Source organism: Neomonachus schauinslandi, chromosome 7 (genome assembly GCF_002201575.2).
Source record: "Neomonachus schauinslandi chromosome 7, ASM220157v2, whole genome shotgun sequence".
Taxonomy (NCBI): domain Eukaryota; kingdom Metazoa; phylum Chordata; class Mammalia; order Carnivora; family Phocidae; genus Neomonachus; species Neomonachus schauinslandi.
The window spans coordinates 112,643,507-112,787,685 of NC_058409.1; the positions used below are offsets into that span (position 1 = coordinate 112,643,507).

The 144,179-nt window shown below is 39.4% G+C and overlaps 2 protein-coding genes and 1 pseudogene across 3 annotated transcripts; 1 reads left to right on the forward strand and 2 right to left on the reverse strand.

Annotated features, from left to right (window-relative positions):
• Window positions 1-9,412: 9,412 nt before the first annotated feature.
• On the forward strand, window positions 9,413-27,077 carry MOCS2 (molybdenum cofactor synthesis 2). 2 transcript variants are annotated; one of them, XR_002480919.2, is made up of 8 exons: window positions 9,413-9,499; window positions 11,287-11,431; window positions 14,033-14,160; window positions 15,019-15,169; window positions 16,054-16,177; window positions 19,648-19,753; window positions 21,630-21,855; window positions 26,976-27,077. XR_002480919.2 is itself a non-coding variant. In XM_021700645.2 (6 exons), the coding sequence occupies exons 2-6, from the start codon at window positions 11,334-11,336 to the stop codon at window positions 19,714-19,716; spliced, it is 570 nt and encodes a 189-aa protein (XP_021556320.1). In that variant the 5' UTR covers window positions 9,413-9,499; window positions 11,287-11,333; the 3' UTR covers window positions 19,717-19,816. The 2 variants fall into 2 exon arrangements, 1 of the variants encoding a protein (XP_021556320.1); XM_021700645.2 differs by lacking the exons at window positions 21,630-21,855; window positions 26,976-27,077 and having other exon boundaries at window positions 19,648-19,816.
• Window positions 24,797-103,779, reverse strand: ITGA2 (integrin subunit alpha 2). The gene is made up of 30 exons (XM_021700661.2): window positions 103,719-103,779; window positions 99,378-99,498; window positions 84,160-84,269; window positions 83,113-83,204; window positions 79,998-80,112; window positions 79,698-79,825; window positions 76,730-76,878; window positions 71,949-72,099; window positions 71,501-71,666; window positions 69,235-69,311; window positions 67,180-67,318; window positions 65,401-65,546; window positions 63,489-63,632; window positions 53,071-53,274; window positions 52,021-52,157; window positions 49,358-49,497; window positions 46,197-46,348; window positions 44,115-44,225; window positions 43,458-43,540; window positions 42,886-43,027; window positions 41,653-41,745; window positions 40,978-41,054; window positions 40,807-40,890; window positions 37,275-37,377; window positions 35,478-35,588; window positions 34,418-34,522; window positions 32,252-32,365; window positions 29,177-29,266; window positions 26,617-26,733; window positions 24,797-26,080 (listed from the first exon to the last, which is right to left on the reverse strand). The coding sequence occupies exons 1-30, from the start codon at window positions 103,777-103,779 to the stop codon at window positions 26,000-26,002; spliced, it is 3,543 nt and encodes a 1,180-aa protein (XP_021556336.2). The 3' UTR covers window positions 24,797-25,999.
• A 25,050-nt stretch (window positions 103,780-128,829) lies between these two features.
• LOC110585223 overlaps window positions 128,830-144,179 on the reverse strand; it is a 24,246-nt pseudogene continuing 8,896 nt past the window's right edge.

Consider the following 144,179-nt stretch of genomic DNA (forward strand, 5'->3'; position numbering starts at 1 on the left):
CTGTCAAATAAATAAATAAAATCTTAAAAAAAATAAAATAAGATAATGTATTTCAAATACTATACAAAATGAAACTTTATTATTGTTTTTTATTTGGATGACTTTAAATACACACAATTCAAATGTGCACAAATGGTAAAAGCCTTTTAATTTAATTTCTGTGATCTGAACCTAATGTACACAACAAATTATAAATTTGAATCCTGAAGCTAAGTGAAGCATGAAGTCTGGACTTGAATAATGTTAAATAAATATTTGATTGCTTTGCTTTGCTTAAAATTCCACTAGTTTGATTGATTCCCTTACCAAAAATAAATATATAGAGTACTAAGAGAATTGACCAGCATTAAAAATATAAAGACCAGGTTTTGTGGTCAGTATGGCAGGCTGACTGCATAAAATTGATGAAATTTCAACAGGATATATCCTCAATGAGAAAGAGAGACAGAGACAGAGAGAGAGAATGAATGAGGCATCAGTGAATACCTGGAAGAAAAAGTGCAGTTGGAGGACTTGTAACTAATGAGAATAGAGGGAGCTGTAACATAGTTTAGAATGTCTAAGGAGAAGGATACAACTGAGAAAGTTTAGATTAGGCTTCAGAAACCTGGAACTGGAGAAAAAGCCCAATGGTGTGTGGAAATGAGAACACACAGCAAAAACAAGATTTTTAAATTAAAATCTATATTTAGAAAAGGTGACCCCTAAATTCTCAGTCACCACCCTCTCCGTATGCACAGAACTCCAGGCAGTCAGACGCTTACACCCCCAGAAACAAATTGGAATATATCTTTCTGGCTTCTATTCCAAAATGCTATGGAAAAAGCCTCTTCTTTACGATGAGTAATATGGAAAATATTTACCCATCCAATTGAAACAGCTAAAAAATGGACAAAATATATTAAACAAATAGGATATTGAGAAAACTTTAAAAAAACGACGGGGGGTGGGGTGGGGCGGAAACCACAGTAGAAACAAAGGTAAGGTAACAGAAGAGAAAATAAAAACTAGAATGCCATGGAGAAACAGTTTCAAAGTACCAAAAGAAAAACAACTCAACCTAGAATTATGCAGTTGTTGGACATAGTGTTCTTTATGTCAATGAAATCAAATTGATTAATTGTTGTATCCAAATATTCTCTATTCCTACTGCTGTCTGCTTGTTTGTCTATCAGTTGATAGACATGTATTGATAGACATGTGTTAAAATCCCCAACTGTGATTGTGGATTTATCTACCTTTGCCTTTAGTTCTGTCAATTAGCTTTATGTATTTTAAAGCGATATTATACGGTGTATACTAATTTAGGAATGTTATACCTTCCTCTTGAATTGACCTTGTTTTTGGGGGGGGGGAGAGGGAGAGGGAGAGAGAGAATCTTAAGCAGACTCCTTGCCCAGAGTGGACCCTAAATCGGGGCTTAATCTCACGACCCTGAGATCATGACCTGAGCTGAAATCAAGAGTCAGACATTTAACCAACTGAGCCACCCAGGTGCCCCTTGAATTGACCTTTTAATTATGATGTGATATCCTTCTTTATCTCTTACACTTCTTACTTTAAAATCTATTTTGTTCTTTGTGAGTATAGTCACACCAGCTTTCTTTTGGTTAGTGTTTGCACAGTATATCTTGTCTTCATTCTTTTCTTTCCGATCTGCCTTCTCTCTTCTTGGTGACTATTTCCCTGTGCCAAGGTTTGGAAAATACCATTAAGGAGAAAGCTGGAATTGAGGTGAGGCTTACCACATGTGCTTTCCTTCCTTCAGTGACCTTAGCTCTTGCAATCCAGTGTGTGCAGACAGTTGTTTAATATATCTTTCCAGATTTTAATTTTTTGTGAGAAGGTAAGCCTCAATCCGGCTACTCAATCATGACCAGAACTGGAAATGTCCCATCTACTATCTAGCTTCCAACACTTTTCTTTTGTTGTCTTTCCTATTCTCCTCATCCTTGTGGGTTTATGCCTTTTTTTTCCTCTCCTTTTACCATACTTTTTCAGAGGGAGAAGAGGTAAATATACATGTTCAAACTGCCAGGTTTAATAAGACACTCTCATCTCTGTTATGCTGAAGTTTTGCCTGAAATTGGTTCTTTCACACTTGCTTGCTTGCTTCCCCATCCTTATTTTCCCCCACTTCCTAACCAACAGTTTTCTAGGATCATTTCCTAGGATCATTTCCTCAATAAATGTGTATTTAAATCCTCATTTCAGCTTGTGCTTCTGGGGAACCAGGCCTAAGGTATTTTATTATAGGGTAGTATTTACCTCTTAAAATGTATTTATATTTTCTGACCATAGTTTCCATGATTATTCAAGTTTGGTTAAATAGTTACATGGGTTTAAAGTTTGCCAGCAATCTTTTTTCACAATGGCTTTCATTTTATTTCTTCTTTGTCAGATTTTGAGGAAGATTTTATAATACGGTACAATGTGTAATATATTTCTCAAATTCTTTCATTTTTACCTGTTGTCTTTGTGGTTGAATGACAGTATGTCTGAATGTGAAACATTTTAGGCTTGGTTTCTTTGCTTCAGCAGTGGTTCATGTCTTCTGACGCTAAATGTTATTGTGAAGAAATCAAAAGGTAGCTCAATTTTCTTCCACTTCTAAGTAACTTAAAAAAAATTCCTCTTGAATACCTGAAGAAATTTTATTCTGAAAATTCAGTAAAGACCAGGAAATATCTTATTGTCCGTTGTGATGTTTCAGAATTTTATTAAAATACACTGTGCCCTTTGAATCTGTGGCATAAATTCCTCCTGCATTTGGGAAAATTATATTCTATTATGATTTAAAATTCATGTCATATTCCATTTGTTTAGACTTCTCATTCATTGACACAGCTTGTCTTTATGTTCTGTGGTCTCTATACCTATTTTATATTTATTATGTTCGCTGTAATTGTTTAACCTCTTTTTTTCTCTGTGTTCGTTGTAATATTCTCCAGAGTTTCCTCTAGACCTATACGTCCATAAATAGTTACTGGCCATATGTGGCTATTTAAATCTAAATTAATTAAAAACTTTTTATTGTAAAATTTAGTTCCTTGAGTGCACTAACTACATTTCAAGTGTTCAGTAGTCACTGTGGCTACTCTTGGTTAGCACAGTTATAGATCATTCCAATCACTGCAGGAAATTCTACTGGACAATGCTACTCTAAACTAATAATTGAGTCTCTGCTGCTGTTGTATTTATCTTCTTATATATTTATTCTTTGTTCTGTACTGGTCATATGTTAGTTCATAGTTATATTTCCATATAAGCTTTATTTTTTATTTTGTATTTTTAACTTACCTTGAAGTCTTATACAAATTTGTGTCCTTATAAATTCTCTTATAAAGCACTCTGGGGGAAGGTACAAGGGGTTTGCTTTCTACTATAAGATATTTTTTCATCTGCCATTTGCATACTACATTTTTTCCCTATTAGTTTTAATCATTTTTTGCTGACGTATATTTTCCCTTGTTTTTTATACTTTTTTTTCCTGTTTCTTAATTTACTGATACTTAACATGTAAAGATTTGTCTAAACGTATTTATGCGATTACAATGTAGCTAAATTCCCCTTTCCTCCACCTCCATCCTTTCCCCTCATTTTATGAGTGACACTGCAAAGGTCAGCAAATATGGCATGTACTACAAATTGGCCCATCTCCTATTTTTGTAAATAATTTTATTGAAACCAAGCCACATTTCTTCATTACGTAGTGTCAGTGGCTGCTTTCCTGGTGCAATAGCAGAGCTGGATAGCTGTGACAGAGATCACATGGCTTGGGATGTCTAAATATTTACTAACTGGTGCTTTATAGAAAAGGTTTGCTGACCCCTGAGGCACAGAGGAGGAAGCATCTATAGCCTGAGGGCATGGGGTGGGCTGAGTAAAGGATTGGAAGAAATTTTTCTCAGCTAGGCCTTTGTGCAGCCTCTATTGGCCAAACTAGGCTCTGTTCTCTCTTGCACTTTTATTAAAAGTCTTCATCTAGGTTAACTTCATCGGGGTTAACTATTAAAGGTCTTCATCTGGGTTAACTTCATAATGTCTGGGATATCCCTTTACATACAGGGATAAACTTGGGCTTCAGATTCCTCCTCAATTTCTACTTGGATTTGGGCATCTGGAACTTTTGCCACTTCTAAGGAGAGGCAGTAATACAAGAGGTCTTACCTTGTGTTCAGGCATCAGTTGTTTCTACTTTAAAATTGCTGACAGGTATGTGATAGGTGGGGTTGACTCACTTCTTGAGCACCTTTAAGACAAGGAGGACTTTTCCTAGGCTGTCCCTAAGGATTCTGGGCTCAGCCTCTCCCTGCTCCTGCAACTGCCTCAAATCATTTTTTTATGTCTGAAGGGATGGGCTTCCTATTTTTATAAAGATTTCTGTGTCACCAACTCTCCTTTGGTAAGATTTTTCATGTTTTTGTTTTCCTCAGTTCTCCCTCTTAAAGAGTATTAAGAAAGTCAGTAGTAGGAGCTTTCTAGAGCCCACACCATGCTCCTTAAAAGAGCCTTTGTATTTTTCATTAGCTAACAACCACTGTGTGGTGTATTTTTCTGTTTTTTTTTCTTTAACCTATTTGTTGTGCATATCTTAGATTATGCAGAAATGAAATTTTGAGATCTGGTTTTCCTCTGCCATCTAAAACTGGAAGATTGTATATTGGCTTTAGAATGCTGTCAGTGAAAAGCTGACCATTTGCAAAAAGCTCTTTTGTATTTACTTTCCACTTAGAAGGTGAAGGGTTTGCAAGTGGGAATAGGTAACCACAAGGGGGCATGTTTCTTTTGACTTTATTTCTCTGAATAAACTAACGTATATAGTGTATACTTGTTTTTATGTTTTCATTGAAAACGACCCATGAATAAAATTATACAAGAAGAATGTGTTATTTTGTAAATAATTTCATTCAGTTGCAAAACTGCATCAACAATATTTTGTATACCTACAAGGTACAAGGCACTCTGGTAGGCTGTTCATTAGCTGGGTAACCTGTTAAAACAAGTAATTCTGGATGAGTTTATGTTGAACTAGTCTTTTAAAAAATAACTAATGCATCATACACTTTTTTAATGAGGAGTTCAAATACCACCAAAAATATATTAAAGATATTAGTCAAGTGTCTACAGATATCACACCACACAGTTGAAATTTCTTCTTCCTCAGAGATATTTTCACTTTTCACAAGTCCAGCTACACTTAATAATAAGGGCCTGCATATGGACTGAGACTTGAAAATCTATTTTTCTATTTTTTTTAAAACCATTCAGAATCATAGCATTTTATTTTATTTTAAAGATTTCACCCATTTGAGAGAGAGTGAGAGAGAACATGAGCAGGGGGAGGGGCAGAGGGAGAAGCAGACTCCCCGCTGAGCAGGGAGCTCCATACAGGGCTCAATCCCAGGACCCCGAGATCAGGACCAAACCTGAAGGCAGACGCTCAACCCACTGAACCACCCAGAGACCCCTATTCCTTCCATTTTTTTAACACAGTATATGAGTATAGTCTTCAACTTGCCTAAAGTCACTGAAGTAAGTAGCATTTCATGAAGAGTTCCTGATAATGGGGTAAAATACATGACCAGATACCTACTATTTAATAGCTGAAAATTATGGCAGAAAATATTTAGGAAAAATAAGGAACTTATTATCTCACATTATTAAAAAATTCATGGATAAGTCTTCATTGGCCTTCTTTTTAGACTTATTTGTGCTCAGGCTCCTCAAAATGGCTCAGAGCAGATGCAGAATCATATCTTTAAGTGTGTGTGTGTGTGTGTGTGTGTGTGTGTGTGTGTGTGTCTTTGTATGTGGCTTTCCACTGAAAGTAAAAAGCAACACTGGCTTTCAGGACCTCCCAGAATCTCTATGTCCAGGTTTCCTTTATTCTCTTCAAAATCATCTCACCAGCCTTGCTCGTTTGCTCGTTTTTTTTTTTTTTTTTTTAAACATTTCAGCCACACTGGCCTCTCTTTTATCCTTCAAACATGCAGAGTCTTTCCTACCCAAAGCCAGGTTGCCTCTTCCCCCAGCACTGCACAAGGCTGGCTCCTCTCATCCTTCAGATGTCATCTCACGTCCAGCGATGTTCATCACCCCCGCCACCATCCTAACAAACCTGCACCCTGCTCCTTCCCTACTCATTTCCTTCTAAGCATTCATCACAAACTGTCCTTATTTTTTTATTTGTTTATTTTTTTTTTACATATAGTGTCTTCCTAATTAGAATGTAAGCTCTATGAGGCAAGGACCTTACTTTTATAGTTCACAGATGTGTCCCTGGTACTTAAATAACAATGAGCACTCAATATTTATAGAATAAACAAATTACTTCTAAAATCAAGCAACACAGAAACTTTCAAAGAAGAAAGCAAAAGTATTTTTTAAATCATCCATAATTCCACTACCCAGATACCGTAATTATTATCATTTGGTGAATGTTATTCCTTCCCTTTTCTCCGGGCATTAAAGTTACATAGATATAATTTTTAAATGCAATTATACTTTGTGCTATTTTTCTTTTTTAGATTTTTCTTTTTACTTGAATTTAACAACAAAGTAGGGAATTAAAAATCATCAGATTATTATTTATTCACAAGACATAGCTGCCCCTAAAGGATCCTTCTAAAATTAAGAAACAAGATTATGAAAAATATTAAGAGGCTTGAATTGTATTTTGTAATGACATGTTCCAATTTGGGGTAGTTTCTATAACTTTTTTTTATTATTTCAATGTTACTTACATTTTATTCCATAACCCTAATCCCACAATTGATGTCTTTGTTTTTTTTTTTTTTTAAGATTTTATTTATTTATTTGAGAGAGAGTGAGAGCACGAGTGCAGAGGAGAGAGAGAGGCAGACTCCCTACCGAGCAGGGAGCCTAACGCAGGACTCAATCCCAGGACCCTGGGATCTTGACCTGAGTCAGAGGCAGAGGCTTAACTAACTGAGCCACCCAGGCGTCCTGATGTCTTTGTTTTATAAAAATTTAAATGGATTAAAATCTCATCTTTAGTTGCTTTGTTTTTACCATTAACTTCTTTATTACCAAGTTTTTAGTTCGATTACTCTCTTGATTGACTGGATTTTTGCCTGAGGAGATTTTATAAGAAGGACTCTTGGATATTTTATTTTTTGAGGTTTTGCAGATTTAGGAGTATTAGGCTATGGCCTTTTACAACACCCATTTGGCTGTACGTAACATTTTGGGTCATGCTTTTGTTCTTAGCCTCTTTTAGATGTTGCACCATCTTCTGGCATTAGGACTTATGGAGAAGTCTAAGGCTGTTGTCATCATTCCCGTTTTCCTATGTTTGTGAATATAATTCTTTATCCTTGATGTTTAGCAATTTTATAGGAATATATGTTGGTGTTAGTCAGTTCTTGTCAATTTTTCCTCCCACGGGCTACAACTACCTGGTATCTAGCCTCATTTCCAGTACTTCTTGCAGGGGGCATGTCCACCTTGCCAACTATTTGCCCTTCTGTGACCTCATAATGCTGCTTTATACCCCTCTGGCTTGGCACACCTTAATGAAATTCCCTCATCCCTACCCTCACTCTGACATTGCTGCTACTCATTCTAGCAGATTTAGCTCAGGCATGCCTCTGTGAAGACTTCCTAGACTATACTCCTCAGGTGACCAGGCACTCTCCCCATACTGCCCCCATGAAATGTAACATGTACCTCTAATATTGCCTTTGGTACACTGACTACCATTAATGGTTTATGACTGTCTCACATCCAGCACTGTGAATTCCAAGGGGAGGGGCGCCTAGCGTTATCCACAAAACTATGTAAGCAATCTAAAACAGAGTTCTTGCTGATAAAAAGTTGGAAATGTTGGATGGATAGATAGCAATTGGACAAATTACTGAGCAGCTAGTAAACCGGGAAAGTGTAAATCTGACACAGTTCGAATACTCTGATAAATTGAATGCTTTGCCTTTAAGGGACATTAATCATATACCGGATGTCGGGGTGGATAAGAAATGTCAAAGACAAGCCTACAGGTGAACGAGCGGGAAAGCCGAACTTCCATGACGCAGGTGACAAGTGTCCAGTAGAGACCGGTGTCTGCTCTCCCGCACCTCGGCCTCTCATCTAAGAAGACGGGCATGAACGGCCAGCCCATCCCGCATTTCGTGATACCTACAGCTGAAGCTCGCCACCGCTACCCACCAGCAAGTGGAAATTGAGCTTTTTGCGGAGCCGTCTGCAGCTGGGACCGTGCTGGGAGAGCAGCGGGGCGGAGCTAGTTTTGCGCAGGCTCTGTGTGGGCGGAAAGGGCCGTCAGATTGCGCCTGCGCTCTCGTCAACCTTGTTCCGTTTCCGCGGTCGGAATACCAGACTGGGGATCCGGGCGGGATGGTGTTGCGATGTCAGGTAAGGGTGGGGCGCCCTCACAGGTGCATCTGCCCCCTTTCCTTCCTCCCTCCACAGACCCGGCCCTGCTCAGCCGGATCCTCATCGAAGCCACCTTAGTCGAGTCTTTCGTCCGGTGCCGCGCCCACTACCACCAGTGTTGCCCTTCCGGGCTGCGGAGGCTTTACTTCGGCTGCCTGAAAGAAGGTCAAGTTCTCTCCGCGAACTCTTGGTCTCCGAGGTGACGGCGTCACAGGTTTCTAAAGGCACCCTCGACTTCGCCCCCATGCTTCTATAATTATACGTTTTGGCAAAGACAGTTTTCAAGTTCATGCATTTAACTAAGAGTTCTTGTGGAAAAAGGTGCTTCATATATGCATTTGCAAACCCTTGATTATTTCCAAACCTCTAATTTGCACACTGGGACAGGTGGGTTATTTAATTGGTTGGATTTCTTAGATACCAGGCTGACGGCATAGGTTTGTCCTAGGAAATACCAGTTTAACCTGTATATCAAACCCACCTGCCTTTACAAAGTCAGGGTTTGTATGTTGCATAACTTAATCCTTGGCAGCTGGGTTCGATGTAATGTGGACTAAAATCAAGGGTCATATGACAAGCGTGAAAGACGTGTCTCTTTTTTTTGGTTATATGTAATTTATCTCTTGACTCAGACATCAGTTCACTGCTTAAGTGTTTATAAAAGATGCTATAATTTTAATGTCAAATAAAGGACAACTTAATGGTTTTTAAGAAGATACCGTTAGGGTTTTGTTGTGGCAGGCTTACATTCATAAAACCGAAAAGCATTTGGAAATTAATCTGAATTGTGCTTAAAACAGAGTTTTCAAAATTTGAACTTGTAATTATACTAACATTTTTTGGGTGATTTAATTATTTCTAATTTATAAAATTTGTCTTTGATTAAAGTAATTGGAAAGAAAAGCTCACCGAGACAGAAAAGGTCTATTACTGTTACTGTTAAAGGCATTTCCTCTCCTTTTCAGGTTGAAGTGTTGTATTTTGCAAAAAGTGCTGAGATAGCAGGAATTCGCTCGGAGACCATTTCTGTGCCACAGGAAATAAAAGCGTTGCAGCTGTGGAATGAGATAGAAGCACGACATCCTGGGTAGTTAAAAATTTGTAGAATGCATATGATTAGCACTTTTTAACATTGAAAAATGTGTAAATGATTAGAGAAAAAAAGCTAATTTTTATTTCCATGCTTAATGTCAAAAAGGGTCAGTAGACGTGTTTTTCTGGAACTACTAATAAATTCTGGTATCTAAAAACACAATTTCTTAAAGAAAGCTAAAGATATTTTACTAATAATAACCACAGAGAGCTGGAATACTGCCAAAGGGACATGAATATATTTGCTTTTATAATTTATAAAATACTGAAAATGTGGGTTCTGCATTTTTATAACATTACATGGGATTGTTACAAATTAGGTTGAAAACTTATGCTTTAGTTTTATGTCCTGCCCCTTCTTTAGAGAATTCAAAATAGAAATTTCTAAGATTAAAAGAAAAGTGAAAGCTCACAAACTGTAGCTACTGCTGAATCGAGTTTTCATAGTATTTGATTTTTTTCTGGTTCTTAAAAATCTGTAATTTACTGCTTTTGTTCCTACCTCAGGTCCTTTTTTGCAATGAAGTATAATTATGGCTTATTTGAAGGAGTTCCAGGAATTTTAATTGTGTCACTTAAGTCTGTATAGATTTTTTTTTTTAAAGATTTTATTTATTTGAGAGAGAGACAGAGATAGCGAGAGAGAGAGCACAGGTGGGGAGGAGGGGGAGAAGCAGGCTCCCCACTGAGCGGGGAGCCTGACATGGGGCTCAGTCCCAGGACCCCAGGATCATGACCTGAGCCGAAGGCAGACGCTTAACTGACTGAGCCACCCAGGCGCCCCTGTATAGATTTTTAAACTGGGAAGTCCTAGTGCATTGTAAAAGATATTCCACAATGTAGGTTTAATGGGAAAACTGTTTCTGGATTTCATCTTTTAAGTTGCTTTTTTTCTTTTCTTTTTTTTTTTCCCCAAGAACATGGGGAAGGGGCAGAGGGGGAGGGAAAGAGAATCTTAGGCAGGCTCTGCACCCAACGTGGAGCCCAACTCGAAGCTCGATTTCACGACCCCGAGATCATGACTTGAGTGGAAATCAAGAGTTGGGCGCTTAACTGACTGAGCCACCCAGGTGCCCCTTTGAGTTGCTCTTAAAGTGCCCTGATAATCGATGAAATGGGATGGGGCCTTGGTCCTGCTTTATCTTTAACCTTTTACCTGTTGGGAGACACTGGTTTTGTGGGAAAATTCTGAGATACACTTAGTATACTTGTGTACTGAGATCTCCTGGGGAGGGCATGTACTGATTAGGAAATCTCTTTTTTTTTTTTCTTGACCTGGTCTGAATGTTGTGTGATCTAGTCTTTTTTTTTTTTGCTGGGGTTCGGTGGTTGTTTAAATCCCTGAGACACAACACTCATTAAAGAGTTGTTAGCAGTTTACTGTGTTCTTTGTGGTGAATAAGTATGTTCTTCAGGGGATATGTACTTTCTCTGCAGAATATGAATTGGTTTAATTAGTAACTGCAGGTGGTGCTTCATGAAGTAATATTTAATGTGATATTTTTAGTTGCAGCTGAAGAGATTTGAGGTCTAACACAACATTGATACTTCTTTTTTTTTTTTTAAAGATTTTATTTATTTGAGAGCGAGAGAATGAGAGAGAGCACATGAGAGGGGGGAGGGTCAGAGGGAGAAGCAGACTCCCTGCCGAGCAGGGAGCCCGATGCGGGACTCGATCCAGGGACTCCAGGATCATGACCTGAGCCTAAGGCAGTCGCTTAACCAACTGAGCCACCCAGGTGCCCAACATTGATACTTCTAATTATACTTTTTTCCCTTCAGATTGGCTGATGTCAGAAATCAGGTGATATTTGCTGTCCGTCAAGAATATGTCGAGCTTGGAGATCAAGTCCTCCAGCTTCGGTCGGGAGACGAAATTGCCATTATCCCCCCCATTAGTGGAGGGTAATGCTCATGAGCCACTTGGGTGTGTGAGATATGTTTTTTTTAACCAATTTTGTGGAAAAGGATCACATAGATGATAACTTGTATATGATTTGCTTTAAGTATATACTTTTCGTAAGTCTGTCTGTGCCAGTAAAGAGTTGCTGCTATAATAGTTGATAGACTTATACATATATAAGTAGACAGACTTATACATATCTGTGTATCATCTCAACGTCTGTTCTCTTGTAAGCAGTTTAATTTTATGTCAGTTTGACATGTTCATTCTCTCCACTTGAAATGGTTTATTGAAATTATGTGTCAGGTACAGTGTTGGATGCTGGAGTATTAATATTCCTATTTTGCGGGAAGGAAAACTGAAATTCAGAGAAGTTAAAAGACTTGTCTATGATCACATAGCTAATAAATGGCAGAGCCAACATTTGAATTCAGATTATTGGATTCTCTGTACTTTTTCACAAATACGTTTATTAATACAGGATAATAGCTCTCCTGGGTACAGAGAAATGTAGAAAGATTGCATAGTCAGGAAGTAAAAAGATCGCTGTGCCTAACAAGAAAGCTTACCATTTTCCAGGTGTAAAGAAACAGCTTTATTATTATAGCTGTGTTGCAGGTAGCTCTAGGACCCAATGCATCTTCCCAAACAGCATAGTCTTTATCTAAGTAGGATGATGCATAAGAATATCTCTTAGTGTAGTCTGGAGAGACAGAATGAGGCTTAATTTATTGACAGTTGAAGAGCAAATAATGTAGAAATTAATGATTATCCCTAATTAAAAGTTTTTGGTAAGTTAGGAATGAAAAAAAACCCCTTAATGTGATAGGGTTTTTCTCCAAAATCAAGAGTAAATACCATACTCAATGGCAAAACCTTGGTTTCAGTAAAGAAAGGAACATACCAAGGATGCCAGTTTATTTTTTTCACCTATTTTTTTCCTCCACTCTGCTGGAGGGCAGTGCCCCCAAAAGTGAAGAATATATATTGCAAAGCAAGTTACCCATCATACTGGTAAAGACTGGATCTTTCTTAGTCCCACTATTTGGAAATAATAGAATTTCTTGTCATATTTTTCTCACTTTTACTGGGAAACTGGTAACCATATCACCACCATGATTTTAGAAAAATGCCATTTTCTTGAGTTTGGAATTTATTCAGAAAATAGTATGCTGCCATTAAAGGGGTGTGTGTTTGTGTGTGTGTGTGAGAGAGAGAGAGAGAGAGAGAGAGAGAGATTAAAGGTGTTCTTTGGAAAGCTTAGGAAGATTACTCAAACAGCATTATGTATTGTTTGAGGTGTTTGACAGGATTTGTATCATGGGGTTTTTAGAATCCATGTCCCTATAGAATCAAGTTGTAGGAATTTGGTATGGTTCCAAGTTCATAGAGCATAGACCATGTTTGGGTTACCTATAAGTTCTTGTAAGAAGCTCAGGTGGCATATACAGAAGGTTGAAACATCTTAGAATCCAGTGGAATGTGAATGTTTGTGCTTTTCTTTTCAGTAGCTGGAAGTATAGGGAAAAGAACATTGGATTTAGTGAGAGTCCCTGACTGGAATCACCTTGAATGAGTCCTCAACTCCTCTGAGCCTTCTTTCTCAATGTGAATAAAATCCCTCAGGATTTATGATTATATCCAGACTCCCGACCTGCGTGCCCATTCTCAGCCCATCTGTTCCCTCCTTTGAACCCTGGGTTCCAGCGTCCCCTTAGATTCTGGAGCACACCTTGGTCTTTCTTGTCCTAGAGGCTTTGCATTTGCCATTCTGTCTGTCTCTGCCTGGGGGCATTTTCCCCTGTTTCTTTACAGGACTGCTTGCTTATCTTTCAGGTCTCACTTCTAAATACTATCTCTTGAGAAAGGCTTTCCCTGATGCTCTTACACAGCCCTTCTTCCCCAGCACCCATGCTCTGTCTCAGAACCCTGTTTATGTTACCCCTGTATATAATTTTTCTCTCTTGCTTTGTTTCTCCATTCCTGTGTAGGTGCCCTGAGGGCAGGAGCCAGGTTGGTTGTTCCCTGGTCCTTGTCTAGTGCATGGGGTTGGTCTCTTAGTGAGTATGTAATAGATGCTTGATGAATGAAATGAGAAATGCATGGCAAAGGGCTTTGTACGACATCTGGTAATAGGCACGCAGTTCATTTCCTTATTTCTTCAGTTACTTAACTGGATTATGTCCGGTTATAAAATGAGTCCAGTTCCTGTGGAGTCAGCATTGCTTTTGTTCTCCTTGTCTTCTTTTTGGATAAAGAAAAAGGCAGTTTGGGTGTGGTGCATGGAAATAGAGTGGTTAGAGGTGACATGCGTGTGGATGGAGTGTCGATGTCTGACCCACCCCATGATGGGAGAGAAGAGCCGCAATTCCAGAATTTGGAATAAAGTGGCACATGAGATGGATTACATTTTAAGTTGATCCTGTTAATGGTAAATTCCTTTTTATATTGTCCTTGATTCATTAGGAATATTTATAAACATGCTGGATTTTGCTAAAATTTTACACCTGCTTACTTTTATCATTCTATCACATCTAATGTACAAAAAATATAAATTGAAAAATAGTCTGTAAGTTGGGTGTTTTGCCTCTAGTACCAATGTTAAGGTTTATTAATATCTTCTAGGGAAGAGCTGAAGGAAGTTGAAGAGTCAGCTAAAGAGATAATAAAATTCACCACTGAGAAGCTGTCCATAGATGAAGCCTCACAGTTGGTGATTTCTCCACTCTGTGGTGCAGTATCCCTGTTTGTAGGTGAGTTGTCATGTTCACAGCGTCTGTTGACTGCATAAGACAAGAGAAATTAGCAAGTGTTTCCCACGCTCAGTGTTAATAGAGGATTTTAAGATACTGAGAACGGTAAGCCAAGATTACCCATGGTGGTGGGTAGAAATTTTTTTGGTTCTTATTTTGTTTTAGTAATCTTCAGATTAACCTATATTAAAGACATTAAAAGAGTAGGATAAAAGTCATTATGAGCAGGGAGAATTCTGTATTTTCCACATATTGAGGGGGAAAAATGATAGTGATACTAACTTAATGATAATCCTGGGAGCATAATGTTTCCCATATTGGTTTGTCCTATGAGTATTTTTGGTATGCTTGCCTAATCAGTGTCATTTTATTTTTATATCTTTGTGATAATTATTTTTTCTTTTTTTTTAAAGATTTTATTTATTAGAGAGAGAGAGCACAAGCAGGGGGAGCGGCAGGCAGAGGTGGGGGGAGAAGCAGGCTCCCCAGCTGAGCAGAGAGCCCCGTGTGGGGCTCGATCCCAGGACCCTGGGATCATGATTGAGCCGAAGGCAGACGCTTCACTGACTCCGCTACCCAGGCGCCCCTATTTTTAATTTTCCTAACCGACCTGCGTGCCCATTCTCAGCCCATCTGAGAATCCATTCCTGTGTAGGTGCCCTGAGGGCAGGAGCCAGGTTGGTTGTTCCCTGGCCTTCAGTTTTTGTTTTTAGAAAATTTGAAAGCATTTTTTAGACAAATCGGTATGCTGCTTGTCTTTTAAAAAATAATCCTCTTTTCTATTAATGTGTTGTTTCTATTGTAAGGAAAAACCTTGTTTTAATATTTTTCTTTTTCTTTCTTTCTTTTTTTTTTTAGGGACTACAAGAAATAACTTTGAAGGGAAAAAAGTCATTAGCTTAGAATATGAAGCATATCTCCCAATGGCAGAAACTGAAATCAGAAAGATCTGTAGTGACATTCGGCAGAAATGGCCAGTCAAACACATAGCAGTGTTTCATAGACTTGGGTATGATTTCCTTTAGCAATTTAAACGTTAATTGCAGTTGTTTTCCATCTTTGTACTGATTCTGATTCTGGAATCTTCCATAGGAATCCTGTATTACCATGAGAGGAAGGTTTGTGAGTGATTCTGGCAGACAGAGTGGAGACACTCTGGGTGTTACATTGTAACATTTGGAGAGTGGCTGATGCTGTAACAAAGTCCAAATGTGCCAAAACTCCAAGGCCCCCCCCTGCACAGATGGCCTGTGCTAATGTGTGCTAAAGTCCTTAAGGCCTTTTAAAGAATTGTTTCATAGTCTGGACTCAGTTTGTATGACAAGTCTGTTAATAGATTTTTTTTTTTATGTAAATGCCTTTGAAGGTCATTAAATTAATTTGTCTTTTCGTACCACTAAGAAGAGTGGAGTTCCACGCTTTAAAAAGAACCCAGGAATAGAGACTCCATTCTGTTATTTTCCATTAGTTGCTATTTTATTATTAATAATTTTAATTTTATTAATTTTACCAATTCCATGATTATTTATTTCTGTTTAATATTTTAAATTCTACATTGTACTCACCATGCAGTAAGTTTGTGTCTCTAGGCATTATCTGGCACTGTGCCTTGTTTGAATCAGATAGAATCACTGAAAGGCCTTTTTCTCAGTGCCCATCAGACAGGTTTAATGGATCGATGCTAACAAATTAGCCACCACCTCAGCATCCCCTCTGCTGAATGCAATTTGGATCAATTACTGTTTTTTAACTAACCTGGAAGTTTATGTAAAACAGAACTGGATGTTTAGTTGTAAGAATGTTTTACTGGAATTTTTTTTTTTTATCTGTTTAGTAGATTGTTTAACTAGATTCAGAAGAAATGGCATTATTTTTTCTTCATTTTTGTTAAAGCTTAGTTCCAGTGTCAGAAGCAAGCATTATCATCGCTGTGTCCTCAGCCCATAGGGCCGCATCCCTCCAAGCTGTGAGCTATGCCATTGATACTTTAAAAGCCAAGGTGCCCATATGGAAAAAGGTAAGGAAATGTCTATTTTTGCCATTTGGACATGATTTTTCTCACAAATTTTTATTTTTAAGTTTATTTTTTAATTTTATTTCATTATGTTAGTACCATACATTACATCATTAGTTTTTGATGTAGTCTTCCACGATTCATTGTTTGCATATAACACCCAGTGCTCCATGCAGAACGTGCCCTCTTTAATACCCATCACCAGGCTAACCCATCCTCCCACCCCCCCTCCCCTCTAGAACCCTCAGTTTGTTTTTCAGAGTCCATCGTCTCTCATGGTTCGTCTCCCCCTCCGATTTCCCCCCCTTCATTTTTCCCTTCCTACTATCTTCTTCTTTTTTTTTTTTAAGGTTTAAGTGATCTTTATTTTTTCTTTTCTTTTTTTTATTCTTATGTTAATCCCCATACATTACATCGTTAGTTTTAGATGAAGTGTTCCATGATTCATTGTTTGTGCATAACACCCAGTGCTCCATGCAGAATGTGCCCTCTTCAGTACCCATCACCAGGCTAACCCATTCTTCCACTCCCCTCCCCTCTAGAACCCTCAGTTTGTTTTTCAGAGTCCATCGTCTCTCATGGTTCGTCTACCGCTCCGATTTCCCCCGCTTCATTCTTCCCCTCCCGCTACCTTCTTCTTCTTCTTCTTTTTTTTTTTTCTTAACATATATTGCATTATTTGTTTCAGAGGTACAGGTCTGTGATTCATCAGTCTTACACAATTCACAGCACTCACCATAGCACATACCCTCCCCAATGTCCATCACCCAGCCACCCCATCTCTCCCACCCCCCACCACTCCAGCAACCCTCAGTTTGTTTCCTGAGATTAAGAATTCCTCATATCAGTGAGGTCATATGATACATGTCTTTCTCTGATTGACTTATTTCGCTTAGCATAATACCCTCTAGTTCCATCCATGTCATTGCAAATGGCAAGATTATAGTTTTTGTTTTTTGTGGGTTTTTTTTTGATGGCTGCATAATATTCCATTATATATATACACATACCACATCTTCTTTATCCATTCCTCTGTTGATGGACATCTTGGCTCTTTCCATAGTTTGGCTATTGTAGACATTGCTGCTATAAACATTAGGGTGCACGTACCCCTTTGGATCACTACATTTGTATCTTTGGGGTAAATACCCAGTAGTGCAATTGCTGGGTCATAGGGTGTCTCTATTTTCAACTTTTTGAGGAACCTCCATACTGTTTTTTAGAGTGGCTGCACCAGCTGGCATTCCCACCAACAGTGTAGGAAGAAGGTTCCCCTTTCTCTGCATCCTCACCAACATCTGTCGTTTCCTGACTTGTTAATTTTAGCCATTCTGAGTGGCATAAGGTGGTATCTCTTTGAGGTTTTGATTTGGATTTCTCTGATGCCATTTCTCACAAATTTTTAAAAGACAAGGAATAAGATTACATACAGATCTTGTATTCATGGGTCTTCCCTAACTCTATAGAATCATGTTTATTTGTGGAATAGGGTGTTTATGTAATGTTGCCTTTCCAGGGTTTGTTAAACATGAAAAGTACATGCCCCAAAGAATGCATGGCACAGATTAGGTCTCAATAGATAGTAACAACTAGAATTCCTAGTCGGGACTGGTCCCATTGGTTCATATATGAATTCATTTTCTTTGGATTAGAATTCCCTTGAATTTCTTTTGGAGAGTGGGAATAATTCATGGCTATTTAGGCAATAGCTAAAACAGAGATTTCTGGGGGCGCCTGGGTGGCTCAGTTGGTTAAGCGACTGCCTTCAGCTCAGGTCATGATCCTGGAGTCCCTGGATCGAGTCCCGCATCGGGCTCCTGCTTGGCGGGAAGTCTGCTTCTCCCTCTCCCGCTCCCCCCTCTTTGCTCTCTCTCTCTCTCACTCTCTCTCTCAAATAAATAAATCAAATCTTTAAAAAAAACAGATTTCTGAAGGCAAAAGAGCAAAGAACTTTTTAGGAAAAGAAAAGGGTGGGGTATTGCCTCTGGAGAAATTGCATAGTGAGTGGATTTTTAAAATGTAAATAGGAAATTCTAGCTCATTTTCTGTCAACACATCAAACCAATCAAGAAGAGCAAATCTCTGGTTAAAGAGGACATTCTGAAGGGATGAAAAGACCCAACTCCCTAATTTCTTCCCTGGTGTAGTAACAACAGTGGGATTATTCTGAATTCTCAAACTTCTGATTGCACTTAAGAGCGTAGAATTGCCCACAACATTTTGGCTGGTGGCAAAGCTGAGGAATGAATTAGCCGCTCAGATCAGAAGGCCAGAGCAGAGGACCAGAGGGTGAGTCTTTCCTAGGAGGCTACCATCTCAGTCAGTGGTGGAGACGAGCAAATGTGGGACTCTGACGCAGGGCCTGTGAAATTCAGTGACCCTATTTCCTGAATAAAAACTGAAACCCATTCTTATAAGGGGATACTTTGGGATTTGAAGATAGGATATGTGAGAGAAAACTATCCTGGTGCTCAGTGAAGCTCAGATAGATGGTGGCTTTGCTATGAACAAAGCTGCCACAATTTTGATGGACTACATGAGGCCGTTTCCTGAATAGAGTGCAGTAGGAAGAGCATTGTACATTGAGTTGTGAGCTCGGGTGGCAGAGGTAGTTTTCTCTACCAGGGAGGAAGAAGGGACAGCCAGCTGACAGAAAGTAGATGAGAGGGTAGACCTCCAGAATAAGAAAGTGGGCAGGAGTTAGGGCATCATCTCATTTTTATACTTGGAGGACTAGCTGAGCTTTCTATTTACTTTTCTGTGTGTGGAGGGTGAGAAGGGTATACAGGTGTTCAGAGGAAAGTCGAATTTGGATTTCTGTCCCTTAGGAATAGATCTGACAGGAGAGTGAGAAGAAAAAGTGATACATTCTTGTTCCCCTCCCTTCCAAGAAGTATCTAAATTCTCGTGGGGTTCTAGTCCCACCTGTGCTTTGAGATCATTAATGATCTAGGCAAGGTGTAGGCGGATAGGTGGGGCACACACTCACAGTTGTTGGTAGGGTGCAGCCCAAACCTACTTAGGACCTTCTGTGGGTGGTCACTTAATTTCACACCTAGTGGAAATACCCCTTCTGCCTACGGAAAAACATATTTAGAAATATTGAAGTAGTAGATGTGTTTGGAAAGAAAAAAAATGTTTACAACTAATGATCTTCCATTTTCCCGGCATGACCTTGCTCAGGCTGTCTCCCAACATGGTCCCGAATGGAATTGTTTATTCCATTCTGTGGTTGTACCTTGTATTGTTAGATCTTCTTGTCTATTGTTTCTCCCACTGGATTGGGAGTCCTTAAGTGTAGGCAACATGTTTATTCATTTTTCTACTCTTAGTGCCTCATACAAATGTTTGTTGGATTGTTAGAAGAGTAGCAGATTTAAACAGATGTGATATTCATTTGCCTGAATTATTCAGAGGTAGTTGAATTTTTAAGCCACTCTGTTTTGAATACCTGTTATGGTTCTGTTTTTCAGGAAAAGTATGAAGAATCGTCATCATCTTGGAAAAGAAACAAAGAATGCTTTTGGACAACCAGTGATTAAGTCACACATTTTTTAAAGAATACTAAAATTAAATTTGGTAAACCTCTGTCTTTAACCATATTTTGATTTTTCTTTCCCAGAAGTTAGGATGGTTTAATGAAGTACAGTCTCTTATGTTACACCAGTACAATGTGACAAAAGGGAGACAAAAAGCAAGTGGGTGGGGCGCCTGGGTGGCTCAGTCGTTAAGCGTCTGCCTTCGGCTCAGGTCATGATCCCAGGGTCCTGGGATCGAGTCCCACATCGGGCTCCCTGCTCAGCGGGAAGCCTGCTTCTCCCTCTCCCACTCTCCCTGCTTGTGTTCCTGCTCTCGCTGTCTCTCTCTCTGTCAGATAAATAAATAAAAAAATCTTTAAAAAAAAAAACAAAACAAGTGGGTGTTCAGGATGAGGGCTTATGCAGGAACCGGAGATAGAGGAGAGGCTTTAGGGAAAAAGCAGGAGAGTAATTGAAATGTGAGGGAAGATGTCGGTGGTAGACATACTCTTCCATTAAGTAGGAATTTCAGATTACATAATGTTTTAAGTGTTTTTCAATGAGAAGCAAAATGAAAAGGATTTTATTTTCTTTGAAGGTAATAGTAGATGGTCAATGAATGAAGTACTTTATGATTTTATGGATGGTTTTGTCCTTTGAATATGATATTAGAGTCACAATATATTTCAGTTTGTTGTGAGAAATAGTGGTCAAGAAGCCAGTACTTTGAGTCTTGATCTCCAATCCCTGAGCGAACCTATTGGAGAATTTGCAAACGGATTCCTGGATGTCTTTCCATTTTCCACTGCCACATCTCTCATCCAAGCCAGCACTCCATGTCTCTTGGACTGCTGCTGTGGCCTGCTGACAGTCCCCTGCTGCTGTTCTGCCTCCCGCTGAGTCACTGCATCCTCCTCGGAACCTTCTGAGAGCCAGTCCCATCCTAGAACCCCCACCGTCCTCTCCGTGGCCCACAGTCTGTGATTGGGCTCCCGCCTGCTCCCCTGCTTTGCTGTGGCTGGTCTGCAACAAGCTTAGTTTGTCGTAGGGCCCTTACTTGTTCCTTTATCTAGAATGCTCTTCCTCCAGGTATTCCCACAGTCTGCTTCTTCACTTTATTTCAATCCCCGGTTACATGTTATCTCCTCAGAGAGCCTTCTCTGGCTATCCTATTTCAAATTGGAGTCCTGGTCCCTTACTCTGCTTTCTATCTTGTTGTGGCCCTTAATGCTACCTGATGGACTGTATCTGTTAGTTTTCTCCATCACTGGACTCTAGACTTCCTGAGGTCAGGGGATCTCTGTCAAATGTCCCCACCACTACCATGGACTGGAAAATGCTGTTGGTGTTAAGTATTGTGCCCCAGATTAAACACACCTGGCACATGTGTAGCTGTTGTGTGAAGGTATCTGGCTGAATGCATGAGTGGGTGGGTTTCCGCTCGGCTCCTCGTCTGCTCCCGTACTCTGCCGTCTGCAGAGCGCGGAGGTTGTGAGAGGTCTCTTGAGGCGGGAGTGATCTGTGATGTAGTTAGTAGCTGACCCGGCAGAGGGCAGCAGAGCCAGGGCTACAGTAAGAGCAGCTTGAGTCAGCTGTTTAGTCTGTTCCTTTTCTTTTGCATAGAACCAAACTTTCAGTTTAGTTAGCCTTTTTCTTTAAGTTAGGGTTGGAGTGGTTCTTAGATGAACAGTAGTGTCTGGCTTTGAGGAAGATTATTTCCAGGGCCTAATTGGTACCTGAATTTAAAATATTGAGGGGTTATGATAGGATGAGGATGGAATTTTTAAAAATGCTGTTTATAGTTTTTAAAAAGTGATGTAGAATAAGTAGGAATTTTAAAAAATGAGTAAATATAAAATTTTCCAATTTGGGACAAAGTGGTAGCCTTAAAATATAGATCTGTTCTGTGACAAACCTCATGTTCTTTTTCTTCATAGTTGTATTTTAGTGTACGATGCATACCAGACACACTCACTGGTGGTAGTCCCATGGTAAGCCGCCCTGACAGCTTGGTTCACCAGAACTGAGATGGGCAAGGTTGAGGAAAGCGTTTGAGAGGTCACCTGATCTGGGAATGGGACACGTTTGTGCATCGATGTAGATGGAAGCATGTGCCACCCAACCTTTGCATTAATGTGCCGTCTCTACAGTGAGGGCCAGTCGGTAAGCTTGCTCTGTATCTTTCCTAACACATAATAACTTCAGCATATTTAATCCTTAAAATGTTTAAACCCTCCTGCTTACTACTAAAACTTAAAAAAAAAAAAAACAACCAAACAAACAACTTCAGATGACTGCTTAGGCAAGTTGCAACAGTTGGCCAACGTTTTTTCCTCTCTCTTCCAAGCACACATTTTATTTCACGTGAGAAGTTGTGCTTTAGAGCAGTGCTTCTCAGACTTTACTATGTAATGTAATATGAGTCATCTGGGGATCTTGCTAAACTTCCCACTGGCGTTCAGTAGTTCTGGATGGCACCTGAGATACGCATTTTGTAATAGGCTCCAGGTGATGCAATGCTGCCCTATCTGTGGACACACATTTCGAGGCAAGGTTTTACACCTAGTCCTTAAACCATGAAGGTAGTTTAAGGTTCTTACAGAACATCCTGTGGTCACTGCTAGTAATTTAAGAGATTAGATACATCCTTCCAATTCTTACTTTGCTTCAGAACACGTTCAAGACTCCATCGGAGTGTGTAAGATAAATACAGTGAAATAAATAAAAGTCCAAAGTAATATAACTTTATTTTCAAAGCTATTTTAATTATAATAATGTGGTATAAAGAGTGTTTACAGTTAACACTTTTGCTTGATTCTCATAGTTGAGTTTTTCTCATATGAATGTTGATTACTTTTCCAATTCGATTTGTTTCTCAGAAATGAATTGTACAATTAGATGAACATGCATACATTTTTATATTTGTGGAGAGAAAAAAGGCAAAAACCAGTTAATTACATCTTAAAGATTTATACTTTACATGAAGGAAAATATCCAAGACAGTTTCTCTTTAAAAAATATACAATTCTAACATAGTTGTGCAATATATACATTTTTGACTTTGCCAAAATCCAGTACAGATGAAACCATCTTTTTGTATTTACATATGGCTACATTTTCATTAAGGTTCAAAGACGTAGTTAACATTTTTATTTCAAATTTTACCCTCATGTTTATCTTTTACCTTTAGATGTTTAGCCTTTCAAATTGTTTATAATGGGTATGCTTAATGTACATGAGGGGCATAATCCCGAAAAGTCATGGGTACAGGTATTTTCTGTGTGCAAACTGAAATACCAAAGATGGGCCAGGGTGCTCAGTTTGAGGGATCCTGCTTCTGTTTAATGTCTTGAGATTTTTAATATATTAACTTATAGCTGCATATCAGAATAGATAAATACATTATAAAATTATACCTTTACAATAGCTTTTAGTATAATCACTTGTGTGATTATGATAAATTGGTTTTAGTTTTCATTTCACAGTTAATAGATAACTTCTATTTTATAAAAAGAACACTGCCAGCTAGAAAAAATTTCTTTCTAGTTGGGGAGTTCTTTTGCTGCTAAAATGAATGATGCACCATTTCAAGTCTTAAGGCAGCTTCCTCACAAACTATTTTACTATTTTCTAAATGGCTTATGTGGCAGCCATGCACAAAGCAACTGTTTTTAATCACATTCTACAGATCTTGTCTATATACCATTTACGAAATGGAAACTTTAAGATGGTATCTTTTAAGCCCCATATTATACTTACTTTTAAAACAAAAGTATGGCTGAATAGGAATACATAACTGTTTATTTCAAGCAGTGGGTTTTTTAATTTCTTGGATAAATCCTCGCCTTTGCTTAAAAGTGCTTGAGAAATACTAGAGCCCTGCCTCAAATTTTGATCTGATGATGGAAGTTGTGTATTTATATTAGGCCACTTGCTCTTAGTGTATTGGGGTTCTCAATTGGGGTGATTTTGCCTCCCAGGAGGCGTGATACAATGTCTGGAGATATTTTTTGATTGTCACATCTTGGGGCAGAGGATGCTCCATGCCAGGGATGCTAAACATCCTATAAGGCACAGGACAGTCCCCTGCAAGAATGCATTACCTGGCCCCTCACGTCAGTAGTGCCCAGGCTGAGAAACCCTGCCCTAGGGTAATAAATGGTACAGAGACAAGTGGCTAAGTTTTTAGTTTGTAGTAACCCAGCTACTTCATGGAGACAGTGCTGCCAAGGTAGATTACCTAAGCCACGGCTTGGCCAAGGCTCCCAAACTCACCGTGGGTTTTAGTGCTTCTGTAAGAAAGGAATGACCTGCTAGAATTCCTTGTGTAGCACCCTGAAGAACTAGTATGTATATGTGTACAGTAGTTAGATGGTTTATTAAATACTCTATCAACTTAGTGATGTTTTTCCTCTACTCTCAAAGAAGTTTTGGACTCAGAGTCCACACCGCTGTACTAAGAATTGGGCTCTAGCACATCTAGAGAATACCATGGTTTTGCTATAAACCCCTGACATTTTATGGCTAATCCCCCCCCCCCCCCAGTTTTGCTTTGTCAAATACAAAATAAATCACTAAACAGTGTAGATAGCTTGAGATAGCTCACAGGAGTTGGGCCAGGAGGGCAGTCGGGACCAGATGCACACGGGCATATGCACGTGTTAGGTTTTTGGAGGATTGTAATTACAAGAAATCCAGATCATAGCCTTTTAAAGCTGAAAGCATTGCTGCTGAACTCCAACCCAGTCTTCCCATTTTCTAATGCAGACACTGCAGTGTATAGTCCCTTTGCCTTTCTCCCAGTCCCTCCTGGAGAATGTGTGGGCTCAGAAACAAAGTGCAGAAGGAGAAATGGGTGGTGTATCGCCAAGACAGTTCATTTACATCAGTGACTGGGATGCTCGTTAGAAAACAGACTAATGGGTTTCATCCCTGTCTGACCAAATAAATGTCTCAGGAATTGGGACCAACAGGCTACCTAGGGATCAAACTTGCCCAGGTGGGAGTCATTCGTCTGGAAGCTTAAGTCCTCCAGCAACACACAAACCCAGAGGGTATAACTGCTAATTTGGTGGTTTCCAATATCTCCTTGTAGTTTCTTGCAAATTCCCGTGGTTTTTTTTTTTTTTTTTTTAACTGCCTGAAATTCCAACAATTAGAGATTCACTCTGGCTTATTTTTCTTACTTGTTTACCAATAAATGAAAATAGCTCCCTGGAGTTAAGGAGATTATTCACATAAGTATATGAGATGCTTTTTCGTCCTCATACCTGGAGGTATGAGGGGAGCAGCTGCCCCCAAGGAATGGGAGACTGGGCCAAGGGCCAAGGGAAGGTGGTTAACTCTGGATGACTGGATAGGAAGGCGTGCCTCAGGGAGCTTCTAGAAGATGGGGGCACCAGGAGGTGGGAGAGTGGCTTGGTCCGGAAGGAGGAAGGATGCCAAAGAAATTACTCATCTTCTGAAAATTCAAACTAGGTCCCTGCCAGCCAGTCAAGTTAGCAAGTTGGGCATCCTGAAGGAGAAAGGCAACTTCCTACTTCCTGTAGCATAGGCTGGGCCTCTAGCAGATAGGATTTTACCATAAACGTTGTGATATTACGGATTTTAAACAAAGTTTTGTGCTTTGGCCTCTAAACTACTACCCCCTCTCCACCCTTAAATGGAAGTTTTTTCTCCAGAAAGCATACTCTGGGCTCCTACCAGGTATCCAGGCGTGTTTTAATAAGTACATCCTAGCAAACAAGGGACTGAGAAGGCAGCTGCAGGCTGACAACAGCAAATTTTACCCTACTTTATTAAGAAAATTATCACTTTAACTTATGTGGCAGCTTTGGATGAGCAGCATAAGTTGAAAACCTGTGTTGTTTTCTCCCCATCAACATCAATAGCCAAGCTAATTCTGTATCTATGTGAAGTCCTTCCACTTTTGTTGTTACTGCTTAAAAACAATCATTTTCAATGATTGGGGTTCCCCCTCCAATCTGAGAAAGGTTGTATTTTTCTTTAAGACTTCTCATGTTTGTAAGCATTTCATTTTTCTGACACAACGCACATTATAATGTAAACTCTGGACCAGCCAATGGAAAGATACCACTTTTCCTCCCATATAAAATAAGTCTTTTACCCTTTATACTCCTAGCCACCCCCCCGCACCAATTTCTTCTTTCCAAACTGACCTGCAGTTTTTGTAAAATATCAGGCTAGTTTATCTATTACGCATAAAACACAGATTTTAAAAAAAAAAATCCATTCATGCAAATTGCAAACCCAGGCTGCATGCTGCCAGGAGACTGGGGGGGGGGGCTCAGCTGCTGAGTTCCGTGGTCTCGTCAATCTCATCTGCATTTTTGGACATTTTTTCATATTTTCTTTTGAAGAAGCCGAGCTGTAAGATGCGGGTGTAAACAGTTGACCACCCATGGGCTATTTTGTCATGGCGTCTTTGCCCCCGCCCTGGCCGCCCACTAGAGCACCTCTGGGACTCTCGGGGCTCTGGAGGGGGTGGCGTGCACACTGTGACCTGGTGTCAGCTTTTCAGTGAGGAAATAGTACCCAGGGAGTTGAACTCAATTCTCAATTGCATCAAGTTAAATTTAAATTTTCCATGGTCTGCTTATTTGCAGCTGAACAAAACATTCAGGGGTCTGGATGGAAGGCAGGCTGAAAAAAAAAATATAGGGGCCAAGACCAAGGATCTAAAATCCTTACTGATTGTTTTCAAGGACATAAGTGAGAATTTGCAAATAAATTTGCATTTCCTTTTCTCTTACGATGGAGGAGGTACTATATAAAACTTAAGGCTACTGTTTGATAAGGAAATTCAAGACAGATGTCTTTAGGAGCCCCATGTTTTTAACCATCTGAGCCACCCAGGCGCCCCTTTAGGAGCCCCATGTTTTTAAATATGAAAAATTTTCTTACCTTCCATAAAACTGCAACCAGAGCTAATAGCAAAAGGATTCCAGCAATTACACTTCCTACTATAACTCCAGTTGGAACTTCAGCTTTCTCATGGGGTTTCATTATCGTGATGGGAATCTGTAAATGTACATATGCAACAATTGAGTTAATTGTAGCACCCAGAGAAAGTGAGATGGTCTCGTCAAATTCTCTAATTTTATAAATGGTGGTCCAGAAAGGTGACGTGACTCACTCATGATCTCATTCCTCAGCTAAATGTTGTGCAGTATAATTTCTAAAGAAAATGCTCCTGCAAAGTACAGGCAAGGAATACAAGTTTTCTAGTTTCCTCTGTTCTTAATTGTGTCTGTATTTAGTAGATACGTCACCTCGGACAACCTCAGATGCTTTATTTATGAAATAGGAACTTCGGTTTCTGGCACAGTTCCATCGTCAAGTGACAGCATTTGGAGTCCAGACTTGGAGAGGGGAGTCGAAAACCAAACAAATTAACAACCCCAGATCCCTTGTGATTAAGTAACAGCAGCTTTGTACTAGGATCCTAGGTAATTGCTTTCACTTAACTCACTCAAGTTATTTGATGTGGATTGTTAAAAAGTGGAAGTAACGGCTCAGGTTGACCTTTTCCGTGATAAACTGTCCTTGAGGCTATTTGTGATTCTTTATGTCTACTTCCTGGGAATCTTTGTGACTTTGTAATAGAATGGTTGCCCTAAGAGTTGTAATGATAAAACAGTATCATACATACATATATGTGTGTATATATATTTTTTATGTATATTTTTTTAATTGCAGAAAGAATCACTGCCATTTCCTCCACAAAGTGTATTAAGAATATTAAGAGCTGCATTTTGGGGAAAACAAGTCGACAAAACCCAATTTATTGATTGATTTAACACTACATTACAGTGGCAGATGAGCCGTCACAGAATTTATGAGTTGGGCTGAACTTTGTCTTGCCTTTTGGTAATTATATTTCTTTTCATTTATATTTTCAAGAGCTAAAATAAGGTTTTACAATTTAGGAATAAAGTAACTGACTTAATGGCAGTCAAATCTTTACTCTCCATTCCAGAATTTCCCAGTCTGGGGTCCATGGATCCAAAGGGATCCATGAGTATAAAAATTTTTGTATCAGATTTTTAAATGGACTGGGATTCAAATAAATTTAAGAATCGCTCATCTACCTAAAGGGATATGCCAGTTTATTATCTGGATTCCAAATATTATTCAAAAAATTATCCAGATTATTTGGATTAAAAATGTATTTTCATGGACAAGGAATAGTTGGCCTTTGTTATTTATCCATATTGACAAGAGAAAATCAAGAAAAAATCTAAAGCATTCATTAAAATTGTTAGATAAATGTACTGACAATTGAAATATTGCTTTCTGAAAAAAAGACCTCGGCAGATGTTCAGAGAGTCTGAACACTACATTTTTTAAAAATGAACTTCTAAAATACCTATAGTACTGCTAAGTTCGTAATACTTTGAATTTGAAGTCCACATTTCCTTTGGCTCCATTTCTGATTTTCCACATCCCAGCCTCTGAAGAGAGGGTGTGGGCCTTTGCTGAGGGTCGTAAGCCCAGGGCCGAACAGCATCCTTTCTTGGAATCCTTTCTCCTGGGACCAGAGTGGGCCACCAGTGCTGTGAGCCCTACTCTCAAGGATTGACAGAGGTCCAGAGTTCACAGGGCCATTGGCTTTTTAATGGCTACAGCAGTGGACTGAGGCCAGCTGCCAGGCTGGTCTTGGGACAGAGTCTTAAACTGGGGCTTCCAATTGTTAACAAAAGCATTGGGAGGAAAATGCTCAGCCAGCAGATTAGCTGAGCTTGGAAGTCCCGCTATATCTAAATATGGCCTATTCGAACCAGAGGTTCACTGCAAAGGAAAGTTGTCCTGTGCCAGCCCTTGGAACAGTGAGCCTTTGTTTTCTCTGAAAGTACATTTCTTTGCAAGAGTTTTTTTTTTTTTTCCAAATCAAGGGGAACATTCATAGTTTTCTAGAGTATAAGAACTAATGAATGGACACTTCACACAGTGCCGGTATCTAGCTATAAGGAATACTAAAAAAAAAAACAACAACCCAAAACCCTCTAATAAATGCCTTAAGCCTACTTAAGCACTTCTCTTTAAACAATAAAATAAAATATATGATTCAAATAAGCCTGACTTGAATGTCATAGCCTGAGATGTAGACTGTGCTGTGAAAGCAAGGAAAAAGGAAGAGCTGCTTGAGGCCTGGATTAGGGAGCCACAGACAGCAGGAGCCCCTTTTGTTGTGCCTCGAAGTGGACTGTCCCTTCTGATCCAGCTTCGCCAACATGGGTTGGGGGCCGTGGGGGAGTGTGGAGGGCAGGTATACCACTGAACTTTTTAGAGTAAAGTAGCAAACAACTTTGCCAATAAGCCTAACGTAATAAACCTCAGGTTTTTAGAGTTTCACTAAGAAACTTGTACAGATGTGTAGGTGAGAAGAACCACTATTCTTAAGTTTTCAGAAAGGAAGGCCTATCAGAGACTAGCGCCCGCTGGGGTGACAGGATGTGCTCACCGTGACTGTGTTTTCTTCGATCACATATATCTGAGGGTTATAGGTGTTGATTTCTGCAGATGCGGTCAGCTGTACGGTCTGGAAAGTTGACTGGAACATAAGAATAAATAGGTTTTATCCTAGCAGAAGTTCACACACACAACTTTGGCATGTTTATTATTTGTTTCCTTGTGGAAAATGACAAGAGCAAAGGGCTCCTATGAAGCCCCAAGAATCTTTGTGTTCCTAAATCGGTGATACATGTAGGACTGCACATGGGAAGCAGCTGGGGAACTGAAAATGTGTGGATACCTGGGCCATAATAGCAAATTAAACCAAATCTTGGGAGTGGAGGCGAAGTTCAGGCATCAGCAGTTTTTAATTGGGAAGGATCATGGTTCAGATTTTTAAAAACTTTATGTAAAGTTTTCATCATGAGGGAAAATTGCAAGCTTGAGGTTTCATATATTTACCTGAGTAAGTCAAATAATGGAATGGAAAATCGAATAAAAACAGTAAAAGTACACTTAAACTTGACCATGCATGTCAGCAGCAGACACCCTGAACCTTTTGTCGAGCTACATAATGAGTAATAATTTCAGGTTTCTAATTTCTAAGTATTTATATAAAATACTGGATTTGGGGCAGGCATATAGGAAGGACACATTTTATGCTGTTACTAGTAACCATGTAATATGAAATAACTTTACACGTGTTCCTGGACCTACTTAGAGAAAAATGATTTTTCAGTGGATACATTATTGATGTGTATTTTGTTTTTTCTGTAACGCAAATGTTGGGACTAATGCTTACTTTGAAATAGCATACAGTGCCCAGATTTAGAACTGCCTTCCTATGCTCAGGAAGCTAGGATTCAGTTTTTCTGGTTACCAAGGCACATGTTTCAACATACATCATGAGGTGATTTGCTAAATTATATCTGGGAGCCAGAAAAAGAATGCATATCCAAAAAGTGAGCAATTTATTTCCTTTCCCCCGGCTCAGTCTGATTAGTTTTAATTTTCTCAAGATGGAAGATTGCATCAGAAGTTAAGCCTGATCCCTCATGTCTTAAGCACACATTATTGGGGAAACATTCACAGTATTGATAATGGTCTCTTTTAAAAAGAAAAATAGCAATTAAATGATGCTGGTTTCATAGTCCCTGTAGACTAAAAAAAATTTCTTCACAACACTGATCTATCTGCCTTCCCAAGCCTGCCCCTTGGCACAGCCGTGCACACGACATCCTGTTAACCGGGGTCGTTACACCACGCGTACCTGGGAGAGTGAATAACACACCTGCTAGCACTCACAAGGCTCTGCCTTCCAAACCACAGCCGACCATGCCACTGATGCAGAGGCCTGAGCAGTCACTTTGTGACGAAATTAGGGAAATGTTTACTTGCAGTGCATCAGGAAAAGGGTGAAAGGCACTATGCTAATGGACTCTAGTACAGGAAATGAGATTTGTATTTCAGACTGGATCTCCTAGGTGGCCCGAGAACATCCATTTGACTGTTGAAATAGCTGAAAACAAGGTGGGAATAAACATTTGACCTTTTCAATGGAGGAGGAAGATGTGTGGGACTCGACAGACACTAACTCTCATAGGGGTTTTTCAGCTCATCCATAACCACTGAAAAAGCATAAATATACTTCAGAAATTTGCTCCCAGAAATGAGACTGCTGCTCCTGACAACGTTTGGGAAGGTACTTTTAAAAGTCTTACAGTTAAAATAATGTAGTTTTAAAGAAACTCAAGAAAACCCAAATGGCTTTTTACAGAGCCAGCATGATTGCATTTTGATTTGCAACAGTTTTCCTTCCCAGTTGGCAAAGGTTGCTAAGGAAAACATTTGTTCCTCAAATCCAAGGAGACAACCAATTGGTGAAATCTGGCACCAAACTGCATCAGCTGGGACGGTGGTCTAACTCACCGCATGCTTCCCATCTTCTAGGATTTAGAGGGGTCTGAAAGGCTTGAAAGCAAATGTAACCAACAACAAAATAAAAGCAAGCAAGAGGAAAACCCAGTTCCTCACTCCTACACTCTCCCACTTCTCTGTTCCCCTCCCTCTCACTGTTCCTCTATTATGTCTCTATCCAAGAATATTGCTCATATTTTGGTTCCAGGGACAAGTTCGGAGGGAACTTAGTCCTCTAATCTTAAAACTCCATAGCAGGGAAAACGGGGTTGTTGGAGAGATCATGAAATGGTTAGAAAATAGGGAATGGAGTGTGGTTGGTAAGCACCCATTATTCGTTTAAAAAAAAAACAACAACAACAACACAAGAGCCACAAGGACCCCTGGAGGTTTCAGACTAATTTTTATTTTGCTGCCTCAATCAGAGCCAGTGTCGATAAAATGAATAGCTAGCTACTTACGTAGTCAGCTTTAAGGAGCCCTGTCTATCCTATTTTTCATGCCAGACTGAGATTCTGGCTACCGAAATCTCAGCTAAAAGCAGATATGACTACGGCAGAGTCACACCTGCCAAATGGAAAAATCACTGACACTGTTTTGACATATTCTCCAAACTTTTCATGAGCTGGGAAGGACTTTAAAAAAAAAATGGTGTATGTATACTGGGCTTTCACCAGAGAAAGGGTAAAACGAGAGCAGCGTGGCTCCATGGCAGGATTCATCTACATGGTGGGCTGAGATCAGTCAATTAGCTGGGAGCTCAAGGAAGGAGACAGAGACGTGCACTTTGATTTGGGCATGTTAAAGTGACTAGGAAGGCAGAAAAATCAAGGGCACCAGGACGAAGACAAACCAGGTGGCTCATTGTTCCCAGGACAGCACAGAGGATCTTGACATCCCAGAGAGTTCTGATGTAGTAGGGTGGCATGGAATCTATGAAGCTGATGATTTACAAGCACCCCAGGTGATTCTGAGGCATAACCAGGTTGGGCAAACTTTGGAAAGGGATCAGAAGCCAATTGCCTTCCAGGGTAAAATTGCTGAGAGTCATCTGGGCATTGCTGATATTAGTCAGAATGCTACTTTTGTTGAAGGGTATGAATTTATTGACAATGAAACCTATGCATCCTTGCTATTGATAAGCCCAACAAATAAAGCTTATACTTACGGCTGCAAAAGTCCCGTTCCAAATTCTGGTTGATACATTAAGGAAGTACTCTCCTTTGACCTGAAGGTCTTTCATCCAGCAGGTAACGTTACCACATGAAGCAGCTCTGCAGTTCTTTCAGGTTGGAGTCAATGGTGAAAGGAAAGAGCATGGGCTTAAAAAAGTAAATGCTAAAATTTTACAAAGATAGATAAAACCCAGTGCTGGGAAGTATCTAGGAAAACAGGCAGTCTCCTGAACCTTCTAACCCTTCTTTCAGGAGGTTGTGGCACTAGGCTCGAAAGGTAGAAAATGCATGCCCTTTGGCCCAGCCATTTCCCATCTGTATGGATGATAATCAGAAATGTGGTGCGGAGAAGTGTACGTCAAACCTGTTTGTTGCATTACTATTTCTGAGACTAAAAACCACCACCAAACGAAATAATTTGTGTTTATCCATAATGTACTAGTTAGGTAGATGATTGGACATACATGCACAAAATGCAGTGCAGTTTAGTCATTAAACATAATTGATAAAGATGCATTCCTTAGATGAAAAAAAAAGTTGACAGTAAAAGAATTATGGTTGCCAAGGGTTAGGGAGGAGAGAAGGATGAACAGAGGAGTTTTAAGGCAGTGGAATGATTCTGTATGATACTCTAATTGTGGATATAGGTCATAACACATTTGTGAAAATCCATAGAATGTCCGACATTAAGAGTGAATGCTAATGTAAACTATGGACTTGGGGTGATTATGATGTGTCAGTGTAGGTTCATCAGCTGTACCAGTCTGATGTGGAAGGGGATTTTGGGAGTGGGGGGAGGCTGTCCACATGTGGGGGCGCAAAAGGCAGTTGGGAAATTTCTGTACCTTCCACTCAGTTTTGCTGTGAACCTAAAACTGCTCTAAAAAATGAAGTCTATTAAAAAAAAGTCAATGATATATTAACCTATTAAAAGAAAGGTATAAAAAAAAGATAGCAGGAGGGGAAGAATGAAGGGGGGGAAATCGGAGGGGGAGACGAACCATGAGAGACGATGGACTCTGAGAAACAAACTGAGGGTTCTAGAGGGGAGGGGGGTGGGAGGATGGGTTAGCCGGTGATGGGTATTAAAGAGGGCACGTTCTGCATGGAGCACTGGGTGTTATATGCAAACAATGAATCATGGAACACTACATCAAAAACTAATGATGTAATGGTGATTAACATAATAAAAAATTAAAAAAATAAAGGTAGCATGGTCCATTTATGTAACAGGATACATTTATCTAGATGTGGATTAATACTTAAAGGTATAGAGATGGATGTTCATTAAATACTGAGTGGCAATTTGACTTCTAGAGGACTTTAGTTTCTTGTTTGTGTTTTATGTTGTTCATAGTGAGCAGTTGCCATTTTTACAAAATCAAAATTTTCACAAAAATAAGGACAATGCTCAGAGGTATATTTTGGCATACCCTGAGTTTCTCCTGGGCATTTTTACATACTACTGTTTAGATTTAAGCCATACTTACACTGTAATTACACTATAAAAAAGAAACTATTTCATTCTATTTTCCTGTACCCCCACCCTTACCCATCACAAAATAAAACAATTTCAATAAATGAAAACCAGAATTTCAGTGTTGTTCTTAGAGGAGAACTACGGTCTGTTTAGGGTTACTGTTTGCTAAATGTTTACTATTTGAGTTCTTAATATGTGCCAAGCACCATACCAGATGCTAGACTAGCCTCTTTCTCAAGGAAAGGCTCATCACTCTGGAGCAGGAGATAATAAAATATTGGAAAACCGAGAAGGGTGGCCAGAGAGGCATTTTAGCAGCTAAATAAGACCTCAGTGATGTGGAAGGGGGATGTAAGGAGCTTCACCTTCAAAGCGCATGCGCAGATCTCACAAATCATTGCAATGCTTACAAAGTGCCTGATACAAAGCAGTAGTTTCACATGGAATCCTTTTGATTTCGTGAAATCTGATACATGGATTTTATATTACCGGTATAAGTAATAATCCCACTAACCTAGATTTGAGAGTGTATTTTCTAAATCTTGATTCATACGGGCCATCAAAGCCAAAATGAGAAAATTCTGTAACATGAGGTGATAGAAAAGAAGTGCTTTGATTTCCAGGTAAAACAAACAGTGAATCACCCAAAAAAATAGTCACCCCATTAACCTGTCCTCACCAATTCTTTTATGTGCCGGAAATTTTCATTCTTGAAAGACACAGAAGGAGACATGTGTCCTATTTTCAGTGGATTTATTTCGGCATTACAGCTGATGTCACCAGCCTGTAAGGAAGGACATCCAATCAGTCTCAGGAAGCAAAATTATTTCTGATGTTCCTTTTAACATGTTAGGAAGTCCTGAGGTCACATGTCGGGGCAGGGGAGGGATTTTAGGCTTCTTTCACCTCCCCGACCCTGCCACCCCTCCTGTAGCCATTCACGTAAACCTGGAAGTATTCAGATCCTCCTGATGCGACTGGGGGGGGGGGGGGGGGGGTGCTGTGGGTGGCACTGGTTCTTACAGCCTGATACGTAACAAGACCATTTGCAATAATAGACTATAACTGACGGAATTCAGGGCTCTCTGTGGACCATTTTAAGACTTTGATTTCCTGACGTCACCTGTGCACACCACAAGAGTAACTACCGGAGAGCCAGCTCTACGTGCCAGACAAAGGCTGAGCCCATGTCAAGGGGTTTGGCTCGACAGTGCTTCTCCACCTGGGCTGCACGTTAGAACTACCTGGGGGTGGGGGCTCCTAAGGAATCTTTGGTGCTAGAGCCATCGCCCTGAAGATTCTGATTTAATTGACTGGGGGTGGGCCTGAGCCTGGGCAGGAAACCCAGCTGATAAAAACGAGGAGCCAGGGTTGGTCACTACCAGGTCAAAGTCCAGGCGGGCATCTTAAAGACCAGCTACTAATTGCAGCTCTGTAGACCAATTAGTCTCCCACAGTGGCAGTCAGCTAACATCTCCATGAACAGGACGCTGACAAAAGATCTTCACCTGGCCAAAGCCAAGCTTTAGCAATAATTTCTGCCATCTGTAACTGTTTCCATATAACAATAACCTGCTTCTAATATGAAACTGACTGCTAGTTAATTGGCACTTAGGATGCATAGCATTTATCTTCTCAGATTTCCATCTGTACGATATCAAGACATGATCACCCTAACCTCATGGGGCTATTTCCATAATGAACGTGCACACTTTTATAGGCAATTCAGTTGCCCTTACCTGATCTGTGTGCACCTCAGTCAGGTACATCAGTGGGTTCTTTTCTTTGGTGTACTGAGGGATGTGGATGATTACAGATGCCATGCTTACTGGAACACTCCCTGTTGTTACCTGCATGATATGGAAGAAAACATTCTGGTTATTGCTACATCATGCACATGTTGCAAAGAAAATGATCAATAACCTCTGTGTTGATGGAGGGCAACTATTAAGTGGTAAGATTGAGTCCATTTGAAAGTAAGTCTTGTTACTTTAGAGTCAAACTCAGGTGGGTCTCTGTGTCTCACCTGTTCGTGGAGAATCTCAGCATCTATAATGTGAACTGGTAAGTAATTAGTGACTTAGAAGTTGGTTAAAAACACTTACTGCTGAGTTGGGCTACCAGGGCTGAAGTCCCACTTTGCCCCTGACAAGCAGTGTGGCTTGGGCAAGATACTTGACCTCTGTATGCTTGTTTTCCTCATTTGTAAAATAAAAATAGCAACTTAGGGGGTATGTGCAGGTACAGCATTTGTTCTCATTGGTGGGGAATCTGTTCTAATAGGCCAGTGCTCATGTCCTACTGGTTGTTAAATAGTTTTTTAAAGATTTATTTGTCATATAGAGAGAGAGAGAGCGCATGCGCGCGCAATCGCAAGCATGAGCAAGGGGAGCGGCAGGCAGAGGGAGAAGTAGGCTCTCCGATGAGCAAGGAGCCAGATGCAGGACTCAATCCCAGGACCCTGGGATCATGATCTGAGCCAAAGGCAGACACTTAACAACGAGCCACCCAGGCATCCCTATTAAACATTTTAAATAACAACCATGGGGCGCACCTGGCTGGCTCAGTCATTATAGCATACAACTCCGGATCTTGGGGTTGTGAGTTTGAGTCCCACATTGGGTATAGAAACTACTCAAAAATAAAATCTTAAAAAGAAAATAACAATAGGAATAATAATCCTACCAATCTTATAACTAACCTGGGAATTAAATTCTTTTTACTTTTCAAATTTTCTATGATTTATTATAAAATAGCAATTTTTCACAAATTTCTCTTATAATTGATAAAATCTTTAGATTATAATTGCTTATGAATGCTAATGTAAACTGACTGAAGGTATTTGTGTATAAATGGTTAGCTTCTCAAGAAGTGGTCTCCAAGGATAAACTGGCATTTTAATTATATTCCAGAGACTTTTGCCCACAGTAATACCATTATATTAACACTTCGTTGATTAAACATTTGCCTTCAAAATACATCAATTTTTTACCCAGAATACATAGCTATGCACAAAGCTCAGCTGTTTACTTTTTGGAAGTCCTAGGGGTTCTCAAAGTATAGCACCGGGACCAGCAGCATCAGCAACACCTGGAAACTTGTTAGAAATGCACATTTTAATTTTTTTTATTTTTTAAAGATTTTATTTATTTGACAGAGACAGCGAGAGAGGGAACACAAGCAGGGGGGAGTGGGAGAGGGAGAAGCATGCCTCCTATTGAGCAGGGAGCCCGGTGTGGGGCTCGATCCCAGGACCCTGGGATCATGACCTGAGCTGAAGGCAGACGCTCAACGACTGAGCCACCCAGGCGCCCCAGAAATGCACAGTTTTAGGCTCACCATAGATTACTGAATCAGAAACTCAGAGGATGGAGCCCAGGACATGTGTCTTAACGTTCCCTCCAGGGGATTCTATTGCATGCTCAAGTTTGAGAACCACTGGTATATTTCAACATTTTACTTCTTCTCTTCCTGGTCTCATTTTTTCCCCCCTCCCCCTCCTCCTGATTTAGTATTCTTATGACAGGCTTACCAACCTTAATGGAGAAGATGAATTTTGGACCAATATCTTCAAAACTGTGCATGACAGAAGGAACATTCCCATCTGAGGAGACTTCATAAAAATTTATGTTGGTGGATCTGTTGGATGATGTTTGTAAAGCCAAATATTTTAGTTTTGCTGTTGTTCTCGAAGCTTAATACTTCCTTTATTTAAATATCTTCTAGCTTATATTACAAGTAAACGTTTATATTTAGGTCTAAAAACCTAATGAAAACAAAAGCTACTTACAGGCTAATGTTTCCAAGACTAAAACAAATTCCTTTAAAAATATATCCCTTCATGATCTTTACGTAAGATTCTTTGTGTTCTATGTTTACCAGTTGTAAGGTTTCTAAAATAAGTACAAGTGTGTTACTTTAGAACTAGTAGAACTCAAGATTGCTATTACACTGACTGGTGTGCTAATGCAGTGCACACTTAGTCCTTGTTGATCGGATGAATGGATTGATAAGCCAGAGGATTTTCCACTTGGGTGGCTGAAATGCAATGATAGGGTATGGAGTTTTAGCTCCTGCAGTATTTTGTACTGGATGCCTGTAAAATAGGGCATACATTTTCCTTGTTATTCCTTCTCCCTATCCTTCTCTAGTTCCAAACCAACTCTAATACTTTTGGTCTGAATTGAGGTTGGTCAGTCTGTTTCCATGACTAGTGTAGAGACCGCGTTTATGAAGGCTGACCTAGAGGTTTCATTAGACTAAACTTAGAGGTATCAGATGATTTGATCTCTTTGCTTGGGGTTGCCAACTAAGGTTTGCAAGTGAAGGGAGGACCAGGTCAGAGGAACCTCTGACCGGTTCCTGACGGGACCGCTCAGACTGGAACATAACTGGATACCCTTCCCACTCCTCTTCACTCATTTCCGGGGCTAAGGCTGGATTTCAACCAAGCTAACCTCATTGGGACTATGGGGGCTTCGGTAGCAGGCATAGGGGTCCAAAAAGCAGTATTTCTTTCCCCTGGGCAGTGTATCATAATTCTAGGATGATGATTCTATTTCAAAAAGAAATTTGAACTGGACATTTTCTGAGATAGTTTTTGGGCTTCTTTATGGAACTCCTGTCTTTTTTTTTAATGCCTAAAACTTTTCCAAATTCTCTAAAGGAAAATATGTCCAAGGAGACTCAAATAGATGTGGCATTTGTCAAGGTTATGTAGATGAGAGGAAACAATGATTTGTCAGCCTTACATGGAAAATGGGAATACTTACTAGACTTTGAAACAGAAAGCCTGGCTGTATTTGCATGAATTATTCCCTTTACCTTCCAGAAGACCTTTGTTTGAGCCCCTAAGAAGAGTTGCTAAGTTAGTATATTCTGCTTTTGCATTTTAAAGTGATCTGACATTTTTCCATTTGTTACTTAAGTTTTCCTGAAGTTACGTAAGTGTGGATGATCAATGTATTTATAAGCAGTTAGCTATGCTCAGGGGGCTCCTGTTTTTAAAATAATTCTATCATGATTTCCACCCATAATATTTGCACAGTATAATTGCAGATTTATCAAAGTAGTTGCTACACTGCTTAATGACTGGGTAGGAATTTTTCAAAAAGTTTAAAAAAAATTTTTTTACAGTACTTGTGATGGTTAAACAAAATAAATCTGCAAAACAAATCTTATTAATTGTGAACTGGTTACATAAATTATGATCCAGCCAGGAATAGGATAAGTTAGATCTGTATGTCCTGATATAAAAACTTCTCTAAGATTACATAAAAAGCAAGGTTAGAGAAGGATTTTATCATTCCATTCGGGTGTGTGTGTGTGCACATGACATGTGTATATCCCGGTAGACAGACAAATCTTGCATCTGGAAGGTATTCTGAAAAATAGCTGAGTCATCTATGGAATTTCCAGAGGAGGTAGGAGGGATGACTTCACTTTTCATTGTCTTTCTGTAGTGTTTGGATTTTTGGTTTCTTTAAAAAAACATGAAGAGGAATTATTTGGGTGGTGGGATTAGGAGCCATTTTAATGTTTACATATCATAATTCTCCATATTAATTTGTAAAAAAACTTTTTGGTATATTTTAAAGAACATCAGATGGTCTTAAAATCCAGTTTACCATCACAAAAATACAGAGCTAAGATGTTACTGAAAGTGAAGTCCCACTTCAATCTTATATTTATTTCATGTTAAACTATCTGGAAAAACTGGCTGTGGTGTGAGACTAGAATCCTATAAAGGCTGTGTTAAGAAAAAGCATTTAGGGTAAGAATCAATGTAGGTAGGAAGAAAAAAAAAATCAGGTACTGTGGTAATAACAATCTCTCTGGATGCATTGGTCTTCAGTTCTTTGAGCACTGCGGGTCCTTTTGGAATCTGCAGTTACTGATTAATTTTTCAGGGATGGATGACTTGGGCTGTATTTTATTCTGCTTTTGCTGTTTGCAGAAGCATTCTTTAATCTTTGCTCATGTGTCTCATGCTCTCGACATAATGACACATTTTCCTTTTTGTTTTTGCTCAGTGACCTACTGCATGATCTGTGTTCCATGCTTTTAAGGGGTGCGGCGATGTGGCAAGTTGGAGAAATCCGCTGTCCCTAAACACTGTTTGAGGCCTGGCTTCTTGGCAATACACTGCAGCGCATTTTCCAGGCATGACCGATGTGTGCTAGGAAGCTGCCTCCATGCCTCACCAGGTGGAGAACTCTGGTTCCCAGGCTGGGAGGGGGGGCATCACCTTCAGCCTGCGTACCTGCATAGCTGTGCTCATATGTCTGCGCCCATGAACCTGCTTCCCTTCTTAGGGGGAGTTAAGGTGATGCATCACCCTATTCGTGCCTATGGTGTTCCACGTGTTAGCCACTTCTCAGGACACCTGCCCCTCTGAACAATTCAAGATAGCTGCTACCAACCAGGATCATTTTGCCACTGCTTTCAGCTACGCTTGCTCTGGTCAGGCAAGAAAAGGGAATAAATACAGTATCTCTTCGTAGATGACTTCCTTTGGGAAATGCCTCGTTTCCTCTCGGTTGGAAGAAACCCCTAATCAGTTATGTCAGGAATTTCCCACCCAGAAGCTGATTTTCTGTGATGAGATTTTCTATTTGTGGTGGACCTGCTATGTGCAAAGCATTGTGCTTGGGGCTTCAGTGTTTAGGGATGGGGCATTGCCTGCGAGCTCATGGGGATGGCAGGAAGCAGGCGTGGAGAAGGAAGTGGTGGCAACTCCTCAGGGCCCAAAGCGTTCTGCTGTGGCCCTTAGGGAAAGCGGGCACCTCATCTGAAGGCCCGCAGAGGTCTTTCCCTGCAGCATGTGGCAGAGGGGCTGCTCCTCTGGCTCTTCTGGTGTTGCTCTCAGTCCATAAACGACATAGTCACTCAAGGTTCTCCTAAGGACGCACTTGTCCCTGGACTTCTCTTTTAGTTGGCAAGGGGGAAATATTTAATTCAAATTTTCCAGTTAAGAATGAACATATAGAGGACTTCTTTAGTCACGAACCAAACGTGTTACAAACCGAGTGATATCAGTGGCCAGAGGCTACTCAGTGTTTCACCTACCTCGTTATGTGAATATCGGCATCATACCGCAGAGGAATTTTGAAGTTGACCAAATTATCTGCCTTGTTTTCTTCATGGCTTTCACTATTGAAACAGACATTAGGAAACTACTTAGAGAGAAATATTATTAAAGCCCATCTATTATCAATTCATGGCTTCATTATGTTTTACCTTAAGGCTTGGAAATGGACAGATGCCTGATTCTGAAGGTTTTGAAGATTGAAGTCAAAGTTAATAGTGAAAGTCACCTATACACAAAATTAAAGTTCATTAATCTGGGATGGTTCATACACAGGGACCAATTAAAGAAAAAGTTCCCCAGAAAAGCAAACTCACCCCAATTTGATTCTGAATTGTATATGCCTTAAGCTTTCGAACTTGTAGAATATCTGTTCATCCACCTTGCTGTACTTAGCACGCCTCACCTTTAGAATTAGAGGGCCTACACCTTTCAAGTCGCGTGTACAGATCTTCACATCACAGGCATGGCTACTTGTCAGAATGTGAGAGTTCTGTGCCGAAGGGAAATTTGCTTACCAGGGGTTAACATAGGATAGCCGTGACTGTACAGCACTCGGACCAGTGTTGGTCAATATATTCAGTAAAAAAGAAAAAAAAAAAAAGAACTCTCCCTCTTGTATGTGCTTTTGAAATGAATTGCATGGGGGAAAATCCCACTTTTATTAATAACTTAAACCACTCAGATATTTTAAAAACTTCCTGTAAATATGCAGTTTGTGACACCTGTCAAATGATGTTACCTAACAATGAAGATGGGATGGTGGCGAATGAACACTAGTACCGAGAGGGGCTAGTGTGGATTTGAAGGTGAAATGCAAGTTGTACCTGTTGCTCCCTCTTCAAAGCAGGGTAGCCAACATCACAGGTAACAGTCTTCTGAGATGAAGCGATCTGGCATGTTACTTCTGTCCCATCAACCTGAAAGAGACCAAGGAAACAATGATCAATATGTAGAGTGCATGTGTGTGTGCACACGTGTGTGGGCATGCATGCGTGTGCACATACATGCTGAAGGATGTATAAACCACATGGGCATTTTAGCAGTAAAGCTGGTTCACAATGAATTTATTGTCCCCCAAGACTCAAAAAGCTTATATTGTCCGGGTAGCTATTATTCTATTTTTATTGCTAAGCAGGACACCCAATAAGCCAAAAGTGAGGTCAAATACTGGAATTTTCCCCCAGAACTATAAATCATAGTTCTTATATTTCAAAAGCACAAAATAACTTTAATCCAATATTTAGAAATGATGTCTTTAATACATACCTTTCTCTCAATATATTTGAAATTTGTACTTTTAAGAGAAGAAAGCAAATCATATGTTGGTGTTTGTATTTTAAATAATTTAAAGAATCTTTTTTAGTTCTCTTTGTTTTTTTGTTTTTCCTCTTTAAAATAAGAAGTTCCCATTTGGCATAGGAAATTGAACACCGAAGTCAGAATAGATTTGGAACACGAAATCTGTTAAGTTCGACTTTAACTTGGATGAAGCCATTTTTAATCCTTTTATCAAGTAGTGAATTTGGGAAATCTCAACTTTTCTCTCCTCTCCCTTTCATTGCTTGGTGGCTGCGGAGGGGCCAGAGGGGCATTCATGGCCAAGTGTGTTCCTGGTATAGTGATCAAGTCGACATGATTAACTGACCTCGCTGGAATGCAGCATCCTGGCAGTAGCAAGACTTGTGGTTACAGAGCTTGGCCCGGGCGCTAGGGGACTCTAACTTCTCGGAGCAGGTGCAGCTCGGAGCCTCTGTGCAGCACCATGGCAGCCTCATCCCACAGATGGCTTAAGAAGAGTTATGGTTGTGTCTGGCCAAGTCTCAGGGCAGAGGAAAAACTGACCAAGCTGTGAAGCAGAATTGGTCTAGATACAGAGCCAGGCTACGCTCTCATGTGGTTTAACTAGTTGGGAGCCCCAAAGTTAGGATTGGTCGCACTTAGGTGTAAGGTGCTTCTTCAGATAGCATACAGGACCTGGGGGTGTGGGTGTGAGCAAGGTGGTCACTAATGTCAGGCAGGAAACACAAGAGCGGTGAGCCTGGAGTGTCGTCACCTACCGGCATGGACCAGGAAGCAAAAAACAAGTTTTCTGAAAAATCAACAACAATTCTAGTGTTGTATGCACTTTCTCCTTTGTTTTTCAGTGTTATTGAAAATGTTAACCTTCTGTTTTGGTTGCTGACAATAAAGAGTTGATCTCTGTTAAAAGGAAAAAGGTAAAAAAGAGAAAAAAAATTAAGGTTAAAAAGGCCGGTGTTCAAATACTTCACTCATTTTAAAAATAAGAAGCTAAAACTCTTTAGATTTGGAGGACTGAGAAAGTTGTTTAATAAACCATCTTCATAGTAAAATGATGCAGACAACAAATAAGTCAATGCTATTAGATCTTCTTCTTCATTGATTTTAACTACATTGCAGGGAGAGGAACCAGCCCAAATACAAATGGTTTGAGATTTCTTACTGTTTTACTCCTTTATGGATGGTAGAAACTGAAATTCAGATTTTAAGGGTCTTTATTAGTTATGGATGTTTCTTTTGTAGAAAAAAATCTCCATAAACATTCACGTGAATAAAGTGATCTAACGTGTCTTATTTCTACATTTTACACTGAGCTCAAGAGCAGACTTACTGAGTGGCTGACAGTTGTTGGACATCTAGAACTAGATCCGAGATACAAACTCCATCATCCCCACAGTCCTTGTAGAAAGGGATCTACAAAAAAGGAAAAACAATCCCACACATTTGCTCTTGAGTTAAAAACCAGACTGTGGAAGAATACATGTAGAATTATTCCATTTATATAAAGCTCAAAACCATGCAAAGCTAAACAACATTTTAGGAATACATACATGGTTAGCAACATAGGAAGAAAGGCATCAATAAAGGCAAAATGCAAGGTGATGATTTGCCTGGGGGAGCAAGATGAACGTGGATGCAATGGGGGTAGGGAGGGATGCAGAGAACATAGGTTTTGGTAACATTTTTTAAGTGGGTGGTGAGCACAAGGTGTTTGACTTTATGGTTATTTATTTCTTCAAAAAATATTTATTGAACACCTATGGTGGGCCAGGCACTGCTCAGGGGGCTGGGAATAGAGCAGTGAAGAAGATAAAAATCCCTGTCCTTCATGGAACTTGCACACTGGTGAATTTTGCACATACAGGTATTTTCACGTAGAAGATGAACAGTTGAAAAGTTATGTCCTAGGTAGCTTTCAAACACGACCGCAGCAACTATGAAGCTTTCTTAGCCAGTCTGAATTCCAGGAAGGGCAAACTGCACTCACACTGAAGACCTTGGCCTTCTCAGAGTAGACTTCAAGGGCGGGGCTGGTGCCAGGGTTTTCCAGACTGATGTTCACACACAGATCCAAAGAGTTGACAACATCAGAGGGCTTCTAAACACACACAGACAGAGCGAGGCAGTTTACTAGGGCATGGCAGCTTCAAAACAAGAAAATGACCACCACTGTGTTCATAATTAAGAACACAGTCCCCTCTCCATTATGGAGAATATCCTTGTTTTGAATTTTCCAGACTCTTGCTTCTTTTCTGTCTTAATTCTGCCCTTAGCCTCTCCACTACCAAGAAACTTAGAGACTTGGGTTCAAGTAAAAATCTGAAGCAGCAATTCTTAGTTAAGCTCACCAGTAATCTTGTTATTCATACACAATTTATAAATATTTAGAGGATATGCCCAGTTTTATTTATTTATTTTTTTATTTTTAAAGATTTTATTTATTTATTTGAGACAGAGAGAATGAGAGACAGAGAGCATGAGAGGGAGGAGGGTCAGAGGGAGAAGCAGACTCCCCACCAAGCAGGGAGCCCGATGTGGGACTCGATCCCGGGACTCCAGGATCATGACCTGAGCCGAAGGCAGTCGCTTAACCAACTGAGCCACCCAGGCACCCGATATGCCCAGTTTTAATACTTAAAAGTCCTATCAGTACACGGCTCTCAGGTTGTTGGCTACAGTCTTCCCAGTTCCTACGGCCAAGACTTAGGAGTCCTTAGGTATCCTGACCAAATCTCCGGGAGGGCCTATTATGACCTAGATGGGAAGGTGCTCAGGGCTGGATATCAGGAAATGACAAGAGAACTCCCTTCCTTAGTCAAGAGCCTAACTCTGCTCTATAGAACCAGGTAAAGGGGGGTTCCTCAACTGGCTGCAAGGCTGGCACACAGGATGGGCTTGGGATTGATACCCAATACGGTGTGTTAACTGAAACAAGATCTCTTCTCTGACCCAAATCACACACATTTTCTTAAAAACTTCACAAGTACACATCAGCATGAACAGGATATATATGCGAACAACAGCTTGGCTGACTTCATTCCCCCCCAGGTTTCATTTGATCTATGACTTAGCACAAAAATAGCAGACAATGAGAGCTGGCTTTTAGCCCTTTAAAGGATGTGTATAATTAGCATCTTCACAACAAAAAAGGTCCAGGCCTTCCTAAACAAGACTCCTTTAACATGAGCAAGAAATTAAACAATGCAATTGATTTTAATTCTTCTATTAACTCTGTTTTTCCAACTACATATTTAGTAGTTTTTGATATGTGATCTCTGTATCATTCATCTATATCAAAAATATCTGGGAGTACTCCTTAAATCTGCTTATACCTTGGGCCTTTAAACCCAAATTTCTGGTGGTGGGAACCCAGAATATGCATTTTATAAAAGTTCTCTTGGCAATTCTTATGCATCTTGAACTCTGAGAACCATGTTCTAGGAAAGTTCTTAAGCAGCTCTTTTAAAAATGGTTTCCTAAGGAAATCACACTTTCAAACACCATTACATGGTTCTGGGGGGAAATAGTCATATAATTTATAAAATCAATTTTCTGTTGGAAATTTTCCCCTGAGAAGCATTTTTCTTACTTGCAAGATTTTCAAAATTCATGTCAACTATAGTAACTATGGCATAAGACCGGAGCAAATAATTTTTACCTCATCCTTCACCTATATTAATTTAAATCCAATAGCGGAAATCACAAATGGAATTGTCCTTTTCAGCAGCTTAAAAATTTTCCCTGATAGGAAAATGCTAGAATAAAACTTACTGTCTACTAAAAGCTTTTCCTGTTAAATGTTTAAGAAAGCACTGTGTTTGATTTCTTTAAGAATCCTATTTTTAGCCTTTCAGTTGTAAGCCCAAATAAAATTTCATGCTAGTAACATATTAATAGAAGGCGACCATACGCTAGTATAAAGAATATAGGATTTCCTACTTATAAAATTAGACAAGAAAAGCATTAATTAAAAGGGCAAGCATTTTCTAACTCCCAAGCTTCCTTTTTAGACTTTGACCATTCATGAGTCATTCAGAGGAAAAGATGAAAGAGAGAACTGAGGCCTCACCTGTATGTGGATGGTGTGTTCAGCGCAACTCTGTGTTTGGCTTATGAGCATATTCTTCTGCAGGCACCTTTCATTATTTTCTTTAAATAAACCCCTGGAGGTTACTCTGGATGAATACAGGTCTGCATCAATTGTGATGTTGTAGATAATGGCTATGATAAAAATCACAAAGAAATTTTATTGCAAATAAACATTTATAGAAAAACCATCCCTGCCTTATTGTGTCTTACTGGGTGAAGTCAAGGACTTCAAGAAAATATAAAAACAGTCTTTCCATGAATGGATTGTGAGCAGTGGATGGCCACGGCATTTGTAATTCAGACTCTGGTACGATATAGGGGACTGTGGTTACAGAGAGAGGGGATTCAAAGAAGCATGGCTTGAAGAATGGGGAACAAAGTGGACTTGCCACCAGGAAATCTACAGAGGGAATTTGGTCAAATTATTCACTTCCTCAAGCATCGGTTTTATCACCCCTAACATGGTGATATGATAAAGGAGGAGTTACTGAGTGCCTACAATTGAACACATTCTCAGATGTTCCCTTATACAAGTTTTACTATCAACCTGGAAAGTGGATATGATCTCATATTTCAGATACTAAACAGAATAAAAGAGGTAAAATAAACCAGCTCCATTCACACAGCTAGGTCACTGTCAGAAATAAAGCTAGGGTAATTTTGAAATCAGGGCTCATGTTCTTTCGGCTTCCATGCAGTTGTGAGGATTAACTGTTATTTGAGATCAACTCTGAGGGAACACCCTAGATGCTTTATTTGGGGCGGGGGGAAGGCATGCAACTCCACAGTAATAAGTTTGGAGTCAGACAGACTTGGTTTGAATTCTAATCCACGATTTATGAGCTCTATGACTTTAGGCCATTTGTGTAACCTCTTTGAACCTCCATTTCCTCATCTATAAAACAGAGAATACTACCAACCCAGGGAAATGAAAATGAAAAAAAAAATGCAATAAAAACTGATGTTAGTAGCCAATATACAAAGTATCAGAGCCTTCAACTAGAGTCTGCTGTCCAAAACTGAGAAGACCTGATGATATTCAAAGCATCAGCTGCCTTATCTGGGGTTACTCCAACTTATTTTACTATTTTCAATATTTTAAAGGTTGAGTGGACTTCCAACATACCTTAATTCTACAGGTTACCTTTAAAATATCTATTAGAGATGTTGGATAATTTTTCTTGCTCCAATGACTTAATGAAGTTAACAAAGATAGATAAAATATAAGTGAATCAAATGAACTAAAAAGTGGTGAAAATGATATAAAGGAAAAATGCCAGGGAGGCGAACATAGCCAGGATAGAGTTACTACACATGATAATACTAGATCATTTTTCTCAAGTAGCCTGGTGAAAAGGATAGCCTCATAGGCAATATATCAATTTTTTACGTTATTAACTTTAAACTGGAGCGAGTACCTGATACAATAAATAATAAAGACCATATGCTTTGGAAATTTACTTCTCAAAGTTGTGAAGATGGGATTCTGGTCTCACATACTATTATTGCCAGACAATTAAGTGACAAATGATCATGACTGGCTTGTCTGTGTGGACCTGGAGACATCAAGGAAAAGGTCCCCAGTGGGAAGAAAGCCCAAGTAAGGACCTTCTCTGAAGGCGGAAAGCTGCTTTCCAGTTACAGCAACAAAGCCCCCTCAAAAAGAGGAAGATTTAGGAGACAAATCCATGCTTTCAGGCCAGGAGAGTGAACCAGCCAGTCATTTCTGCCAACTAATATATTTCCCGAATTAATGTTTTAGGCAGACTAGCCACTTAATGTCCCCCCCCACCCCAAGCTTTGTTGAGATGTGATGGAGATATAATATTGTATTAATTTCAGCTATACAGTGTAGTTATCTTATATATGTAAATATTGGGAAATGATTACAATAAGGTTAACAGATCATCACCTCACACAGTTGCAATTCTGTGTGTGTGTGTGTGTGTGTGTGTGTGGTGAGAACTTTGAAAATCTCTCTTAGCAACCTTCAGATAGACAACCCAGTGTTGTTAGCTACAGTCACCATGCTGTACCTTGCATCTAGCCACTTAGTGTTTATACAGGAATGGTTTTTGACTCAACTCTCCTGGCTACTCAAACGGACCTGGTACAAGGCAGATCTGTGAGATGTGCTACTCAGAGTTGGGTCAGCATTTGAACGCCTGAGTGGAAAAATGCCAGAGAGCTATAAGAAGTAGGAAAATATGGAAAGCGTGCAAAAATGCGAATCTAACTTCTGCTTTATGTTTTTAACCTATGTATTTCTTGGTATGAATCATGACAAAGACTGAAAATAGAGAGGCAGGTTAAGTTGGTTTGTTAACCACTTAATGAAACACTTGTAGCAACTGCAGGTGTCTGAAGGTTAGAGCCCAAATCTGATGGAAGGGGGATGAGAACCCATGAAAAAGCAGCGAGAGAAAGAAGGCAGTGTTTAATCAAGTGCTAAGTCCATTGCCATGCTCTGCGGGTGCTGGAGCAGGAGAGATGAGAGTGAGGGGCAGTGGTGTGGAAGGACTCGGTCACACCCTGAAAGAGGGCTCGCTGGTCCAAGAGAGAGATGACAATTCCTGGTGACATTTGTCCAATTTTCCTCACTCTTTCTTGCTGGCAGGACACATTTCAGATTTTTACCCACTTCTCCAGATTATTTAGAACATTTAAAACACTGGGCACAAACTGCATATTGTTTATATTTTCTCTTATTATCTCATGCCTATTAATTCCTCAAGAATAGGAATATTTGGTACTTGTGCTATACACACTGTATCTAGATCATGTCATAGCGGACATATGGCATAAAATATGGGTGTAACATCAGTGTCATCTGTGCGTGCCCAAGGTTTGAGATAAGGAACCCATGGGTAAAAGACACTTAGAGTTGGGAGAGCCTGGGACTAGGTCCAGAGATGGTAACATTCTGCTGCAGAAATTTACTTTCTAGAAAAAATAGAGGAAGATCTAACCACATCTTCCATACCTAATTAACCATTCTCAGGCACCTCAAATGTGTGGCAACTTAAATACCTGCAAGACCCTTATTCCTTCTGGTCTATAAGCCCAAAGTATAGGTTATATTCAGGACTAAAACTCCACAAGCAAACCTATCTCCACACAGATTATTTCAGGTCAACCCACCCACTCGATCGTTTTGCTTAGTAGGTCTAAACTTGGCACTGAAACAGAGTTGGAGTTTTATGTCAGCATTCTTGTTGAACAAAGTAATTTTTTCTGGTGTGAACAAGGCTTCCACAGATACATCAGCAATACTCTGTGACCTGAAAGACATAAATGGAAACAGATAGGTTACTGCACATGTTATAACCTTTACCTAGAGGACCCAGGGCCAGCATTATCAAATTATTCTCTGCATGATCTAAGCACTTGGGCAGTATTTCATACTTGAAAGCTCTAAAATGGCAGGTAGGAATAAGGTCTTCTGTGGTTGTGACTGCACTGCCAGCCCAATCCACATTTAATATTTTTTGTTTGTTTGTTTGATGCATGCATAAGTGCAGGATGTGAGTCTGCAACCTCTTTGCAAATAAAGTCAAAGTCACGGTCCCTTGTTGCCTATTGCCAACCACAAACAGTGATGTTTGCTCTTCCACAAAGGAAGGGAAGAGAGCAGGTGGCAAGGTGGGAGTGGCGTGGCTGATGACCGAGGAGCGAGCGTGGCCGTGGCCGAGGAGCGTGGCCATGGCCGAGGAGCATGGCCGTGGCCGAGGAGCATGGCCGTGGCCGAGGAGCATGGCCGTGGCCATCTCCCTGTTGCCTCCCTTAATGGCTGGCAGCAATTCTTTGATGTGTGGCATAGGACCATGGTATCAGAACTAGCCTGATATCAGAAAATGGCTGGGGAGTCTCTCAGGCAGGGCGCTAAAGACTTCAGACTCTGGCACAGCCCTTGAGATATCTAAAAATCTCTCACATACACATGGCCTCATTTGCCCCTATAACACTCCTGTGAAATAGAATATTGTCTCCCTTTTATTAATGAAAAAGTCTGAAACAAACAAAAAACATTTAGTAACATCAATTTACTGAGTAATAGCTAGCATGTGAGGAGTTAGAGCTCATGATCTCCTAGTTCCTCTACCTAGTTCCTAGTTCCTTTTGTACTTCAGCATAATGACCCTGTGTGCACACGCTCCGTTATTTACAGAGCAGCCAGTAGTAGTAATTAGTAATTTCACTGTTCTGAGAAGTACCGCAAGAAGATGCAGAAGACATTTTCTCTTTCATCTCAGGTACCATCTGAAGGACTTGAGTCAACTGAAAAATTGTTTCATCAGTTAATCATGTACCTATAAAGTCCCCTAATAAGCAGCCATAAAACACCTAACAACCAAGTACACCACGTCCTCAAACCTACAAGATCTAAAATGTCTAAGTGAATGTTTTCTGTAAGTCAATCTCTTTAAGAGAATCTTTTATCCCAGTGGAGATGGTGGCATTGATTGAAATGATTTTGTAAACTTGTCTTTTTTTTTTTTTTTTATTCTCAGGAAGTTACCCAGAAAATCTAGTCTCAGCACCTTATAGGAATGGGACCACAAAATGGCCAGAATCTAGCTTGACTGATCACCTCAATAAATTGACCTGACTCCATGTGTCTTGACTTTTTGAAGAATCAAATCCACCTTTAAATAAAAAAGTTTGGCCATCACTGGCAACATTAACAGGGAGTATCGGAGCGCCTGGCTGGCTCAGTCAGTGGAGCATGTGACTCTTGACCTTGGGGTTGTGGGTTCGAAACCCTTGATGGGTATAGAAATTACTTAAAATCTTTTTTAAAAAAGGAAGTGTCATAGTATAATAATTACATAGGCTATGAAGGATGAAGCCTACCAAGATGGCTGGAGGGTGATGTTCCCTGGAAGGTAGTTTTTAAAAAATTTATAAGAAATTATAAGTCCTGTGACTATGTTATCACACCTTGTATTTTTCTAATGGCATGTTACTCTTAACTGACTTTATTCAGTAAATATATTTTTTTAATGTGTCAGTCTTAAGTATGATCTGTGCATTGTTTTCCTCCCAGGTTAAGTTTTCATTAAAATGATGCACTCAAAACAATGCACTTCATTTTTTAAAAGCACATGTGAAATATTGTAGTTTATGTAATGTTCGGTTCTTGAAGTATTTGGACATTTAAAACACAGTTTTCAACAGAGACAAATGAAATATATTTGGGGGGGACTCTTGATCGAATGCTCAATTTCTTTCTGATTCCAATCCCTGGCCAACCCAATATATTTATATTTGTCCTTGAATCACACAGCTCTTGAATCCCTTATTGCTCCTCCCTGCTCTTCAACTCCTACTGAGGTCAGTGAGAGGTCAGCTAAACCTAAATAATGGCTTCTTGTTTATGACTAATAATTTCAAAAGTTACTTCATAACCACATGAGAAGTTATACTTCACTTGTGTGGTCTGAGTGTTCAGTATTTTTAGAGCATTCTCATGAGGCTTCCTTTCTGTGAGATGAGGTAAGGTTATTTGAAGATAATATTCAGAAATATCTTGGATACCATTTCAAAGCCTCTGTCTTTTCTATGTCCTTTATCTGCTCACCATATAGAGAAGAGGAACTTGACAGCAATGTTAAATAAATATTTTTCTTCTCCCACAAGGAAAAACACATTTCTTCCTTTGACACATAAACTATGACACATAATTGTCCTGGAGTCTTCTAGAATGCATGTGGCATTTCCACAATTTCAGCACAGCTATCTGCTCTACTTAACAGGTCATTTTTTTAGTTAGCTAGTTTGTGTCTGGCTCTCAGCTGACTCACCAGAGCTGAACGACTTGCCCAAAGGCACCAACAGACACATCGGTGATAGAATCCCCATTTAAGTCACCATAACCATCCAAAGATCTCCCAAAGTACTGGAGCTGGCTCCTAAAGGCTCCATCGGATCCCAAGATTTTCTGAAAGAGCAAGTTTGACATGAAAGTATAATGTGTAACAACTGAAATGGGGGGGGGGGGGAAGGAGCTTCTATACTGCACTGTTAGATTTTCTATATAGCCACTTCAAGTTGTTTTATTCTCCACAAAATCCCACTGATTTTTCAATCACAGCTTTTCTCATCTGTTTATCATGCTTGCAGCCACATTAAAGAAACAGCATGAATCTTTAAACATAAAATCACAAAGCAGCAGATCACTGGGCTGAGCAGGATTTGAAGCGAGCTCAGGTATGATTGCTCTCCTAGACCACATCTTTTAGGACTTCCCTGGAAAGTTGCCTGATCAATGAGTTCCCCTTGGTCACCCTTTAAACTACCTAATAACTCCCATCCCTTAACATTTAAAAATTTTTTTAAATGCCTTATCATTTATTATGATCTGGAACACTTTATCTCACTTACCTTATTTTCCCCTCTGTCTCCTCCACAAAAAATGTAAGATCCACAAAGAGCAGAATTTTATCTGTCCTGTTCTTTTAAGATTTTATTTATTTATTTGACAAAGATCGAGAGAGAACACAAGTAGGCAGAGAGGCAGGCAGAGGGAGAGAGAGAGGGAGAAGCAGGCTCCCTGCTGAGGAAGGAGCCTGACGCAGGGCTCGATCCCAGAACCCTGGGATTATGACCTGAGCCGAAGGCAGCCGCTTAACCGCTGTCACCCACCCAGGCACCCCACCTGTCCTATTCTTTACAGTATCTCCAGACCCAGGACAGTGCTTGACACAGAGTAGGAGGCTCACTAAATGTTTGCTTAATGAACAAATACAGTTCTAAAATAAGTGGGATGGATCAGATTGTCTGCATGGTACTCTGTCACTCTAACATGATGATATTCACAAGTGAATGCATCACTATGGAACTCCACGGATTACCTGAGAATATCTAATGCGAATGGTGCTCTCATGACCGTTGTAGATATACACAGCTCCAGAGTTCTGATTTTCCAAAGGTGAACCAACTATTACATCGTTAAAGCCATCCATGTTGATATCTGAAAGAGCTGCAATCGCTGAACCAAACCGAGCATTTTCAACACCCTCAGGGCCTTCAAGAAATTGGTGCCAATTCAAAACGCCCTTGCAAAGGGGAAGAGAGGGATGATTAAAGCAAACCTTCCAACTTTTACCATTAAAATTCACAGCAAATGATGCCCAAACCAATTTGTAAACTTTTAAAAGCAGACAGGATTTCAAACCTAGATTTCAAAATTCTCTATGATGAGAATTATAAATGAGAATTCTAGCAAGTAAGCTCATAGGATGTGTGCTCATAAACCAAAGTGAAAGGAGCAAATTCCCTACTGCGGCTGCACAACCTACATAACACTGCCCATATCTTTGCCTCTTTTCCCCCCTTAATATTAGAATCTTTACCTGTTTCCGAAACTTCTAAAATTTGCTGATGAAAATCTAGTATCTTGCATAAAATTAAGATGGAGACACAACAAAAAACACAGTATCTATTTTAGACCTTTTCTTAAAAATTACTGAACAGTGGCATAATTATAATGGGACAGGAAGTAGAAAATGAGACCATTAGGTTCCAGTTCAAGATGGTAACCCTGAACTCACCCCCCTTCCCTGGAACCCATCAAATTACACCTATTAATAGAACAATTCCTCCTGAAAAACAAAACAAAACAAAAAGACAAAAAACAACCGAGGGCTGACTGATCAGCTACTGAACAACCAAAGATAGAGAAAATGGCAAAAGAACACAAAGAGAGGCAGAGACACAGTAACAAAGGAAAACTGATGCTGTGGGGCTGCAGCGTATGGTGAGGGCAGGCACAAATTCCTCTGTCCTTGGGCACAGAAAATAAGCCATAGTTTAAAAGAGCAATTAGCATCTGAAAGAGACAGCACTAGAACTCTGCCACATTGTGGAGGAGCTGCAGGCTAAGCTCTCCAAGTCAGAGGGACTGGAAAATGATGGTTTACATTATTACCATTCCACCTTAAAACTTCGGTCAGAACAGGGTCTGATCAGCAGATGAGCAGGTCTGGTTGTCTCTGTGAGCTCTCAACCTCACTGACCTCAACAAGCCCACGGTCCTCAAGCCCACACCAGTCTCAATGGTGTGGTGCTGGGACACAGAAAAAAAGCCACAGTTTAAAAGGGCCAACGAGCAGTGGGAACACTCTCTCCCCCTCCACCTTTAAGGCCCAGACTGGAGCAAGGGTCCAAACACAATCACCAGTGGATTTAGATGCCATAACATACAGGTTCCAACCCTATAAATGGTAGGGTTCAGTCATCAGAGGGGGCTTGCAACATCAGCAAGCCCAGGGTCCATAAGCCCATACCAGCCTCTGTGGTGCCAGGGCACAGAAAATAAGCTGTGGAATTTTAGTTCTTTTTGTTTTTTTTGTTTGTTTGTTTTAATTTTTTAATTAAAACAAGTTTTTATTTTTAAATTAAAAACTTTTATTTCCTCCTTTTCTTTTTCTTTCAAATTTTATCATTTTCTTTTTTCTGCAAAAAGCCACAGTTTAAATAACTAGCATATACAGCCACAGCTCCAGCCACCAGAAAAGTCACCAAGCACACACAGTCTGCAAAGGGACACCAACCTTCAAGTTTAGGAGCAGTAGCTGTTCTGCCTAATCCACAGAAACAAACACAGAAAGTCAAGCAAAATGTGGAGACAGAGGAATTTGCTCCAAAAGAAAGGGGGAAAAAAAAAACCCTCAGAAAAACAACTAAATGAAACAGAGATAAGCAACATGCCTGATAAAGAATTTAATAATTGTGAAGATAACAGGGCTGGAGAAAAAAAGTGGAAGATCTTAGTGAGACTTTCAATAAAGATATAGAAAATATTAAAAAGAACCAATCAGAGTTGAAGAATACAATAACTGAAATAACAGGGAATTAACAGTAGATTAGAGGATGCAGAAGAACATACCAGCAACCTGGATGACAGGGTAATGGAGAACAACACAAGCTGAACAGCAAAAAGAGAAAAGAATTAAAAAAAAAAAAAAAAAAAAAGATAGATTAAGAGATCTCATGGATGACAAAATGAACAAACATTTGCATTCTAGAGGTCCCAGAAAAAGAGAGGAAGGTGTGGAAAACTTATTTGAAGAAATAATTGAAAACTTCCCTAATCTAGGGAAGGAAATAGACATCCAAGTCCAATAAGCAGAGAGTTCCAAACAAGATGAACCCAAGGAGGTCCACACAATGGCACATAATTAAAATGTCAAAGGTTAAAGATAAAGAGAGAATCTTAAAAGCAGCAAGAAAGGAACAAAAAGTTACTTAGAAAGGAAAATCTATAAGGCAATCAGCTGATTTTTCTGCAGAAACTTTGAGTATATCCTGCCACTTTCTTCTGGCTTGCAAAGTGCTGAAAGGAAAACAAAACAAAACAAAACATACAGCCAAGAATACTCTACCAGACAAGATTATCATCCAGATTTGAAGGAGAGATGAAGAGTTTCCTGGACAAATGAAAGATAAAGGAGTTCATCACCACTAAAGCAGCCTTACAAGAAAAAATAAAGGGACTTCTTTAAGTGGAAAAGAAATGGCCATAATTAGAGATAAGAAAATTATGAATAAAAAATGTAAAATATGACAACATACACATAAAATGTAGAGAAGGGAGTAAAAAGGGAAGAAAAGGGGAAAAAGAAAAAGCCCCCCCCCCCACCTTTGGAATGCCTTTGAACTTAAATGACCATCAAATTAATATAGACTGCTCTTTACTTGGAATGTTCTATGTGAACTTCATGGTAACCACAAGCACAAAACCTATGATAGACACACAAAAAAGAAAGAGAAAGAAAGCTAAATATAACACTATAGAAACTCACCAGTCACAAAGAAGAAGAAAAAGGAATAAAACAACCAGAAAACAAATTTTTAAAATGGCAAAAAGTATCAATAATCACTTTACATGTAAATGGCCTAAATGCTCCAACCAAAAGACATAGGGTGACAGTAGATAAAAAAAACAAGACCCATCTATATGCTGCCTACAAGAAACTCACACCTCAGACCTAAAGACATATACAGACTGAAAGTGAAGGGATGGAGAAAGATTCACCAAACAAATGGAAGTGAAAAAAAGCTGGGGTAGCAATACTTACATCAGACAAAATAGACTTTAAAACAAAGACTGTAACAACAATTATTACATAATGACAAAAGGATCAATCCAACAAGAGGATATAACCATTATAAATATCTATACACTCAACACTGGAGCACCGAAATACATAAAGCAAACATAAATGGACATAAAGAGAGAAATTCATGGTTAGTAGGGGACTTTAACACCCCACTCTTGTCTGGACCATCCAGACAGAAAAATCAATAAGGAAACAATGTCTTTGACCATCTTTGGACCAGATGGACATAACAGATATATATGGAACATTCTATCCCAAAACAGAGTACTCACTCTTTTCAAGCACACATGGAACATTCTCCAGAATAGATCACATACCAGGCCATAAAACAAGCCTCAATAAATTTAAGAAGATTGAAATCATACCATGCATCTTTTCTGATCACAACAGTATGAAACTAAAAATAAGTCACAAGAAAAAAGGAAAAAACACAAATATATAGAGACTACACACCATGATACAGAACAACCAATAGGTTAATGAAGCAATCAAAGAAGAAATAAAATACATGAAGATGAATGAAAATGAAAACACAATGGTCCAAAATCTTTGGGATGCAGCAAAAGTGGTTCTAAGAGAGAAGTATACAGTATACAGTGATACAGGCCTACCTCAAGAAATAAGAAAAAGCTCAAACAATCAAAACTTACACCTAAAGGAACTAGAGAAAGAAGAACAAACAAAACCAAAGGAAACACTAAAGATCAGAGCAGAAATAAAAGACCTAGAAACAACAACAACAAAAAAAAAGAAAAAAAAAATCAGTGAAACGGAGTTGGTTCTTTGAAAAGGTAAACAAAATTGACAAACCCTTAGCCGCATTCATCAAGGAAAAAAAATGACCCAAATTATAAAAAAAAAATCAGAAATGAGAAGAGCTGATACCACAGAAATACAAAGGATTGTAAGTGAATACTATAAAAAATTATATACCAACAAATGGGACAACTTAGATGAAATGGTTAAATTCCTAGAAATAGTCTTCCAAAACTGAACCAGGGAGAAATAGAACATCTGAATAGACCAATTACAAGTGACAAAATTGAATGGCAATCAAAAAAATATCCAAAAAAAGAAAAGAAAAGAAAAGAAAAAGTCCAGGACCAGATGGATTCACAGGGGAATTCTACCAGACACTTAAAGAGTAATACCTATTCTCCTCAAACTATTTCAAACAACAGAAAAGAAAGGGAAGCTTCCAAATACATTCTATGAGGCCAGTATTACCCTGATACCAAAAGCAGGCAAAGACACCACAAAAATAAAACTATAGGCCCCGGGGAGGCGGAGCAAGATGGCAGAGGAGTAGGAGACCTGGATTTCGTCTGGTCCCAGGAATTCAGCTGGATAGGGATCAAACCATTCTGAATACCTATGAACTCAACAGGAGATCGAAGAAAAGAAGAGCAACAACTCTCTGAACAGAAAAGCGACCACTTTCTGGAAGGTAGGACATGCAGAGAAGTGAATCCGAGGCGATATTCGGGAGGATAGACGGCGGGGGAGGGGCCTCCGTGGGCCGCTTCTGGCAAGTGATAGAAACACAGAGCACAAAATCAGAACTTTTAAAAGTCTGCTCCGCTGAGGGACGTCGCTCCAGTGGCTAAGAGGGGGGTGGAACCCTCTCTGGGACAGTGTGGTCTCAGGACCCACGGGGTCACAGAAAGACAGGGGGTGCCTGAGTGCGGCAGAGCTCCCCCAGGTATCGGAGCAGGGAAGCCGGCTGCATAGATGGAGCCGAGGAGTGGGCTCTCAGCTCGGGGTTGCCATAAACCGTGATCCGCAGCACAGTCGGGCCACTGCTCCTCCAGCAGGGACCCAACAAGCAGCAGATCCGGGGAGACTCTCCTTCCTCCCCAGGGAGGAGCAGCATGGAGCGCACCACAGGGATCTGCTGGGTTTGGAGACTCCATACGGGGTCAGGTGCCAGAGATAGAAACGCGCGGTCACAGGCCAGGTGAGCACGGAGTATGGCCGGAGACCGGGGAGACGGGAGTGATTGACTGCTTTTCTCTGGGGGCTCACTGAGGAGTGGGGTCCTGAGTTCTCGGCTCCTCTGGGGTGGAGATTAGGAGGCTGCCATTTTCACTCTCGTCTTCCAAAGCTGTATGGAAAGCTTGCAGGGAACAAAAGCTCCCAAGAGTAAACCCAAGCAGATTACTTAGCCCAGACCGGGCAAGGGCAGGGCAATTCCGCCTCCAGCAAAGACATCTGGGAACCACGGCAACAGGCCCCTCCCCCAGAAGATCAGCAAGAACAGCCAGCCAAGACCAAGTTTACCGATCAGCGAGAATGGCAGAACTCCAGCGCTAGGGGAATACAGCACATAGAATTCATGGCTTTTTACCATGATTCTTTAGTCTTTCAAAATTAATTTTTTTTAACTGTCTTTTAAAAAAATTTTTCTTTCTCCCTTTTTCAACCAACATCTTATCAATACCTTTTTAAAAAAAATATTCTTTATTTTTCATTTTTAGAGTCATATTCTCTCCCTTCATAGTAGTTACCCTTATTTTTGGTATATATATATATATATATGAAGGGGGGGAAATCGGAGGGGTGGACGAACCATGAGAGACGATGGACTCTGAAAAACAAACTGAGGGTTCTAGAGGGGAGGGAGTTGGGAGGATGGGTTAGCCGGTGATGGGTATTAAAGAGGGCACGTTCTGCATGGAGCACTGGGTGTTATATGCAAACAATGAATCATGGAACACTACATCAAAAACTAAGGATGTAATGTGTGGTAATTAACATAACATAATAATAAAAAATAAAATATAAAATAAAAAATAAAACACAGCCAGTGCCAATTAAAACTAAGAAAACAAAAACAAAACTATAGGCCCATATCCCTGATGAACATAGATACAAAAATCCTCCACAAAAAATATTAGCAAATTGCATACAATAATATGTTAAAACAATCATTCCTCATAATCAGGTAGGATTTATTCCAGGGACCGAAGAATGCTTCAATATTTGCAAATCAATCAATGTCCTACACCACACCAACAAAATGAAGGGTAAAAATCATGACCATCTTAATAGATGCAGAAAAAGCATGTGACAAGATTCAACCTCAATTTATGATAAAAACTCTCAATAAAGTGGGGGTAGATGGAATATACCTCAACATGATAAAGGCCGTATGTGAAAAACCCACAGCTGACATCATACTCAATGGTGAAAAACAGAGCTTTCCCTCTGAGCTCAGGAATAGGATAAGGATGTTCACTAATCATTTTTATTCAACATAATACTGCAAGTCCTAGCCACAGCAATCAGACACAAAGAAGAAATAAGAGGCATCCATGTTGGTAAAGAAGAAATTAAACTGTCATGATTTACAGACAACATGATACGATATATATACTATATATAGAAAAATCCTAAAGACTACACCAAAAACTTACTGGGAGTAATAAACAAATTTAGTAAGGTGGCAGGATACAAAATTAATACCCAGAAACCAGTAGCATTTCTATACTCTAACAATGACGTTGCAAGAGAAATGTAAAAAACAGAACAACAAGAACAACAAAAAAACCCAACACCATTTACAACTGTGCCAAAAATAAAATATCTAGGAATAAACTTAACCAAATAGGTGAAAGACCTGTACTCCAAACAGTATAAAACACCGATGAGAGAAATTGAAGACGACACAATTGAAGTTGGACTAGAATATTGTTAAAATGTCCATATTGCCCAAAGCAATTTACAGATTCAATGCAATCTCTGTCAAAATACCAACAGTGTTTTTCACAAAACCAGAACAAATACTAAAACTTGCACAAAACTACAGAAGACCCTTAATAGCCAAAGCAATCTTAAGAATGAAGCTGGATATATCACAGCTCCAGGTTTTAAGATATACTACAAAGCTGTAGTAATCAAAACACTGTGGTACTGGCACAAAAACAGACACATAGATCAAAGGAATAGAGACTCCAGAAATAAACCCATGATTATATGGTCAGTTGATCTATGATAAAGGAGGCAAGAATATACAATGGGGAGAAGACAGTCTTTTAAATTAATAGTACTGGGATTACTGGACAGCTACATGCTATAGAATGAAACTAGACCACTTTCTTTTTTTTTTTTTTAAAGATTTTATTTATTTATTCATGAGAGACACAGAGAGAGAGGCAGAGGCAGAGGGAGAAGTAGGCTTCCCACCTAGCAGGGAGCCTGATGCGGGGCTCGATCCCAGGACCCTGGGATCATGACCTGAGCCGAAGGCAGACGCTTAACCATCTGAGCCACCCAGGCGCCCTAGACCACTTTCTAACACGAAACACAAAAATAAACTCAAAACGGACTAAAGACATATATGTGAGACCTGAAACCATAAAAATCCTATAAGAGGACACAGGCAGTAATTTCTCTGACATCAGCAATAGCAACATTTTTCTAGCTAGGTCTCCTGAGGCAAGGAAAACAAAAGCAAAAATAAACTATTGAGACTACACCAAAGTAAAAGGCTTCTGCACAGGGCACCTGGGTGGCTCAGTGGTTAAGTATCTGCCTTTGGCTCAGGTCATGATCCCGGGGTTCTAGGATCAAGCCTTGCTTCGGGCTCCCTGCTAAGTGGGGAGCCTGCTTCTTCCTCTGCCCCTTTCCCCTACTTGTGCTCTCTCTCAAATAAAATCTTAAAAAAATAAAAGTAAAAGGCTTCTGCACAGCAAAGGTTTGAAACCACTGACAAAACAAAAAGACAACCTACTGAATGGGAGAAGATACTTAAAAATGATAGATCCAATAAGGGGTTAATATTCAAAATATATGAAGAACTTATACCACACCAAAAAACCAAACAATCCAATTAAAAAAATGGGCAGAGGACCTGAATAGACATTTTTCCAAAGAAAACATACAGATGGCTGACACATGGGAAGATGCTCAACATCACTCATCAGAGAAATACAAATCAAAACCACAATGAGATATCACCTGACAATAATTAGAATGGTTAAAATCAAAATGACAAGAAATAGCAAGTGTTGGCAAGGATGTGGAGAAAAAGGAATCCTTGTGCACTGTTGGTAGGAATGTAAATTGGTATAGCCACTGTGGAAAACAATGCAGTTTCCTCAAAAAATTAAATATAGAAATACCATATGATCCAATAATTTCACTATTGGGTATTTACGCAAAGAAAGCAAAAACACTAATTTGAAAAGATATATGCACCCTGTGTTTATTGCAGCATTATTTACAATAGCCAAGATATGGGGACAACCTGAGTGTCCATCAATAGACAAATGGATAAGGAAAATTTGTACACACACACACACACAAATATTACACAACTATAAAAAAGGAGGAAATCGTGCCATTTGAGATAACATAGAACTAGAGGGTATTATGCAAAGTGAAATAGGTCAGTCAGAGAAAGAAATATTGCATGATTCCACTCATAAGTGGTCTCTAAAAAAAAAAAATGAAGCAAATGAATAAACAAAAAGCAGAAGCAGACCTATAAATACAGAGAACAAACTGGTGGTTGCCAGAGCCAGTGGGGAGGGGGGAGGCTAGAGTGTCAGGCGAAATAGGTGAAGGGGAGAGGGAGATATAGGCTTCCAGTTGTGTCATGAGTAAGTCACAGGAATAATAAAAAAAAAATTACAGCATAAGAAATACTGTGAATGAATTGATGATGTAAAGGGACAGATGGTAGCTATAATTGTGAATGAACATAGCATGATGTATAAACTTGTCAAATCACCTTGTTGTATACCTGAAACTAATGTAACATTGTGTGTCAACTATACTAAAAAAAAAAAAAAATAGAGACTGTTAATGTCACATTATAAAAAATAATTCTGCCCAAAGACTTTTTGTTTTTTTTTTTTTCTTCTAGATTTTGAAATCAGGAATGGAAATATTTCATGACTTCACAAGAAAGCGATGCTTCTCAACCATCAAACTAGGTCAGTGTTGATTATTCTCTATAATAATTTTATGGAAATCACTTTATAACTGAGATTGACAAATTATTAGGAGATCTTCTCATCTTCAACAACTAATGATAATTCAGAATATTTGAGAAGCAACAAACATTTAAGAAACTAGGGATTTGTTAAATTTTTAAACAAGTATTTATGCCCCTTCCTTACTGAATACTCAATTATACATTCTTTATATGCTTTAGAATTTTTTTAAGTGGGGGGGGGAAGAGAGAGAGAGAGAACATGCTGAGTAGGGGGTGGGAGAGGGAGAGAGAGAATCTTAAGTAGGCTCCATGCTCAGTGAGGAGCCAGACTCAAGGCTCAATCTCATGACCCTGAGATCATGACTTGAGCCAAAATCAAGAGTTGGATGCCCAACAAACTGAGTCACCCAAGCACCCCTGCTTTAGAATTGTTCTAATTGCTCCTGTTTGAGAGCTAATTTTTGCATTCATTTAAATAAATAAGGTAGGACAAACTAGCACAACAGCAAAACATAATATTTACTATATTAATCAGCTACCCTTTTTTTCCCCACCCTTTCTCCAGTTTTCTAGGTCAACTTGTGTCTTTAATTTTGGTTTTCTTTTCAGCTCCGAGTTCATTATACTATGGATGTGGACTTAAAGAGCTCAGTCTAGCTAGAGGCTGCTAAGTTTTAGGTGCAAGGACTAAAATTTCCAAGAGCTGCATATAACTGTTATATTAAACAACAGAATTTCCTGACAAACTAATGTAAAAAGCATCCAGGATTAAACAAAAATGTGCAAAGTGCCTGGTACAATTTGTCCTTTTCACTGTAAAATGTTAATAAGATAGTTTATTCTGTTATTATGATCTCTTTACAGTGAAGAAGAATAATTGAAGGAGGTACTTGGGAAATACACAGATGTTTGTATGTGCATGCATTTCAAAAATGACAATACTTTGGATATATATTATATATATATCATATATTCAAAGACCTTTCATAGAAAATGGCAGTGCAATAAACTCTTTCTCTGAAGGTTATGCTTTTTAATGTGATTTTAAAAATTATAAATAATGGTTATATCCTCAAAATGATGAAATATAAACCATACTACATATGAAAATCATTCAATAATTCTTTATTCTGCAAAAATGCAGATTGACTTTTATTTACCAATACCGAAGTAAATTAAACTAAGTCAGTTTAATAATTTTTCTTACCCTTGTGATGGTAAACAGGTAGACTCTTCCCTCCTCTTTCTTTAAGTCGTTCATGTACATTGGTGCACCCACCAAGAGCACATCTGTAATGGTGTCTTTATTCACATCGACGGAACACAGCACACTCCCAAAATAGGAGCCGATCTGGAATGAGAAAGCCTATTAACCTTAGGATTCCTAGGACTCCTATACTCCTAATGTTACACTGAACTTTCATTTACTCATTCAACAAACAAAAGTCGAGTGGAACTGTCCGTGGCATGATATTGGACGGGAGGGAAGTTCTCAGATGGAGTGGGACCGAGGACCAGGTGGAGATCCAGTGAAGGAAGAGAGGTTGGCCATCTGAATGTTCAGTGCATGCCTACGTGACTACCTCTGCAGGATTCAGAAACGGATAAGAAAGCATTCGTTCTAGGGGCACCTGGGTGGCTCAGTCGTTAAGCGTCTGCCTTCGGCTCAGGTCATGATCCCAGGGTCCTGGGATCGAGCACCGCATCAGGCTCCCTGCTCAGCGGGAAGCCTGCTTCTCCCTCTCCCACTCCCCCTGCTTGTGTTTCTGCCCTTGCTCTCTCTCTCTCTGTCAAATAAATAAATAAAATCTTAAAAAAAAAAAAAAGAAAGCATTCGTTCTAGAACACGGTCATCGTTTTTCTCAAAATAAAAGCACCCTTCTTTAAAGTAGTAAAGAGGAGAGAAAAATATGTGACCATAGCTGGTTTGTGGTCAGGGAAGTCAAAGACTCATGTCCTCTTACTCCTGGAAAATCCATGGAGACAGGAGCATCACACTTAATCCCGGAGAAGGGAAATCTAAATGGTTGGTTTCTGACTCAAGGAAGGAAAATTTCTGTTGGTTGTCAGAGATCAGGGTTGCCCATTTCAAATATGTGCCAAGCCCATGGGTCAAAACTGCTTAGTAAGGAAATAGGAATCTGTCAGCTGGCCTCTGCTCCAGCAGGCCACGACTGGGAGTCATCAGCGGTTCTGACTACCAAACGGTCATGCTGAGGAGAAAGCGGTAGAAAAGAGAGTTGCTTTAATTTTAGAAACCTCAAAGCCACAGGACACCTAGACAGGCCCAGACGTAGTAGCTCAGGCTTGACAATGCTGTACTGTTCTCTTGTCATTTTTCCTCTAGATCATTGGCTCTTTTTTTTTTTTTTTTAAATATTTTATTTATTTGACAGAGAGAGAGCGAGAGCAGGAACACAAGCAGGGGGAGTGGGAGAGGGAGAAGCAGGCTCCCTGCTGAGCAGGGAGCCCGATGTGGGACTCGATCCCGGCACTGCGGGATCATGACCCGAGCCAAAGGCAGACAGCCAACGACTGAGCCACCCCAGGCGCCCCCGATCATTGGCTCTTAGTAGGAGCTTGCCAACAGAGCCACGTTCGGTGCCTGTCATTAGGATCAAATAAGACCCAGGTGTTATCAATCTGGGGGAGTCAAAACCTTGCAGTTGGATATAACCAAACAGCATAGGCTTTGAGGCCGCACAGGACAGGGTTTTAATGACAACTCAACCCCATGAAAGCTATTTGACCTTAGGAAGGTAAACTCTCAGTAACCTGTTAGAAGAGGATGGTAGAGCTCAGTGTTGTGAAGATTTAAGGAATATATATATATTTTTAATTTTATTTAAGTTCAATTAACATATAGTGTGTTATTAGTTTCAGAGGTAGAGGTCAGTGATTCATCCAGTTGCATATAACACCCAGTGCTCATGACATCACGTGCCCTCCTTTATGCCCATCACCCAGTTATTGATTTAAGGAATATTCAAGTAAATACAGATTACAGAACCAGCCACAGGTCGGTACTCAATAAATGCTAGTTTCCATTTCTATCAACTCCCACTCCTCCTCTGCCCCAGTTGTCCCTACAATTTCACCTGCTACACCATGGCATTTACCTGGTCACCTCGGTGAGCCTGAATAACTGTGACATTGCCATTCTCATTAACACTGTAGAGCACGATCTGGCCGGTATAATTTGCCCGAGGAGCACCAGCAACAAAATGGAGGTCTTTTTCAGTAGAAATCGCAGCCACAGAGTAACCTAGGAGAGAAGAGGTTGCAGAGTAGGTACTATTGAAATGCTCAGCCAGATAGGCTCGAAAAGTTAGTAGAGATGACCAGAGGTCCTTTTTCGTTGCACAGTGGGGGGCGGGGGAGTGTGTTAGAAGGTGGAGGACGGTCAGTAGTGTATCCTCCAGACTGAGAAGGTATTTTAATGCTGAAACACAAAGCAAGCCGCTCCGTATTGTTTACGGGTTTTTTTGTTTTTTTTTTTCAGTGTAACTTACTGACAAGGGCAATCCAGCAGGCAGGCAGGCAGGCACAGATGGACGGACGGACAATCCAAGACACTATGCAACTACTCTCCACCCCTACTCAGAGCTTCATCTCCAGCTTTTATGGAGCAACAGACATGGTGGTGAGGTCACACAGGGTCGTTAGCTAAAGTGGTAGAATCTGTGTGCTGGAGAAGAGCTCAAAACGCAGAAGGCCAAGGATGGAGTCACTGTTGTCAGCACTCGTTCCCGGGGGATGCACAGTTCCCAGTGTCCCTGGGCGCATCACTGCGGGCTCATCTTCCTTTTCCTAAGATGAACTGCTCCTGCCCTGTGACGGAAGCACTGCCCTGCAGAGGCAGGACACCTACCTATAAACCAGGCCCTAGATTCGGGGTTGTCCCATCAGCCGCTCATGAGCTTGGCACTGAACAAGTATTTCTTGAATGGATAATTACATGAATTTAAAAGGTAATGTCATGCAGTGTAAAGAACATAGGCTTTGGAATCACACCGTCCCAGGTTCGAATTCTGGATTTGCCACTTACTAAGTTATTTACCTTTGGGAAAGTTATTAACCTCTTGGGCTCTCAAAGTAAAATGGGGATAGGGGCGCCTGGGTGGCTCAGTCGTTAAGCATCTGCCTTCGGCTCAGGTCATGATCCCGGGGTCCTGGGATCGAGCCCCGCGTCGGGCTCTCCGCTTTGTGGGAAGCCTGCTTCTCCCTCTCCCACTCCCCCTGCTTGTGTTCCCTCTCTCTCTGTGTCTCTCTCTGTCAAATAAATAAATAAAATCTTTAAAAAAAAAAAAAAAGTAAAATGGGGATAATAATACTTTCTTCAAAGTGTTGTTGGAAGGATTTTTTTTTCTTAAGTAGTTTCCACACCCAGCTTGGGGCCCAATGCAGGGCTTGAACTCATGACCCTGAGATCAAGACCTGAACTGAGATCAAGAGTCAGACACTCAACCAACTGAGGCACCTAGGCATCCCTGGAAAGATTAAAATGTTTATGTAGATAGATTTGCCAGCTCAGGAACTGTCCCATAGTAGGTGCTCAAAATCCGTGGCTGCTTATTATAGGAATAAAAAGACTAAGAACTCTAAAGTAATATAAGACTACCACTTACTATATTGGCTTTTAGGAACTGTTTCCATTTTAGAGACGCACAATCACAGCTGCTTGAACAGCCAGAAGAGATCAGCAAGTGTAATACAGTGTGTCATTAAAGTTTTAGGATAAGGCCCGATTTGCAAAGAGGCAACATAAACATGTGCAATAAATGTAATAATTAGATGACACTTCAAGGGCTTTGCTGAACAGATCCCGAGATTCGGCAAGGGGCTCGTTTTAAAAAAGGGAACTTAAATTTGCTGGGTCAAATGCTGCTATGCCTTACCTAAATACGAACTGTGATTTTTATCTTGCAGAATTTGGTCAAAGGCTTGGTTAGGAAAAATCAAATGTCCATGAGATGTCTGCTGGACAACAGTCCCGCTCCAGGCATAAGCTCCTACTGCACCCAGCATCAGAATATCCTGAAATAATTGAAAAATGAAGATCATGAGCACAAACTACCTTTAAAGCACATGAATGCAGCGTATGCAAAACATTGAAATAAATGGCCTAGATTTAAGGAGAAAATGATGAAGTAAAATGTATATGAATGTATGCTGATATATGTCCACATTGTTCTACTATATTTTGTGCTGGAAAACCAGCCTTCCCCCAGGCCATGTTACCTTGATACATTCTGTAGATAAATCTCTACTACCCTACAGGAGGAGCACATAGCCATCTTCCAATTTCCATTCAAAGGTGTACATGGACAAATGCCGAACAGTTGTGAGCCTCCTGTCCCACATATTCATGAGTAAAGCTCAGGGTGGGATGTGAGGCATGCTTGAGAAGTAGGAAGTGCGGCTGGCAGAGGAGGAGAGGTGGGGCCCTGCTGCTATCCAGCCATGTCCTCTTGGGAGGCCCTCTTCTGACCTATTCTATTTTCCAATGTTCTTCCTCTTTCCTCTTGACTCCTTCTCAAATGTTCCTCCATCATCTATATCCTAGTCCATCTATTGGAAGATAGCAGAGCTACAAAAGGTTACCATAGGGTGACATTCTATCTACTTGGAGAACAGCCATGGGTCAGCACAGCACCAGGAGAGGCTGGTACACAAACCAGGACAGGATGCTCTGGACTGACTCAAAATCCAACCAGGATCGTCAAAGCTGAAAGTCATCGTAGAGGGCAGGGTTTGTCAGGATGGGATTTATTATTTTTAAGTTTTGATCTTAGATCTCAGAAAAAATCAAAGATATGGATTTTGGATTGAAAAATATAAGCCATTAAAAATAGAGCAAAAAGGAAAATGTGTCCCATTTTGAGGACAAGAGACCATGAAATTGTGTTAATGCCTCTCATAAATTTGGGACTCCACATCAGGGTGCAGGAAGGGACTTCAGGACATGTACAAAAACCTCAGGAAATTGTGTGCGGTATTTCTGAGGGAAAAACCCATAACTTTTACGAGCATTCCTAACGATTGGTGATCCAGACAAAGTCAGCACCTTTACTTCCAGAGCAAAAAACCAAGCCACTCCTGGTCCGTCCTTCTGGTAATCAAGTCCTCTGAGTTCATACTGTTCCCTAAGCTTTTCCAGTGTTGCCCATCTCTGTGTCCCCCTGCTGCTCCACTGGGACCCTGAGCAGAGTTGGAACCAGAGCCTGGGGAAGTGGATGTTTATGAAAAGGAAGAACACATTTTCTGAGCTAAGAAAGCTTTCCATCTCACATGTTTCCTAACTTCTCACTTTTTTCAACTATCTTCTGTCTCTGCTTGTTGAAAAGAGATACTCGGCACCTCAGAATTCAAGAGTGGCAGTGATGACAAGAGTTTGTGTTTTGTGTTTCGTTTTTTTAAAGATTTATTTATTTATTTGAGTGAGGGAGTGTGTATGCATGAGCTGGGGGAGGGGAAGAGAGAGAGAGAATCTCAAGCAGACATGCCACTGAGCATGCGGTGGGCTCAATCCTAAGACCCTGGGATCATGACCTGAGCTAAAATCAGGAGTCACTTAACCAACTGAGCCACCCAGGTGCCCCAAGAGTTCGTGTTTTTAAATAAACTTTTCCAGTAGTTAATTGATTTAAAGGAAATTCCTGCAACGATAATCCCTTGAGTTAATATAGTGCCTGTCCCTTGGAGTACTCATACACATTGCATATTACCATTTTTTCCATAAAAAATCCCCGTGAAACAGGGAAGGGAAGGCGTTATTATTCTTCATCTTTTAGATGACAAATCAGCAGCACAAAGAAACTGAATGACTATGACTGGGAATCAGAACTGTTGATCACTAGATGGCTGTTTTTTCCATTCTATATATAAAGCTACTGTGCCCCAAAGTGTTCAGCCAAATGACAGCATGGCCGGAAGTTATCTGATATACACACGTTCTGAGGAGAGTAATCTGCGCTGATTCCCACTTGTGACATTTCCATCTGGAAGTTGTCTCCTCCTTGAACAGTACCTGGGAGATGGTAATTTCAAGAATTATATCACTGTCAGTTTTTAAATCAAATTTTCAAACACACATGCATGCGCATACACACACGAACACATGTGCACATGCACATATATGGACACACACACACACATACCCCCACAGTGTTCTGATGTTCGCTCAAAAATATAGAGCTGGCAAATTCTGGGAGGGAGAAATCACTAAGGAAGTGTTCTAACAACAACCCACAAGACTTCCAAGGTAGCGTTTGAAATTGATGTTAATCTTGATTATGCATTAATGCACTTATTGGTATGCTTATGATGTTCCTGATATCAAAAACACTCAACATATGGGATGAGGTAAAATAAAACCTGAAGTGATGGCCTTTTTTAATAATTATTATTACTAGCTAAAAAACTAACTGAATTTTTAGCTTTTAAATAATGGTACTAGTAAGTGTACACACATCTTAGTTGCAGTTGGAAGAGCCAGGCAGTTGATGTGTAATGAAGACCAAACAGATATTTGGGTTAGGCTTCAGGATCCAGGGTTCAAGACTGAGTAGGAATTTTACCAGTTAGGAAGTTTGTCCTCTTTCTACATATGTGCTTGCCTCTGACACTCAAACCACAGGACCTAATTAGTATTAATTTTCCATACAGTGTGGTCAAATGATTACACTTCATTAATCTTCACAAAAAGGAATAAATTCCTGGACTACCATTTGGATATAGAGAGTGATATATATAATGTATACCATATGACACAGTCACTTGTTTAGAAGATGTAATAATGTACACAGGCTGAGTAGAGATAATTTTTTTAAAGGTTTTTATTTTTAAGTAATCTCTACACCCAAAATGGGGCTCGAACTCACAACTCTAAGATCAAGAGTTGCATGCTACACTGACCAAGCCAGCCAGGTGCCCCAAGATAATTTTTAATAAAGTAGAGCAGTGCTTCCCCAAAATCCAAAATAGCAGATAAGGCACAAAATCATTTCTAATTAGCCTTTAGGTTGCATTGTGATTATTCATGTTCAGGCAACCACAAACAAGCATAAGTCATACCATAGGTAGCCAAATAATTTTATATTATTTTATATTATCTCAAGGCACATTAGATTTTGACAATGATTTCAACAACTGAGAAGTACCATTGGATGTTTAAAGAAGCAATAATATTTTTTGGGTAGAAGTCTCCAGTGGATAATCAGGAGGTGAAGAAAAGACTAAGGAATGAATACTTAATTTAAGCAGTGCCCTTGGACCAAGTTTCTGAAAGAGAACTTGACCTATAATAGGTGCTCAATAAAATAAGCTCTTTATTGCTGAGAGTTATTTGGGTTAGCCACCAGGAACCAGAATTTGGGGACTTTTTACCAACTGGGAAGTGTGTTCCATACAGTGAGTTCTTGAATATGTGGTATTTCTACACTGACTAGATCTTCCAAGGCCATTTAAGTAAATTATTGTAGATCTGGGAAATAACAAGTTTCCTTGAAATCTGAACTATTAAAAATCTTCACTATGTTTTTCTAATTTTAAAAGTATACATGTTTGTTGTAAATGAATTCAAGAATTTCAGAAATTATGTAACAGTATAAAAAGATAAAACTTTTAGATTATAAAAACTATGCAGGGTAAAAAGGTAAAACTGTTCACAGTTATAGTAGATATTACTAAATTGTCTTCCCCCCAAAGCTATACAATTTATAATCTTATCAATAGTGTATGAGCTTCTTTGCTTCCCCATAATATCTCCAAGATTATATATTACTATCTTTTATGCACAAAGTAACATTGATTTAATTTACAATTTAAAATAATTACTGAAATTGGGAATATTTTCTTATGTTTATCAGCCATTTGTATCTTATCTTTTATGAACAACTCACTCATGTTGTCTATTTTTCTTACTGATTCATAGGAGTTCTTTTCTTTTTTTTTAATCTTTAAGAATATTTTATCAAAATCTTTTCTTTTACAAATGGAGAAATAAAGGTCAACAGAATCGAAATGCTTTGCTTGAAGTCCACACCAAATTGGTGTAAAACAAAACCCAGGTCACCTGTCTAGCATTAGGGCCATAGAGAAAATCGTCACCATAGGAGTTCTTTTCATATAAGGTATATAAGTTAACATTAACAGAGCAAGAATACAGTAATAAAATCAAGAATTCTTGAAAAAAGTTTTTGAAAGATGTTCTTTTACCTTCAATGCTAAATATTTGTTCTCCTAGTGTCCCAGCCTTTTCTAGTAGAGCTGCTTCATCAGACACGTTGAAAAAATATCTTTCTGTTGGAATACTGGCAATTGCTTTAATTTCTTTTATTAAATTTTTAGTATCAAGGGCATTTCTGTTTAAGTACCCAAGAACCTTAAAAATAGAGGAAGAGGGGAAAAAAGTCATTATAGCTGTACTCCAATATCCCTACTAGCACTTTCTAGTATTTATTTCTGAACACAATAGGACCTCTGGAGAAGTAAATCCACACCCCCTTCGTCAACAGGACTGAAAATCAACAAGAAGCGAGACAGAGTGCAAATCTTTTCTATAAAGCTGTGAGCACCAAATGAGAAAGTGCAGTCTTGCGAAGTGATGTTATAAAGGAGCACTTACCCATCCACTGAAAGACAACTAAAAAGAAAATCTACTTACTGCTATGCCAAACCTCAGTATATTGTCATTGTTGCATTGATCAATCACGGCTTTCAACATTGAACCATCATGCGATTCACCGTCAGTTACAACAACCATTACTTTGGTGGCACCCGGTCGTCCTCCAGCGGCTGCTGCATAAGCAGAATCTCTGTGGCAGATAAGATTAAAGACTCACTATCAAAAGATGAAGCTAATATGTGGACCTCTGGTTAGAAATATAAATGTGAAACTAACTTCTTTGAGCATGACCTACTGTGACTTAGAATTTCTCTCTATAGGTCTGGTGACATATTTACCTACATTCTATTTGCAGCTTATAGGGAAATATATATAAATCTTACTTGGCATTAACAATAATTTCCATAGTTTCTATGGCATGTGTGTGTGTATTTACATCAAGAATCCTTAGGATTATCTTCTGATAACAAAATTCATTTCATTAATATTAATCAACAGAGCAAAGATATTCAGTCCTATCACCAGTTTTACTCACTGGATCTGCATTTACTTTCTCAATATGAAATTGCTTTTTAAAAAGTAATAAATACACTTGGTGAAAGAATGTCAAAGCATTTGGAAAGGTATAAAATAAAAATCTGACACCAAGCCACTGTTCCAAAGGTAACCACCTTTATCTGTTTGTTTCCTTATAGAAAACATTTTATTTAGATGTATATGCGTAATCTACTCCTCAAATGTTCATGCAAATGGGGAGATAGGCTAGCCAATTATTTTTCATTTTTTAAAAAGACTTTATTCATTTATCTGACAGAGAGAGAGAGGGAGAGAGAGAGAGCACAAGCAGGGGGAGCAGCAGAGGGAGAGGGAGAAGCAGGGTCCCTGCTGAGCAGGAAGCCTGATGCAGGACTCCATCCCAAGACCCTGGGATCATGACCTGAGCTAGGGGCAGACACTTAACCAACTGAGCCACCCAGGTGCCCCAACACAGTAATTTTTCATTTTAATGGAGATCTTTCCACATAGGCACATACAAAGCTCTCTCTTTTAAGATTTTGATTTATTTATTTGAGAGAAAGAGCAAGAGAGAGTGCACAAGTAGTGAGGTGGGAAGGGGCAGAGGGAAAGGGAGAAGCAGACTCCTGCTAAGCAGGGAATCTGATGTTGGGCTCAATCCCAGGACCTTGAGATCATGACCTGAGTTAAAGGCAGATGCCTAACTGACTGAGCCACCTAGGTGCCTCCAAAGCTCTCCTTTTTAATGGCTACATAATATTTCATTATTTGGGGGTAACCGTAGTTTAACCAATTCTCCATTATTGTGCATTTAGGCCATTTTGAGTTTTACAAGTAATGCTGTAATAAATGTCCTTGTGTATATATCTTGGCATACTTTTCCAAATGTATCAGTAGGATAAAATCTTAGTAGTGAAATTACTGGGACAAAAGATTTACACATTTCAAACTTTGAAAGATATTGCAAAATTGGACTCTAAAAATTTCTACCAATTTGTATTTCCATAATGTAAAAGAATGCAAGTATCTCCATCTCCTTTCCTTAACAATGAGGATTATTAAACTTTTAAATTGGGGACATTCTGATAAGTGAGAATATATAATTGTCTTAATATGTGTTTTTTTCATTATGAAGAGAGAATGAATATTTTATGTTTATTAGCCATTTGTATTTTTTCTCTATGAACTCTTGATTTTTCTTTATCTTTGACCATTTTTCTTTGTATTGTTCATTATTTTCTAATTAGTAAGAGCTCTTTGTTAATTAAGAAAATCATCTTTTTCATATATATCACAAATATTTTCCTCAGTTCATTAATCTTTTAAATTTTAGTGGTATTACCTCTGTATATAAATTGCATATTTTGACATCAATTTTATTAGTTTTTTATGTGTATTCTTTTATATTTGACATGGTATTTTAAAAGGACCTCTTATCTCTAGACTTGTTTCTTTAATTTCCCAAGTTTCTCATAGTCCCTTAATAATTACATTTTCTTAGATTTAAATTTTGGTGCAGCTGAAATTTATTTTGATTCAAGGAGTGAGTCAGGAATTCAGCTTTATTTTGTTTCTAGATCGGTATCCAGTTGTCTAACAACTTTTTTCCTGTCTATTGGATACTCCTGTTGCACATTCTTTCTGGGGAATGCCACCCACTCCTTTGGACTACCTACCACCTGTATGATGACACCTTAAAGTCTACATCTATTTCCATTCATCTCTCCTATTTCATATTTATACATTCAATGCCTGCTGAATATTTTCACCTGAATGTGCAAGGGACACTTTAATTTCAACATGTTTAAAACTGAGAATATCATTTTATTCCCTAAAACTTTCCTACACAACAGAATGTTGAAGTGTAGAAAAATATTTCATATTTGTCACCCAGACAAATTTGAATACAGTACTCACATGAAATACTTGTTGAGTGAATTATACTCTTTATGACACATGGTAGAATTCATGTATGATTATAAGATTTCTGAGGGTAGAAACTGTGCCTCATTTGTTCTGATTAACTTCAGGTCTTGGAATAATAAATCATAACCATAGACAGTCAATGAAATAAGATAAATGGAAAATGGCAATATTTACTAAAAGAGTGTCAGAATTCTATTTGATGTTGTAAAGAAACAGACCAAGAGAAAGAAAGAAAAAAAGAAATGAAGAAAAGAAAAGAGAAGAAAAGGTAATTAACTTCTGGAAGGTGTGAGTAAGAAGTTAGGTGATTCTCCTAACAATGGAAAGGCTTCAATTAGCTTGGGAAATAGTGGTAAGAGCAAGATGATGGTACAGGAGAGAAAACCAAAGTTCTGAAAAGATGATAAAAGCCAAAAAGTCACATCTTAACAGACAGTGGCCATTCTTTTTGTGAGGAGACCTTACCAGGTCCCTGAGCTCCTTCCAGGGAAAAATACCACATCCATACTTCCTGCTGAAAACACAGGCCCTCTGCAGTTTGTAGCTCCTTCTAGGCCATTCTCCATGTCAACCTACTGTTCCTCTGAGTCTAGGTTACTAGGCCATAAAGGGCACTTTGCCAGTTAGCAACTGACCTATTAACTGGCCACAGCCTGTGAAATGGTGTGGCCCAAAAGAACATCTCAATAGGGACAATAGAGATTAACCAAATCAATCCACTTGTAGGAAATCCACTTTTGAGACATATAGGGAAAGTCACCAGTTGATAGAAACAGCAACTAGCATATACACCCAGAAAAAAGGAGGGGCAGATACAATAGGAAATGCAGAAATAGGAAAGACAGGATACATGGTGACTGGCCAGACGTGTGCTACTAAGGAAGAACAGAAAGAATAAAGAAAACCTGCAAGCGCTTACTTTGAATGACTGAGGGGAAAGGCAGTAGCATGAATCAAAATGGAAAAGTCGTGAGCATGGGTAGGGAAAAGAATAAGGCTGGTTTAGGATGTACTGAATTTGATAAGTGAGCCAACACTCCAAATTAAACATCTCCAGCATCAGCTGGATGCCTGTGTGAATTCTGGGAGAGAGTTCAGAGCTGACCACATAGCAATGTGGTGACCTACACAGGGCTAATGGAGATGCCATGAGAGTGGAGACAATGCCTAAGAGGAAAGCGAGACAAAAAAAGAGGTCTCTGTTTAGCGAAGAAAAAATAGGAAAAGGAGCCAATGAAGAGGCAAAATTGTTGCAGAAAGTTGGCAGGGATTCTAAAAGTTTGTGATGTCATGGCAACTGGGGCTGGAATAGCAGTGTGTGCTCATCAGCAGCAGATAGTGAGGGAAGCTAAAGAGGATGAAGTTTGAGGCAGGACCCCTGGGTTGCTGGCTGATAAAGAGGCCCACGTTTACCTGGTGGCAAGCCATATGTTTCAAGGAAGTGAGGGAGGGAGTAAAGACAATTTTTCAAGGAGTATGGTAGTGGAAGGAAGAAATGCACAACACAAGGACAAAGGCAGGAAGTGGGTTTAAGGGAAGGTGAAGTTATTTTTCTCATTTATTTTTTAAGAATAGGAGAATCTTTAGCATTTTCGTAAAGGTACGTGATTAAAACAGAGTGAAGATGAACGCAGGAGTGCTGAGAAAATAGAGAAACTGAGCTAAAAATTAAGAGCGTTGCATAGTTGTAACATTCACATTGCCCTGGGTTGTAATAAGCATAGTGAACCCATTCCATTTAATTCAGACTCCTAGGTCATTAACATTTAAGATTCTATGACCCTTCTTAATATGCATGAAGTGCTCCATTAGCTCAAGTCGTTTGTGGCCTTGGTAAATATTAACAAATAATTGCAGATTGCTCCATTTCCTACTTAATCTAAGGTCTTTTAATGTCGTTTCATCTACTTCATATACAATCTTTATTTTATTTTTTTTTAAGATTTTATTTATTTATTTGACAGAGAGAGAGACAGCGAGAGAGGGAACACAAGCAGGGGGAGTGGGAGAGGGAGAAGCAGGCTTCCCGTGGAGCAGGGAGCCCAATGCAGGGCTTGATCCCAGGATCCTGGGATCATGACCCGAGCCGAAGGCAGACGCTTAACGACTGAGCCATCCAGGCGTCCCGCATATACAATCTTTAAAAAAATCATGGAATATCTTTTAAAAGTCCTAGAAATCAAAGATTTTAAAATGTCATTTCCTATTGCCTTTTCAAAGTGTTCAAGTGACAGAACGTTTGAACTTTTCTTCTTTATTACTTCTGATTTAAGTGTTAAGTACCAGGTACATTATTTTTGTCTTTTTTTTTTTGGTCTTTCTTATCTACAAGCACTTCTATTTTATCAAAATATTGGGCTATTAGCATCATAACTTACTTTGCATATTGAATTGCTTTGAATGTATTTGTGAGGTCTCCACCATACTGGTATGTCTGGGATGTTGCTTCAATCATTTCAGCTTTGGTTTTGAAAGTGTTCAGGTTAAATACAACTCTTGGATTGTTGGCATACTGAATTAACCCCACCTTCAAGAAAGCAGAAGTTCATTAAAGGTTTGTCATTAAGTTATAAATAATTTCTAATTAACCAATATAATCAAAATCAAAAGTGCATCTGGATGTGGGCTGATAGTATAAGGGAATCATTTCCAATTTTGTCCTTAAGAATAGTTATTTTTCTTCCAATAGAACGACTTCTTTGTTAGAGGCTGTCAGGAAAAAGCAGCAGTACTTGTTGATAAGCAAGATGAGGTCCTATCTGGTATAATTTGGTTCTCAAGAGTAACAGTTACATATTTTCAACTATAATAGTTATAGGTTATCTAGTAATAGATTTTAAAGCACTGTCTTGTAATATTTTAATATGGATAAATATTAGAATAAAGTTCATTAACAAGAAGATTAAATGATATAAATTTTCTAATTAACAATGGATATGAGCTAGTAAACAATTATAAGCAGTCATAGATGGAAGATAACAGCTCATCAATTGAGAATATTTACATATTAAACAAAGAATTAGATTTGAATACAAAAAACCCAAAACAAAACAGTGAGCTAATCAACACAGTCAATTTATTGTTCTGGATTTCCTCTAATCACAGACTTCAGCATTTTTGGAAGAAACCTGCTATATGAGCATGTGGGCAAGAAGTTTCTGGCCTTCAGAGAAGATGCCATTAGGGAGAATCTTATTTGAAAGACCTGACAGAGAGAACAACTTCTGCACAAGATTCTGGGGCACATATCCTAATCCTTTAGATCAAGAAGGCCAAACACTTCTATTAACATCCTGGTTCTCAGCACTGAAATCATCCTCTATGCCTAGGAGTTGGGGGCTTTCAGAACAAGAAGTGGCAATAGGAGATTAGTGGTAAAAAGGTCTCTAAAATAGAGGTCAGTCTGTAAGGAAGGTGGAAGGTGCAAGGCCTGGATTTCTGAGTTCAATTAGCTACTTTTGCTAGGAAGCAATCAAGTAGGCATTAGGAAGATGTGAAAAACATGATATTGCTGGAGCCTTCTCCTTAGGATAGGATGTAAGACTTGAGAGAGAGGATGGGTCAAAAATAACTCTAAGATTTAAAAGTCTAAAATGAGAGGAAGATGTTAGTAACTCCCATGACAGCCCCAGAACTTCGGTGTGAGAAAGGGGAGTGATGCATAGAAGACTCAAAGAAATGTAGTATATTAGGACTTACAGAAAGGTCAAATTTAGATTGGAAGAAAAAGAGACTTTGTAAAGCACCTCTAGAGGTGAAAAAGATGTATTAGGGTAGGAAGACAAGAAGAGGAAGGCCATAAATTCCTTGCGAGAGAGTAAATCTTGTAATGGGGGTAATCCATTTAGAGACAGATAAAATAAGCAGATACTTAGGAAAACTTCTCTTATGATGGGCCTTAAGATGGTGCTATACAGAAATCAGTGCCATACCTAGTCTTTTTAAAAAAGATTTTATTTATTTGAGAGAGAGAGAGAGAGAGCACGAGCTGGGGGAGGGGCAGAGGGAGAGGGACAAGGAGACTCCCTGCTGAGCATGGAGCCTGCCATGGGGCTTGATGTGGGGCTTGATCCCAGGACCCTGAGATCATGACCTGAGCTCAAGTCAGACACTTAACTGACTGAGCCACCCATGTGCCCCTACACATAGTCTTATTCACAGAAGTTTCACAAAGTGAAACCTCCAAAGTTTCAGTGGACATTAGTGTCCTTTAGGTATCGAAAAGCAATGTCAATGGGGAAAACATATAATAATATTTTGTAATACTGTACAGGAAAGCAGAAAATCAAATTTCAATATAGCTAACTGCAAAACATTTAGGGGGAAATGTTCCAACAATTGTTACTAGATGTTGGACACTAAGGCCTCAGATGACAGGAATAACCCAAAAACATACACTGGTAACTGTGAACTGGTTCCTGTTGATGTTGGTTCTACAACCAGAATAAGCCATGAAATGGCAAATCCAATAAAAAAGAAAGAAAAAAGACCCAAAACTTTAACAATAAATGCTATTTGGTTTTTGGAAAGTGAGAAGCTTCTGTTCCTGAGTTTTGGATGCCCATCTCAAGAAGACAGAAAAGCAAATTAAAGACTCATTAAAACACAGGCAGCTACACAAAATTATTTAAAAGATGTGCCTGTGTAAAAAAGGAGACTAAAATATGATAAAAGACTAAAAAATAATAAAAGATAGGATTATACTGTCTATGGACTTCTTTATAAAAAAATCCCAGAATTCAAGGACAATTGTTTTACCAGCAAACAATAAAAAGAAATTATTAGTCCAAGTGGCTGTCAAGAAAGAATACATACAGGATTTTAAAATGTATTAATAAATTCATGAGTTATAGGAGGGAAAAATAAGCAACTAAAGAGGATTAAAATGCTATATCCCAGGGACGCCTGGGTGGCTCAGTCAGTTAAGCATCCGACTGTTGATTTCAGCTCAGGTCATGATCTCAGGGTCATGAGATCGAGCCCCGAGTCAGGCTCTGTGCTGGGCATGGAGCCTGCTTGAGATTCTCTCTCTCTCTCTCGCTCTCCCTATGCCCCTCCCCCCACTTCCACTCTCTCTCTCTCTCTTTCTCACACACACACAAAATGCTCTATCCCACATCCGATGCTTGTGTCAGAAACAGAAGTCTCAAATCTCAAAAACCAGCATTGGGCAAAGGCATAGACAGAACAACTCAATGTAGTACAAGTTTCAATTAACTGTCAAGATTACCATTAAATGCATTTAATACGGGGATCTGACAAATGCAAAAATTAAGACGTCATAGCTAACAATATTTTCTCAGAAAGAAAGCTGTGGGTTAGTGTATGTATTATTCAAATCCATACCTGTGTTTTTTTGGGGCCTATATCCAGGCCTTGGACAAATTTTTCCAAAAAATTCTTTACTGCATCCCAGGGATAAATACTGTTTGATTCATCACACACAACCACAACATCTATGAGGGAAGGGCAGGCTACACAGGAAAAGATGAAAGAAACAGATTTCCATAGGTAATTCAGTCTTCACACTCATATGCAAATGGAACAAAGTAAAATGGACTTGAGGAGTTGGGTGGCACTTGATAAATCCCACCTTCCCCCTTCATGTAAGGCATTGCTCAGACCCTCTGCACATTCATCACTTACTCTGAACTGCAGGTGCAAAGCTGGTCAAGAGCTGAAAATCGGGACTGACGTCAGAACAAACCCCAGTTGTGTAATATTGACTTCCACACTGCTGTGCCCACAGGGGCCCACACGTCTTCAGAGAAATGAGAGCAATGACAAAACATGGAAAACATGAGTCCTCTACGTCTCCATTGGTAAAACTCAGAGATCATTTCTATGATTTTACCAGATACTAGGAATTGTCAACTCTTGTAACGAACTAACAGATCAAAAAAAAGCCTCTGAGACAAAGTGTCTCGGAAAGAAAGAGCAACCAGAAGTAAGGGAGAAAGAAGGTGGCCGCTGGGCTGGGAGGCAGGTCTTGATGGTGCAGGGAGAAGCCCCTCTGGTCACCCCCCCAAGCTAGAGAAAGCGGGTGCTTTCCTTCCTCTTCAGTCTCTCAGTTACCTGGGCCTCAGGGGCTGAATCTGTAAACGAGGATAATCATACCTATTATCTTTTAAGGTTGTTGTAAAGATTAAGTGGGTCTATAGATATAAAACATTTAGAACAGTGCAGGGTAAATAGCAAAATGCTACATAATTGTGAGCCAGCTTCATTGCTATTATTATTCTTGAACAAAGATTATACCGTTCACTTACACCACTATGCTCTCTGTCTACTACCTCTTATTCTATTCAGCAGAAACCATAGGCCCACAAGCCCCAGGGCCAGGCAGGAACCTAGGAGTGTTCTGGGCTGGCATAGACGCCATGATGAATGAAGAACCCAGGGGCCGCCACCATGGCTCTTGCCCATTGCCAGCCTTGCCAGGTCTTTCCAATTTTCAAGGAGGGCCTGAGAGGATGAATTCTTCGTGAAAATTCAATTAAAAAAAAAACCCAAAAAACTCTATGGGCTCAACAAACACAGTGATGTTCATGAACTGCCAGTTTCTGACTTTGTTCTAAAGTACTTATTTGAGGACTTCTGATCCCCCTTTTTCTACTACATAAAACCTTAGGTCATCCAAGCTACCACTTGTCTCCCTGCCCACACCAGACATACTACAATTCTTCATAGTCCCGTCAAGCCAGCCTCAAATCTCTCTTTTTCAGCAGCCCTTGAATGTCAAGAACTCCTGCTTCAGTTGTGATTAAATCACACAGAAAACGTCACATTAAATAATATTAAAATTGCTAGATGTAAAAGGACAAAAATGGGAAAGAGAAGTCTAGACAAGATCTTAAAGAGCACCTACAAAGTTTAACATTAGGTAAAGCTGTGGATCAATTATTAAAGCTTAACAAAAAAGTGTGAACTTGCAAAAAGCAATTGGAAGAATAAAAGGGAATTTATTTGATCCAGTAATTGTTGGTTGCTCAAAGGAAAAGCAGCTGTGGTCATATTTCGTGCTCAATGAATAAGCCATAGTTCTTCCTCCTATAAAACTGGTTCATTTTGCCAGTTAGTTAGGGGACAATCACAATTGACGGCTTTGGTTAGTTTACCAAATAACAGATACCAATTATTGATTCCTATATCCCCATCCCCAATCGTTTTTTTTAAATCACCTTGAAAAACAGTAACTCATGAAATATTCAAGATCTTTTTTTTTGTTTTAAAAGCAATGGAAAACAGCATTTAGAAGTTGAAATTAGAATATGCCAATTGTTAATGCCAGAACTACATTCCTGCTTTAAGCCCAGAACTTAAGAAGTTTTAAAAAAAATGTGATGATTGTCAGTCTTTTCCACATAATTCTTAAGAGTATCTTAAGATTTTGACCTTTTAGGTATGTAAAGGAAACTTTGGCTTTTTTTTTCTTGCTTTTTTTCCTCTCTCTCTCCCTCCCTCCCCCTTTGCGCCTTCTCTGCTTGCCACATTGATTGTTAAATTAATCTCTTAAATTCTCTAGCAATTTTAAATTACTTTACCTGAAGTTACACATTAAAAATTTTGAAGCACAACCTGTAATCCCTATATCTCAATATGTTCCTCTTCCTGAATTTATTCAACCTTAAAAACAAACAAGCAAACAAAAAAAAAGAGGAAAGCAATGCTATTATAAAGACTTTGGGATATCATAAACTGTGAAGATTCATTGCAATATTCATTTTGCTTTGAATTACACATATTATAAGCAATACCTGATATCTGAATACCAATGTCTGAATACTAGTATCTATTAGTAAAAGTAGAAAGACATTGTTAAAAATTGATTATATTTTTAGAATAATTTAGTTATTATACACATAGGCTTTTAAGTTAGCATGTCAATCATATAGACATAACTAATGTAAAGTTAAATTAAGCATTCTATGGCTATTTTAACAGGGCGATATAACTAGGATCATCTATGAGCTGGTGGAAATGTTTAAAAAAATTGGGTTTTTATTTGCCTTAGAATTTTTTTAGGTATGTGATGGTTTTCATTTTTTAATATAGTCAGATATTTTCAACAATTTCCTATATTATTTCTCCTGTTAGTTCTAAGCTCAGAAATTTTTCCCTCTTTCAGAAAATTTCCATTTTCTTCCAGTTTTTAATATTAACTCTTTAATTCACTTGAAAGCATATTTGAATATACAAGTTATTAACCAATTAATTGTCCCCAGACCGCTTGTTAAAGAAGGTATTTTTTTCTCACTGATTTGTGATTCTTTCCTCAGCATTCTAGAAACTAAATGAGAGTAAACACTAATATGAAATAAGAAGAGACCAAGCCATGACTTAGATGATATCAGATTTACCAACAGTTACAGCAAAGGATTAAAGACAGAAATACTCTTCAGCTTTGAAATCCACTCTCTGAATTAGCAGTCCCTATCTTGGAATGTTCCTACGGGAAGGAGAAATGAGACCTGGAATTCTGCTATTATCAACAAATGCTAAGAGTACTTTCCAAGGGCAAAGAATCGGTGTTCCTTGTGTTGCTTTTTTCTAAGACATTCTGTGGCAATGCTTTTTGCTGAATATCTGTCTATACATCAACAGATGGGCATTTCATGTTGTATATCCACAATGGATGATTTATCCAAAAGCAAACTCTAATATTTAAGTGTCAAGATTTGATTTGATAGGTGGGATGGTGAGAAGACACTAACTTCATACTTTCTTGAAATAGATGGGAATTTGAAAGGTAAACACTCACGAGAAATCCTCCAGTGCCCATGTTCCTTGTGAGAGTCAAGCCAAGGCTCATGTTGGTTTTCATTTCAGTAACATTGGGAATGCTTGTGGCAGCTTTCAAAGGGAAAAATATTTTAAAAAGTGAATAAGTCTTCACCATTTATTTAAACTTGTTTAAAAAAAGACCCCCACACTGATGTTTATGTGTAGCACTGAATTTAGTGTCATATATCCAGGTACTCACATTACATAATCACATGTAAAGAAAGGAGGCCTTCAGTGATCTGGTAGCTTGTACACTTAAATGAGTGAGGTTACAGAATGTCAGATATTAGGGGGTAGTGTCTGTAAAGGGCATGACTTACAGGCATTTAAATTTAAATTTTTTAAAAACAAAATGCTGGCCAAACAATACACACCTGAGGACACTATTCGGTCTACAATTTGCCAACCTACTCTTTTCAAGGTCACAACAGCTCCATCTAATGTTTTATTATGGATCAGAAAAAAAAAATCCTTAAAGTGTTATCAAAAAATGCATACAGTAGAAGCTGGCCCAAAACATTAATGACTGAATTTTAAAAGGAAATCATGAGACTAGCCATGTAAAATAATAAATACAAACAATTACAAAGTATTCTAAATAGTGACAATTTTTTTTATTAGAATGCAACAGAGTGTTTCTCAGCATCTCTAAAAGCAACACTAGTATTGACAGGTCTATACCTAATGGTTTGTTTTGAGGAGGGAAAGAGGTAGGGTTAGACTTAGATATCTATAAATAATCAGCAAAATAATCCTGAACATTGATGGAAACTGGCCCACAGTCTGGGGGTAGATGGTCCAAGAGGTAGCACATTTCTCATGTATCTTATTAAATCAGGTCTTTAAGCTGTGTTGGAAATTTGGATACAATTGGACCCCATATGACTAAAGATAATAAAGGCAAAAAAGTTGTCTATGTTTCTTCAAGACAGACTATGATTGATTTTGTTATTTTTTTAAATTAGAGTTACATCAAATGAGATCTTGTTATTTGTAAAAAGTCATATTGCTAATTACTACTTACTTTCCAAATTTAGCTTTTCACATGTAGCATTGGACAGATCAACAGGACATTTATACACATCTCCCATTCGGTTCTCAGGAAAGCCACTCCAAGGTGAACCAACTAGTAACCTAGAAATAGGAATTATTTTTCATTAGATATAAAATGTTAGTATAGTTTCTTAAAGTTTAAAACTGACCACAAAACAATGAAAAAATCCCCCACATTTAATTTCAATCTTAATAAGAAAATAGTTCATATTTGTTCAGTTATAATTTGTTCTTTTTCCTTTTCTCTTAGCTGATCAAGATTCTTTTTTTTTTTAGATTTTATTTATTTGCGAGAGAGAGAATGAGAGACAGAGAGCATGAGAGGGAGGAGGGTCAGAGGGAGAAGCAGACTCCCCGCCGAGCAGGGAGCCCGACGCCGAACTCGATCCCGGGACTCCAGGATCATGACCTGAGCCGAAGGCAGTCGCTCAACCAACTGAGCCACTCAGGCGCCCTGATCAAGATTCTTAATGAATATTTGCATACAGTATAGAAATATAATGCAGGTCACAAATGTGATCTGCATATGTAATTTAAAATTTTCTAGTAGTCACATTAATACAATAAAAAGCAAAGCTGAAATTCACTTAAATAATATATTTTATCTAACTTGATATACCAAACTAGTATGCAATCATTAAAAATAAAAATTATTAATGAGCTATATGACATTCTTTTTTCCATACTAAGTCTTTGAAATTCAGTGTGTTTTATACTCAGAGCACAAATCAGTACGGAGAAGTAACATTTCAAGGGCTCAGTAGCCACATGAGGCTAGCGGCTGCCTTATTGGTCAGCACAACTTTAAAGAATGAAACAATATTAAAACCAAAACAAAAACTAACATTTGTTGAGTGCTTTTCTTGTCCTAAGTATTTTCGTATGTTAATTTACTTAGGGAACAGATGAGTTATCTAAGTGGTTTTACTGTTTATTGTCTATATAAGAGGATCCTTAGCAAAAACACAGAGCAAATATACCGTGGAGCTTTCTTTATGTGTAACGTGTTTGTAGCCAGAACACAGGATGCAGAGTTTGGAGACTGGTGCTCCCATCCTCCTTTTGGTTAGTTTCATTTCCTACCCAGCTTGTCCAACTAGAGACTAAATGTTTCCCTGTGGAGACACTCACCTAACATTTCTGGTTACAGAAGAATGGACAGAAAGAGTCCATGTAAACAGTCTGATCTTCAGAATCTATAGTAGGTTAATTACTCAGCAGCATTCAGTTACTAAAGAAGCATATTTGATTCAATGTTTTTTTTCCCTGTCAAGGTTGGCAGATTAGATGAAACTTAAATTCTTTCATGAGCCTTCTGCAAAAATATTTTATCATTGTTGATTAAACAACATGTGCCTCACACTAAGTGCCACAATGGATACAAAAAGACTAAGGTGCAATCTACTAAATCTAGTAAAACTATTTAAGATACATGACAAGTAAAACAATAACAATACAAATGAACAGAAAGATATAAATAAGTTCCTCTCTGGAACAAACGTTAAAATGGTCAGAGGATGCAAAAATGGATATTGAAAGATGAAGGTGGCAGTCATCATTCTCAGCAGAGGGAAGAGTGTGAATAATCATAGAAAGAAGAAAATACCAATTATTTTGAAAGACAGTTAATGATTTACACAGTAAGTGAGAGCTAAGTGTAACTGATTCTGATGCCCAAGCTCGTAACCCTTAGCTTATTCTCCTTCCTCTTAGCTGCACAAAGGCCTGGCATAGGGCCCAGATTGGGAAGACTATCTGGACAAATGGGCTGTGTTCCAGAATAATCAAGGAGTGGATCTGGAAACTGATGGTCAGGCCATGTCTACCGTGATGAGGGTGTGGCTGTGTGGTGTGTAAGGAGGCTATGGACTGGAAGGACACCAGCCAAGGTCAACTTGTAAGAGCACATCCACACTGTGGGCCCAGGCTGTACTGTTCATAACGTAGGTAAGAGCAGATCATGTTCAAATAATACTAAATGTGGTAATTTGGGCGACTTTCATTATGCACATTTTCCATCCATCCTCACCAGCCCAAGGGCAAAAAACACACTGAAGAGTAGAAATTAAGTGTTTCTCATCTAAAATTTAACCATCTTGTTCTCCAGAGTTTTCAGCAGTAAAGCACCATCATGGAGTTACCTACTTCTCAATGAGAAAGCTCAAAAGGCTACTTGCTGTCTCCTCTTGACTAAGTGCTCCCTGGACACACCTCCCCACCTCACTTCCTCCAACCTCACCAAAGAATTCGGGATTTGATAATCTCACATTCAGGAGGGGGTATGACATCTCCACTACTGCTGTGAGAGCTGTGGCCTCCTACATGAATCAAATGGGAAGAAGAGAGAAAAAGAAACATCTGCACAACTGTGTGCCTCTTAACAAAAAGGATGTGAAAGTACTTGTAAATCTCTCAAAGAAAACATGTAAATCTCTGGCAGTATGATGCCATATTAAACTAACACAAGACGACAGGTAACAGTGGAAAACCAGATCACCTTGGTGACTGGTAAAGAACCAGGGTGTCCTCATCATATATGACTCATTCTTTCAATATGGTGAACCACATTAGTTAGTAGCCTCCAGGTCATGCTAGTGACTACAGAGAATGTTTCAAAGACCATTGTTAACTCCCTTATTGGCAATATTTCCAGTAGACTCTCCTCGCTTCTACCCACAGGCCTCGGTGAAATCCTGGTTCCTGACAATTCATCCTCATAAGGAAAGGCTACGACATCACCAGTGGCTACTCCAAGGGAATTGTGACATTCTTATATTAATCAGACAGGAAGGTGAGGGAGGCTGGTATATTTAGCTATAAAATCTTATGTAATCAGCTGTAACAGGAAGAAACATGCCAGGAGAAAATGTTACAAAGATGGAGAATAGGATAGGTGAGTGAGTAAACCCTGCTGCAGTATGGTAAAACATCTTTGAAGGAATGGATTTAACGTAATCACAACAGACAAAAGAGCTGCATGAACAGTCGTGTGTGCTGATTCTCAAAACAAAACAAAATCCCAAGATATAAACTCTCTTTCCTACAGTGAAACTGGGAATTCTTCCAAGATGACTTAAAATAACACTTACTGTTCAATTATCTTGTGGGGAAATAGTGATTATGTAGAGTTCCAAAACACAGCCAATTTGCCCACCTCCAGTGGAATTCAAAATACTTTGTTTAGTTAGTAAACAGTATTTATGGTGGTGTAGGTAGTTTAAACCCACAATCCAGGGGCTGTTATAAATATCTTCCTTTGGTCTGTGAGTCTATAAACTCTGCAAGTGTTCCTTTAATACTAGCGATTTTTCTAGAGATTATTGACAGAATGTACTTAAGATAGTAGGGCAAAACATGTTTTCTTTGATTCAACAAACGTTTATTGAAATCCTGTGGGGCTGAAATTTTGCACAACTCCAGGGGATACCATTTCCATATAAATAGTGTGCTCTGGCCTTGTTAAGTATGCAGGCTGTGAGGCTGTACGTGGTGGCTAGACCTACTACGTGCCAGACTTGATTCTAGGCACTGGCGATACGTCAATGAATAAGTCAGTCAAACAATTCTGGTCTCATGAAGCTGACATTCTAGTGGGGAAAAGATAGACAATAAATTTAATAAGTAAATAAAACATATCGTGTTGATGATCAGTGCTTTATGGGAAAAAGGAGAAGGATAAGAATGTGGTGTGGAGGGTGTTATAATCTTTATTAGAATGGTCAGGAAGGGCCTCACTGAAAAGGTGCAATTTAAGCAAAGACTCGAAGGAGGCGAAGGAGTAAACCATAAGACTCTGGTGGAAGAATACTAGGCTGTGGGAACAGCAAGTGCAAAAGCCCTGTGGTTGGACCACACTGTAAGAGGAAGAATGTGGGAGTAGGTGGTCAGATTGGTAATGGGGCCAGATCCCATAAGATTGATATGAAATTCTAAGAACATGGCTTTGCCCGTGAGTGACATGAGAAAGCCATTGGAGGATTTTTTTTAACACAGTAGTGATGTGATCTGACATATTTTAGAAGGATTTGGAAGACTGCTTTGTTGAGGATTATTGCATTGGGCCAAGGTGAAGCAGGTGAAGCACTTCAGAGGCAAATGCAAAATCCAGGCAAGAGGTGATGAGGGGTTCCTACAGGGCTGTGAGAAGTGATCTTATTTTAGATATATTTTGAAGGTAGGGCCATCAGGATTTCTTGAGAGGTTAGTTTTTAAATACACACACCCACACCCATACTCATGCAAACACACACACACACATAGAGTCAAGGAGGCCTGGGTGGCTCAGTTGTTAAGCGTCTGCCTTCGGCTCCGGTCATGGTCCCAGGGTCCTGGGATCGAGTCCCACGTCGGGCTCCCTGCTTGGCGGGAATCCTGCTTCTCCCTCTCCCACTACCCCCTGCTTGTGTTCCCTCTCTCACTATGTCTCTCTCTGTCAAATAAATAAATAAAATCTTAAAAAAAAGAAAAGAAACTAAAAGGAACCAAGTGGTCATGACCAGATAAGGGGGATACTCTCAGTAGAGCAAGATTCTGAGACAGGATGAGCTCAAGAGCTCAGTGTGAGGTATTTTAAGTTTGAGGTATCTATCAGACATCCAAGGGGATATTTTACTTAGGATTAGAAGCCTATTGTATATAACACATTAATGTAAGAAATTTCAAAGTCTATAGTATATAAATATAAATATTGTTCCTTACATTGTTTAGTTCCAAGCCACTGACGACACAAGAGTTCTGGTGAGTTCTCTATAGCTACTTGCTTCCTGCTTGAAATGTAAAAGGAGTTTATGATGCAAAGAAATCACCTGGGAAGACTTCAAGTCTCCAGGAAGGAGGAAGACAGGTAAAGAGAGTTCATTTTTAGCTCCTGGTTGGGAAATACTGTTGCTATAAATTTAATAGTTAAACCCTTTGGCGTGTGTTGAAAGGAAATTTTAGTTTCTAAGCTTCATTATGCTACCTCAGGCTCCTTTGGCTGCCAGATTGCTTCCTTAAATAGGGGATGGCTAAACCCTCAAGGTCTTTCAGTTCCCTGATGTCGAGTCCACCAACCTCATTATTGCTAAAACATCTTAAGCCTATTGTTCTGTTTCATAAAAAGCCTGGAAATGAGCTTTTGTACTGTAAACAGATGAATCAAATAAAAGCTGATTCTGTTATGTTGACTCATCCAACATGCAGTTTTCCTAAAGTTAAAATCAAAAGTTGATATATTCAATTTAAAGCCTTGTGATGATATAAATTCTACATTCTTCAAAGGGAAGGAATGATTTTTAAGACCACCACATTTTTCTAAATCAAAGCCCTTGAGATAGTACATTTCAACAAGGTGCTTAGGCAGATGGTTGTTTTATCAATGATAAAATTTGGAAAAGTAACATTTATAAACTGTTTAATAGTTTATAAAGTACTTTTAATGTACACTGTCTTCTTTGATCCTTATAAATAGAGGTCAAGTGTTACAACTATTCCTGTGTTCCTATAAAAAAACAAGTCTAAGCGTCTAATTGGCAACAAAGCCTAGATCTGCACCTGTGTCCTTTCATTCCAAACCCCTGATTCTTTCTATCATAGTAAGTTCTGCTTAGAACTCTTCTAGAGGACAGGTATTCATTGTTTGCCCATCCTATTAGCCATAAACAAATTAACAGTTTCCACCCATGCCACTTTGTATTCCCCAAATCCCTCTTCAGATGGAGCTAGACTGATGGAAAAGTTTCAGACAACTGGCCACCAGGAAGGTGTGCATATGTAAGCCCCATTCACTTTTGTAAATGAACTTTGTTCCAGGAACAGACATTCAGGCATCAACACAGTGGAAAGCTTTAAATTATAAGACAAGCTAGTGAGGCATGGAGAATTTTCACAGATCACTGAAGGTCTCCAGACATTTGGGAGTAGCAGATCTATCCCCTATGCAAGTCACAAAAGATGGGTGTGTGTGTGTGTGTGTGTTTGTAGGTATACACACAAATTTGTGTCCAGAGTGGGGGAAGGGAGAAAGAAGTCTGAGCTGGGGATATTTAAAGTGCCTTTTCTACTATAGATTTTTACTTATGATAAATAACAGAAACCATGGAAAAAATTTAGCTATAAAGATTATTTAAACTTAGTGGAAACGAAATGGACAACTATGGTGTAACAAATGTAGGTGGATCAACACCAGGGTGGTTCATGGGGTTCTAAAAGATACTCGGTTCACTATTCTGCCCCTACTGGCTGCTTAGAGAAGGTCTTTGTTGATAGGAGACATGATATTTTGCACATCTATATTAACAGTGTTGAGTGATGGTTTAATTATATGGCAATAACATAATAATTATTTATAAAAGTATTAAGTTTTTAGCTTAAAAGTGTAAGATTATTAGAGTCCGACTTCTAATGCCTTTCCAGAATCAAAAATTGGACTAAGTTACAAGTTAGTGAAAATAAAATGCAATGAAAGAACAAAAAGGAATATATATGTCATGGGTTTAAAATAAAAGCAAACTCTGAGAATAAACAAAGTAAGCATGTTAAATGGCACTGCCAGGATAACCTAATGGCAAGAGAATTTTATCTTTGGAAAAAGACATAAAGGATGATATTGGCTAATATTTAAAGGCCATAATGAAAGACAAAGACATGATTATTTTGGAAAAGGGATCAGAATAGCATTCTTGGCCAACTTGAAGAAGAAATGGACTGAAGCTAATCCAATATGCATGGAAGCTAATCGATGACAGATGAGAAATGGTTGAGAAACAGGCAGTGGAGAGAAGTAGGGAGGAACTTGTTATTAAAAATCCTGATTTTCTTCCTATGTATTTTTACACAGTGCTAAGGAGAGTACTTCACATATGCATAATGATTTAGTGTTTTTTTTTTTTTAACAGTGGCTATGATTTATTTCTTTTTTTAAAACAGTGGATATCGTCTATTTCTGTTTTTTTAAGTTTTTATTTCAATTCCAGTTAGTTAACATACAGTGTAATATTAGTTTCAGGTGTACAATATAGTGATTCAACCCTTCCATACGTCACCCTGTGCTCATCACAAGTGCCCTCCTTAATCCCATCACCTATTTCATCCATCCCCCCACCCCCACGTCCCCTCTGGTAACCATCAGTTTGTTCTCTATAATTAAGAGTCTGTTTCTTGATTTGTTTCTCTTTCTCTTTTTTCCCTTTGCTTATTTTTTTGGTTTCTTACATTCCACATAATCATAAAATCATATAGTGTTTGTCTTTCTCTGAGTTATTTCACCTAGCGTTATACTCTCTACATCCATCCATGTCTTTGCAAATGGTAAGATTTCATTCTTTTTTATGGCTGAATAATATTCCACATCTTCTTTATCCATTCATCAATAGATGGACACTTGGGCTGCTTCCATATCTTGGCTATTGTAGATTATGCTGCTATAAACACAGGGGTGCATGTATCCCTTTGAATTAGTGTTTTTGTATTTTTGGGATAAATACTCAGTAGTGTAATTACTGGATCATAGGGTAGTTCTATTTTTAACTTTTTGAGGAACCTCTATACTGTTTTCCAGCGTGGCTGCACCAGTTTGCATTCCAACCAACAGTGCAAGAGGGTTCCCCTTTCTCCGCATCCTTGCCATTATCTGTTGTTTCTTGTGTTGTTCATTTTAGCTATGTGGACAGGTGTGAGGTGATATCACAAAACAGTTTTGATTTGCATTTCCCTGATGATAAGTGATGATGAACACCTTTTCATGTGTCTGTTGGCCATATGGATGCCTTCTTTGGAGAAATTTCTTTTCTTTTTTTTTCCCTTTTTTTTTTTGGTTTTTTTTTTTTTTTTGGGTGCCTTAACTTTTTTTTTTTTTTTTTTTTTTTGGAGGCTCCATGCCCAGCATGGAGCCCAGTGTGGGGCCCAAACACATGACCCTGAGCTGAAATCAAGAGTCAGATGCTTAACCAACTGAGCCACCAGGTGCCCCGAGTCTCATAAGTTCTTTATATATTTTGCATACTAACCCTTTATCAGATATGTCATTTGCAAATATCTTTTCCCATTCAGTAGGTTGCCTTTTAGTTTTTTTGATTGTTTCCTTCACTATGCAGAGGCTTTTTATTTTGATGTAGTCCTAATAGTTTATTTTTACTTTTGTTTCCCTTGCCTCAGGAGACATATCAAGAAAAAAATGCTATGGTTGATGTCAAAGAGGTTACTGCCAGTGTTCTCTTCTAGGATTTTGATGGTTTCTTGTCTCACATTAGGTCTTTAATCCATTTTGAATTTATTTTTGTGTACGGTGTGAGAAAGTTTCTTTTGCATGTAGCTGTCCAGTTTTCCCAACATCATTTGTTGAAGAAACTGTCTTTTTCCTGCTTTACTGAAGATTAACTGACTACATAGTTGTGGGCTTATTGCTGGTTTTCTATTCTGTTCCATTGATCTATGTGTCTGTTTTTGTACCAGTACCATACTGTTTTGATCACTACAGCATTGTAATATAACTAGAAGTCTAGAATTGTGATGCCTTCAGCTTTTCTTTTCTTTTACAAGATTGCTTTGGCAATTCAGGGCCTTTTGGGGTTCTATACAAATTTTAGGATTGTATGTTCCAGCTTGAAGAATGCTGTTGGTATTTTGATAGGGATTGCACTAAATGTGTAGATTGCTTTGGGTAGTATAGACATTTTAACAATATTTATTCTTCCAATCTGTGAGCATGGACTATCTTTCCATTTCTTTGAGTTATCTTCAATTTCTTTCAGTGTTTTACCGTTTTTCTAGTACAGAAAACTGCACTCTTTGGTTAGACTTATTCCTAGAGTGGTTTAGTGTTTGAAGTGCTTTAATTTTTTTTTTTTAACTAAACTACAGATTTTATTTGGATTTCACCAGTGAAGTGCTTTACTTTTATTCTCTCACAAGGTACTCAAAACATTCCAGTTTGGTAGGAATGGCCCTCTCTTTGTGCTCCAGAGAGGTTGTGTGACTTTATCAAAGTCACCCAGCTAGTGGTGTGGAAACAGGGTAAAACCCTTGTGCTCTGGCTCCCGACTTACATGACAAATCCCTGTCTATGAGACAATGAAAAGGCAGATGTTAACTGCCATCTCTGTCCATGCAGAAATTTTAATTCAAAGTACTGAATGAAGTTGATCTTACTTTATAAAGTTTATATGACAATAGAATTAAATATTTTTTATAAATGCCAATTACCTTCTGCCGCTCTCCTCCTAGGATACTTAAAAAAAATATGTACACTTGGAACATCTTATCTCTGTTTTGCATTAATCTACCATATGCACATTACTTCTTGGCTCTGTAATCTTAGGCAAACTACTTAACATTTCCAAGTCCCAGTCCCCTCATTTGTAAAAGGAGTAATAATAGAGCTATTGTGAGTATTATGTGTTCAGCAAAGAAAGAGTACTCAGTACTTTTAAATATTGCAAATATCAGTAAATACCAAGTACTGTTATTTCCAACCTACATATGGCATAATCTTTGATATGTGTTATAGAATTGAATGTTTCTTATTCATCTAAAATTCTCTTCCATATCTCCTATAGACAAGCTGTTATATTTATAACACACATAGAGCTTTATTCATATTTTTCTTTGTTAAAAAGTTGAACTATAATATAAGCTCATATATAAATGGAATTTTTTATTGGCCATAACACAAGTTCATTATATTTCTCTTCTTTACTTAAGGAACAAGTATGCACTAGTCCTTGCTGACACAAGAAATTACATCTCTCCCACTGGAAATACCCCTTGTTGCCAGACAGTTTTTGTTACACAAGTGACTGTTCTAAGGTTTTTGAGTCATATAATGAGCTCAGACTGTTCATGCAGCAGGCCTTTGGATTAGACAAACAGAGACAGTACATATCACCACAAGCTTCCAGGAAATGACTTTAAACATATCTCAATCCTTTGTATAATTGCTTCTGATAAGAATTGCATCATCTACATTTGAACATCCTGTGTGTACAATGGGGGCCTCAAAGTGACACAGAAGGGGGAGCAGACCACAGCTTTACTTACAGACAGAGGGGTGCTCTGCTGCTCTGCTTGGGAGTAATCTTGCATTTAAAATTATGCAGCTTGTTTGAAACTGTTAAAAAAGCTCTAGAATTCTCCAAGCCACATCATCACTATTTCTAGAATAAAAGTCCACAGTGTAATAAAAGTATAATAAATAAAACGAGCAAAAGCATCAAGATCATTTTGTTAAAATCTTGTGCATCCCAATGTAAACTATGCCTATAAATTCTTAGAAACATGGGACATATGTGACAGCTGATGTTGTACTTGAAAAATAAGGAGTGTGGTTTAAGAAAACTCAGAGCCATAAGCGAGATGTCAGAAGGAAGGAAAGGGCTGAGAGATAGAGTTGGGGCTCAACAATACAGACTGTAAAGAAAGTCAAAGAGAACAGAGGAAAAACTATCCAAACAGCAGCTTCAGAACAAGCAGTAAGAGAGTAAAGGAAATAAAAGGGTGTGTGTGTGTGTGTGTGTGTGTGTGTGTGGTGTGTGTGTGTGTGTGTGTGTGTGAGAGAGAGAGAGAGAGAGAGTGTGTTATATAAGTCCAAGAGAAAAAGACTCACAGTTATAAAGGAATTCACAGTAATCCCACTTTCTTTGCCCAAAGTTAACTTGATTAGTATCAGGAGGAAAGTTAATGTTTAAACAGTCCTTCCCACATCTGCTACTTCCATAATGTCTGTGCAGTTGTCATAAATTAGGAGTGGAGAAGGGCACAGTGCCAATCGTCAAAACAAATAGGCAATTCTGGATTCCAAGTTTCATATTATTTTCCTTGAGCCTGAGAGTTGTGAGGGCTGCCTGTCCTCACAGGGGGATACGCCATCCGCTGGATCCTGCCACAGCCCTGTCCTCCGTGGCAAGGCACCTTGGCAGGGCCAGGCTAATGAGAGAAGGACCAGGGTGTCCCTCGAGTGTCCCACGCTTTGGGAGGAGAGAATGAGCTCTTAATAGTAAGATAATACAGTTACGACACTGAAAGGTCACCCATACAATTAACCACATGGGGCTGGCCTTTATTACATCTCTGCCAGCTCTGCATATCAGTCTTCCGCTTTGACTCTACTCCACACTCCTTCAAAGGTAAGGTTAATGTTTTCTACTCTGCACCTCACACAGGGTCCAGCCTGTAGTGGATTAGCAGATGCTGTCCATGATGTGGCCTCTTCTGCTTCTTTGCTGTAACAAGGCCAGCACAGTGAAAGGGCAGACTGGCATGCCAGGCCAGCTTTGGTTCTCTTTCCTTCCAGCTTTTCACTGCCACAGGATTTAGCCTCTCAGGTAAGACAGGTACTCTCCCTTCTCCTCTTCTTGTATGCTGGTGTTATAGACAGGCTTGAGGGTAGTAAGACTAACATTACACCTTACCAGAAAGCTCTACACTGGGGTTAAAAGCACTAGTCCAACCAACAATAGAGCGATGACTTGTTCCCCTGTAGTCATTGTCTTGTGTTTATACATCTTTCAGGAATGTCATGAGAAGGCTACAGTAGGACTTAGGAATGTCTACTGTCCTTGGTCTGGACAAAACCTGATCAGCACCAGAATCTCATCATAAGTTGCTAATACACTCATCTTTTAACAATGTTTTGCATGCTCAGAGAGAATCATGGAGAGAGAAAGGATGTATGGCTATCTCTCACTTTCCTGGGACTCTGCCTCCTAGATTCCTGTCAACATTTTGTCCCTGTTGGTCTTGCTCAACTTCCAACCTGCAATGTGGCCAGTAGTTGAGTTACCTTCCGATCCTTGGTAGGCTTATCATCTCTAATAGCATCTCCTACTGATGGTGGCTCTTTCTCCCAGATTGACCTTGTCCCAGAAAGAGCAACCTTTACCTTGTCACTTAAAAAGAACAATTGTGTAAGACTGTTGAATCACAGACCTGTACCTCTGAAACAAATAATACATTATATGTTAAAAAAAAAAAAGAAGATAGTAGGAAGGGAAAAATGAAGGGGGGGAATTGGAGGAGGAGATGAACCATGAGAGACTATGGACTCTGAGAAACAAACTGAGGGTTCTAGAGGGGAGGGGGGTCGGGGGATGGGTTAGCCTGGTGATGGGTATTAAAGAGGGCACGTATTGATTGGAGCACTGGGTTTTATACACAATGAATCACGGAACACTACATCAAAAACTAATGATGTATGGTGATTAACATAACATAATAAAATAAATTTAAATAAATAAATAAATAAAAAGAACAACTGCAAGCTTGATGGCAAATCATCCTCAGCAAGGCCACACTTACGAAGCAGACCATCAGAGTCCCTCCAAAGGTCTTGTTCGGCTCACACTTAAGTCAAACGACTATAGTTCACTTTGTAGAGTACCTCAGGTGAATCATTTGGAAATAGGACTTTCATTCAGTCAATCAACTCATAACATTCTGGGTTCTGACGACATGCCATTGAAACAAACAATGTGCCTCTCTTCAGAGACAGGGCAGAAGACAGACAACGAGCATATAAACAAATAAAGGTGATTTCAGATACTAATAACTACTACCCAGAAAATAAATCAGCATGGAAGGCAGGAGAGTGGCTGGGAGGTGTGCTGCAGTCCTTGTTTAGGAAGACACGCTCTGAAAGCTTTCTATGAGGAGGACACATTTGAGCTGAGACTGAAAAATGGGAACTGAGCAGACAAGTGAAGATCCTGGGAAGGCTGCTCCTTCCAGGAGAAAGGCATGTGCAGAAGCTCTGACGTAGTAATGAGCTTAGTATGTTCAAGGGACAGATAGAAGACACAATTCATGGAGCACAAGGGTGAGGGGATGAATTATGAGATGGGACAGGCAGACTGAGACCAGATCATGGAAGATCCTTTAAGGAATTTTAATGTATTCTAATTGCAGTAGGAAGCCACAGAGGGTTTTAGTCTAGGCAGTAACATTGTTTGAATCACGTATTTAATAGTCCACAAGGCTGCCCTGAGGGGTAAGAAGGGAAGCAGGGGGCGGGGTGAGAAGTGGTTGCTGCAGTACCCACAAGGGCTCATTGGCTTTGAGCAGGGGCTGCAGGGAAGTTGGGGGAAACCAATGGTCTGTTATCACATGTATTTTGGTGGTGGCGTCAACAGGACTGGCTAATGGATGAGATATGGGGGGGCATGACAGGAAAAGAGGAGTCGAGGATTTTTGGTCTCATCAGCTGGTGCAAAAAATCAGGTATTTGTTTAAGTTTGCTGTGTTAAGCTTGGTATGTCTAGTAGGCATTCATGTAGTGATGGTTCTTATGGGTGTCTACAGTTCAGGAAAGAATCGGGACTAGACATAAAAAATTGTGGGTCATCAGCAACTTCATCTTCTAGATTCCAAGGTCGAACTATACCAACCATAACATCTTTCTAGCCTTTTGACTACAGTTTATTGTTATCAAAGCATAATAATATAATTGTTAGAGATGCCCTCTCATATCCCAAATGATGTCAATAATTGCTACACTTTGGGTTTTCAACCAGATCATTCTTACCCTTCCGGATGACTGACAAACTGCAGTGTATCTTACTTTCCAAGTCTCCTCATATTAGTTAATGCTTTTCTCCTGACTATTCATCTCCTCCCCTTAAGACCCACCTCGTGATTCACCTCCTTCAAGATGCCTTCTGAAACACAATACCCTCTTGAGTGATAATCTCATTTCGTTTCTTTATCACACAGATGGGGATGCTCCAAAATGTGAATAATTTGGATTTTAAATGTGTCTTTGAATTTAATTTTTTGAGCATCAAACATAAGTTCTCACAGAAAAAAAGATTATTAATTATAGCTCTTACTTGATAAGCCAACAATAGCCTATTCAATCGTTGGAAAGAACTCTAAAGGATCCAGATTGGAAGCTCCAGGGGTAAGTCTGGAACCTTCTGCTGGAACAGGGAGTTAAGGTTCCAGTGATAAGACTCTTGTGACCAGTGAACATCAACACTGGCAAGAGAGGAGCTACAGTTCTACCTAAAGACAACTTTCAGAATTATCTGAATACCCCTGCATTGATTTTCAATATTTTTATGGGAAATTTAAGAAAGCAATGGGAGTATATATTTCCATATCCATGAAGGTAGTGTGTTTAAATGTAACCATTACACAGCATCAAAAAACTGGGGGCACTTTCATGCAGAAACAAATGATGCAAATGCACTAGAGAAAGGCAACTTTATAATTTTGCACAAAGGCTTGTGAGGGTCCTGTGCCACACAGTGGAGGGAAGGCTGACTTAGAATGAAGCCAGTAGATAAAGCCTTGCTGAAGGAAAAAATTTAGGGAAAAAGTCTAGAAATCTAGAAATGGCCAAGAGGCAGCATCAGCTAGCTGACCATTTACAAAGCTCAATGGTGGATACCAGTTTACAGAATAAGAAATGAAGACAACTGTATCTATCTATCTATCTATCTATCTATCTATCTATCTATCTATCTATCTATCTATCTATCATCTACTTATCTACCTATCTATCCATCCACCCACCTATCTAGCCCTTTCTTCCTCCTTCCCTCCTTCCATCTGTTAATTAAATGGTCAAAACTGCTACTATGAATTTACTATGGAATATTTAGGAAAAGTTTTCTATCTAGGTTTTTTTTTTTTATTTATTTATTTGACAGAGAGAGAGAGAGATAGCGAGAGCAGGAACACAAGCAGGGGGGGGTTGGGAGAGGGAGAAGCAGGCTCCGACGCGGGCCTTGATCCCAGGACACTGGGATCATGACCCGAGCCCAAGTCAGACGCTTAACGACTGAGCCATCCAGGCGCCCCTCTATCTAGGTTTTTAAAAAGTACCATTACACGGCGCCTGGGTGGCTCAGTCGTTAAGCGTCTGCCTTCGGCTCAGGTCATGATCCCGGGGTCCTGGGATCGAGCCCCGCATCGGGCTCCCTGCTCGGCGGGAAGCCTGCTTCTCCCTCTCCCACTCCCCCTGCTTGTGTTCCTGCTCTTGCTGTCTCTCTCTGTCAAATAAATAAAAAATCTTTAAAAAACAAAAAAGTACCATTACACCATCTCATTAATTATCAATCTGAAAGTTATCAACTCTCAAGGACAAATTCTTCATTTAAGGATATTTGAAGGCTATCTATTAATAATACATTCATGTACCAATTTGAACAAGCTATTAGAGTTAAATATTAAATTTATTTAGTATTTTTATTTAAATCATAAAAAGAATATTCTTACCAGTTGCCTTTTGGATTTATAAACTGCTGCACTGCATAGCCAAACTGTTCACTTGAAGGACCGGAAAATATCTTTGCTTCTAGGAGACCAACATTGTATGCCATACAACAATTTAAAATGCCTATTAAGAAAGATGAAAACATAGTCCATATTTACAATTTGTGAATATAAGTTTGTAATATAATTCTCAAAGGCCACTTAAAGACTTGTTTTATATAATAATTCTTCTTCTTACTAGTGTTTACCAAGAAATAATAGCTACTGCTTTTTAAGTACTTATTTGTGGCTCTGGTACCATGCTAAATACTTTATATGCATGATTCATTATCTCATTCAACCTCACAGCATCCTTAGGAGATGATTATTAATATTATATTTGTTTTGCAGAGATTTCTAAGGTTCCTGGAGATAAGTATGTCTCACAGGTGGAAAGGAATAAGGGTAAGGGCAGGATTTGAACACAGGGCTGTCTGATTCAATAGCTTGAATTCTAAAACCACATATTACCTCTAGAGACTCTTAAGTAACTTCAATTCTGTTTGTCCTTCCTAACACAATAAGGCTCCAATCTGCCCAAGGGCAGAAGCTGAAGGCTATTTACTTTTTTTCCTAAATTCCCCTGAAGATTTTGATATGGATTCTATATGAAATATCTGTTGGAAATGCATGGCTTCTTCAAAGGAGGAAGAAAAATCACAGCTCCTTGAAAATTATATCATTTTCTTTCAGAAGAGATCATTTTTGAGGATGAAAATGTAGGGGATGGTGTCCTATCACTTTTATTCCACTGAGAACTGTCAAAAGTGATTTTGGTTTTTGATGCTTCTTTCTCAGTGCTCAAGAAACGATAATCATTTTCAAAAACAACAAAGACTTTGATAGGATAAGGCCCTGATAGACTTTTTGAAAAACCTTATTTGTGATGGAAAGGGAATAGGGGAACAAGTAAGGTTGATGGCTGTCAGACCTTCATTCTGGAGAAAGCAAGCTGTGTGGATATAAATGCCATCTGTGGAGATGGGGGTACACTTCATGCTGTCTGCCATCAGTGTTTATTTTTGCAGACACTGAAGGCAGAAGTGGGTTCTTTGAAACTGACATCCAAGTTCTATTAATATGTGTTTCCATGAGATAATATCCCACTTTCTGGGCAGGAATGAAAGTACAGAGTATTTCATAAATCTATTGTTTCAGGCATGGAAAGGCTGGAGGAAGAGGGCCTGCTCCTCCATGGGGCCTGGGTACTTCTGGGAGCTGATTCTGCGCAGTGCACCAAAGGAATTATGAAGTCAGTGATAAAGCTTTGGGGACTTAAGGTAGTTAACGTGCTTCTCTATGTGCCAAAGTCATTCTACCACAGATCTCTTCATTCAAGAGAGCTCAGCTCATTATTTATTAGAAATGTCACCCAGGAAGAAAAGGACAAAGAGTAATTTTGAAATACTCTGTGATAAAATCTGCATAGCTCTACATTTGCAAATTTTCTCCTTAACATCTATTTTTCACATGTACCATTCTTCCTTCTTATTTTTCAGGAAATAAAATGCAGAAGAAAATAACGTAGCAAATTAATCATGGAATGAGAATTGACATTCAGAATACTGGTGTTTTCAAACAACAGTTTAACTTCACCCCATTATGCAGAACTCAATAAATGCTATTTAATTATGTTACCAATTATCTAACATACTAGTAAAAGCTTGGGGAGATGATATCAAATGCTCCTCCTTTTCTAATATCTAATGCTGGAAAGGCCATATATGATGTAATGGCATCATTTTAATTAATTAGAACCATTAATTAGACCTCAGCAGATCATGTAATGACACAAAATCACATTGAAATTCATTTTATCATCTAGCAGTTAAATTTCAATTTATATGTGTTATATATAAATATATACTTTATATATTAATATATAAATATATACATATATGTATGTGTATATACACATATACACATGTATATATATACATATATAAAATATTATTCAAAAATATAAGTCAGATCACTTCATTTCTCTGCTAAAAATATCCCAGTATCTTTTATTATTTTTTTTCTTAAGTATAATTAACATACAGTATTATAATAGTTTCAGGCATACAATATAATTCAACAGTTCTATACATTATTCAGTGCTGATCGCCGTAAGTGTGCTCGTAGTCCTTTGTATCTATTTCACCCATCCCCTAGTCCACTTTGCCTACCTCCCCTTTGGCAACTACCAGTTTGTTCTCTGTGTTTAAGAGTCCGCTTTTCTGTTTGTCTCTTTTTTTTCTTTGTTCATTTGTTTTGTTACTTAAATTCCACATATGAACAAAATCATACGATATTTGTCTTTCTTAGACTGCTTTATTTCACTTAGCATTATATCCTCTAGGTCCATCCATGTTGTTGCAAATGGCAAGATTTCATTCTTTTTTTATGTCCAACTAATATTCCATAGTAGTATTTATATATATGTGTGTGTATAAAAATGTGTGTATATATATACATGTACATGTATATATGTATATATAAATATACATACACACATACCACATCTTCTTTATCCATTCATCTATTGATGGACACTTGGGTTGCTTCCATATCTTGGCTATTGTAAATAATGCTGCAATAAACATTGGGATACATGTATCTTTTCTAATTTGTGTTTTTGTATTCTTTGGGTAAATACCAGTAGTGGAATTACCGGATCAATGGTAACTCTATTTTTAATTTTTTGAGGAAGCTCCATACTGTTTTCCACAGTGGCTGCACAAAATTACATTCCCACAACAGTGCATGAGGATTCCTTTCACTCCACATCTTTGCCAACCCTTGTTGTTTCTTGTGTTTTTGATTTTAGTCATTCTGACAGGTGTGAACTAGTACCTCATTGTAGTTTTGATTTGCATTTCCCTGATGATGAGTGATGTTGAGCATCTTTTCATGCGTTTGTTGGCCATCTGTATGTCATCTTTGGAGAAATGTCTGCTCATGTCTTCTGCCCATTTTTAATTGGATTTTTTTTTTTTTGGGTGTGGAGTTTTACAAGTTCTTTACACACACACACACACACACACACACACACACACCCTTATTGGGTATATCACTTGCAAATATCTTCTCGTATTCAGTGGATTGTCTTTTTGTTTTCTTGATGGTTTCTTTCACTGTGCAGAAGCATTTTATTTTGATATAGTCCCAATAGTTTAATTTTGCTTTTATTTCCTTTCCCAGGGGAGACATATCTGGAAAAATGTTTCTACAGTGATGTCAAACAAATTGCTGCCTATGTTTTCTTCTAGGAATTTTATTTTTTCAGGTCTCACATTTAGGTCTTTCAACCATTTTGAGTTTATTTTTGTGTATGGTGTAAGAAAATGGTCCAGTGTCCTTCTTGTGCAAGTAGCTGTTCAGTTTTTCCAACATTCTTTGTTGAAGAGGCTGTCTTTTTCCTATTTTATGTTCTTGCCTCCTTTGTCATAGAAATAACCCAATGTCTTATCAGTACACTGAGAATAAAATCCAATTTTCTTACCATAGTTTCAAAGGTCATTCATGATGTGACCTTGTGTATCTGGTGACTTCACTTTCGCCACCCTCCTTCCTCACTATGTCTCAGCCACACTGGCTTTCCTTCTGCTCTTCGAGCACAAGCAGCTCATTCTGCTTATGGCCTTTGCAGCTGCTTGACCCACTGCTTACAACATTTTCTTCCCAGCTCAGCATCTATGTCTTGGCATCTATTCATTATTTAGGTCTCTGCTCTCCTCGTAGAGACTTCCCCTGACTCCTCTATCTAGCAGCAACATTCTACTCCATCAATATACCATTATCACAGCACCAATTACCTGAAATTGTCTTATGTATCTGCATTATTTTGTGTCTGTCTCTGCCTAGTAAGACCTAAACTCCTTGTAAGCTCAAATTTTATTTCATTTATTCATTCTTACTTTCTCAACACCTAGTATAGTTCATTTGTTGAATGAAATGAATTTTTAATTAATATATGCTCTTCAATGATAATTTGGAATATAGAGAAATTTAGAGGAAGAAAGATCACTCATAGCCATATCATTTTAATGCAAGTGCAGTGATTTTGGATATATTGCCTTCCAACATTTTTTCCTCATTTAAACCATAAACTTGTATCATACTATTTCTTAATGCCTATGTCTGCATACCTATTCAGAATCATTTTGACTCATTTGATCCCCCATGAAACCTTGTGAAGAAGCAAAATGTAGCTATTATTACCAATGTATAAATAAGGAGGTTAGATACCATTCTTGCTCAGTGTCACACAATTGGTGGCTGAGCTCTGAGTCTGGGTCTGGCTCATTTTTTCAACCTTACTGTCCAGAACTTCCTTCATAAATGGTCTGCTCATTTCCTCACTAAATATATCATTTTCCATTGCCAGTCCTTATTCCATTGATCCTAAATCTCTTCTTTCCTGCTAATTCAATCCTCCCCTCAAGACCATGCCTCTTTTGATAAACCTGGACAATCTCAGTTCACTATACTTATTTCTCTTCAGATATATATCTACAACTCACTATCTATGTCATCATTTCACACTTAGCCTGTGATAGCTAATTAGCTTATGTAAATTTATTTATTTATTTATTTAAAGATTTTATTTATTCATTTGAGAGGGAGAGAGACAGAGAGACCACAAGCATGGGAAACGGGAGAGGGAGAAGCAGGCTTCCTACTGAGCAGGGAGCCCGATGCAGGACTTGATCCCAGGACCTGGAGATCATGACCTGAGCCAAAGGCAGATGCTTAACCATCTGAGCCACTCAGGCTCCCCTAGCTTATGTAAATTGAATGTATGTATTCTGTCTAATTCAATGTCTATTCCTTCTTTACAGTCCAATTGTGTATAGAAATATGTTTCTATATCTGTTCTTATAACTTAACTGGATGGTATGGAAAATAACAACCATATTTGGTTCATCGTGTTCCCTTCCCCCACAACCATGCCCATATGTCTGAACCCACTGATAAATGGATCATTCAATACATATTTATCTAGCTCCTTTGTGCCAGGCATTTTCTAGTCCCTGGGGATATAGCAATGAACAAAACAGACAAGATCCCTGTTGTCTTTGAGTTTCCTTCTGGTAATTTGAGTAAAAAACAAATAATTACATAATAATGGGATGAGTATTAAGTTTCAGAGAACTACAAAGAACCCTAAACCAAAAGTTGAGAGAAGGGTAAATCTAAGTTTGAAGGTTTCATGGAAGAGGTGGCAATTAATCTGGACCTTGGAGGATGAGCTGAAATTCACGACATAAAGAGGAAGGCAAAGGTCATTCCAGGCACAAGGAACATCCTGCTCAGCCATATAGAGATGTGAAAGAGCAGCTCTATTTTCAACTTTTTGAGGAACCTCCATTCTGTTTTCCAGAGTGGCTGCACCAGCTTGCATTCCCACCAACAGTTACCCTATGACCCAGCAATTGCACTACTGGGTATTTACTCCAAAGATACAAATGTAGTGATCCGAAGGGACACCTGCACCCTAATGTTTATAGCAGCAATGTCCACAATAGCCAAACTATGGAAAGAGCCCAGATGTCCATTGACAGATGAATGGATAAAGAAGATGCAGTACACACACACACACACATACACACACACACAGGAATATTATGCAGCCATCAAAAATGAAATCTTGCCATTTGTAATGATGTGGATGGAACTAGAGGGTATTATGCTAAGTGAAATAAGTCAATCAGAGAAAGACAAATATATGATCTCAGATATGTGGAATATAAGAAAAAAAAAACAGAAGATCATAAGGGAAGAGAGGAAAAATAAAATAAGACGAAACCAGAGAGGGAGACAAACCATAAGAGACTCCAAACTGAGGGTTGCTGGAGGGGAGGTGGTTAGGCGGATGGGGTAACTGGGTGATGGAAATTAAGGAGGGCACGTGATGTAATGAGCATTGGGGTATTATATAAGACTGATGAATCACACGCCTGTACCTCTGAAACCAATAATGCATTATATGTTAATTAATTGAATTTAAATAAAAATGTTTTTAATTTAAAAAAAGATGTGAAAGAGAAGAGTATGGGATAAAAAATTGGCACAGAAAGTCATAGAGTGTTTCATTAATTTATACATTTCCAGTTCTATGTTAGATGCAGTGAGTTTCAAGGTGACTTGAGCTTTGCCCTGCCAGGGACATATCATTACCCAAAGTGTAAATCGTCCCTCCTTGTCCTTAAGTGAATGCCTGTGAGTGCAATAATAGTGCCGCAAACTCAACATATTTAACAAAGGTACTTTGTTGTGCATTTGTTGACAGTAATGAAGTCCAAGTACTCCAGTGAATCTCAGTAAAATTTACTGCAAATATAAGCACTGTATCCCCTGGAAGTCTAACTCATTTCCTCTATGTCCACAATCCTTGTTGATTATAACCTGGCTTGTTGCCATTTTCATATCCATAGGCAAACCAGATAGATAAATCACCTTGATTAATGCAGAATTCGTTTATCTTCCATTCATTTAAAATTTTTTTGAGAACCGCCTGCCCTGAGAATTCCTGCTCATCTCTGAAATAAGTGGGGAGCCTTAAAATTTAAGAATTAGCTTCAGCAAATATGAAATTAGTTCTCCCACTTTATTCTGGAACCCAATTTTAAGTTATAAGATAATTCAAAAGAGAAATATATGTTTGGTGATCAGATTAGTTAACCCAGTTTTGTTCTCATAATGTAGTGAAGCTCAGATAGGAAAAAAAATATTTCGAAAACCAGAGCAGAAATAAATATATAAAACAAAACAGGTCATTCTATATTCAACAACAACAATTTGGCAGCAGAAGTTTATTGACTTCCAAAATATCATTGTAAGAGATTAATGATACATATTTGTAGTAAAAGATGGCAGAAGGAGGGTCTAATTTGTGTGGTCAATGCAAAATTTAAACATGTCTGCATATGTTGACGGGCTGGTGGGGCAGGCTTTGCGTGGAAAGGCTTCACTTGCAAAAAGGTCCAAGGAAATATAAGGGAAGAAATTCATGTTAAGAGAAGAGAGTCAAGGCCAAAAGCAAGAGGCAGATTTGGGAAGAGTGTGGTGTTTTTAACTAGGGCACTCAGATTGCACTTTGGCCCATTCCTGCAGATGTATGCTGGCATTTCACGGGGGAAATATCTCTGTTAACCAGTAAACAAAAATGTAAGAACTCTTCCAGTGATTAAATAACTAAGTCATGGAGATGTAATGTACAGCATGGTGAGTACAGTTAAAAACACTGTATTGTTTATTTGACAGTTGTTAAGAAAGTAAATCTTGAAAGTTCCCATCGTAAGAAAAAACTTTGTAATTATGTGTGGTGATGGATATGAACTAGACTTATTGTGGAGATAATTTCACAATACATACTTATATAGAATCATTATGTTGTACACCTAAAAGTAATATAATGTTATATGTCAATTACATCTCAATAAAAAAATAAAATCTAAATTAATCATTATATAGATAGATATAGATATAGATGTAGATCTATAAACTGGTCCTCCTCAGAAGCTGCAGAGGGTTGGCAGGTGCAGGGGCACAGAGCAGTGAGCCAGGCATTGTGGGGGCAGCAGGAAGGTGTTACCAAGTCACCAAGACACAGGGGAACACTCTTAGGGGACAGCAACAGTTCCCAGGAAAACTGGGCTTAAGAGTCCAGGAGAAACACTCTCATCTAAATCAGGACAGGGGAGATTCCAGGTGTGGTCTGTCCTGGAGCAAAATTTCTCTCCATCTGTGGTTCTACGAACCTTGAAAAACAGAGTTGTCTGCTTCTAAAATATAGTGGTAGGACAAGGATGTGACAGACATTTCCATTTCAAAAGGGAGAAATTAGAAGGAATGATGGGTCACAGGTACCAAGAAAGTTTAACCTAGCAGGTCAAATTCCATTAGGTTTCAAGGCCTGAGGTCCACAACAGCTCTACTGGCCTCTGCTTCAGTACCAGGGGGCAGCATTCCTGCTGAAACAACATTCCTAAAAGCTTGTAGGTCTCCTGTGTACACCATGGGGATCTAGGCCATTACACAAGATAGCTCTCCACAGACCTTCCTTGGATAACTCCATCTCTATCCCCGGCCTCTGTCGAGATGGTTGAGAGGATCCATGGATCACATGCCTAATCTGTTCTGCAAAATTTTCCAACCACAGCTTTGGCCTTTTCTTCAGAGCAACACTTTCTTAACAATGAGTCTCCTAATATTAGCTTTTATTTTTGTAATCTGGGTAGGCTGAAAGTCTCTCATATCATTAAATACTGTTCTGTTTTGTTGAACAGTTTCTCAATTTATCTCCTTCGTCTTGCATCTTACTACATTCAGTTAGGAAAAAGCAGGGCTGCACCTTCAACATTTTGCTGGGAAATCTCCTCAGCCAAACATCTACATTCATTGCTTGAAAGCTCTGTTTTCCACACAACTGCAGGACACAATTAGCCCAAATTTTCTGCCATGATATAACAAGGATTACCTTCCCTCCAGTTTCCAATAGCATGTTCCTCATTTCCTTCTTGAGAACTTCACCAGAAGCAGCTTCAACATTCCTGTTTCTACCAACGGTCTCCATAAGGCAATCTTCAAAGACCCTCTATCCAAATAAGGTAATATACACAGATTTTTGGGGGCAAGGATGTAGACATATCTTTTGGGGGGTACCATTTAACTTCATACAATGAGTATGCCAAGAACGTTAAGATCCTGACTGCTGTTTACGTCGGCCATTTCTCAGGGTCATGTTTACAGTGAGCAGCCTTGATGGATGAGCTAAGAGCTCCCTCCAGGACAAAGAATAGGCTTGATGACTTCTTGCTGTAAAATAGCAGGTTCTTGTCTTGTAATGCAGCCTAGTGTGGATGCAGGCATCCATTTGGACCCCTTTACCTAGTTACCATGAGACTTCATGGAGAAGCAGAAGGGTTCCTGATGTAAACATGCTCGTGTGCATGCTGCTTGTTGTGCGATAAGAAAGTCGTTTGTCTCTGACTCAGAAATATCATGTCATCTGTCAGCATCAATGAAATGGTAACAGGCTAATGTATTAACTTGTACCTAGGACGCAATCAAATACTAGACCTGACAGAGTGGAGAACAAAAACTCCACAGTCAGGAAGTTGGAGGTTGAATGACAATGAAAATGGATACCTCCTGGGAGTTCAGAGAACTCTTGGAATAACATTGTATTTTCCTATAAGGGTGGAGTAGGAATTTGAAGGAGTCTTATCTCAATTTTAAGAAGTGGAGAGACTCTGATCTACATCTGGGTAATAATTCCCTGCCTCATGGTTTGTGTCTACCTTTATTTTTAAAAAAATTTTTAAAAAGATTTTATTTATTTATTTGACAGAGAGAGAGCAAGCAAGAGAGCACAAGCAGGGGGAGCTGCAAAGGGAGAGAGAGAAGCAGACTCCTTGCTGAGCGGTAGTCTCAATCTCAGGACCCTGAGATCATGACCTGAGCCAAAGGCAGATGCTTAACTGACTGAGCCACCAAGGCACCCATGTCTACCTTAAAAAAAAAAAAAAGTGTATGCATGTATCATTTATTTAACAATTACTCTGTGTTCATATTAAAGAAATATGTGCATCACTTCCATGGCCAGAGGTAAATCTATTAATATATTATTGAGGCTACAGGGGTGTTATGGATGAATTGCATCCCCCCAAATTCCTCTGTTGAAACCCCAAGTCCTAATGTGACTATATTTAAAGCTAGGGTCTTTAAGGAGGTAATTAAGGTTAAAAGAGGTCATAAGGGTAGGACCCTAATCTGATAGGACTAGTGTCCATATAAGAAGAGGAAGAGTACCAGAGAGTTCTCTCCCCATGTGATCACTGAGGTAAGGCTATGTGAGGACACAACAAGAAGGCAGCAGTCCACAAGCCAGAAAGAGAGGTCTCACCACAAACCAACCCTGATGGCCCTTTGGTCTTGGATGACCAGTCTCCAGAACTGTGAGAAAATAAATTTCTGTTGTTAAAGCCACCCAGTCTGTGATACTCTGTTAATGAGTAGACTAAGACAGGGAGAAATCAGCTTATATCAGAAAATTTCAGTTTATTATTCTGAGTTTCAAAGATAATTCTGTCAATCCATATATGTGCATATATAAATACAGGACAGATATATACTAATTCCACTTTAAAGTTCATATTTTGTGTGGAAAAAAAAAATCCAAGTTCTTTTCCTGACAAAGTAACTGCATCAAGTCTTGGACTACTGTGGCATGTAGTTGGATGATTTTGAGGTCCTTTCACATTTTTTGATCTTGCAGGCAATGAACATCTTCAAAATTCTCCTTAAATTTATTTATTATGACTTAGTGCCTCCTGATAACTCAACAGATTCTCTTTTTTTCATAAAGATGTCATCTGGCAGACTCACTGTCTCCTGGTGGCCAAGAGGACTGGGAATACCCACTCATCAATCCACTTCCTATTTTCACAGTTTATTCCTAAATTCCTTCTGTGTAAAGGGAGAAATTCTCCTTCTCTCTCTCTCTCATTCTCTCTCTCACAGAATAGCATTTTTGTGCATTTAGCAAGTCAATGCCTGCTGAATAACCTGCTCAGTAACAAGATATGCCTCTCATATCCTGAGGCAATGTATGGAAACAACAGGCATAACTGAAGTGAATATTTCCTCTATTAAATCTCTGTTCACAGGCCACTTCTCTATGAACTTTGGTTCTGGTCTTCCCCTACCATTCAAGCCTGCATACACCCTACTTCTAACTCCCTTGATACTTGCCATTTGCATCTCCTGTTGTGGTGTGCTGCCTTAAAATGTTACTCCACCGTTCTCGTGTGTGAGTTCTTCCTGGAGAGCTGTGACATCATTCCCTCCCCTGTCTGATCTCACCTCCTGCCCTATCCCCTCAGCCCACTCAGCTGGACTCTGGCTCTTCCTTAAATACACTCTGACCTCCGGCCTTTTGCATTCAGTCCCTCGGCATGGAATATTCTTTTCCCAGAAAGTGTCACCTTCTCTCTCGCTGCCCTTCTGTTTGCATCAAACACCAATCTATCAGAGCTGTCTTTCTTCTCTACCTGTGGTAGGCAGGGGGCTCCCAGTGATCCATATCTGCTGCTGTACATGCCTTTGTGTGACCATCTCCCCTGTGACTTCAAACCAATAGAATTGAGATTCAAAACATAGAATTGAAGTCTAGGATAGATCACTTCTGTGATTATATTACATAAGACTGTAACTTCTGTCTTGCTAGCAGATGCTCTCTCTCTTTGTCTTTGATGAAGCAAAGAGATGCACAGGGCAAGGAACTCAGGACAGCCTCCAGTGGGAGCCAGAGAGGAACTGAGGCCCTCAGTCCAACAGCCCTGGAGAAAATCAATTCTGCCAACAATCAAAGTGAGCAGAAGTAGATCCTTCCTCAGGGGAGCATTCAGACAAGGCCCCCGCCCTGGCCCACATCTTGAGTGCAGCTTTAAGAGATACCCTGACTCAGAGGACTCTAGTGAAGCCAGGCCCAAATTCCTGACCCACAGAAATTATAAGATAATAAATGTATATTATTTTAAGTCATTGCCTGTGTGGTAATTTGTTATGTTGTCATAGATAACTAATACATAAGCCCATTTAAAATGATACCTGCCCGTTTCCCACCCCCTGCCCGGCATTCTCATTCCCCTTATTCTGCTGTGTTTTGAATAATGCATCACTACCTCACATGTTATACATCTATTTCTTTTATTTGTCTGCCTCCCTCATTTGAATCTGTACAGGGAGATCTAAGTTTTGTTGGAATTGAAACTTCTACAATTTGGGGCAGAGTGACTCTTTAAGGAAAGAAAATTACAAAATTATGAAATAAAATTCAGGCATTAAATACTTAATTAGGATGAGAAAAGCAATCCTAGCAAATTACATATTTTTAAAAGCTGAAAAATCTGAAAAAACAATATATATTTTACTGATTGCCTAACATACTTCTGTAATACCCTTTTCCTACAGTTTTTGGCCTCTATATCTTTTAATCACCTCTCCACCTGACAATTTATGAAATCATGTTTTCTAAAAAGTATTCAATATGTTTTGGCATGGTAAGTTGAATCTTTTTTAAAAAAGATTTATTTATTTATTTATTTTTTAGAAGGGTGGGTGGGAAGGGGCAGAGGGAGAGAGAGCCTTAAGCAGACTCTGCACTGAGCACAGAGCCTAACTCAGGGCTTGATCCCATAACCCCAAGATCATGACCTGAGCCCAAACCAAGAGTAGGATGCTTAACCAACTGCACCACCCAGGTGCTCAGACATGGTAAGTTGAATCTTAAAAAACGTTTATTATTTATAGTTAAGAGAAGTTCCTTTCATTTTTATAATTCCTATTTGTAATGTCATGTGAATGTATAGGACTGTTTTCCAATATCATACAGGAGCTATAATATTTTAAGTTCCCTCAAGTTTTCTTTACAGGGATTAATCCAGAAAATCTTCGAATTGGTGACATTTCTCAACCATTTTGTTGTTGACATCTTTGTTGAAATATGTTAGGGCACAAAAGAGACAGTGACCTCAACTTTCCCATGTCAGGCTGTGTGAACACTTGGGAAGGGGCCTGCAGAGTGAGGGTCCCTGAAACTTAAGCTTCTCTTGTTTTATGGTAAATCTGTTTTTGTCCCTAACAGTAGGGAATCTGCCTATGTTGTTTACTGCTGTATTCCCCAGTATTCAGAAGAGTGCCCAGTCCATGGTTATGGATCAATAATAATCAACTGGATTGACAAACTGCTGATTGATTCACCTTCTATCTAACAATAACATATAATGGGAGATCAATATCTAACAATAACATAATGGGAGATCAATAAAGACCAGCTTAGTTAATAAATATGAGTTCTGGACTGGTTCAAAGGAAGATGCTTGAATGCAGGCTACTGAGAAGATACACAGATAGATGGATGAAAAGGTAGATTAGTAAATATACAGACATTTTATTTTCTATTTAGAATTTTAGAGAACATTTAACTGTGTTTTATTTATCTAGCTATAGGTGAACCCTGAAAAGAAGATGGACTATTTGGGGGGGGTGATGGGGTAGCAGAAGTAGGCCAGTGCTAGAAGTATAAGGATTTTTTTTTTAACTGAAAAAGACCAACAGTATCTCATAGTGCCTAAGAGCTTAGGGTTTGAATAGCTCTGTGATCTTGGGCAAGTTCCTCATCGTAAATATAAGCCACCACTTTTTCACCTGTGAAATAGATATAACACACAAATCTACCTCATTGTGATCAGACAATGCATTTAAAACTCTCAACCCAGTGCCTAGCAAATGATGAGCACTTAGTAAAGACAGCTGATTTTGTTTGTTTTTTTCACTATTAATATCATTATATGTTACCAAGGATAGCATGATTTTTGTGAAGTTTACAAAGACATACCAATTTGTGATCCCACCTTCACCTCTACCATGAAAAGCATATTCTAAATGAATTTCCATTTAAGTTTTTGAGAACTGGTTTTAATAGATAGGAGGATGACACATTACTGCATTTTGCTGAGGCATACCCAAAGTGTACCACAAAAGCCATCAGTTGGTGGATCCTTCAGGAAGTCGCACAATCAGGAAGTGGGGTTACTCAGATCCTGACTTTAAACTTTGGAAGCAGACTTCAAACTCTAAAGTGTAGCTAGTCATTACTTAGAATATTTATGACAATGACAAATGGTCACAGGTCACATTAGATCATTTGAACACATACACAACCACAGGAACTCATTTTCAATAGCATTGTCTTCATACTAAAAGGACAAAAATGCAGAAATAACGTAGAAAGCCCTCTCCTGCCCCTAAAAAAACGCAAAGCAAGTAAACTTGGAAATTATAGGCTCTCTAGAAATGACCATATACCGTATACAGATTTAAGCTCTGTGATGCCTGGCTTATAGCTACAGTGCTTAAAAAAAAAAAAAAAAAAAGGTTGTGCAAAATCCAAAAGCATAAGATGACCTTTACAACTGCTTTTGGACTACAGCAGCATAACATTTTCCCTCTTTCATTAAGAAAAATGCAATTTTTCTTTAAAAGACTGTTTTCAGTGTTAAATTTAAATTCAGTAAGGATCTAGGTGCTACCTTTTACCTGCACAGGTGATGTTAGAATTGAAAAGCAGAGCTCCTGAGGGGCTGCCTTGAATCCTCCCCAATTCCCCCAGGGTCTGACACAGCTGCTCTCGGATAGGACTACATAAAGTTCCTTAAACAGATCTCTTCAATAAATGAATGATGATAAAAATAGATGAATACCAAGTATATGGACTTTTAAAAAATAGCATCGTATATGCTTTTCCAGTTTGCAAAATACTTTGCCGTTCATAATCCCCTTTGATCCTCCCATTGACCCAGAAATGTAGGGAATAGTTCGCTTGTGATATGCAAAGTCACCAGGAAAAATGGCATTTAGTTTACTCTTCAGTGCTGGAGTTCTTTCCACAAGGCCACGAACATTAAATGTGCCTAATACGGGCACACTCTCTTGTATTGCACTTCACTTTATTGAGCTTTAGGTTGCGGTTTTTACCAGTTGAAAGACTGTTGGCAACCCTGTGTCTAGCAAGTCTATTGGTCACATTTTTTTCCAACAGCACTTGCTCACTTCATGTCTCTGTGTCATATTTTGGTAATTCTTGCATTATTTCAAACTTTGCCACTATTATTATATTTGTTATGGTGATCTGTGATCAGTGATTATGACTTGCTGAAAGCTCAGATGATGATGAGCACTTTTTAGCAATAAAGTATTTTAAAATTAAGGCATGTACTTTTTGGGGACATAATGTTATCACACACTTAAGAGATGACAGTATAGTCTAAACATAACTTTTGTATACACTGGAAAACAAAAAAATTATTTAACTCACTTTATTGCAATATTTGCTTTATTGTGGGTGTCTAGAACTGAAGCCCCATTATCTCTGAGGTACATCTGTACACGTTTGTTTATTGTAGTTGTTCTCAGCTGGGAGAATTTTGTCCCTCGGGGGCATTTTGTAATGTCTGGACCTATTTTTGGTTGTCACACTTGGGGGGTGGTGGCTACCAGCATCTAGTGGGTGAAGGCCAGTGATGCTGCTCAACATCCTACAGTGCACAGGACAGCCCCTCCACCCACCCCCACCTGCCCGGCAGGAATTATCTGGCCCCAATGTCAATAAGGCCCATGTTGAGCAACTCTGATGTAAACAATGAACTGTCTTGTAAGCACCATTAAGTTGATTAAGTTACTGTGGTGGTTTTAAAATCTGTCTGGAAATTACTTGACACTCTTCCCATCAAGAGAATAAGTGTCCTTCCTCAGAATCTAGACGAGACTTTATGATTGCTTTGATGAATAGAGGAAGTTGCATGATTTCTGAGTCTACGTTAGAAAAGGCCATGCAGTTTCTGCCAGTTTGGGGGGAGGGAGGGAACACAAGCCTTTGGATCCCTGAGTCATCCTGCAGGAAGTCAGGCTATCAGAGGGTGCCATGAGGGCAAGGCCCCCTGATGGGGCCACACAAAGAGAGAGCTGCCCGCCCTCTGACAGTAACCACATGAAAAACCTCAGGCCAGAACTGCCCAGCCAAGCTATTCCCAAAGTCCTACTCAAGAAACCATGAGAGATAACAAATGATGGGTGTCATTTTAAGCCACTAAGTTTTAGGGTGAGGGCTTACATGGCAAAAGCTCACCAGAACAATCTCCAAATTTGGTTGCTTGAAGTCAAGTGCTCTGGCAAACAGAATGTCCTCTCTCTCCCCCTAAACCGGTCTGACCCATGGAAGCATGGAAATCTTAACTAGAGGTCTGCCACTCCCCAAGTGAAATGGATTATAATCAGCCTATGGGAAATAGGTCACCAAAGGGGGGAGGGGGTTGTCAAAGAGATTTTCGGAAGAAATTCTGAAGAGCATTTTGAATGTTGGACAGCACACTGCAGGCTGGAGTCTTGGGCTTCAGTCATTTCAAAAACTGATTATTATTAAACTGAGGCATTTACTAGATGATCTCTTGATGTTCTTCTAGGCCTAAATTCTAGAATATCCTAATCTACACATATTTTTCAAAAGACAGGCATTTTTACATTGTAACTTAAAAAGTACACCCTAATGAATATAAAGACTGAAGCATCATTTTACATCCACCAAACTAAAAAAAGTTAAAAAAAAAACTACAAAAGGTGAATTAAAACCTAATGTTGGTGAAATTTGTAAATTCACACATTATTGAGGCCTACACTGTTCACTCCACAACAAGAGCTAAAAAATACAAATAATCTTTGACCCAGTAATGCCCCCTCTGGAAACTGTCCAAAAGGAAAAAGGAAAGAAAAAGCTTCTTGCACAATGATATTTATAGCCACATTATTTACAGTAGGGGAAAAAGCCCACAGGAAACAACCTAAATATCCAACAATGAAACAATAGCTAGCCATGATATGGCAGGATGCATTAATGCAAAGCTGTAAATACAAAGCCCATATAGAATTGTACAAAAGATATCAAGTGAAAAAAAGTGTATTTTTTACCAATCATTTCCATACATATGGTAAGTGTATCTATAAAAAGTTACTTTCACACTTATAAATGTCAAAAGAGAGAAATACAAATACTTTTTCTGTTAAGATGACTATTTTAGTATGTGTCATTTTCCTGTAAGGATATTAAAACATTCAGTTTTAATATTCTGAAACTATTAATCAAGTTTAGTATTTCAATGGACTTATGTACCTCACAGTTATCTGAATTCTAGTTTTATGTTTATTTTTATATTTTTTAAAAATTTTATTTATTTATTTGTGAGAGAGAGAGAGAGAGCACAAGCAGGGTGAAGGGCAGAGGGAGAAGCAGACTTCCTGCTGAGCAGGGAGCCCGATGACGTGGGGCTCGATCCCAAGACCCTGGGATCATGACCTGAGCCGAAGGCAGACACTTAACTGACTGAGCCACCCAGATGTCCCTAGTTTTAGGTTTATTAAAAAAATTTTTTTTACCAATTGGGATGCCTGGGTGGCTCAGTCGTTAAGCAACTGCCTTCGGCTCAGGTCATGATCTCAGGGTCCTGGGATCGAGCCCCACATCGGGCTCCCTGCTTGGTGGGAAACCTGCTTCTCCCTCTCCCACTACCCCTGCTTGTGTTTCCTCTCTCGCTGTGTCTCTCTCTGTCAAATAAATAAATAAAATCTTTAAAAAAAATTTTTTTTACCAATTTTTTTTGAGCACTTACTATATGCCAGGTCTTGGGAATACTGTGATAAACAGGATTGAAGGTGATTTTAAAGAAGGTATTCAGTGGAAGAGAGAGTCCGCTGAAGCTAAATTATGGGTGCTGCTTTATGAGAAGAGAGTAGGGAAATGAGCACTTTGGGGACAAAAGGATGTTTACACCATGCTCATGCTTTGATTCATCTTGTTACTTGTCAATAGAGCTAGCCTAGTTGCACATTTCAAGGCAAAGAAGAGACATTTTAAAAGCAAACAAACTCTGCCAAAGAAGTGAAGGAAGAAAAAGATCGATGAAAGAAATATTTTAACCAACTCAGATAAATCTGCACATAGAGGCTTTTTTGCATATTCTAATTGGAAAGAACTAGGAAGTTTTCCACTTGGCCTTCATTCAGAAAGTGTGCCTTTCCTCCGTGTATGACAGGAGTTGCCATACATGTCTCAGACTGTCATCACTCACTCAACAAAATTCAGCTGGGCCCAAGTGAAAAGGACATGGGCCCTGTCTTCTCAGAATTTGCAATCGATGGGGGTGAGAGCTGAGTAAATGGATTTTTGAAATAGAAAGTGACAAGTGCTATGAACATGCGGGGAACACCCAAACTGAATTGGGGTTGGGAAGGTTTCTTGGGGTGCATGAGCCTCAATGCTATTGACACATAAATGATGTGCAGAAGATGGGTTGAGGGATAGAGAGTATTTCACAAAAAGAGAACACAGACAAAGGTAAGAGACCGTGAGGACTGCACTCTTAAAAAGGGTTAAGGCCATATCTCACTTAGACCATAACAAAAAAGTAATGATAAAATGATGTCTGATAATTTCAGGGCAAAAATTAAATACTGTGATGATAAAGGGGTTTCTTAATTACTGTGTGCTATGGTCTGAATGTTTGTGTCCCCCTTCCCCACCCTAACTTCATATGTTGAAATCCTAACCCCCAAAGATGATGGTGTTAGGAAGTGGGGCCTTTGAGATGTGCTTAGGCTTCACCCTCATGAATGGGATTGGTGCCTTATAAAAGAGGCTCCAGAGAGACTCCAGCCCCTTCCACCAGCTTCGAAAAAGGGGAGGCCTCTTGCCAGAAACATGACCAACCTGGTGCCTCGATCTTGGACTTCCAGCCTCTAGAATCATGAAAGCCACCCAGTCTGTGGTATTTTGTTATAGAAATCCAAATGGATTAAGACACTATGACATTTACATAAATTATTTATTTAATCATCTTTCAATTTTTTATTAAGCCTTTTTTATTCAAGCTATTACATTTTTATGCTGAAAAGTAAATAAAGATCACATAGAAGTATCCCAATTTCCAAGGCTAAGTTATTCTTTTTTTTCCCCACAACAATGTTAATAAGTACATAGAAAAACTAAGTCAGTTGCTCTGAGAGATCTGTTTATACACTAGCATTTGGAATATGGCTTTGGAAAGGTTATAGAAGCCCAAAGATTCAGTGTCCATATTCTAACAAGCGTCCATGAAGCTATTTGGTAAGGACCTGAAGGTAACTGGTCAACAATTTGGAATAGAGTTGTCTGACTGAGCTGACCAGAAGCCAGTCTGCATTTCTACACTGTATCCATGGGAATGAGATCAGGCGTGCACAAAGACAAACAAAGGCCACCTTCAAATGAATGAGAGGGAATGACAACTGTCAATGTTCAAGGCATCCATGGGCGCAAGAGCTTTGCTCATGCTTTTCAAAACACAATGAAATAATCTCTTATGCTGACAATACAGTGTCTATCACTCCTTTATTTCCATGGCTCTGTTTAAACATTAACCTCATTTTTATACAGAAAGCTTTTCAATGATCAGGAGTATGTATGGCTTCTGTGGTATAAAAACTGTCTCTAGTCACTTTAAACTCCTAAAAGGAAGAACTGCAGTTACTCTTTCAGAACATAGAATAATAATGCGGGAATTTTCACCAACAAAATTGCACAGTTGCAGTGAACTGTTTCGACAACAAAGCAGACAACTCTTTCAAAGGAAGAACAATATATTTGAAAACTATTAACAGTCCCCATATTCTGTGGCCCTGAAAACATTAGCAAAATATACAGTTCAAGTTTGTACTGGTTAGTTAATGTAATTTATATGTACAAGAGTCAGCAGGTACAGACTGGAAAAAATACTTGACTATAAGTACTTTGAACTAATGATAACTTTAACAAAATTAAGAGTCGGCATTAATTTCTTTTCTAATTTGTATGATTAAATGAAAATGTTTTAAAACACTTTGAAAACACCGCTGAGTTACACAGAATAAAAGGCTTTAATATTTTACTAACAGAACCTTTCAAAGCCAACTCTAATTCTCTGTGTTCTATGGGACTATGATTTCTGAAAAGATGACTTTGAGGATATTTATTATACTGGATAGAAATAAAGAACTAAAAGCTTAATTGGAGAAACCTATCTATAACTCTAAAAGAACTTCTTTGTTTCTTCAGAAATCTGACTAAAGCACAGATATTAATTCTGCGACCAGAATTTGAACACTGTTATATATTATGCACCCTAAAAACCATGCAAAGCTTATTAATTACAGCTATTTTAGCATGGTAAGTCTGCTCTGAAACATAAACATATACAAGGGCTCCCTCATCGGTCCAAGCAGCCACCCTGGAGGGTGGGGGGTGCCAATTCCCACGGCTGGGCTGTCTCCCTCTGCACCCCTCAAAGTCATCAACTTCACCTGTCTCATCAGTTCATGTCTTCTCCATGTCAGACCCCAAAACCCACTCTGCCTTCCTTCATACAGGCATCTGTGGCTTTGAAGCTGTTGCCAGAGCTGCTGCTGTTGCAGCCCTACAATTTTGCCCCGCCTTTCTCTCTGACGACCCCTTTGCATTGGATGTCAGCGCTCGTCCTTTCCCCCAGTCTCTCCCCCTCTAGGGACTCCTGCCACATATGCAGATGCCTCAATGCAGTTCTCAAAATTCACAAGTAGACCATGCAATAACCTAAGTAATAGAAGCAAAAAAAAAAAAAAACCTCATTATAATCATTTTTATGCAAGTCTCTCCCATGTTTGTTGGTCTGTTTATGCAAGTCTCTCTCGTCCTGTCCCTCTGCCACTCCCTCTCCTCTTTTAGTGCCTAACTTCCGGATGCTGCCTGCATTTCCTCACGGTGAACTGACTCCTCAGCCCACTCCCCTCTGGCTTCAGCTTTTCGCCCCATGGAGACTGCCTTCGTCAAGGCAGTTCGACATGTTTGACTTCTGTGAACAAGCTGATCCTACCAACCAACTCTTCCCTCTCAAGATATTTGTGTGGCGCCCTACTTCCTGCAGTCTTCTTTCTGCTTACTACTCTCACTGCTCCTCTCTCCCTGGCTTCTCCTCCTCCTCACCTGACTCCATCAGGTAATCCCTCCTCTTGTGGCCAAAGCTGTCTTCTGGTCTCTGCCTGACTCATCAACACCATGTCCTCAATGACTCTAGTTGCCTCTGACTCCTAAATCTCTATCCCCTGTTGTTCTCTCTCCTGCTTCTAATACTGCTGTATATATATAACTATCTACCTACTAGACATGTGCACCTGGATGTCTCAAACAACCCGTCAAGGTGAACTGATGATCTTTTTCATCTAAGTTGCCTTTTTTCCTTGCCTTCCCCGTCTCAGTAGCAGCTCACTGAGTTGTCTACAGCCAAAACCTAGGGCTCAGTCTTGTCTTCTCCCTCACTTGCTGCCACCATAGTAAATCCTCACCAAATCCTGTCCACTCTCCCTAACTACTTTTCAAATTTGTCCCCTGTGATCTTTCCCTACTGCTACTGAATTTTGCACCATCATCCCCCAATTGTGTACTAAGCTAAAACCAAGACTAGAACCAGTTTTTCCTAAGTGCTTTTGGTGCCTTCAGTCTGGCCTCCATTCAATCCACCATCTTCTTGCCTCCAGAGTGATCTACCCAAGGAGCCAATCTGATCATGTCACTCCCCTGCTAAGGCTCTTCAAAACCTTCCCATTGTCCTCAAAAATCCATGCTCCTTACCACAGTTTACAAGGCCATTTAGGGTCAGGTGCCTACTAACTCTCACCCTCTCACCCTTTCACCCTCTGTGAATACCTTGAACAGTGTGTTCTGGACATAATGACCTTCTCCTTTCCTAGTCAAGCATCTAAAACATCTGATCCAGGAACTAGGAGACTTGGGTCCCATTCCTGGCTATGTTACTCTCCGTCCTATATTATTATCACTGGCAGCCATTTTAAAGGGGGAGAACTGGACTCTGACCTCTGAGGTCCTTCACAGTAGATTTGAATTGTAAAGATTCTTTCCTGTGCCCATGAAGACTCGCCAGGAGGCTTGATACTTAAATGCATCACAGTGACATTTCTCCATCCTCTGAACTCAACACTGAATTCTGTACTACCGATTTAGCAATTAATTATATATAATCAAATGATATCTATTACATCACAGAAATATATGTTAGATATCTCTGTTATAAGCATAGACAACAACACAATATGATGAAAACAACATAACCAAGTTTTAAATTATACAGACATTTTTTTAGGCACAAAGAGAGGGCTCTAAATTTCAATAATTCAGAAACTCAAAGACCATACCAAGGGCCTGCTTTCTATCTTTCCCCTGGGCCAGTGTACTGGCTTTATCCTCAAGCTAGCTAGTATCATGGCTGTAAGATGGCTACAGCTATCCCAAGCTTCACCTTTAGACCCTGGCAGTATGTTTCTTATCCAGTATCTCTCTTAAGAATGAAAAATTCTTTCCCAAAAGTCTCCAAGCATATCTCCCTCCATATCTCATTGCCATCACATGCCCATGTCTAAATCAGACACTGGAGAGAAGCATGGGACAACTAGGAATGGCCCAGTGCAAGCCCCTTGAGGCCCCCGCTCTCTTAGCTGCTCCGACTAGGAGGCAGTCACCGCACTTCTGTCAGAAAGGAGGAGGGCAGGGGCTGAAATTGGCTAGGTACCTTCCAGGGGCTGAGACAGTGTCCTTCCCTCATGTTTGGACTTGTTTCCAAATAGACTGTAAACTCTCTGGACCATGTTTCAAGTTTCCTATGGCTGCGCCTAGCACGTTGCCTTCCATGAAACAGTTACTGCATAAAAATATGTTCAAATGCTAGTTTTATGGAATTCACTACAGCCAGATGAACAAAGCACCTATGGATCATCTGAAGGGCCATCATAGGAATCATTTTCACATACAGAATCTCTTGTTTCAGGATTTACAGTATTAAGAGTCTTCTTTTCAGAGAGATATTCTTCTGTGTGTTCAGGTAAATCATTAGTCACCATAACAAATGAAAAAAAACAAAAAACAAGAAACTCACAAAACCCCTCCTATCTTTGACTTGCCAATTAGAATGACAGCCTTCTGTGGTTCCTTCTCTTTCATGCTGCGCTGAATCTTTCAGTAACATCCCAAGCTAAGCAAGGCTGATAGTCCAGACCAAAGCTTTTAACTTAAGTGGGAACATTCACACGACATCAGGATGATAACTTTGGTCCCCGATATTTTCCCTATTCTTCCTGAAAGACTTTATTTTTGATATACTGACTTGAATTTGTGCCTTTATTTTGCTAAATGTCTAAAATTCCATCATTGGAAGCTCATCTCTTTACATTCACAGGCTTATCCCTTTTAATAGGCCCATGGCCATTAGCACATTTAGACAGGAATAGTTATCACCCACGATAGAGGGAATTCATTTGAACTGACGCATTCACTGATTCTTGGTGTTGAAACCTACCTGTCTTGGAGGTCATCTCATAACAAGGTGGAACAGGCAATACTGGAATTTTAATTTGTTAGGAAAGACGAGATACAGCCCTAATATTTAAGCAATTACTTTCAAATCTGGCTGTACATCAGAAATGTTTGAATAATTGCTTTTAAATACTGATCCTGAGCCCCAGCGCCTGAATTTAAATCAAACAGAGGCTCATGAACCAGGACTTAAGGGAGCAAAGCATAGTCATGGTTGGGCAGGTGTAGCTGGAGAGCCATGGGGTGGGGAGTTACTTTATAAGATGGTGGTTTATGGCCATGGAGGTGCTGAGGCAGTTTAGGGTCAGTCCCAGAAATGAGAGATGACCTCAGACTTCCCTTTTAGTCATAAAAGAAAAACTTCCCTACTTTATAATTTTGCTTGGGGTTGTCTTGGGGCAATGGTGAGTTGCAAAGGGATAAGAGGAAAAGGGAAAAAGCATCAAGGCAGTGAAGGCAAAGGGAATAGTCTGGAAAATAACACTAAATATGGTCTGATCAAGTGCAGTCAGAACACAGAAGGGTGTATAGGTGTATCTCCACGGCTTTGGGGCATGTGCATCATGCCCATGCCTATGTGCGGTATGTGTACTTGCGTTGATATGTGTGCATGAGGAGTGTAGCAGAGAAAAAACCAGAATAGGCAGGACAGACTGCAGCCAGATGGCGAAGGACTTTTTAGGCCAGGCCAAGAAATCTGGACTTCACTCCGACAGGAGATGGAGAGCCACCGAATTTTTGAAGCAAGGGGTTGATTGGATACAAATAAGTGTTTAGAAAGATAATGCTGGTGACCACGAGAAGAATGGAGCAGAGGGATAAGAGATAAAAACAGGAAAACCAGTTTACAGTTGTCCAAACACAAAGAAAGAAAGGGCCTGAACTGGGTGGTGGCAGAAGTTGCATAAGGTGGGGAAGATGGACAGAACTTGGAGATAGGCTGTCAAGTTGAAACAAGGGAGAAGATTTCTGGTTTTCGTGTTTGCATGCGAATGCTGCTGCCCTGTAACCAACAGCAGACAAGACAGGAGAGAATTCTGGAGGGCAGGTGTTTTGACTTCAGTTGAGGACGCACTGAGCTCATGCTTATTTGACATCTGGGTGGAGATGGTAGCGGATAGAAATACTGATCCGGAACCAGAAGAGGAGTCTGGCTGGGGATTCTGACTTGAGTGGGGAACTGGCCCAGAGAGTACTGGGAGAATGAAGACAATGATCCCAGATGGAAGTCAAAACACCAAGGACTGGGCTAAACAGATGAGCTTGTGAAAGAGAGTGAGGGAGAAGATTTGAAAGTATTCGGTAAAGAGGGGGGACTCTGGGGCAGGGAGAGAAGATGAGGATTATCTGTGGTCTGGCAGCACACTGGAGAATATAAGTGTCACTGTGCACTTTAAAATTACATTTTCCTTTCCGCTATGGACCTATCATTTAGATTATGAACGATCTAGGCCCCTTATGGCCTTTCTCTTCTATCCTTCATCTGCCAGTTACCGTTTCAATGACTGTAAGCACTTAAACCAAGGAGTGATCAATGCAAGGTGATAAACAGGAAACTGAACTTTGAGCACTGCTTTCTCTTAAACACCCATGAGAAGGTTTACAGAACGTAAATTTGACTCGGGGCGCCTGGGTGGCTCAGATGGTTAAGCGTCTGCCTTCGGCTCAGGTCATGATCCCGGGGTCCTGGATCAAGTCCCGCATCGGGCTCCCTGCTAGGTGGGGAGCCTGCTTCTCCCTCTGCCTCTGCCTCTCTCTCTCTCTCTCTGACTCTCATGAATAAATAAATAAAACATTTAAAAAAAAAAAAAAAAAGAAAGTAAATTTGACTCTAAATGTTAAAATGAGATTTGAGGGTTTTAAGTTTCCACAGTGGTTGGCATGTATGCTGGACAGGATGTGAGATGTATAAACACACATACATACACATATGCTTTTTACATTCTCATTTTTGGTATTTATATTTGTAATATTTATATTACACAGTTGTACTTGTATATAATTTATAAACACATAAGTGTTTATAAATACATAAATACATAAATACATACATTTATGTATATATGTATGTGTATAGTAATGATGAATACTCAAAAATTTTACATACGTAGGGTAATGCCAAAAAACTTCAGCTATCACTAACCTCGAGATTTAATTATTCTTTGTTAATTTGGGATATTCATGGTATCAGAAAGTGATGTTGCTTCTCTGGGAACCTGGATTGATATCATAAATGACCAAGCTTGATTATGATCATCCTGAATTTAGAGAAAATTTGTTTCTTGAGTATGCAAATAACTGGAACAGAAGGAAGGAATAAATATTAAAAAATCATTTTTACAGATGTCATTTTAAATCACCTCTGCTTGCTTGCACTGATTTGTCCTTATTAACTACCTCCAAGTTAAAAACCTCTATACCTGACTTCATGCCTTGCAGCAACACATTCCACTAAAGTATTTCTCACTGCTCTTTAAAAAACAAGCCTCAACACTTCAAAGATAAGAAAATGATGTTATGTTTCCATTGCTTCTGTTAATAATGGGTAATTAAAGAGAGATGTAAACCTTGGATTTAAATGTCTATTAGTTCTTGGGAAGGTCGTGGTGTTCCAGGGACTGATTTTCAACGTGAATCCAACTTTATTTGAAACCCCTAGATTAGGGTTGATGGTCCCTCAAAACACTCTTTGGGTACCAGCACAGAATATCCACGAAGCACCACACAAAGGGTTGGACAGAAAACCTAATGATGCCTAGTTTCTGCTGGGGTTGGGGATAGTGGTGCTATTTCTCTATTATCTCAGATTGGGAGAAAATGCTACAGGGTTATCTGGATTAGGTTTCTTCCATAATAAAGAATAACCTGGCTAAATGCCTCAAAGGGGGATAGGAAATATTTATATGTATTAGGAAATATTTATATTCTTTGTAAAAACACTTGAAAATCAGAGACCATTTTTTTGTTTTGATAGCTGTTCAAACTACAAAATACAAATGTGGCCCCCTTCCTCCCAGTAAACTAAAGTTCTTACAGTAAGCACACACTAGGCTCTGGAAAAGGTCTGGAGAAGGTACACTTGATGGATGAGGGTCGCACAACTTAGTGCAGAAGGTGATGGGTGGGCCTCACTCTCACTGCCCTGCAGTTGGAGCTACCGCTTTAGTTAATTCTCTTGTTGGCAGCAGCTATGATCAAGAAAGTAAAAAGAACTCTTCCTGGCCTAAGTTTATATTAAGTTGAACAGAAACGTTACAACAATTAGAGGAAGGAAGAATTCCCTTGGAAGGAAGAATTCCCTTCTGCCGAGTATTTAAGAGGCACTAGGTTTTTCTATGTCCTCTAAGGTTAGAAACATCCGTGCTGCAGCCTGAAGAAATGGAAGCATAATTCACACCCTCGGGTTGAAAAACAAGCATTTCGGGCTCCCAGGCTCCTGCAAAGCCACCGGGTATGGCGCTGAGGTGATGCATGCTGCTTCCCAGAACCGGATTCCCGGGACCCGAAGAACCCTCTGGTGTGGGTCCCGGGCGGCACCTGCTGTCTAAGCCGGGCTGCAGGACTCTCCATCTTCAGGACACCCCTTAGTCTCCACTCCCTCTGTGCATGTGCGTGCGTGCACGTGTGTCTAAAACCAAAGCGCGCAGGAGCTGACTTTGAAGGGTGCTTCACAGACAGGGTGAGACACGCCTTATGGGGACACCAGGCGGGGGAGAGAGGGAATGTGGGGAGTCTCTCTCTATCCGGCTCTGGATGGCTGGGAGCCTAGGTCCACGTGGAATCCGAGCAGAGAGGCGCGCTGCCTGCCCCCTCATCCCGCAAAACTCCTCCCTCCTGCCCCAGGGACCCGCGCAGGTCCCTCCGGCAGCTGATGGAGAGCGAACTCCTCGCTTACCTTGACTGAGCACTAACACCAGCCGCAACGGCGCACCCCCTGTCCGTCCTGGACGCATCCTGAGCCTGCGGGGGGACGGTAGCTGCTCTCGGTTTGCGGAGGGTCTCCAGAACGCGGACTCCAGAAGCCGTCCCGAGAGCTTCTCTCGCCCGCCGGGGTGAGGGCAGGGAAAAGTTGCCTGGCAGCTCCTGGGACGCCAAGGCCCGCCCCGGCCCGCCCCTCGGCCACGGCAAACACCGGATCTGCCCCGGCCCCGCCCCACCGAGCCCAGTTCCTGCGGCCCCGCGGGCACCTGCGCTCAACCACACCCCTGGAAACCACACCTTAACTCCCCCGCACGGTTCCGGCCCGGGCCTGGGGGAACCCGGAGGCCGCGGGGCTGGGGTCCGCGAGCCTGGCCTTTTTCCTGCCCTGCACCAGACTGGCCGGGCACATCCGACGGGCGGGAGCCGGCCTGTCACTACCCCGCCCGCCCGCAGGAAACCCGGGTCCCCCGGAGAACCTTGGCCCTTCTGCAGCCCTTCGTGGCTCCAGGCTCCAAGCAGAGGTGGAAGGGGCGGGGGGGGGGGTTGGGGGCGCCGCGAGCCCAAAGCCACGCTTTTACGGGTGGCGCTGTGCGTGGCTCTCTCTGCTTTTCTCAAGTGGGTGGAGAAACGGACAAAAATAAGTGCAGAATGACCAGGTTAGAAACTAACTCGACAGGAAAGAAGATCTGCTCACAAGTTATGATTATCCGAGGTATATTTAAGCAAGACCTGTTGCAAAAGCACCGTGTGTGTGTGTGTGTGTGTGTGTGTGTGTGTGTGTGTGTGTGTGTGTGTGATAAATCCTCATTCATTCCTCTCCTCCAAGATACTAAGCAGCTGATTTGATTACTAAGTTTAAGCGATTTACTTCAAGACACAGAGACGAGTGAGAACCCATATATGAACTTGTGACTCTTCCTTTTTGTATTACACCATGACCATTTTATTCCATTATTTGAGTTTCAGATCTGGAAAAAAGGACATTCTGTAACCATATCTGAGATTTTTCTTACCAACCTAAGAAATAGGATATTCTCTTTTCTTTTTTTTAAATTTTTATTTATTTATTTGACAGAGAGACACAGTGAGAGAGGGAACACAAGCAGGGGGAGTGGGAGAGAGAGAAGCAGGCTTCCCGCGGAGCAGGGAGCCCGATGCGGGGCTCGATCCCAGGACCCTGGGATCATGACCTGAGCCGAAGGCAGACGCTTAACGACTGAGCCACCCCGGTGCCCCAGGATATTCTCTTTTCTTTAAATCTGATTTTTCCTCCAAAAGTTCACCCACAAATTCCCAGCACATTGCTGAAACCAGAATTCTTCCAGTGACCACTTTTATGAAATAATCCAATGTTTTAATAAATTAAACTTAAGGAACTATTAGACTAATCATTATTATTATCACCATTCCAAATATTTATGGAGCAGCTAGTATGAGCACTATGGAATATTTGGGATACTGCCACTCAAGTAAAGTGGTTCATGGTGGAAGGACTTAATTAATTGGTAAAAATCAAATGCTCTCCTTTACCATAGCTGAGGCTGGAGTCTTAAAGCACTAAATTGATATTCACCAGATGTTACTGCTTTGCACCATGACTATAAACTCAATACCTTTGAATTCAAAATGGATAGCCCCTGGTTCTTTCCTGTTTTCTTAATCTGTCTCTTACTAATTCTACTTACTAATCCTGACAAACACTTGAAGGAATTTTTTTTTTTTGACCTGTCTATGGTACTCACCTGCTTACTAAGACTCCAGATATCACCTGAGAGCTCTTAGGTGGCCATTCACTAACCCTGACACCAACTTAGCCTCTCCTCACAGCCTTCTTGCAGGAAGTCAGCCAGGTTTCAGGGAGATGAATATCTGTCTGTTTCCTTCTGACTCACTGAAATGTGAGTAAGTGTTTGGAACCAACCCTTGTTTGGGAGGCAGTATAGCTCCCTTCATGTGAGACAGGAATCTGTGTTTTGTCTCTGGGTGCTGGAGAGGAAAATGCACCCTTCTTTGCTTTTGTGCTCAGAACTGTACAAATTAACATTATGCTGGCATGAGGTACAGAATAAATCAGGAGCTATATTTTTCCAGAGCAGGCAAAAATTTCAAAGTTCAAGAAACAAAGAATCGACTCCTGCCCCACATTAATTTTAAAAGTAGAAAGGGTTCTTGAGACCAAACAGTTTGAGAACTCATGCCTTAATCTTCCTGGGAACTATTCTGCTTAGGTATAATTGTGCTGGACACCACATCCTGAGGAAATAAGATTAAGGCAGGGCTTTTAAAATCTTTGGTCTCAAGGAGGCCTTTACACTTAAAATTATTGAGAATCTCTCAGATGAATGGATAAAAAGATGGTGAAATATTGTATATATTTTCTAACACTTCCAAAGTCCTTTATTGGGCCAACAAGGCTGGGAGCTGCTCTTGGAGTGGGGTCCCAGTCCCAGTCTGGATTTTCCAGGTCTATGGTGCCTCTGCCTCTGTTCCTAACTGGGGCAGGTGGCCTCCTCTGACAGGCTACTTGGTTTGCTCCGTCAGGTATCCCCGGACCTCCTTGGAGTACCCCTGGACCTTGGACGGGGCCACCGAGAGAGCAAACATCAGCATAATAATGCCTGAATTCCAGGACTTGCAGATGTGAGAGTTAAACTTTGGAGGGACTGGGAGCTGGGGTATCTTCAGACTGGTCTGCTCACACATGTACTGGCTGAACTGGTCCATGGCTGAGGGGTCAGGGGGGCTACCTCCTCAGACTTCTGAAGGGCAGTCTGGCTCTTGCCACTAGGCCCCAGCAGCTCCTGGTCATACACCAGGTAGATGGTGCCCCCAGCCATACTGCCCTTGATGAGGAACCTCCTCAGCAACCATGCTTGGGGCACTGTGGTCGCTCAGCTCTGTGTGCAAGGAACAAGATAATGGAATATTATTCAGTCATAAAAAAGAAGGAAATCTTACCATTTGCAATGACATGGATGAACCTGGATGACATTATGCTAAGTGAAATAAGCCAGAGAAAGACAAATACTGTATGATCTCACTTACATGTGGAATCTAAAAAAGCCAACTCGATGTACAGAGACTAGAATGGTGGTTACCAGAGGCTAGAGGTGAGGAAAATGGGGAGATGTTGGTCAAAGGGTACAAACTTTTAGTTATAAGATGAATAAATCCTGGGTGTTTAGTGTACAGCATGGTGACTACGGTTAATAATATTGTATATTTGACATTTGCTAAGAGAGGTCTTAAGTGCTCTCACAACAAAAACAAAAAATGGTAACTGTATGAAGTGATGGATATGTTAATTATCTTGATTGTGATAATCAGATCACAATGTATATATATATATATCAAAACCTAATGATGTACACCTTATATATATATACAAATTATAATTGTCCATTATACCTTATTAAAGCTGGAAAAAATATGGAGGATCCCAAAGAACTTTTGTTTATGTGGATTATTTCTACCCGTGTTTATCATGTAAGAAATTGAAACAGATACATTTTCTTTTTTTTAAAAAAGATTTTATTTATTTATTTGACAGAGAGAGAGATAGCAAGAGCAGGAACACAAGCAGGGGGAGTGGGAGAGGGAGAAGCAGACTTCCCGCTGAGCAGGGAGCCCGATGTGGGACTCGATCCCAGGACCCTGGGATCATGACCTGAGCCGAAGGCAGACGCTTAATGACTGAGCCACCCAGGCGCCCGAAACAGATACATTTTCTAATATTTATATATTAATTCAACAATAAGGCTCTTATGTGTTAATGTAAATACAAAAAGTGTACAAAAAATAGCTATATTTCCCCAAATAAAGAAAATCATGAGAAGAATGGCATTGTCTTACAATTTTGCCAATCTTTTTAATGTCTGGCTTAAAAAATAAACACTTGATTTCTCATATCTGCTCCTGCATCCAATCTCTTGGGATAGGTAGTTTCAGTGAAATTATATTAATTTGGAATTAATCTGGTAGTTAGAAAAAACAGGACACAATTGTGGGTATTCCTGATACTGCCCCCAAACTAAAAACGTGGTAGTTTCTTAAAGACTAGTTCCAATGGGGAATCTGAAACCACATCAATAAACTTTTCTTATCCTAGTGTTGATTTGCAACCTCGGGAGTTCCTGGGGTTGAAATCTGAAACTGGCCTTCACACATGGAGGGCAAGGAGAGAGAGGAGAAAGAGGCAGACCTCTTCCTATTGGGGGGTTGCAGTTTTAATAAGCAAGGGAATTTATATTCTAGGTTTGTCTGGAGTGGCCACAAGATGAGTGAATTTCCACACTGCTGCCAGAATCTCAAGTTTATGTAGAGCCCTTAACAGGCAGGGTTCAGTCATATATACAGTTCAGATAGTCTCAATAACATATTACTTTCTCAAAGCTGTGTCCCTGAAGTGGCTACTAATGTGGGAACAGTAGGCAGAACCTACATTTCAAGGACAGGAGAGGAGATAAGGAGCTTCCAATTACCCAGGTCCAAATTGAAGGCCAACCAGCTGTCACATCCTCCTGATAACCTCCTCCAACATGTTGTGCATTAAAATTCATTGGTCTATCGAGCACTTTGAGTAGATCTTTCACCCACACAAAGTTTTGTCGCATCATATATTGATCATTTGGAAAATATTGGTTCACTGAGTTATGCAGATTTTCTAATTGTTGACACATTTCAGTACACAATATCAAAAAAATCATATCATCACCTATCTCATCAGAAAAGTCTTTATACATTGGGAAGCTGTCAAGCTCATGCTGGCATATACACATTTTCCAAAATTTCAATTTTAATTTGAAAACTTGAATTTTATCATTGGCAGCACATACTATCAGTTGTTCTCTGTGAAATGAAAGGCCCACTTCATTCATTTTTGAGAAATTTCTATACAATACCCAAGACTGAATAATCATAGTTTGTCTATCAATTGTTCTTTCAAGTAAAACTGGTGTTCCATGAAAAACGTGGCTAGTTCAGTTTACGGATCCTTGAGACAACCATCCTATTTCAGTGTGCAACACAAATGCTTTATGTGTATTACCAGGTTTACTCATGAAAAATATTTAAAAGACATGTACTGAAGAGTTGAGATTTAATAAAGGTAGTTAATTTTTCCTGCTTTGTCAAGGACATTCTCTCTCTCTCTCTTTTTAAGAGATTTGACAGAGAGAGAATGCGTGAGAGCACAAATTGGGGGGAGTGTGTTTCAGGGCAGAGGGAGAAGGAGAGATAGAATCCCAAGCAGGCTCCAAGCTCAGCATGGAGCCCAATGTGGGGCGTGATCTCATGACCCTGAGATCATGACCTGAGCCAAACTCAAGAGTTGGACGCTTAACTGACTGAGCCTCCCACGTGCCCTGTCAAGGACATTCTTAAGTAAAACTATCTTTCTCCTCCCTCCCTCCCTTCCTCCCTCCTTCTTTCCTCCTTCCTGGTTTCTTCTCTCCCTCCCTCCTCCCCTCCCCTCCTCTGTCCTCTTCTCCCATACTTCCTCCTTCCTTTCTCTCCACTGCTCCCCTTGCCCTCTCCCTCTCATTTTTTCTCTATGAGTGTCCAGTGGTGACGAATGCAGTGATTACTCTTACTGATCATTGTTCTTGCCCCATAGAGCAAATGCAAACACAGTGAAAAATGCAAATAATGTCTCAATATTAGTATGAAAATATTTTTGATCTACCAACCACAAAAGGATCTTGAGACACCCAGGGGCCACATTCTGAGAATACTATGGGATGGAGTGAGGCCTCTCCATTCTTCTCTTTCTAACTCTAGGCTGGAGTTTTTTAGGTAGGAGGCTCAGATGAATTTTCCCCAGCGTTCTCTCTGACCTCTTTGTATCTTTAAATCCAGCTCTTTGTTTATCTCATTCCCCCATGTACAATCACCTAAACTAGGATCCTCTGCTTTCCATCCTCAGGGCTACCACCAGTCCCCCCCGCCACCACACCATATCAATTTTGTCCTTATCCCAACAGAATAGAGAGCCCAGAAATGGACCCTCAACTCTATGGTCAACTCATCTTCGACAAAGCAGGAAAGAGTGTCCAATGGGAAAAAGATAGTCTCTTCAACAAATGGTGCTGGGAAAATTGGACATCCACATGCAGAAGAATGAAACTGGACCATTTCCTTACACCACACACAAAAATAGACTCAAGATGGGTGAAAGACCTAAATGTGAGACAGGAATCCATCAAAATCCCAGAGGAGAACACAAGCAGCAACCTCTTCGACCTCAGCCGCAGCAACTTCTTCCTAGAAACATTGCCAAAGGCAAGGGAAGCAAGGGCAAAAATGAACTATTGGGACCTCATCAAGATAAAAAGCTTTTGCACAGCAAAGGAAACAGTCAACAAAACCAAAAGACAACTGACAGAATCAGAGAAGATTTTTGCAAATGACATATCAGATAAAGGGCTAGTATCCAAAATCTATAAAGAACTTAACAAACTCAACACCCAAAGAATAACTAATCTAATCAAGAAATGGGCAGAAGACATGAACAGACATTTCTTCAAAGAAGACATCCAAATGGCCATCAGACACATGAAAAAGTGCTTAACATCGCTTGGCATCAGGGAAATCCAAATCAAAACCTCATGAGATACCGCCTCATACCAGTCAGAATGGCTAAAATTAACAAGTCAGGAAACAACAGATGTTGGCAAGGAAGGGGAGAAAAGGGAATCCTCCTACTGTTGGTGGGAATGCAAGCTGGTGCAGCCACTCTGGAAAACAGTATGGAGGTTCCTCAAAAAGTTGAAAATAGAGCTACTGTATGACCCAGCAATTGCACTACTGGGTATTTACTCCAAAGATACAAATGTAGTGATCCAAAGGGGCACGTGCACCCCAATGTTTATAGCAGCAATGTCCACAATAGCCAAACTATGGAAAGAGCCAAGATGTCCATCAACAGAGGAATGGATAAAGAAGATGTGGTATATATATACAATGGAATATTATGCAGCCATAAAAAACCCCAAAATCTTGCCATTTGCAATGACATGGATGGAACCAGAGGGTATTATGCTAAGCGAAATAAGTCAATCAGAGAAAGACAAGTATCATATGATCTCACTGATATGAGGAATTCTTAATCTCAGGAAACAAAGTGAGGGTTGCTGGAGTGGTGGGGGGTGGGAGGGATGGGGTGGCTGGGTGATAGACATTGGGGAGGGTATGTACTATGGTGAGCACTATGAATTGTGTAAGACTGATGAATCATAGACCTGTACCTCTGAAACAAATAATACATTATATGTTAAAAAAAGAAGAAGAAAGAAGATAGTAGGAAGGGAAAAATGAAGGGGGGAAATCGGAGGGGGAGATGAACCATGAGAGACTATGGACTCTGAGAAACAAACTGAGGGTTTAGAAGGGAGGGGGGTGGAGGGACTGATTAGCCCGGTGATGGGTATTAAAGAGGGCACGTATTGAATGGAGCACTGGGTGTTATACGCAAACAATGAATCATGGAACACTACATCAAAAACTAATGATGTACTTTATGGTGACTAACGTAACACAATAAAATAAAATTAAAAAAAAATTTGTCCTTATCCCTAACATTTCCATCTTCTACTTTCTGTGTGTATTGCTACTCTCTTTAGTTCAAGCCCTTTTGGTCTTTCCTCACAATGTCAGTCTCCTATGCAATCTCTCTGTGCTTTCTCCTCTCCTGTCTCCGATCCACTCTATACCATCAAAGTTCTCTTCCCAAAATGCAGGATTGATTTGCTGAAAATCTTTGGAAGTCTACAGGATGAAGTTCAAGCACCTTAGTGTTTAAGGTCCCAGTTGAACCTCAACCTGCCTCTGCTATCTCTCTTACCAAAACTCTTTCTTTTGTATGTATTATGATATGACTTGAATTTAGTAACGTGTATATACTCCAACTTCTCACTTAAATGTTGGATCTCTGAAATCTTACATGTTTACATCACAAGTGTCTAGTCCTGTACCTGGCAAATAGTTCCTAAAAATAATTACTACATTGAATTTCTGAAGAGTTCTACATTCTTCTCCCTAGACCTAAAAAGGGTACGGAATGTGAAATTCTATGTTACTCCTGGAAAATTTGCAATGAAATAACCAATGACTCCTCAGATGTTACCCAGTAAATCCATGACAAGACTGAGTAAAGTTCAGAATCCATTGTGTTTGACTCACCCACAGGTCTCCCGGCACCTGTTGAGTTGCATGATGTCCAGACACTTCCAACTTAAAAACAAAACAAGTAAACAAAACTAAAATAGTTCTATGTTCCTCAGGTCCCTGGAGCCATCAATTCATCTATGCATTTTATTCATACTTCTGTTCTAGCACTACTAGGATTAACTGTCCTTATTTGTTTTCATGTGTGTGGCAGACATGCAAAACAATCAGCCAGCTCTGCCCACAGGTTGCTCTCTGAGTTTGCCATGATTTCCCTCTGGGAGTCACCCTGCCTCCTAGGGATACAGAGAGACACCTGACCCTAGGGAGTTGTATTCAGGGTACAGAGATTCTAGAGGGTCTTTGCTGGGCACATGGACTAGGAATTCAGGTTCACTTGGGGCAGCCATTTTTTAAATGAGCATAGAAAAAGCCAATTAGTAACTTTTCATAGAAAACAGAAGGGAGAGACCAAGACACTGAGGCATGAATAAATTAGAGAGAGAGAGAGAAGGAAAGAGTGAGAGAGATTGCTTTAGTTCCTTTTCTCTTTCTGTTTTCTGTTTCTAGTCATTTGAGAGATCTGACTGCTCATTCCATGAAATTCCCTGGTGTCTTCTTAATATTTTCTTTTTCTTTTTCCTATTGAACATCCTTGAGGACAGTGACCATGTCTCATTAACTTTACTCACAGTCCCCAAAACAGGGCCTGACACCTAGTTGGTGGTCAGTAAATATTTCTTCCATTAATGAATAAACACATTTATTCAACTAACACCTAATTATTAAGATGAACCAGAGAAAAGGAGAAGTTAGGAAGTTTATCTCTTAGAACATGGAAAAGCTCAATGAGGGGAAAACGTTGTTCACATGAACCTCAGGATTTTATTTTGTTTTTTATTGTTGTTGCTTTTTTTTTTTTTTTAAAGAAATGTGTCATATGATGGATCAAGTCAGCTGTATGGTTATTTGTTACTCTGCTGTCTCTGGAAAACTTGGATGTTTCAGTTAGAGATATAGAAAGAAATGACTGTATTTTTCAAGGAGGAAAATGCAATCTTACTTAAACTAGCCCAAGTCAAAGAATTGAAAGGATATGAGGAAATTTCAAAGAACCCAAAGATGTGAATTAATTACAGCCTGGCCTCAGGGACCTAAAATGGAGACTGGAAAAGGCAAGAGCACAGATCATTTTATACAACTTTGAGCAATGGTGTGAGTTGTTGGCTTTGCCTCCCTGCCTGTACCTGCTCCATTCTCCTCACTGTGGATTTACTTCCTCTTTAACTCTTCATCACTTCCATGGCCCTCTATCTTCAAACTTCAAGTGCCTTTAGTTTCCATGGCACGTCTGTAGCCTTGATTCTATGAGACCTAATTTTAACTCAGTACATGGTCTTCTTCAGTTTGACACATTTATAAGACCACTCACAATGACATTTTTTTTTTCTTAAGTCCTCTGCTAAGAATACACAGTCTTTGATTCTGCAGGTAGCTTTTATTCTTTTCTGAAGCTGAGACCCCTCCTTTCTCAACCATTTTGCAATTTAACATTGAGTGCCTCCTATGAATCACTTGTTTTAGTTGAAGTAATTTTGATTGTGCCAGTTAGATTGGAGTCTGTCCTTCTAAATGGAAACACATTTCAAATGTTTAACATTAAAAAGTCAAACAGAGCCAATTTTGCCATTAGGATTTATTTGACTGTCAGGTTAATGAGCTTTGTTTACACATCAAAAGAATGAAATCAGTGAAGATGGGAGAGCCTCAGAAGATTAGGAATTTAGGTTTTGCCAGGCATCTTAGTCTTAATCATTAGATCTTTTCTGCTTCTACGTCTTCTATTATGCTATACAATAAAGCAAAACTTTTATTCCTGGCTCACAAACTTTGGTCCATCTTATGGTCTTCTAGTATTTGTTTTTAAGTTTTTTGCATAATTCTCCTCCAGACTTCTTACCTCTCTTTCCCTCTTACATTTTTATAATTTCTAACATGATCCTTCACTTGGATTAAGTTGAGAATCTTGCAAAAACATCACTTTTGTCATTTATTCATTTACTTAACACATACCTACCATGTGCAAAATAATAGTCTAAGCACTGTGGTAGGAACCAATATGTTACCTGGCTATCCTCTATGAGCTTGAAATCTCATTACTTAATATTATCTCCAGAGTCTTGCTATAGATGAAATCATATGAGATATATAAGCAGAGAATACGGAAGTTTGGCCCGGTTTATGCCATTTAATGTAATGAAAGAATATTTAGGCACATTTTCTTTAGATTCTCCGTATGAACCTTTATAAAAGTACAGTTATGTGGAAAGTAGTTTCTTCTATCAAAAACCTCTAGATCTAAAGGTAAATGAAGATGTTTCAAGGCTTAATTTCATGGAGCACTAACATTTTTCAAGTCTATAAAACCATACATTTTCCCATGGTATAGTATGGTAATGTAGTTCATTTTCTTCTTAGAGTTGTGGCCCATGACATAGACATAGAGGTAGTGGCTTTCACACAGTTATAAATGGAAACTCATCAGCCTTGCAAGCCTCTGAGTGCAGATGAGATCCCATTCAGGCAAATGCCCCCAAGTGTCCTCCTTTCACTGTTCCCACTTTTATAACTAGGGCTCTCAACTCATGAACTATTTCTTATGTCCGTGGGTTATGACTTCCACACCTGCACTGGGAGATCAGTGCTAGTTGCTGTTGGCCCCTGCTGTTTGAGGCCCGTGCTCTCCCTCACCACTAAAAGGGCATAGATCCTTTTCCATTTCAACAACTTATGATGACTTCAGGCTTCATGTTGCCAGGTTTGCTTGGGACTCTGCCTTAAAATGAGGTGGCTGCTACCTCCCCTTAGACTGACATTCTCTTAGATGGAATCCCCAGAAGGCTTGCTTATGCCCCAGTGCATTACAAGATCCAGTCAGATTTACCTATGGCCATTCTTTCCTCCCCAACCCCCCCCCCAGGATGCATAGCTGGGTCCAGAATAGCTGGGTCACAAAGTATTCAAACAAGTTACCACATTTATCCAGAAACACTATTTCCTCTTGACCTTTGGCTCTGTTTTTGAGTCTGGCTCAGAAATTTTTTCCACCATATTTCCTTGCAATTTGGCTTCTGTTCTTTTCCATTCTCTGCTTTCTCCTTCCCCAACTACCTAATTCCACATGACATATATGACTAAAACTCAGCTCCAGCCCTAGCACAAACACCTTCCATATGTTTATATATATTTTTTTAAGTATAAGATTTTAAGTGATTATATTTGTATTTTAACAGCTGCATTGAGGTATAACTGATATACAATAAATTGTACATGTTTAAGTTGTTCAATTTGATGTCTTGGCATTACATATTTATATCTTAGCACACTTTTAAATAATATTAAAAGGTTTTTAAAAATACATGCAGTTGTGTAGGGGTGTGTGTATATGTACTCATGTATGCATGCATATCTGTGTGTCCTCAACTAGAGGGCCCAGGGGAGGCACTCAGAGAAGGCAAGCTAACTTGAGGACCCAGACAGAGACTGAGGGTTAGTCTGGCAGACCCATATATCCATTTGAGCTATGAGACTTCCAGGAAAAGAACTACCCCTAGGGGAGGGTAAGGTGTAAAACATTGATCCAAGAAACAAGAGGTTTTTAAGGGGCAAGATTAATTTGAGTAAAACAAGGTGTCCATTCTAAATCCTGGAGCGGGGGGTTGATATTAAAAGGATTACAAAGCAAAACGGTAAAAATGGTACTAACATTCCAGTGATAGAGTAAAAGATAGTGAGACATTTTTGGCTAAGTTATAACATGAATGGAGTGGTAAATATTCTCATTTCAACAGAAACATTACTGGGCCATGAACCAGAGGAGGAAATGATTATAAGTTAGAAGCCACTGAAAGGGTTCAGAGTACACCCCCCAAAATATGCCACTTTGACATAAGGATTATTTTGAGTAAAGGCAATAGAGAATAAACAGACACAAGAAAATCTCTCTGCATTTTCCTTTCTACCAGGAAGGTCAGGACAATTCTTCATCACCAGGGATAACTCTAGACTCTTACCGGCCTGGAGAGGGCACCAGAGAAATCTACGTAACAAACCTTATCCACTAGCTCTTAACTTTCATGAGTTTCTCCATATATTTATCTTTCCATTATTTGCTGCCCCAAAAGCCTAAACCACTTTTCCTTTGTCTTGTAATCTGTCTACAAAATTGTTGTTCTTTGTTAAGATGCTATATAATCCCCACATTCTAACCACCCCTTTGAGTTACCATCACTGATTTTCCCATATGTATGCTTGATGGACATGTTAATAAACTTGTTTTGTTTTTCTTGTTAATCTGTTCTTTGTCCATATAATTCATAGGGCCCTAGCCATAACACCTAGGAGAGTAGAGGGAAAAGTTTTTTCCTTCCTCAAACCACTAAGCACATACAAGTGATCAACACTAAGAGCAGGAGAAGACCACAGTGACCGGGACACCATGCCATGCAGTCCAGGTTGAAAGTTGGGACCATGATGGTAATTAGAGGAGCCAAGGAAGAGGATGACAAGAGGACACTTTTGCTGCTAATTGGTATGTGCGAGATATACATTCTAGTAACCCACAGAAGATCAGAAGGAAAGATTTAGGCCTGAGGTTCCTACACATCTCTAAGTAGGACTTGAGTCAAAGAAATGTTATTGTAATACTATAAGCTAACTACTGAATGCCTCAGGCTGAGAATCTAAGATACATACACATCTGCTTGGTACATTATACATTACTGTGTATAAGTTGCCTTTCATTTTTGATTATAGTCTGTTTCCATCCCACCTCCCAAATTAGGGTTACTTTATATGCTCCTCTTACTGGCTTTCCATATTTGCAGCAAAGCAGCAGAACTTCCTGTATTTATCATCTTTGGGTTGTAGGTTGCAGAGTGAATATGTGGATGAAGAAGATAAGTGACAAACATCAAGGCTGATCAGAAAAGATTAGATCAACCAGTTCCATAGTCAGTTTCTGTACATTAATATATAACTTAATTTGAACCAAAACAAACACCAGCTGTTGCTCTTTTACATGGTTAGAATATAAATGTATGTTCTATAAACTGGGGCAAAAAGACAATGTGCAGGGCGCCTCGTTAAGCGTCTGCCTTCGGCTCAGGTCATGATCCCAGGGTCCTGGTATCAAGTCACACATCGGGCTCCCTCCTCGAGGGGAAGCCTGCTTCTCCCTCTCCCACTCCTGCTGCTTGTGTTCCTGCTCTTGCTATCTCTGTCTCTGTCAAATAAATAAATAAAATCTTAAAAAAAAAGAAAATGTGCATATTTTTGACTAAAAAATAATCATTTGTTATTGCCATCCACAGTGAGAATTACAACAAGCCATTTAAAATAGTTTAAATAAGTCATTTGAAATTTAAAGGAAAAGCCCTAAATTGTTGCCCTAAATTATTACAGAAATTAAAAATCCATATATACGAAAGAGACTACTCAGGATAGGGAGCCGAGAAGAGGGGAGTAAGATAACTATTTACTGTATACCAAGTGCTAAGAATGCCACATGTATTATTATTCCAAATTTATTTTATTTTGGCTTTTCATCACAACTTATGGGCTGGTATTATGTTCTCTACTGTGTGAGTGAAGCTCATTCTTAGAAAGCCAAGGTCAGGACACTTGTCCAAGCAAGTGCAGCTCTCAGTGCCAGAGTGGGCATGTGGACCCAAGTCTCCCCTATTCCAAAGTTCATTCTCTTTATTAGGTGGCCAGATTACACTTTGAGATACAATATTTTAAAACTGCTTTATAAGGAAAGCATCAAATACATTTATCAGGTTGTTCATGCAGCTTATAAAATCTGAGTACATTTCAACTCAGGCAATACAAGGCATATAACTATGTTGAGTACTAGGCATGATGGTCTTTCAAAGCCATATTGTCTCATAGGAAATACAAAACAAAAATAGCCAATTATAATATAATCACAATCCCCTCCTGCCACCACCCTGTAAGTTTCAAAGACAATAAAAACTAACTAATAAATATATCATAATCACAAAATACATCCATACAATGGAATACTTTTCAGCAGTAAAAAGGGAAAACACTGATATATAAGGAACATGGATAAATCACAAACACGTTATGTTGAATGAGAAAAGGCAGATACAAAAGGCAGATACTTTATGAACCCTCTGATATGACCTTCTGGAAAAAGCAAAACTAAATGGACAGGAATCAGACCCATTGAGAAGGCTGGGACAAGGAGAGAAAAGTGACTAAAATGAGCATGTGGAAACTTTTAGGGCAATAGAAACATTTTATATCTTGATTGTGGTGGTGGTTACATGCTTTTGTGCATTTTTCACAACCTGTAGAACTGCTGATTTGGAAAGGATAAACTACCGTATGTAAATATCTGAATCATCGTGATTTAAAAACTTTTAAAATCCAAAGTAAAAAGAGAATATGTTTATAGAAAGAGAGATAGATGGGGTAAAGTCTGGGCTACAGAAACGCTGTCTGGGGAAAGAGCTCGGAGGGAAGTGAACTTAGGAAGTGAGTTAAGGAAACAAAATGCCAATGTTTATGCCACAATGTCTAGGAAAGGAAAGAAGAGAGACTAATTCTTCATATTTAATTACATCTTTAAAAGGCACTTTCAATGTAAGCACATTTGCCTGACTTGACCTTAAAAATTGATTAAAGAGAATGGTTGTTTCCTTTTATAGTCAGTGGGAGTAATACTTAAACATAATGCAAATGCCTCATTGGAGAAGTAGGTAGCCCTAGGATGTCTGAGCAGTCCCCTCTTCCTCTCTTATTTCTATCAGTTCAGGATGCCTTCCTGACAATGCCATCAAATGCAATTCCATCAACATTTCTGGGAAAATCTTGTATTCATTTTCATTTTTGCCTCAGCTAACTTCTGAATTCTGTGCAGCAAGAGAAGTTACTCTCTTCATGCTAAATAGGTCTGGTCACATTCAATCCAGCACATGTTTACAGAGTACCTATTGTGGCTAAGTAGTGCACAGAAAGCAGACGCAGAGCAAAACAGAAGTACAAAGCATCCTGCCCTCAGGAAGCTGACAGGAGACTTGTAGGGTAAGGCGTGCTCAGGCAACAAGGGCCCCTGCTTGGACTTTGCCTGTGTAGGTCTGGAGGACCGAAGGGAGAATTCACCTGGAGTCAGTCTGCTTTCAGTTTGAGGAGCTTTATAATTGGAGTTACCCTAATGGAGGAGCTAGATAAAACAAGGTCTGGCATCTGAAAAGAGGACAACTTTGATTACAGAAAAGTGTCTGTCCTGGCTTCTGTTGGTTGGTTAAGATAGAAAGCGTGTCTTTTCTTTCTTTCTTTCTTTTTTTTTTAAGGATTGGGACCACAAGTGTATCAGAGAGAAATATAGGCAGAAGGAAGGTATTCTCATCCCCATTTTAGAAGAGAAGACAGCACAGTACCTTTGTATTGAGGATGCCATCAGCAAAAGATGCCACTGGCAAGAACTAGAGGAAGAAAATGGCAGACACCACTTGATAACCAAGAAGTTGTGCTCATGAACATAAGACAGCCCTTTGGGAATTCGTGAAAGAATTGGAGGGGGTATATTTTTAAGGACCAGGAATAGGTAGACTGCAGGTCAAAGAACAAAGGGTTGGATATATCCAAGGATATTTGTAACTGTTAATGTGAGCCCAGTTTTATCTTCAGAAGGGACTGGAATAGGTATAGATGCGTAAATGTGTATGTATAAAACTAAAATGTCATTTAGTGCCATATGGACTGGGACAGACCATAGGAATTTAGAGAAGAGAGAAATCATAGTGTGCCATTCAGTAGGACTTCCTTGAGAAAGAGAGACTGGAGCTTGAGAGTCAACACATTTAACTCAAAACTCTGCCAAAAGCATTTTCCAAAGAATTGTCAGAAAAAATTACCCTCAGATAAAAACCATCTTTTGATATCTCTTTAGGGGAATGGTGACTGCTCCTCAGTTTTCAGGTATAAAATTACTTGCATACAGTAGATACTTAATAAATGTCTGTTAAATTAATATTTTTATAAATGAATAAAGTCTTGAATATTTTAAAATAATATTATGGTTTTAGAATTTTAAATGTTAGATGAGCCTTACAAAGATGCGGTGTAGATTCATGATATGAGGAACATGTGTTAAATCATTCTGAAAAATATTTTTAATTTTTCCTTTGTACTTCCATAGAGTTTTGGAGTTGAAAAGGCTTTCAGAGATCCTTCCTCGTCTGAAGTTCCATTCATATAAGAATAAACTTGATAGTAATCATGTTGATTATATCTGAAATACCATTTAAGTGGACATTATGAGTTTAATCACTTAATACCAAATCCCACCCAACTCATCTCTAGTATATGTGCTGCTGAAGCGAGCACTCACCCAACTCATCTCCTACTTCTGTTATAGACGCTGGAAGTTAAATATTCTATTTCCCTTGCAATGTGGAATGGTCATGTAACACCATTATGCAAGGTATAAGTAGAAGTCTGCTGGGAGGAAGGAATTCTCTGAAATGTTTTACAATTCTAATTTTTTAAAAAGAAGGATTGGCTTTCTACCTAACTTCTTCAAGCTTGGGACACAGATATCATTCTGGAAGGGGCAACAAACTGGCTTGTGACAAAGGCCAGCAAAAAGGCCAAGAGAATCAGGATTTCTAAGAGCTGACCATTATATCTAAGATCTTAAATAAGTGGTACTAATTTCTTGACCTATGGCAGTGCCATACATGAGCTAATATATTCTTTGTAAAATGCATTCTTTCATTTTATAAACTCTCATAATTCTATCTTGTCACTATGAAAAAAGATTGTTAGATGCAAAATGCATCATAGCTGTGTTGTATTTTATGTTTGCACTGTCATATGTTGTCTTGATTTTTAAAATAGTTTATCATATTGTAATGATCTTAATATCTTAATCTCCAATTTTGTTGATTTTTTTTTTTGGATAAGTTAAAACACTCGTCTGAGAGTCTTGACAGTTGGTAGAAGGAAAATAAATTGACAGACATTAACTTGAGAGGCAATTTTAGATATTAAAATAATATGGAGACAGGAAAATTAAACTAAGTGTTACTTTGCACAAGAAGTAGTAAGTTTTTGGGATGCAATACTCTAAGATACAATTAATAGGTTAAATAAGATTTAGATAAACGGACTAACACTTTGGTTAATACAGAGTTAATATTAGAATTTGAGATACAAGAGCATGCTTTCAAACAATTAGTGCTTCTCAAAAGCAGAGCAGGAATTCCAGCTGGAGTGGTGAAAACCTCACTCTTGGAAGAGCCTGAAATAGGCTGGGTCATACTATCAGGATGTTGTAGAGAAATTTCCAATACTGGATGACTTTTAAATTGCCTTCAAATCTATGAGTCTATGACTAATGACCATACTATATGTTCATAGTTTTCCTCCCAAAGAGATACAGATAAATAAAACTTTACTCAGATTATCAGTTCTTGCACTCATTCAATAATAAACAAATATTTTCTGAGTACCTACTATGTGCCAGTTATTACAAAGATAGATGTGTGTTCTTTTGCAGCTCTCTGTGTTTTCATTTCTTTTCCCATGACTTCTGAAATCCTTGCTGTTGGGAGAAATGATTTTGGAACCAGATAGAACTTGGTTTTTATTTCAACATTACCACTTACTAGCTT

Excerpts from the sequence above, each read along its gene's own strand:
- MOCS2 (XM_021700645.2), top strand. The coding sequence starts at position 11,334 with ATGTCGAGCTTGGAGATCAAGTCCTCCAGCTTCGGTCGGGAGACGAAA. Across the intron at positions 14,161-15,018 it reads TGCAGTATCCCTGTTTGTAG|GGACTACAAGAAATAACTTT; the intron begins GTGAGTTGTCAT and ends TTTTTTTTTTAG. Across the intron at positions 16,178-19,647 it reads AGGTGCCCATATGGAAAAAG|GAAAAGTATGAAGAATCGTC; the intron begins GTAAGGAAATGT and ends TCTGTTTTTCAG.
- ITGA2 (XM_021700661.2), bottom strand. The coding sequence starts at position 103,779 with ATGGAAAATGATATATTTAGTGAGGAAATGAGCAGACCATTTATGAAG. Across the intron at positions 67,319-69,234 it reads CAGATTACTCTCCTCAGAAC|GATATTCTGATGCTGGGTGC; the intron begins GTGTGTATATCA and ends CAATTATTTCAG. Across the intron at positions 63,633-65,400 it reads AGGCTCACCGAGGTGACCAG|ATCGGCTCCTATTTTGGGAG; the intron begins GTAAATGCCATG and ends TTCTCATTCCAG.